Here is a 130131-nt window from a genome sequence, read left to right on the forward strand (position 1 = left end):
AGCTTCAGCCAGAGCGGCTACTTTTCGTGCCAGGAAAAAGTTCATCCCTATAGGAGGAATGATGTGCTATGTGAAATGGCTGTAATATCAGTCACAGCCTTGAGGGCACTGGAAGAATATTATTATGCTCCACATTAAGTAGTTTGGTGAATTTCAAACATCAGTTTATCTGCAACCGTGCTGGCAACCTTTGACTTTTCAATCAAGTAAAAAATAAATTAAGAAATCCCTAAACTGATGTTTCTTGATTTACATCATTAAAAGGTACACAGTTCATTGCTAATGTAATTCTGGTTCAGAATTACATTTGAGACTCCTTGCTCAGATTTTGGTCAGCAGTAAGAATCTTTCAGAAATTCAAGTTCTTATTAATAATTTGTCAGCTAGGATACATTCAGGCATCAGCTGCAACTACAGAATAGGTGCACTGCCTCAGTGCTTTGGAAAGACATTGTCATCTAGAATACTACTAGCAGACAAAAAATTATCTGTTACTGGATAGCGTAAGTGCAGTACAGCAAGACAAACATATATTCATATGTTGGCTTGTTTAAGCCTCAAGCCCTCGATCCTTTGTTGAAATTCAATTTTATTCCCACAGTTTTAAAGACCAAGAACTCAAGCTCCAGGAGGGCTAAAGTCTAATTTGTACTCCAAATCAAGTAGCAGTGCAGGAGGCTACTATTGAGGCTGAATCCATACAGGCTTCAAGACCAAGTCCAGAAGACAGTCATTATATATCATCCTAGAAGGTTGGAAAAAATAACTATTTGTACACACAGAAGTCCTCAGAGCTTTTTACCAATGAGATAACAGGTTCTGTGATGAATTTTATTTAATGTATTGGAGATAACGATGACTTACTGATTGAGTATTTGAATACTTACCTGGGATTTCATTTCTGCTGAAAGAAATAGGAAGAACAGGACTCACTTTAAAAAAAACATACTTTAGAAAGGTAGGTAAAAATCTTATCACACACTATCACTTTCGGAAGCAGCATAGAAGGGGCAGTCGAAGGTAAAACACTGGTGAAATAGATCAAAACAAGGCAAGAAAAAAAAAGCTATATTATTATCAATGACAGTACCACGACTGCACCTTTCATCATTAATAATCACTCCTAAGAATTTTCATTTGGCACCAGATGGTGTGTTTAAGATAAAACACTCTGGGATGTTTTGAATCAGACTTGGTTTTGTTAGCTGAGTAGAAATTTTAAAGTAGGGGAGGGAGGAGAGAAGGAAATGGGAAATGGACCAGAAAAAAATTTTTGAGTATTCATCTAAGCCAACAATGCACTGATAGCTCCAAACATTAGGTCAGATGCTAAAACGACTGATATAGGCTCAAGTGGTTTATAAAACCTATAAAAAGACTACACCAGCAAAGTTCCCATTAATCTGAATAGTTCAGAAACTAAAACAAGGAGCAACATTTTAGTTTAAAATCTTATCTCGAGAGAATCATATATACTTCACGTGAATAAAAATACCTGAAATCAAATATCTTTAAAAGCTCCAATACCCAAAATATAAAGAAAAAAATTAATTCAGAAGACTCAATCAATCCATGGAATCACAAAATGGCTGGACAATCTATATCTCCCCTCCACACTCACTATCCCATGGAAGACCAAGGGAGATGAGACCTTCCAGGCCTATGCACCACCTGGTTGTTGCAATATACTATGGAGATTCCTCGTGGAACAGTAGTTTCCCATCTCTTGCGTATTTCCCCTATCATGCAGGAAGCAAGTCTGGCTGTGCTATTCTATTACTGTTACATATCACCCATCTGCAACATGGGTGTACAGACGAGTGAAAAGTATGTTTTCTAGTTCCCTTTCCCCCAGAGGGTTGAGGCTCAGGTGTAGGAGTAATTCTCCTGTGCATACATAGTCTTTATTTAAGCGGACTCAGAGACTTCAACAGGCTTAATCATGTGGTCAGGTTTGTTGCCAGCTGCATAATGCTCCCACATCTGTAGATAGAGCCGCTCTAGTTCCATTGTATATTGTTTAGTATTGAACAAAGGGCTAGATATTCTCTGTTTCCAGACTTTGCCACGAATTTTCTTCAGGCTGGGTAATTAAAAAAAAAAAAGTCAAATTTACAGATCAGAGCAGAAACTCGAATGAGTCCCCATAAAGCACCTAGTAACTTTTGTGGTAAAATATAGGATCAAACCTCAGGCTATGTTTTCTAATTTGTACCAATTACCTCAATGCTGAAAAAGGGAAAGGTCACAGCTAACATAATGCTAACACTCATAATCAAGTTCACCTTCACACCCTCTGAAAAAAGTTTAAATCCTTCCTAGTCAAGTATATCCAAGGGATAACATGGTTTCTCCATTACATCTAATTTCTACCTTTAAAGAATTGGAAATGACAGACCATTATTCCTATGCACTACTGGTCAGAATGTAAATCTTAAAAACAAATAGAGATGTAAACACACAAAAGAAATAGAGGTATTCACTAAAGCCTCATTTATAATAGTGAAGGCATAGATACAAGATGAAGTATTCCATTTATGAAGATTTTAATGAAAGGGGAAAAGAAATGCAAAATATCTACTGCCATAGACACTTGAACTTGTACTTGAATGGAATCATTTCTTTAGATACAATAAAAAGAAGCCTTTATAGAGTGCATACTGTACGATTCCATAAAGACAAAACTAATTTTTGGAGGGAAAAAAAATTCAGAACATGGGTTGTCTTTAGCGGGTAAGGATGGAGACTGAGAAGGGGCATAAGGGAACTTTCTGGAGTGATGATGGTAATGCTGTATATCTAGGTAAGAGTTTGGGTTACAAAGTCATTCCTCAAAATTCACTAAATGGACACTTAAGATTTGTGCATTTCACTGTATATAAATTCTGTCTTAAAAGGAAAAAGAAATACAAACTCTAACAATATCTATTGTGAAGTATTTAAGAAAAAGTACTTGTCTGTAATTTACTTTGAAAGACATCAAATAAGATGAGCTGAGAGAGATAAATGGATGGACATGTGATAAGGCCAAGTAGCAAATAACAACAGAATCCAATCCAGGTGGTGGGTATGTAGGTATCTATAAAATTGGAAATTTTTAGAGCAAAATATTGGGAAAAAAAACTTTGTCTGAACCCCACTGAGTTCAAAAAAAGTATAGAAAAATAGGTATAACCAGGCCATGGTGGCTCAGTAGGCAAGAATGCTTGCCTGCCATGCCAGAGGACCTGGGTTTGATTCCCGGTGCCTGCCCATATTAAAAAAAAAAAAAAAAAAAAAAAAAGGTATACCCACTAAATTTTTGTAACTGGTTATAAATATTATGGGGTAAGCACTTTTCTGTGTCATTAGAAATAAAGAAACTTAATTGTTTAATGCCTGCTTAAAATCTCCACTTGTTTTTAGATACATACAACATTCAACAAAGAAAATTCTGAAAATAATATATAAATAGCTAAGATCTGCTGAATGCTTATTATGCACTGAGAATGGTTCCAAGTGCTTTTTAGGGCATGCCTCTTTCAATCCTCACATCTCTGCAAGGTAGGTATACACTATCAAATCCCCATTGATATAAAAAAAATCTTTATATTTTATGAACAAATAATATGTATACCTCTGTGTTATTATAATATGCTTTTCTACTAAAAAAGAGGTTGAATATTTTTCTTGTTAACCATTTGTATTTCTCCTTCAGTGAGTTGTCTGGTCATTTCCTTGTTTATTTTACTATTTGGGATTTACATTTAAATGTTCACCAGTCTTTATATATTTAGACTATTAATACTTTGACATGAGACAGAGTTTTTCCTCATTTTCCTTTTAATTTTTATTCAGCCATTTATTCTTTACATAGTAAAACCTATTAATCACTTTCCCTTATGAGAGTTTAGAAAGTTTTTCTCACATCTGGGGATCATACAACTACTTCATCTATTTTATATTATCCTTGTTTTACGGTTTCATTTTATAACTGCTATATTCTCTCTAAATTTTCTTTATTCCTTTTATAATGTGTTCATGGAAAGTTTACTTACTATTCTAGATCAGTTCCCAGTTTCACAGCAATGTCTTCATATTCTTGTCTATTTTTAGCAATAAGCTCAAGACAACCTAAGCAAGTGAGCTGAGAAGCTGCAACTCGAGAAGCAAGAGTCTCTCCTGTATTAAGAAAGGTAATAATTAATTGATAATGTAAATAGTGCATACTTATTAATTTTATTGATGTCAAGCATCCATACAATGCAGATGAGGATAATACAGCTAAGTTCTCAAACTTGGACAAATCTCATTTTCTATCATCTTGATATAAAAGTTGCTTCGAGCATAGATGATTTCACCTGGAATTGTCTCCTGCAAAGGAGATTTTAACAAAGAACAAGGAAGATTCCAATGATTTATCACCAACTCACCTGGCATAGTTACCATGGGTGTCCCTGCCCAGAGGACATCCATTCCCGTCGTGTGTCCATTACAGAGTGGAGTGTCCAGGCAGACATCGGCCAGTTGGCCTCTCCTGACATGTTCCTCTTTAGGAGCAACGGGTGAAAAAATGATACGATTCTGGGGAAGGCCCATGTTTTGTGCATACTGTTGAATATTGGGTTCCCCTACTGCTGGAAACCTCAAAAGCCAGAGCACACTATTGGGAACACGTTTCAGAATCTAAAATACAGGAAATAAGAATTATTGCTAGCAGATGTGCCCTTCTTAACAAAAGCTTCCACAAGTTTCTAATAATTCTATCACCCTAATCTTTTCATCCAAATAGTAGCCTACTTTGAACTTAAGGCTTTCCCTCACATAGATGAAATAGATCACCTGAATAGGTCCCTCCTCTGCTTAGCTGTCCCCAAAGAGACTTCAAAGAAAGAGAAGAGACTGATGTTAGAAACACCAAACCAGTTATTAATTGCAAAATCTGAAGCAGCTATATCCTGTGGGAATTGATACTGGCAGCGGTTTCTGTCAAAGAGATAGAAATTTTTCATTTCAATTTTAAATACAAGACCATAACACAACAAACAAAGTTAGCTCACACTTGTTGAATTTATCTAGAGAAGAGGTTAACAGTCTTGCTCTGTAAAGGGCCAGATAGCAAATATTTTCGATTTTGTAGACACATGGACTCTGTCATAACTGCTCAATACTATCACTGTAATGGAAAAGTAGTCACAGGCCTTATGTAAATAAGCACTGTCTGTGTTCAAATAAAATTTTATTTACAAAAACAGACAGCAGGCTAAGTTTAGTCTATGGGCTATAGTTTCCTGACCACTATTTTAGATCTATATTTACTCAATCAACACAGGTTTACTCTCTTCTTTAAAAGCCATGAGAATGGCTGAATTTCAGAATTGAGAATATTTCATATTTTTTAAAAGTAGTATAAGGTATATATATTATATAAAACCCTCAACTGCAAATCTGTGTAGACAGAACATGTCAGTATCTTCTGCATCAAGATGTAGGAATATTCATACTAAAATGAAATAAATGGAAAGCAATAAATAGCTTATGTCAGTTCAGGACACATTTTGCTGTCAAATTAATTTGCCATGAGCTTCCAAAAAACTTTTGGTTTTGAGATATTAAGTAGGAATAAAGAAATCAACCAAGACAGAGGCCCTGATCAAGATGGCAGAGAAGCTTCAGAGCCCCTTCCCCCTCAACAGAGGCTTTGAGGAAGCAAGAACGGGTAGAAACATCTTTCTCAAAGCTCCAGAAAATGGTTAAAGGACTGCAATAACAGGTGAGCACCAAATTAAGAAAAAGGCAACTTAAAAGTGGTAGGAACTCAGGATGCATGAGTGGTTCAGTGGTAGAATGCTCACCTTCCATGTGGGAGACCTGGGTTTGATTCCCAGACCATGCATGCACTCAAAAAAAAAAGTGGTAGGAACTCATGGCACTCTAGCTAGTCCATCCCCTAATTGCCTCACCAGCTCAATGAAGAACTGGCCTGTGCTCCCACTGCAGGTCTCTCGCTGAAATTCTGGAGGGATCCACCACCTTGGAGCAGCTAGAGGTAAAAACCTAAAATTGTGGAATTGTAACCCATACCAAACTCTGAAATGTATTCTACAACTAATTGCTGTAACGTGCTTTGAAATTTATTGCTATTTAATATATGTTATTTCCCACAAAAAAGAAAAAAAATTTCTTCTAGCCCCCAGTATTTTGCAGTATTGGAGCAACTAGGAGGAAAAATCTGAAATAGTGGAATGGTAACACATAACAAACTCTAATCTGTTCTGTAACTACTTGTTGACATGTACCTTGAAATTCACTGCTTTTTCTTTCTTTTCTTTGTATATATGTTATATTTAACAAAAAAAGTAAAAAAAAATTTTTAAACCTTTCAAATATGGAAACAAAAATTCTGGAGGAGCAGAGCAAACCCTTCTGCACACACTAGAAACATGTAGCAATGTATGCTCGGCCCAATCTCTCAGGTGGCCCCTGAGGGGCTGAACCAACACCTTATCATTAAGCATGCTGTCCCATAATTTGCCCTCTGTGCAGAAGGCAGCTTACAGAGCTCTCCTACAGAAGGCTGTGGAAGACCATGTCATAGCTGCCTCGGGCAAGGGAATGCTGGTTCTAAGACATATAGTGATGAAACTGTTTCCTAGAGAAGAGGGAACATTGCTACTCTCATAAACATAATTTCTAGGACCACAAGCCCAGGACAAGATAGAGGTTTTAACCTCAAACTATTATCTAAATTCATTGTATGGATAAGCTCACTTTAAAAGACTAGAAAGGTATTTTCTTTCTTTCTTTCCTTTTTTTTTTTTTATTACTTTATGGCATCCAAGAAAAGTTGTTATAGCACAGGCTAAGGCTAAAACCTTAAGGAACAAAAAACTAAATTTTAGCAATAACACATTAAAATATCAAAATGTCCAGGTTTCAACAGAAGATTACAAAACAGAAACGAGGATGGCCAGGCAAAGGAGAACATTAAAGCACTAGAAACATCAACAAGGAGGGCCAGACCTAGAACATAAAATACAACTTACAAAAAAAGAAAAGATCCCAACAGTAAATCCTACTGTAAACAATGGATTATAATTAACAGTACAATTATTAAAATGTTTTTCATGAATTTTCACAAATGTACCACACTAATGCAATGTGCTAATAATACAGTGGTATATGGGAACTCTGTATTCTATACATGATTTTCTGTAAAACTGTTGCTCTTAAAAAAGGGGGGAAAGAAAAAATGGTCCTAAATATGCTAAAGAATTAAAGGAAAACATGGACAAAGAACAGAAGGAATGTAGGAAAATGATATATGAAAAAAGAGATCAATAGAGAGATGGAAAATATGAAAAGGAATAAAACAGCTAAAAACCACATTAACAGAAATTAAAAGTTCCCTAGAGGGGTTTGAGGATAAGACAATGGAAATCATTCAGTCTGAAGAGCAGAAAGAAGAATGAAGAAAAGAGAACAGAGACTAAGAACCCGTGGGGCACCGTCAAGGATACCAATATACATGTTGTGGGAGCACCAGAAGGAAAAGACAGAAAGGGACAGAGAGAATATCTGAAGAAATAATGACCGAAAATTTCCTAAACTGAAAGGCATGAATATACATATCCAACACACTTAAAGAACTCCAAACGGAATAAACCTGGACAGACCTACACTACAACATATTGTGACCAGTCAAGTGACAAAAATAGAGAATTCTGAAAACTTTAAGAGGAAAAGCAATGAGTCATATACAAGGGAGCCTCAATAAGATTAAATGCCAATCTCTTTCATCAAAAACCAAGCAGGCAACAAGGCATATTTAAAGTGCCGAAAGCAAGAAACTGCCAGCCAGGTATTCTATATGCAGCAAAACATGTCTTTCAAAAAGGAGGACAGGCTCTATGTCTAAGCCAACTCAGCAGATGAACTTACTGCCCTTCCTGCTACATGGGACATGACTCACAGGGGTGTACATCTCCCCAGCAACATGGGACAGGACTCTCAGGATGAGCTAGGACCCAGCATCATGGGATTGAGAAAGCCTTTTTGACCAAAAGGGGGAAGAGAGAAATGAGACAAAAGAAAGTGTCAGTGGCTGAGACATTTCAAATAGAGTTGAGAGGTTATCCTGGAGGTTATTCTTACATATTATATAGATAACCCTTTTTAGTTTAAGGTGTATTAGAGAGACTAGAGGGAAGTGCCTGTAACTGTAGAGCTGTGTTCCAGTAGCTATGTTTCTTGAAGACGATCATATAATAATATAGCTTTTGCAACGTGATGATGTGATGGTGAGAACCTTGTTCTGATGATCCTTTTATCTATAGTATGGACAGATGAGCAAAAAATATGGACTAAAAATAAATAGATAATGGGGGAACAAATGTTAAAATAAATTGAGTAGAGGGAAATACTAGTGGTCAATGAGAGGGAGGGGAAAGGGGTATGGGATGTATGAGTTTTTTCTTTTTATTTATTTTTCTTGAGTGATGTAAATGTCCTGAGAAATAATCACAGTGATGAATATACAACTATGTGATGATATTGTGAGCCACTGACTGCACACCAAGTATGGAATGTTCATACATTAAGAACGTTCGCGTTGTATGTTGATCGATTTTATTTAAAAAAAAAAAAAGGTACCATTGTGATAATGAAGATACAGACACCAAAGACTCATGTTTGTCTGAATAAAATTGTTTTATGGAATGTAAAAAAAAAAAAAGAGAGGGCAGGCTCTATCTCTGAGCCAACTCAGCAGGTGAATCACTGCCCTCCCCACTACATGGGACATGACTCCCAAGGGTGTACATCTCCCTGGCAACATGGGACAGGACCCCGAGGATGAGCTAGGACCCAGCATCATGGGATTGAGAAAGCCTTGATCAAAATGGGGAAGAGAGAAATGATACCAAATAAAGTTTCAGTGACTGAGAGCTTTCAAAGAATCGAGATTATCCTGGAGGTTATTCTTATGCATTATATAGATATCCCCTTTTTAGTTGATGGTGTATTGGAGTGGCTACAGGGAAGTACCTAAAATTGCTGAGCTATGTTCCAGTAGCCTTGATTCTTGAAGACGACTGTATATAGCTTTCACAATGTGACCGTGTGCTTTTGAAAACCTTATGTCTGATGCTCCTTTTAGTTGGGATATGGACAGATAAATCGAAAAAAGAGGATAAATAATTAAATAACGGGGAGGTTAAAGAGTAAAAAAATTGGGTAAATTGAAATACTAATAATAAAATGGAGGGGCAAGGGGTGTGGGATGTATGAGTTGTGTTTTTTAATTTCTTTTTCTGGAGTGATGCAAATGTTCTAAAAATGATCATGGTGATGAATGCACAACTATGTGATAATACTGTGAGCCAATGATTGTACACCATGTATGGACAGTATATGTCTTAAGATTTCTCAATAAAAATATTTTTTTTAAAAAACTGCAGGATTAAGATACTCGCAGATAAACAAAACCTGAGGGACTCCGTCATCACTACAAGAAATACCAAAGGATGTGAGAATGATAGAGGGAGGAGGGCTGGGGGCACATATGAAACCAGAAGGAAAGATAGACGATAAAGAATGAGCTTGGTATAATCTAGGAATGCCTAGAGCATACAAATGATAGCGAATAAATGTGAAAAATTTAAAATGTTTTTGCATGAGGAAGAACAAAGGAATGTCAATATTGCAGGGTGTTGAAAACAGATGGTCATTCATACTTAAAAAGTTCAACTTCTCTGTGAAACTAAAGCAAGAAATGTCTATTTGGTACAAAATTTATATTTTGACTAGTACATTTCCTAATTTAACTTATCTGGACAGTTTAATTCAACACCATAAGTACATGGAACCTTGAACAGGGCATGAGATTAGTAGGTTGGTCCAAGTTAGTGTGAAGCCCCAATAAATCCCAGAGTGATTTGAACAGTAAATAAAGAAGTATTTGCAAAGTCCCCTTGGGGGAATAGGGAGAAAGGGGGAAAACTCAACTTCCCCATTTGGAGAATTCCTGGTATTCTCGCAAGCAGTGGGGAAAACCAAATAAATCAATAGGCCGAGTCCTCAATGTTAGGGTTTGTCCCTAGAAACCTAATCATGCAAAGGATAAGGCTAAGTCTACTTAAAATTAGGCCTGAGAATCACCCCCAGAGAACCAATTTTTTTTTTATTCTTACAATATGATCATTCTATTCTTGGTATATAATCAATAACTCACAATATCACATAGTTGTATATTCATCAACATGCTCATTTCTTAGAACATTTGCATCAATTCAGAAAAAGAAATAAAAAGAAAAAAGAAAAAAGATCTCATACATACCATACCCCTTACCCCTCCCTCTCATTGACTGCTAGTATTTCCATCTACCCAACATATTTTAGCCTGTTTCCCCTATTTTTTTCTATACCCCTTACCACTCACTTTCATTGACCACTAGCATTTCAATCTAAATTTATTTTAACATTTGTTCCCCTATTATTTATTTATTTTTAATCCATATGTTTTACTCATCTGTCCATACCATAGATAAAAGGACCATCAGACACAAGGTTTTTACAATCACACAGTCACATTGTGAAAGCTGTATCATTATACAAACATCTTCAAGAAACATGCTACTGGAACACACCTCTACGTTTTGAGGCGCTTCCCTCCAGCCTCTTAAATTTAGGTCTTTGATCCATTTTGAATTACTTTTTGTATAGGGTATAAGGTAGGGATCCTCTTTCATTCTTTTGGATACTGAAATCCAGTTTTCCCATGTCCATTTATTGAAAAGACTATTCTGTCCCAGTTCAGTGGATTTGGGGACCGTATTGAAGATCAAAAGTCCATAAATTTGGTGGTCAATCTTTGCACTCTTGATTCTATTCCATTGGTCAGTCCTTCTGTCTTTGTGCCAGTACCATGCTGTTTTGACCACTGTGGCTTTTTATAGTAAGAGAACTTCATTTATTCATACAGCTGAATAATACTCCATTGTATGTATGCATACTGCATTTTGTTCATCCGTTCATCATTTCATAGACACTTGGGTTGTTTCCATCTTTTGACAATTGTGAACAATGCCACTATGAACAGAGGTGTGCTAATGTCTTTTCACATCTCTGCTTTCAATTCTTTTGAATATATGCCTAGTCTACCATTTTCAAGTGGCCTTTTTCTTGATTCAATGCTGGCCCTGTTACTGCAGTCTTTTAACTTTTTTTCTGGGCTTTGAGAAAAATGTTTCAACCTATTGCTCCTGGTTGTTCAGTGCTTCTCAAGTGTTTGGTTTTTATATCCTCCTTTGAGAGCTAATGTGCTATTTGATCAAAGCTGGAATTTGTGTGGCAAGCTAGATTGGATGCTGGGTATAATTTTGTTTTTTAAAATATTCCCCTACAGAAATCTATAAAATGTCGTATTTATCCCGCTGTGTTCACACTACTTCATTCCTACAAATTTTAGACTTGCTGGGAGGATTTCATAGCCTCAGGAATAGGTCAGAATATGAAACATATAAACTACTAAGTTTGCACTGACTGTCTTGAAGACGGTTATATAAAGATATAACTTTTTTATGATGTGACTGTGATTGTGAAAACCTTGTGTCTGAAGCTCCTTTTATCTACGATACTGACAGATGAGTAAAAAAGTATGGATGAAAATAAATAACAGGGGGAACAAATATTAAAATAAATTGAGTAGATGGAAATACTTGCTAACAATGGAAGGGAGTGGTAAGGGGTATAGGAAAAAAATAGGAGAACAAAGGTTAAAATATATTGGGTAGATGGAAATATTAGTGGTATTTAAAAAAAAAAAAAAAAAGGAATACCAAGGGGGTTCCCACAGGTTGAAGGGAAAGGACAGTAGACAAATGACTAAAGCCACATGAAGAAATTAATGCCTCCAGTAAAGATAATGACCTGGGTAAATATAAATACCAGTACTATTGTATTTTTGGTTTGTAACTCCACTTTTTACTTCCTACAGGATTTCAAAGGCAAATATGCATAAAATAAACCAATAAATCATAAATAAATCAATGACAGGCTTATGTATAAAGATATACTTTGTGACAAGAACTACACAAGGGGAGACAAAAGGGTATAGAAATATAGTTTATGTGTGATACCAAAGGTGGTATGAAAACAAACAAGATTATCATAGATTTAGAAAGTTAGATTTAAGCTCCATGATAACCACAGAGAATATGAAAACCCACGAAGACAAAAAGTACAGTACAAATTACCAGAGGTGGGGATGGGGCAATGGGGAGTTAATGTAAAATAAGCGTAGAGTTTATTTGGAATAAAGTAAAAGTTCTAGTAATAGATGGTGATGAGCATACTGCAAACATTGTGAATGTGATTAATCTCACTGAATGGCAGGCTTAGGAGGGACTGGGATGGGAAGATTTATTCTATATATATGCTTCCACAATTAAAAAAAAAGGAACTAAAAGAGATAATGACAATTAGATGCAATAAATGATACTCAAGGAGATCTTAGAAGGGGGGAGAAAAGGCTCAGAAGGACATTATTGGGACATAAGAAAAATTTGGACTACAGAATGTAAGCTTTATATCAACATTGAACTTCTTGAACTTGATAACTGTAGTTGAGGTGATTAATAACTACCCTTGTTCATAAGAAATGTACATGGAGTATTATGTATTCATGGAACATGAAGTGTGCAACCTGTTCTTAAATGTTCAGAAAATAGGTGAGATAGATGGATTATAGATAGCACGATATGGCAAAAGGTGGTAAAATGTTAAAACTGGTAGATATGGGAATTTGGGGGCAGTGGGGGTTTGTTGGAATTCTCTGCATGGGGGTTTGAATTATTTTTCCAACTATCCTGTAATTTTTAAATTATTTCAAAATAAAGTTTAAAAAGTATATTACTAGGACATATAAAAAAAGGAATATAGATTGCAATTTTTATTTATCAGTGTTAAATTTCTTGAATTACATTAAGTGACCACTTACAGGAGTTACACTGGTTCTTGGAAAATGTATATGGAAGTATTAAGTCTTGAAGGAGCATGATGGTGCATTGGAGTGGCTAGAAGGAAGTGCCTGAAACTGTTAAACTGTGTTTCAGTAGCCTTGATTCTTGAAGACGACTGCATAACTATAGCTTTTACAATGTGACCATATGATTTTGTAAACCTTGCATTTGATGCTCCTTTTTATCCAGGGTATGGAGAGGTGAGTAAAAAAATAAGGAAACATAAATAAATAAATAATGGGGGGTGGGGATAAGGGGTAAAGAAAAATTGGGTAGACTGAAACTAGCGGTCAATGAGATGGAGGAATAAGGGGTATGGGATATATAAGGTTTTTTAAAATTTATTTTTCTGGGGTGATGCAAATGTCCTAAAAATGATCATGATGGTTAATATACAACTACATGATGATACTGTGAGCCATTGATTATGGATGGAATGTATGTGTGAAGCTTTCTCAATAAAAATGTTTAAAAAAAAAAAAAGGCAACCAAGACCTTACTCCCAGACTACCTGAAGATAGATAATACATGCAATTTTAGCTCTACAGAGTAAGAACCAATTACAGATAGCAAAGATTAGAACAATCAGAGGTCTTACCCAAGCAAAGCAGTCTGATGAACTGACCGAAGGGAAAATATACAGAAGTCAATTCTTTGCTGGTTACAACTCTACAACATTGCAAGAATGTTTTAGGTAGATGTATATGAAAGCTTTCAATATCAGTTTAGGGAATGGTTGGCAAACTCCAACCCATGGGCCCAATTCTAGCCTACTACCTGTTTTTGTAAATAGAATTTTATTGGAACACAGCCATGCTCATTCACTTACATATTGTCTATGGTGATTTTGCACTAAAACTGCAGAAAACTGAGATGTGACAGAGTGAAAAATATTTACAACCTGGCCCTTAAGAAAAGGTTTCCTGACCCCTTGTTTAGACCAATGGACACTTTGAGTATGCAAAACTTGTAATAAGGTTCATGACGTGCTATTTAGAAGCTGGAAGGAGAAATAAAAAGGGTATAGGATGGCCAGATTCAGCAAGATGATCTATATAATCTAGTCTATAAATACTAATAAATTATGGATACTTACATTTGCCCACATCTGCAAAGTAGAAGGGTCAATTTTATACAACTGATTAAAGTTACAGTACACGATGGCATCTTCTGGTAAGCCGTACTGAGAACGGGTGGTTACAATAATAGTACGGGGAACCTCCTCTCCAGTTGCAGCCTTATTGTTGATCTAGAACAAGGAAAAGATCATGATGATTACATTTAAAGTCAAGATAGCCTGACAATTTCTAATCAATAAAGAATCCAAAGAATGTAAACAATATAACCATTAAAAAGTCATGTCACTGAACTCTAATATGAGAAAATATTCATAATATAGTTAACTATATGAGAAAATACTCACAATATAAAAATAAGTTACCAGCATTATCTTAAACTTTTTTTGGGGAGGAGGGGGTAGGGATAGGATTATATTATGACACTTTTCACTCTAGCCAAAAAGGTCTCCTCAAAACCCTATTAATGATCAACAATGCCTTCAAGACCAGAAGGGGGAAAAGAAATGAACAAAATAAGGTTATCAGTGGCTAAGAGAGTTCAAATAGAGTCGAGAGGCTATTCTGGAGAATACTCTTATGCAGGTGTCAGCTAGATATTGCTAATTGCCATGGTTTGTCATACCCCAATCAACATCATTCCTATTAATCCTAAAGAACATGTAGGGGTCTATCTGAGATTCTACAAAAGTTTCTGTACTGTTTACTTTTTCAGAAACTTATAACCTCCATATGGTTCCTAGGCCAGACAAGTCCTAAAACCTACATCCTATATTGCTCACACCCCTTTTTGATATGAAAAAGTTAGAACGGGGATAGCCCAAATACCCCTAAAGAGTGGGAGCAAGATCAAAGGTGATGGTGGAGTTACACAGACAAGGTAGGGTTTAACAAATGAGTATGATTGCTGAATCATTATATTGGTATTTCTTTTAGTCTCCAGTATCTTAAAGCAGCTAGAAGTAAAAACCTAAAATTATGGAATTATAACCCATACCAAACACTGAAATCTATTCTAAAACAGTAATTGTTGCGATGTGCTTTGAAATTTATTGCTTTTTTGTATATATGTTTTATCTTTCACAAAAAAGAAAAAAAAAGTAGACTATGATGATAAATGTGCAGCTATATGATATTGTGACACTAATTGTACACTTTGTGTGATTATATGGTATGTGAATATATATATGGGTGTGTGTGTGTGTGTGTGTATGTATATATATATATATACCAATAAAAAATAAATAATTGAAAAATACTATTAATGAGCTTTTGCTCATTCCTTTATGACTGAAGTGTCCTTTTCTATATCTCATACACGCTTTAACGTCAAACTTAAGTTACTCTGCTAGGTGGTCTCTTCTCCCCAGACTGCGTCTCCTCACACTGATCATCACCATTGCTGAACTTCTATGGTACACGACTATAGTCTTATACAATTCTCACATGTTTGAATATGGTCTTACATTTTTATGTAGCTATTCCACGACGTGTGGACATTCCAACAAAACTTCCAACTCCTAGAGGTCAGAGATCCTTGCCTTAAACCTCTTCACAGAATTACATATTCTACATATTCACTTATTCATGCAGGCAACATACTGTATTATTGTGATGAAGACAGAGACCCCTAAAGTAATTCAATTCAGTGGAGGATACAAACACAGGGAATTATGAAGTTTTGTGCATAATGTAAAGATATATTCCAAATATTTCAGAAGCACAGAAGACATGTACCAATGGAGTAGAAGTAGAGTGGGGGTAGGGAAAAGGATAAGAATGAATTTCTGAAGAAGCTACCTAAAATGAAAGCCTTAAGATGAGCAGAATTGAGCCAGGGAAAAGATGAGCTACAAAAACAAAATAGTAGATGGTGCCTACAGATAGTTCACTACTGATAAGAGTAAAGCCACAGGCAGAGAGTAAAGCCACAGGCAGGGAGTAACAATATACTAACACAACAGACTCTCATAACTAACCTGCTGACTGTATCCACAACCTTTAAAATTAGACAAACCTAGGTAAGATACCAATTTCTACTGAACTCATTTGCTCATCTAAAGTTAATTGAACTATATGAGGTCTAAAAAAGATGAATACATGCTTGGTGGTACAGACTATGGTCTTGACAAAGTTTTTCCTCTCACCTGGGTAGTTGCCAATCCATTGCTAATACTGAATCCATTAATTGTTATCTGAATCTGTCCTCTGTTAATCATTTCTATGACTGCTTCAGCAATAGTATTCATAGGAATAACAGGCATATTAAGAGCTGTATTACTGCTGTCTGCACTGTCTCCTCCATCAGGACATTTCATCTAAAAAAATGACACAAAATGCATCACTAGGAATAAGATCCCAAATGCAGTAATTTTTAATGACAATTCTGACTAAGCTCTGACCTTGATGATTTTCACATCTGGTAGACTATCAAGAAATGCTTTGAGGTCGATGCCATTCAGAACAATCCGATTGTCATAAATGTGTCCATTGGACTTAAAATCAATGACTGCTTTTTTCTGATGGAAAAAAATTTCAGACATGTCTTTTAGGATGTATATGAACAACAGAAAGGAAATAAACAACTACGGTTCTTTGAAATTCAACCCACAGCACTGTTTTCTACCTACCTTCAGATGAGGGAACATATTAGCATGATCACCAATAAAGAAAGTATGGGGCATATAAGCCAGTTTCTCAGAATACTGCTCAGCAACTTCAGCTGGAGAAGTTTCCTGATCAGTGATGATATAATCCATGAAAAGGGCACCACTAGTCCCAGGGTATCCCAGCCACATTGCCTTAAAAAAGAGAGAGAGAGAGAGAGACCAAAAATTAAGTACCTTCACCAAAGGGTTCCTACCTTAAATGAGTAAATGAATAAATGAATGAAAGAGGGTTGACTTATTTAGCCCAAAACAATCAAGCAGTATTTTAGACCAACCAAGCCAACCTGCTAAAATGTTTTCCAATTTGTTTATACCCAACTATGAATTGCATGTATCTATCTACCTCTAGGCACTGTGTTCAACACTCAAAATTCTTTGTCCCTAGTATTTCAAGGGTTACACTTTATAAAGTCAAGCATGTCTACCCAGTTTTCTTGAATGCCAGTTAACCAGACACTACCCATCACTGCCTTTTTAGTAGGATATACATTGTGAGCAATTATTATTAATTATTTTACCTGAATAGGAGCTGGCCTGAGAGCAAAGAGTTCATTTCGAGCACCCTTCGTATATCCATTCATGTTTACAAGGATGTGTATTCCATCCTGATGAATACGATCAGCTGCTTTTCCATTGCATGGAATCTATAGAATGAAAAAAAATGAATTCACTATATATAATTTCAGATGAATTTATTTTAATAGCATTAAGGGAATCCACAGATTCCCAGATGTAAAGGTGATAGAAACACAAATTAAGTACATTAATACACTAAGGCAAAAATATGGTTAAGTGCCATAGAAATGGGTTGTAAACATTACAGAAACAGAACACAGAGGAAGAAGAGCTTGATTTTGGATTGAAGGCATGAGTAGCAAGGCTTCAAAGAGGAGCCAGTACTTGAAATGGACCTTGAAAGGTGGTGTGCTGGTTTGAAAGTATTATGTACCCCAGAAAAGCCGTATTTTTAAATCCTGATCCAATCTTGTGGAGACAGCTTTCTCTTTTAATCCTAACTCAACACTTTAGGCTGGAAAATTTTGATTAGATTATATTCACAAAGATGTGATGCGCCCAATTGTGGGTGAGACCTTTGATTAGTTTACTGGAATCCTTTAAAAGAAGAAACATTTTGGAGAGCCAGAAATGACAGAAAGCTCAGAACTGTCAGAGAGAGAGCCTACAGAAACGAAAGAAATGACATAAGCCTCAGAGCTGACAGAATCTTCACAGCAGAGCTGATATAGAACAGAAACAAGGATATTTGGAGATGCTTGGAGCCAGCAGACGTCTCCATGAGATGTTAAGCAAGCTAGAACCTGGAGAGAGTCAAGGGAAGCAAAGAAATAAAAGCCAGACCTGGAGAAGCAAAGTGAGGATCCTCCACAGGAACAGAGGCTAAAAGCATGGTGCCTAGGAGCAAGGGATGAGCAGATGCCAGCCATGTGACTACCCAGCTGACAGAGGTGTTCCTGACCCATGGACCTTCCTTGAATTAAGGTTATCTTTCCCTGGATGCCTTCGTTTGCCCCCTTTTAAGAGCCAATCCAGTTCTGGAATACTGCATTCCAGCAGCTTCCAAACAAAAAGAGAAGGTTAGGAGTTTGAGGGAGTCTGACAGAATATAATCTTGGTAGAGAACAGTATGAATCAAGAACCAGAAAGTACATGGTAGATTTATAAAATGGTGAGTAGTTCATTTATATCTGGCACTGGGTATACAGGAGGATAAATGATTTATGGTAAGAGTATTGACAAACAAGGTTGTGATCAAACTGGGAAGGGTTTGAAGGTCATACTGAAAAGGTTAGACTTCAGTCAGTAAGCACTGAGTCCCTGAAGATGGTAAGAGTACTGACAAACAAGGTTGTGATCAAGTTGGGAAGGGTTTGAAGGCTATACTGAAGAGTTTAGACTTCAGTCAGTAAGCACTGAGTCCCTGAAGATCTTCGAGGTAGAGAGTGGTATATTTTTTAGTCACAAAGAGCCCTAAAATACACAAAACATGGTCAGGCATACTTCTGAAGCAACAGCTATATTGCAAAAGATGTCAGTGCCATTACTGTGAGTGTAATTAATATTGCTGAACTGTGCATGGGACTGTCATTGAAAGGGAAAGTTGAGGGTTGTGTATGTCACTAAAAGGAAAGCTAGAGGATAAGACATGGGACTGTAAAACATAGTGAAACATGTTATGGATGAAGAAGGTAGTTAATAGTACAAATAAAAGAATGTTCTTGCATGAACTAGAACAAACTTATGTCACTATTAAAAGGTGTTAAAAATAGGATGGTTATATGGGAAAAAAAAGCACACCTAATGTAAACGATGTACTATAGTTAATAGTAATATTATAGTATTCTCCCATCAATTGTAACAAAGGTACTAGACCACTGCTAAGGATCAAAAATTGGGGGCTGTGAAGGGTATGGGGTTTTTCTTTTTAGAGCAATGAAAATATTCTAAAATTGATTATGGTGATGAAAGCATAACTTTTAATTTATTTTTCATTATCAAACCAAAACAACATAAAAGCATGAGCATTCTTAACATACAAACATTCCGTGTATGGTATACAATCAATGGCTCACAATATCATCACATAGTAGTATATTCATCACCACGATCATTTTTTAAAAACGTCTGCATCACTCCAGAAAAAGAAATAAAAAGAAAAAAGAAAAAACTCACACATACCCCTTGCTCTCATTGACCACTAATATTTCCATCTACTCAATATATTTTAAACTTTGTTCTCCCCATTTTTTTCTATACCCCTTACCACTTCCTTTCATCATTCACGAGTATTTCAATCTACTCAATTTATTTTAACATTTGTTCCCCCTTTTATTTATTTATTTTTAATCCATACTTTTTACTCATCTGTCAATATCGTAGATAAAAGGAGCATCAGACACAAGATTTTCACAATCACATAGTCACACTGCAAAAGCTATATCATCTTCAAGAAACGTGGCTACTGGAACACAGCTCTACAGTTTCAGGCACCTCCCTCTGGACTCTCTAATATACCTTTAGAAGAAAAAGGGGATATCTATATAATGCATAAGAAGAATCTCCAGGATAACCTCTTGATTCTGTTTGAAATCTCTCAGCCACTGATACCTTATTTTGTATCATCTCTCCCTTTCCCCTTTTGGTTGAGAAGGTTTTCTCAATCCCTTGATGCTGAGTCCCAGATCATTTCAGGATTTCTGTCCCATGTTGCCAGGGAAGTTTACACCCCTGGGAGTCACCCCCACATACAGGGGGAGGGCGGTGAGTTTGCTCGCCATGTTGACTGAGAGACAGGCCACAGCTGAGCAACAAAAGAGGTTCTCTGGGGGGTGACTATTAGGTCTAGTTTTAAGGCTTAGCCTATCCTTCGCATGATTAAGTTTCATAGGGACAAACCCCAAGACTGAGGGCTCGGCCTATTGATTTGGTTGTCCCCACTGCTTGCGAGAATATCAGGAATTCTCCAAATGGGGAAGTTGAATTTTTACCCTTTCTCGCCATTCTCAAGGGGACTTTGCAAATACTTTTTTATTCACTGTTCAAATCACTCTGGGATTTATAGGGGCACCACTTTGACAAACCTACAAAATCTCAGAAAGCATACCTCTTATACTGAGAGCCACTGATTGTACACGTTGAATGTATTGTATGGTGTTGGAACAAAACTACTTGAGGAAAAAAAGGACATTGGTGCCCATTATTTATTAAATGAAAAGAGCCTCATGATCCTTCTGCATATTATTTCTTAGTCACCAAAGGAGCCAATGCAGTCAAAAGAAAAAACTCTAGTCTACAGCCCAGTAAATTGCCCCATAGGTTTCATTTTAATTCATCATAAAACAGGTGCTCCTAGAGGAACCAGCAGTAGATAAAATTTAGAAATAAAAGTAACCAAAGGTTGTTGAAAATGGGATGGCATATGGAAAAAACAAAATCAATGCAAACTAGAGTCAACAGTTAATATTAACACTGTAATATGCTTCCAGTAAATGTAACAAAGGCAATATATCAAAGTTATATGTCAATAAGAAGGGGTTATAAGGGAGGGGTATGGGATTCTTGGTGCTTCCCCTTATTTTATTTTTAATTTTTCTTTATTTACATTTTTATTCTTCATTTTTGTTTTTCTGCCTCTTTCTCTCTTTCTTTGAGGAAGAAATACAAACATCCTCATATAGGTTGTGATGGTGAATGTATAACTAAGTGATTCTATCAGGAACCTGTTTACTTACAATGGATTATATGGTATGTGAATAAAACTATTTGAAAATAAACAGAAACAGTATTCTATCTACTGTTTTTCATACTGCATATTTGACAAAATTTTAATTTTAATATTTAACTGAAAATAGCACTGCATTATCACACATTAAACAATGGATTAGAAAACAATAAAAAATAGATAAACAGAAAGATACAAGTGCTGGAGAAAATGTGGAGAGAGAGATATACCTACTGCCCGTTGTTAGGGAAGTAGAACGGTACAGCCCCTCTGGGGTGCAGTGCAGTGGCTCCATAGGAGGCTAAGTACTGCACTGCCATATGATCCTGCAACTCTGTTATTAGGCATATACTTGGAAGAACTGAAAGCAGGGACATGAATGGCATTTGCACATGGGTGTTTATGCCAGCATTATTCACACTTTGCAATGGATGGAGGTGGCCAAAGGGTACATCTACTAATGAACAGAAGAGTAAACCACGATGTACAATGGAATATTAAGCAGCTCCAAGAAGGAATGAAATTTTGAGGCATTCAACTAGGTGAATGGACCTTGAGAACAATATGTTGAGTGAAATAAGCCAGAAAAGACAAACATTATAAAGCCGCACCAATATGGATTGACTATAATGTGCAAACTCTGAGAATTGAATCCGAGAGCATACGTTATCAGGGGAAGGCATATTGTAAAGGTTCCTAGATTGTAAGCTCTTACGTAGGTACAGCTATTTCTGAGTTGTAACAGTTATTTCTAAATTCTGAGATGCTGAGGTCTTTGTATATAACCTGGTGGATACTTGGATACCTGAGACTCAGAGCTCGAGTTCTGTAGCTCTGAAAGTCAGCATCATCCCACAGAGTAACTATTTAAAAAGCTGAAAAAGAGATCAGAATTCAATAAGAGATATGAATGAAGCAGATCTGGTTAGGACTAAGGTAAATCAGACTGAAGGGTAAAGGATAATGTTGACTGTGCTTTAAGATTTCAACTTCTGCAAAAGAGCAAAGGAAGAAATGTCTATCTGATGCAAAATCTGTATTTTCTGTAGCACACTAATTTAATGTATATGGTCAGACTATTCGAACACCATAAATACAAGGAACCCTGAATAGGGAGATCCTGTTGATTTGTACAGGTTAGTGTGACACCCCGACAGATCCCAGAGTAATTTGGGCAGAGAATAAAAAAGTATTTGCAAAGCCTCCTTTGGGGACTGGGGGAAAATGTGGAAATTAATTAAACTTCCCCACCTGGGGAAATTCAGATATTCTCGCAAGCACTGGGGACTACCAATATAATAGGCCAATCTTGGGGCTTGCCCTTAAGAAATTTAGTGTTGCAAAGGAGAAGCTTAGACTACTTAAAATTATGCCTAAGAGTCACCCCAGAGAACCTCTTTTGTTGCTCTCAAAGCCAGCTTAACAGGTAAACTCACTGTCTCCCGCTACGTGGGATATGATTCCTGGGGCTGTAAATCTCTCTGGCAACATGAAACATGACTCCCAGGGATGAGCCTAGACCTGGCATCATGGGATTGAGAAAACCTTCTTGACCAAAAGGAGGAAGAGAAAGAAAACAAAATAAAGGTTCAGTGGTTATGAGATTTCAAATAGAGTCAAGAGGTCATTCTGGAAGTTATTCTTATGCATTATATAGGTATCCTTTTTGAGTTTTTAGTGGATATGAATAGCTAGAAGGAAATACCTGATACTGCTGAACTGATTCTAGTAGCCTTGATTCTTGAAGACAACTGTATAACAATATAGCTTTTACAGTGTGATTGTGAAAACCTTGTGGCTCACACTCCCTTTATCCAGTGTATGGACAGATGAGTAAAAAGTAAGGACAAAAAATAAATAAATAATGGGGGGGATAAGGGGCATGGGACATTTTGGGTGTCTCTGTTTCACTTTTATTTTTATTCTTATATATATATTTGGAATAATGAAAATGTTCAAAAGTTATGGTGATGAATGCACAACTATATGATGATACTGTGAACCACTGTACACTTTAGATGATTATATGGTATATGAACAGCTCAATAAAATTGCATTAAAAAATAGTAACCAAAGGTAAAGGTCCATGAATATAGATGAACCATGGTAGCTATTATCTGTAAGTAACCCCTTCTTCCAAGTCACTATTTTGTTCAATTTGTTCAGTTAATATTTATAAAACACCTACTATTACAAATGTTGGCTTACCACCCAGAAACGTTAGATGTCCAACCACAAATATAACACATTTCCACTCCCTTGTAAACTCCACCAAAGCCAATGCCAATTATAAATGTAAATGAGCAAGGAAATAAAATAAAACCAATTGCCCATATGTAGTAGCTGTAGTTGATATTTAACACCTACTGTCAAAAATTCAAATCCTGACCTTTCTAGAGCTATGAAAATGGCAAGAGGGGTCAAGATGGCAGCTTAACAATGTGTGCATTTTAGTTTGTCCTCCAGAACAACTACTAAATAACCAGAAACAGTACAGAACAGTTCCCGGAGCCACAATAGTGACCAGACACACAGTGTACCCCAGTCTGGACCAGCTGGACCAGCTGCGAGCATCCCCCAGAACCGTGAGTTCCCAAACCTGTGGTGGCCAGTGCCCCTCTCCCACAGGCCGCTTCCCAGAGGGGAAAGGAAAGGACTTTACCAGCAGCAGGGACTGGATACAATCAAACACCAATTGTGGAACTAATTAACAAATTTTGACTACTAAAAATAGGCCCCCAGCTTAGGTGAACCTGATCAAAGCGGAGGTTGCTCATTTTTGCCCCAGCGCCAAGGAGGCAGGACTGACAGAAAAAGGGGAAATAAAAAAGAAGGAAACAGAAGTTTTTGTGGCTGTGTATCTACACAGGCTTGACTGCTTCTGGATACAGTGGCAGGACTTTTCAGGCTGCAACTGCCCCAGGCATAGGCAGAAGTGAGCTCTTTTGGGGGCTTATCTGGAGCTTGTGCCTTCCCCAGGGGAGGGGTGAAGCCCCACCCAGGTAGAATTCCTCCATCAAGGAATTCAGACACCAGGGCTTGGTAATTTGAAGCCATTAAAACCAGCCTTTAACCTTTCCTCTTTCTCCACCACGCCCCCAGCAGGGAGAGTCTGCCAAAGTTAAAGGTACCGCATCATCTTATGCTGGTGGGACCTGCAGTCAGACAAGCGCCACATACTGGGCAGGATAAGAAAAACAGAGTCCAGAGACTTCACAGGAAAGTCTTTCAACCTGCTGGGTCTCACCCTCAGGGAAAACCGACACAGGTGACTCTTTCCTCCTGATAGGAGGCCAGTTTGGTCTGGGAAAATCTGGCTGGGGTCTATAATATCTAAGCAGACCCTCCTAAGTGTGTGTGGGGGAAAGGCACCACACAAGCAGGGCAAGAAACAAGAAAACAAGAACTGAAAAATTCTCCTCTGTTAAACAAAACTTAAGCTAATGGTCCAGATAAAGCTGAACGGAATGTCAAAGAACAGACAGACAACAAATTCATCCAGCAAGAAAACCCTAGATAAAAGAAGTGAAAGCAATCTCCAGAATAAACTAAAGTAATTATGTGCCCAGACGCCAGCAAAAAATAACAAATCACACTAGGAAAATTGAAGATATGGCCCAGTCAAAGGAACAAACCAACAATTCAACTGACATACAGGAGCTGAAACAATTAATTCAGAATGTACGAACAGACATGGAAAACCTCATCAAAAGCCAAATCAATGAATTGAGGGAGGATATAAAGAAGGCAAGGAAAGAACAAAAAGAAGAAACTGAAAGTCTGAAAAAACAAATCACAGAACTTATGGGAATGAAAGACACAGTAGAAGAGATGAAAAAAACAATGGAAACCTACAATGGTAGATTTCGAGAGACAGAACATAGGATTTCTGAACTGGAGGACGGAACATCTGAAATCCGACAAGAAACAGAAACTATAGGAAAAAAAACGGAAAAATATGAGCAGGGACTCAGGGAACTGAAAGACAAAATGAAGCGCATGAATATACATGTTATGGGTGTCCCAGAAAGAGAAGAGAAGGGAAAAGGAGGAGAAAAACTAATGGAGGAAATTATCACTGAAAATTTCCCAACTCTTATGAAAGACTTAAAATTGCAGATCCAAGAAGTGCAGCGTACCCCAAAGAGAATAGATCCAAATAGACATACTCCAAGACATTTAATAATCAGAACGTCAGAGGTCAAAGAGAAAGAGAGGATCTTGAAAGCATCAAGAGAAAAGCAATCCATCACATACAAGGGAAGCCCAATAAGACTGCACAGATCTCTCAGCAGAAACCATGGAGGCGAGAAGACAGTGGGATAATATATTTAAATTATTAAAAGAGAAAAACTGCCAACCAAGAATTCTATATCCAGCAAAATTGTCCTTCAAAAATGAGGGAGAAATTAAAACATTTTCAGACAAAAAATCACTGAGAGAAGTTGTGACCAAGAGACCAGCTCTGCAAGAAATACTAAAGGGAACACTAGAGACAGATACAAAGACAGAAGAGAGAGGTGTGGAGAAGAGTGTAGAAAGGAAGACTATGAGTAAAGGTAAAAAGAAGGAAAATTAGATATGACATATAAAATCCAGAAGGCAAAATAGTAGAAGAAAGTACTACCCATGCAGTAATAACACTGAATGTTAATGGATTAAACTCTCCAATCAAAAGATATAGTCTGGCAGAATAGATTAAAAAACAGGACCATCTATATGCTTTCTCTACTCAAAGGACACGAGGCCAAGGACACAAATGGACATTTACACACCAATGTTTATAGCAGCATTATTAACAATTACCAAGAGATGGAAACAGCCAAAATGTCCATCAACAGACAGTTGGCTAAACAAACTGTGACATTTACATAAGATGGAATATTATGCAGCTGTAAGACAGAATAAAGTTATGAAGTATGTAACAACATGAATGGACCTTAAGGACATTATGCTGAGTGTAATTAGCCAGAAACAAAAGGACAAATACTGTATGGTCTCACTGATATGAACTGACATTAGTGAATTAACTTGGAATATTTCCTTGGTAACAGAGACCATCAGGAGATAAAAATAGGGTAAGATATTGGGTAATTGGAGCTGAAGGGATACAGATTGTGCAACAGGACTGAATATAAAAACTCAGAAATGGACACCTAACTGCAATACAATTATGTTAAAACACTGAATGAAGCTGCATATGAGAATGACAGAGGGAGGAGGGCTGGGGCCTAAATGAAATCACAAAGAAAGATAGACAATAAAGATTGAGATGGTGTAATCTAGGAATGCCTAGAGTGTATAATGATAGTGACTAAATGTACAAATTCAAAAAATGTTTTTGTATGAGGAAGAACAAAAGAATGTCATTACTGCAGTGTGCTGAAAATAGATGGTAATTAATATTTAAAAAAAAAATTCAAATCCTACACCAATAGTTTTTTCAACATTTGCTCAAAAAAACAAGTTAGAAACGTAAGAGTTTGGCCTACCTGAGAAAGATCAATGAAATGATTGGCTTCTGCCATCACCTTCACTCGGAAATTTGTCCCATCGTCTGGGCTCAGGGCATAACAAAATACCTGGAAAGGCAGCATATAGTATATATATATATAAACAATAGCCTTAATCTTTCCAAAAGATACAGGGTTTAACACTCAATGTTGACAATAAATCTACCATTGTGGGTTTTTGTTTCTGTTTATTTTTTTTCACCATTATGTTCTGTTTCGTTTTAAAACAAATAGTGATTCTAGAGAACAGTATTCTTACCTCAAATTTATCAGGATTGTGCATGCCTGGAATAGACTGCATAAGGTGAGAAGTAGGATGATTCCCAAAGTCTGAACTCACATATCCTACACGCAGTCGGCCATCACTGAGCTTCAAATCTTTGGGATGTTCATATGGCGGTTTATGAAGGACATTAATCTACCAATGGAAGCCAATGCTTTGTTAGTAAAGCTGAACCTAATATATACATTTTCATCTAGGCAAACTGACTAAAAACACAACATAAAACGTATACCTCATACCCATTGGGAAAGGTGTGCTTAGAACACAAAATATAATTCATGAAATCAGTTCAATGCAAACTTAGAGTTTATATGTTTCATATTCTGACCTATTCCTGAGGCTATGAAATCCTCCCAGCAAGTCTAAAATTTGTAGGAATGAAGTAGTGTGAATACAGCAGGATAAATCCGACATTTTATAAATTTCTATAGGGGAATATTTTAAAAAACAAAATTATACCCAGCATCCAATCTAGCTTGCCACACAAATTCCAACTTTAATCAAATAGCACATTAGCTCTCAAAGGAGGATATAAAAACCAAACACTTGAGAAGCACTGAACAACCAGGGGCAACAGGTTGAAACATTTTTCTCAAAGCCCAGAAAAAAAGTTAAAAGACTGCAGTAACAGGGCCAGCATTGAATCAAGAAAAAGGCCACTTGAAAATGGTAGACTAGGCATATATTCAAAAGAATTGAAAGCAGAGATGTGAAAAGACATTAGCACACCTCTGTTCATAGTGGCATTGTTCACAATTGTCAAAAGATGGAAACAACCCAAGTGTCTATGAAATGATGAACGGATGAACAAAATGCAGTATGCATACATACAATGGAGTATTATTCAACTGTAGGAACAAATGAAGTTCTCTTACTATAAAGTCACTGTCAATGGCCAAGTGGTGGTACCTGTTTGTCTGGTTGGCCTGTCTGCTGCAATGAGGACATTTCATAGAATTAAATCATGATCATGTCAGCTGATTCCATTTGTAATCAGCCAAAGGGCAGTGTCTTCTGCAATGAGTAATGCTTAATCTGATCACTGGAAGCATTTTAAGAAGGATTCAGAGGAGAAAGGCTCTCTTCCTGTCTCGGCTGGTGAGCGTCTCCTGTGGAGTTCGGCCAGACCCTCCATTGGAATCATCGGCTTCACAGCCTGCTCTGCGGATTTTGGACGCTGCATTCCCATGGGCAAGTGAGACACTTTTATAAATTTTATATTTGCGACTGTTTCCTGTTGATTCTGTTTCTCTGGAGATCCCTAACTAATAGATCTTGGTAGAAGGAGTGGTTCTTTTTTTTTTTTTTTACATTTTTTTAATTAATTAAAAAAATTAACTAACACAACATTTAGAAATCATTCCATTCTGCATATACAATCAGTAATTCTTAATATCATCACATAGATGTATGATCATTTCTTAGTACATATGCATCGATTTAGAAAACGAAATAGCAAGACAACAGAAAAAGAAATAAAATGATAATACAGAGAAAAAATAAAAATAAAAAATACAAAAATATATAAGAAAAAAATAATAAAAAAAACTATAGCTCAAATGCAGCTTCATTCACTGTTTTAACATAATTACATTACAATTAGGTAGTATTGTGCTGTCCTTTTTTTTTTTTAGAAATCATACCGTTCTACATATGCAATCAGTAATTCTTAACATCATCACATATATGCATGATCATCGTTTCTTAGTACATTTGCATCAGTTTAGAAGAACTAGCAATACAACCGAAAAAGATATAGAATGTTAATATAGAGAAAAAAAATAAAAGTAATAATAGTAAGAACAAAACAAAACAAAACAAAACAAAAACCTATAGCTCGGATGCAGCTTCATTCAGTGCTTTAACATGATTACTTTACAATTAGGTATTATTGTGCTGTCCATTTTTTTTTTTTTTTTTTTTTTTTTTTTTTAAAGGAAAGACAGAGAGAAGGAAGGAAGGATAGAAGGAAGGAAGGAAGGAAGAAAGGGAAACATTTTTAAACATTTTCTTGTTTTATTGTATTCTGTTTCTCCGTTTTTGTTACATGGGCTGGGGCCGGGAATCGAACCGAGGTCCTCCGGCATAGCAGGCAAGCACTTTGCCCGCTGAGCCACCGCGGCCCGCCCTGTGCTGTCCATTTTTGAGTTTTTGTATCTAGTCCTGTTGCACAGTCTGTATCCCATCAGCTCCAATTACCCATTATCTTACCCTGTTTCTAACTCCTGCTGAACTGTGTTACCAATGACATATTCCAAGTTTATTCTCGAGTGTCGATTCACATCATTGGGACCATACAGTATATGTCTTTTAGTTTTTGGCTAGACTCACTCAGCATAATGTTCTCTAGGTCCATCCATGTTATTACATACTTCATAAGTTTATCCTGCCTTAAAGCTGCATAATATTCCATCGTATGTATATACCACAGTTTGTTTAGCCACTCGTCTGTTGATGGACATTTTGGTTGTCTCCATCTCTTTGCAATTGTAAATAACGCTGCTATAAACATTGGTGTGCAAATGTCCGTTTGAGTTTTTGCCCTTAATTCCTTTAAGTAGATTCCCAGCAATGGTATTGCTGTGTCGTACGGCAATTCTATATTCAGCTTTTTGAGGAACCGCCAAACTGCCTTCCACAGAGGTTCCACCATTTGACATTCCCACCAACAGTGGATAAGTGTGCCTCTTTCACCGCATTTTCTCCAGCACTTGTCATTTTCTGTTTTGTTGATAATGGCCATTCTGCTGGGTGTGAGATGATATCTCATTGTGGTTTTGATTTGCATTTCTCTAATGGCCAGGGACATTGAGCATCTCTTCATGTGCCTTTTGGCCATTTGTATTTCCTCCTCTGAGAGGTGTCTACTCAAGTCTTTTTTCCATTTTGTAATTGGGTTGGTGGTCTTTTTGTTGTTGAGTTGAACAATCTCTTTATAAATTCTGGATACTAGACCTTTATCTGATATGTCATTTCCAAATATTGATTCCCAGTGTGTAGGCTGTCTTTCTACTTTCTTGATGAAGTTCTTTGATGCACAAAGGTGTTTAATTTTGAGGAGTTCCCATTTATTTATTTCCTTCTTCAGTGCTCTTGCTTTAGGTTTAAGGTCCATAAAACTGCCTCCAACTGTAAAATTCATAAGATATCTCCCTACATTTTCCTCTAACTGTTTTATGGTCTTAGACCTAATGTTTAGATCTTTCATCCATTTTGAGTTAACTTTCGTGTAGGGTGTGAGATATGGGTCTTCTTTCATTCTTTTGCATATGGATATCCAGTTCTCTAGGCACCATTTATTGAAGAGACTGTTCTGTCCCAGGTGAGCTGGCTTGACTGCCTTATCAAAGATCAAATGTCCATAGATGAGAGGGTCTATATCTGAGCACTCTATTCGATTCCATTGGTCGATATATCTATCTTTATGCCAATACCATGCTGTTTTGACCACTGTGGCTTCATAATATGCCTTAAAGTCAGGCAGTGCAAGACCTCCAGCTTCGTTTTTTTTCCTCAAGATGTTTTTAGCAATTCGGGGCACTCTGCCCTTCCAGATAAATTTGCTTATTGGTTTTTCTATTTCTGAAAAATAAGTTGTTGGGATTTTGATTGGTATTGCATTGAATCTGTAAATCAATTTAGGTAGGATTGACATCTTAACTATATTTAGTCTTCCAATCCATGAACACGGTATGCCCTTCCATCTATTTAGGTCTTCTGTGATTTCTTTTAGCAGTTTTTTGTAGTTTTCTTTTTGTAGGTTTTTTGTCTCTTTAGTTAAATTTATTCCTAGGTATTTTATTCTTTTAGTTGCAATTGTAAATGGGATTCGTTTCTTGATTTCCCCCTCCGCTTGTTCATTGCTGGTGTATAGAAATGCTACAGATTTTTGAATGTTGATCTTGTAACCTGCTACTTTGCTGTACTCATTTATTAGCTCTAGTAGTTTTGTGGATTTTTCTGGGTTTTCGACGTATAGTATCATATCGTCTGCAAACAGTGATAGTTTTACTTCTTCCTTTCCAATTTTGATGCCTTGTATTTCTTTTTCTTGTCGAATTGCTCTGGCTAGAACCTCCAACACAATGTTGAATAATAGTGGTGATAGTGGACATCCTTGTCTTGTTCCTGATCTTAGGGGGAAAGTTTTCAATTATTCCCCATTGAGGATGATATTAGCTGTGGGTTTTTCATATATTCCCTCTATCATTTTGAGGAAGTTCCCTTGTATTCCTATCCTTTGAAGTGTTTTCAACAGGAAAGGATGTTGAATCTTGTCAAATGCCTTCTCTGCATCAATTGAGATGATCATGTGATTTTTCTGCTTTGATTTGTTGATATGGTGTATTACATTAATTGATTTTCTTATGTTGAACCATCCTTGCATACCTGGGATGAATCCTACTTCGTCATGATGTATAATTCTTTTAATGTGTTGTTGGATTCGATTTGTTAGAATTTTATTGAGGATTTTTGCATCTATATTCATTAGAGAGATTGGCCTGTAGTTTTCTTTTTCTGTAATATCTTTGCCTGGTTTTGGTATGAGGGTGATGTTGGCTTCATAGAATGAATTAGGTAGTTTTCCCTCCGCTTCGATTTTTTTGAAGAGTTTGAGGAGAGTTGGTACTAATTGTTCCTGGAATGTTTGATGGAATTCAGATGTGAAACCGTCTGGTCCTGGACTTTTCTTTTTAGGAAGCTTTTGAATGATTGATTCAATTTCTTTATTTGTGATTGGTTTGTTGAGGTCATCTATGTCTTCTTGAGTCAAAGTTGGTTGTTCATGTCTTTCCAGGAACCCATCCATTTCCTCTAAATTGTTGTATTTATTATCGTAAAGTTGTTCATAGTATCCTGTTATTACCTCCTTTATTTCTGTGAGGTCAGTAGTTACGTCTCCTCTTCCATTTCTGATCTTATTTATTTGCATCCTCTCTCTTCTTCTTTTTGTCAATCTTGCTAAGGGCCCATCAATCTTACTGATTTTCTCATAGAACCAACTTCTGGCCTTATTGATTTTCTCTATTGTTTTCAATTTCATTTATTTCTGCTCTAATCTTTATTATTTCTTTCCTTTTGCTTGCTTTGGGATTAGTTTGCTGTTCTTTCTCCAGTTCTTCCAAGTGGACAGTTAATTCCTGCATTTTTCCCTTTTCTTCTTTTCTGATATAGGCATTTAGGGCAATAAATTTCCCTCTTAGCACTGCCTTTGCTGCGTCCCATAAGTTTTGATATGTTGTGTTTTCATTTTCATTCGCCTCGAGGTATTTGCTAATTTCTCTAGCAATTTCTTCTTTGACCCACTCGTTGTTTAGGAGTGTGTTGTTGAGCCTCCACGTATTTGTGAATTTTCTGGCACTCTGCCTATTATTGATTTCCAACTTCATTCCCTTTATGATCCGAGAAAGTGTTGTGTATGATTTCAATCTTTTTAAATTTGTTAAGACTTGCTTTGTGACCCAGCATATGGTCTATCTTTGAGAATGATCTATGAGCACTTGAGAAAAAGGTGTATCCTGCTGTTGTGGGATGTAATGTCCTATAAATGTCTGTTAAGTCTAGCTTATTTATAGTAATATCCAGATTCTCTATTTCTTTATTGATCCTCTGTCTAGATGTTCTGTCCATTGATGAGAGTGGTGAATTGAAGTCTCCAACTATTATGGTATACGAGTTTATTTCCCTTTTCAGTGTTTGCAGTGTATTCCTCACGTATTTTGGGGCATTCTGGTTCGGTGCGTAAATATTTATGATTGTTATGTCTTCTTGTTTAATTGTTCCTTTTATTAGTATATAGTGTCCTTCTTTGTCTCTTTTAACTGTTTTACATTTGAAGTCTAATTTGTTGGATATTACTATAGCCACTCCTGCTCTTTTCTGGTTGTTATTTGCATGAAATATCTTTTTCCAGCCTTTCACTTTCAACCTATGTTTATCTTTGGGTCTAAGACATGTTTCCTGTAGACAGCATATGGAAGGATCCTGTTTTTTAATCCATTCTGCCAATCTATATCTTTTGATTGGGGAATTCAGTCCATTGACATTTAGTGTTATTACTGTTTGGATAATATTTTCCTCTACCATTTTGCCTTTTGTATTATATATATCATATCTGACTTTCCTTCTTTCTACACTCTTCTCCATACCTCTCTCTTCTCTCTTTTTGTATCTGACTCAAGTGCTCCCTTTAGTTATTTCTTGCAGAGCTGGTCTCTTGATCACAAATTCTCTCAGTGACTTTTTGTCTGAGAATGCTTTAATTTCTCCCTCATTTTTGAAGGATAATTTTGCTGGATATAGGAGTCTTGGTTGGCAGTTTTTCTCTTTTAGTAATTTAAATATATCATCCCACTGTCTTCTAGCTTCCATGGTTTCTGCTGAGAAATCTACACATAGTCTTATTGGGTTTCCCTTGTATGTGATGCATTGTTTTTCTCTTGCTGCTTTCAAGATCCTCTCTTTCTCTTTGACCTCTGACATTCTAACTAGTAAGTGTCTTGGAGAATGCCTATTTGGGTCTAATGTCTTTGGGGTGCGCTGCACTTCTTGGATCTGTAATTTTACGTCTTTCATAAGAGTTGGGAAATTTTCAGTGATAATTTCTTCCATTAGTTTTTCTCCTCCTTTTCCCTTCTCTTCTCCTTCTGGGACACCCACAACACGTATATTTGTGCGGTTCATATTGTCTTTGAGTTCCCTGATACCCTGTTCAAATTTTTCCATTCTTTTCCCGATAGATTCTGTTTCTTTTTGGAATTCAGATGGTCCATCCTCCAAATCACTAATTCTATCTTCTGTCTCTTTAAATCTATCATTGTAGGTATCCACTGTTTTTTCCATCTTTTCTACTTTATCCTTCACTTCCATAAGTTCTGTGATTTGTTTTTCCAGTTTTTCTATTTCTTCTTTATGTTTAGCCCATGTCCTCTTCATGTCCTCCCTCAATTTATCGATTTCATTTTTGAAGAGGTTTTCCATTTCTGTTCATATATTCAGCGTTAGTTGTCTCAGCTCTTGTATCTCATTTGAACTATTGGCTTATTCCTTTGACTGGGCCATATTCTCAATCTTCTGAGCGTGGACCGTTATCTTCTGCTGCTGGCGTCTGGGCATTTACTCAGATTTCCCTGGGTGTCGGACCCAACAAGGTTGTAAGATTTTTCTGTGAAATCTCTGGGTCCTGTTTTTCTTCCCTGCCCAGTAGGTGGCGCTCGTGGCACATGTTTGTCTCAAGTGTTTGGAGTGGATCCCCCCACCCATCACCAATCTCTGCGGCCTGGGGATTTCCGATCCAATTCTCTCCGTTGGTTCAGGGGCCGCGCGTGGTGGGGGCGACAGCCGCTGTGGCTTGAGGGGACCCTGTGGCTGGTCGCCGGCAGCAGCGGGCCCGGGGAATTCGCCACCAGACCAGGATGTCGCCTGTGGGGGAGGGGCCTCGGTCACAGGTCGCCGCGTTCTGGGGAATTCCCCACCGAACCAGGAATCCGCCCGCAGGGGGGGCCACTGCGGCTTGGAGAGCCCTCTGATCCGAGACTCGTAGCCGCGGATTCGAAGCCGAGACGCGAAGCTGCCCGCAAAAGAGGTGCGCCGGATGCCTCGGCTTGAGAAACTTGCCTCTCCGAGACTCTCAGCCGGCCCGGGAAGGAGGGAGGGAGTAGCTCCGAACACCGCAGCTACCGCTGCTTGGGAAATCGCGCCCTGCTCGGGGATCTCACCGCAGCCGAGTCTCACAGTCAGACTAGCCAGTCCAGACTGGGGTACGCTGTGTGTCCATTCCCTGCCGTAGCCCCGGGAGCTGTTCTGCACTGTTTCAGTTCACCTAATAGTTGCTTTGGAGGAGGAGGAACTAAGACGCACGGACCTTACTAAGCCGCCATCTTGGAATCTCCTCTTTCTACTTTCTTGATGAAGTTCTTTGATGCACAAAAGTGTTTAATTTTGAGGAGTTCCCATTTATTTATTTCCTTCTTCAGTGCTCTTGCTTTAGGTTTAAGGTCCATAAAACTGCCTCCAACTGTAAAATTCATAAGATATCTCCCTACATTTTCCTCTAACTGTTTTATGGTCTTAGACCTAATGTTTAGATCTTTCATCCATTTTGAGTTAACTTTCGTGTAGGGTGTGAGATATGGGTCTTCTTTCATTCTTTTGCATATGGATATCCAGTTCTCTAGGCACCATTTATTGAAGAGACTGTTCTGTCCCAGGTGAGTTGGCTTGACTGCCTTATCAAAGATCAAATGTCCATAGATGAGAAGGTCTATATCTGAGCACTCTATTCGATTCCATTGGTCGATATATCTATCTTTATGCCAATACCATGCTGTTTTGACCACTGTGGCTTCATAATATGCCTTAAGGTCAGGCAGTGCAAGACCTCCAGCTTCGTTTTTTTCCTCAAGATGTTTTTAGCAATTCGGGGCACTCTGCCCTTCCAGATAAATTTGCTTATTGGTTTTTCTATTTCTGAAAAATAAGTTGTTGGGATTTTGATTGGTATTGCATTGAATCTGTAAATCAATTTAGGTAGGATTGACATCTTAACTATATTTAGTCTTCCAATCCATGAACACGGTATGCCCTTCCATCTATTTAGGTCTTCTGTGATTTCTTTTAGCAGTTTTTTGTAGTTTTCTTTTTGTAGGTTTTTTGTCTCTTTAGTTAAATTTATTCCTAGGTATTTTATTCTTTTAGTTGCAATTGTAAATGGGATTCGTTTCTTGATTTCCCCCTCCGCTTGTTCATTGCTGGTGTATAGAAATGCTACAGATTTTTGAATGTTGATCTTGTAACCTGCTACTTTGCTGTACTCATTTATTAGCTCTAGTAGTTTTGTGGATTTTTCTGGGTTTTCGACGTATAGTATCATATCGTCTGTAAACAGTGATAGTTTTACTTCTTCCTTTCCAATTTTGATGCCTTGTATTTCTTTTTCTTGTCGAATTGCTCTGGCTAGAACCTCCAACACAATGTTGAATAATAGTGGTGATAGTGGGCATCCTTGTCTTGTTCCTGATCTTAGGGGGAAAGTTTTCAATTTTTCCCCATTGAGGATGATATTAGCTGTGGGTTTTTCATATATTCCCTCTATCATTTTAAGGAAGTTCCCTTGTATTCCAATCCTTTGAAGTGTTTTCAACAGGAAAGGATGTTGAATCTTGTCAAATGCCTTCTCTGCATCAATTGAGATGATCATGTGATTTTTCTGCTTTGATTTGTTGATATGGTGTATTACATTAATTGATTTTCTTATGTTGAACCATCCTTGCATACCTGGGATGAATCCTACTTCGTCATGATGTATAATTCTTTTAATGTGTTGTTGGATACGATTTGTTAGAATTTTATTGAGGATTTTTGCATCTATATTCATTAGAGAGATTGGCCTGTAGTTTTCTTTTTCTGTAATATCTTTGCCTGGTTTTGGTATGAGGGTGATGTTGGCTTCAAAGAATGAATTAGGTAGTTTTCCCTCCGCTTCGATTTTTTTGAAGAGTTTGAGGAGAGTTGGTACTAATTCTTTCTGGAATGTTTGATAGAATTCACATGTGAAACCACCTGGTCCTGGACTTTTCTTTTTAGGAAGCTTTTGAATGACTGATTCAATTTCTTTACTTGTGATTGGTTTGTTGAGGTCATCTATGTCTTCTTGAGTCAAAGTTGGTTGTTCATGTCTTTCCAGGAACCCATCCATTTCCTCTAAATTGTTGTATTTATTATCGTAAAGTTGTTCATAGTATCCTGTTATTACCTCCTTTATTTCTGTGAGATCAGTAGTTACGTCTCCTCTTCCATTTCTGATCTTATTTATTTGCATCCTCTCTCTTCTTCTTTTTGTCAATCTTGCTAAGGGCCCATCAATCTTATTGATTTCTCATAGAACCAACTTCTGGTCTTATTGATTTTCTCTATTGTTTTCATGTTTTCAATTTCATTTATTTCTGCTCTAATCTTTGCAATTTCTTTCCTTTTGCTTGCTTTGGGATTAGTTTGCTGTTCTTTCTCCAGTTCTTCCAAGTGGACAGTTAATTCCTGCATTTTTCCCTTTTCTTCTTTTCTGATATAGGCATTTAGGGCAATAAATTTCCCTCTTAGCACTGCCTTTGCTGCGTCCCATAAGTTTTGATATGTTGTTTTCATTTTCATTCGCCTCGAGGTATTTGCTAATTTCTCTAGCAATTTCTTCTTTGACCCACTCGTTGTTTAGGAGTGTGTTGTTGAGCCTCCACGTATTTGTGAATTTTCTGGCACTCTGCCTATTATTGATTTCCAACTTCATTCCCTTTATGATCCGAGAAAGTGTTGTGTATGATTTCAATCTTTTTAAATTTGTTAAGACTTGCTTTGTGACCCAGCATATGGTCTATCTTTGAGAATGATCCATGAGCACTTGAGAAAAGGTGTATCCTGCTGTTGTGGGATGTAATGTCCTATAAATGTCTGTTAAGTCTAGCTTATTTATAGTAATATCCAGATTCTCTATTTCTTTATTGATCCTCTGTCTAGATGTTCTGTCCACTGATGAGAGTGGTGAATTGAAGTCTCCAACTATTATGGTATATGAGTCTATTTCCCTTTTCAGTGTTTGCAGTGTATTCCTCACGTATTTTGGGGCATTCTGGTTCGGTGCGTAAATATTTATGATTGTTATGTCTTCTTGTTTAACTGTTCCTTTTATTAGTATATGGTGTCCTTCTTTGTCTCTTTTAACTGTTTTACATTTGAAGTCTAATTTGTTGGATATTAGTATAGCCACTCCTGCTCTTTTCTGGTTGTTATTTGCATGAAATATCTTTTCCCAACCTTTCACTTTCAACCTATGTTTATCTTTGGGTCTAAGATGTGTTTCCTGTAGACAGCATATAGAAGGATCCTGTTTTTTAATCCATTCTGCCAATCTATGTTTTTTGATTGGGGAATTCAGTCCATTGACATTTAGTGTTATTACTCTTTGAATAATATTTTCCTCTAACATTTTGCCTTTTGTATTATATATATCATATCTGACTTTCCTTCTTTCTACACTCTTCTCCATACCTCTCTCTTCTGTCTTTTTGTATCTGACTCTAGTGCTTCCTTTAGTATTTCTTGCAGAGCTGGTCTCTTGATCACAAATTCTCTCAGTGACTTTTTGTCTGAGAATGTTTTAATTTCTCCCTCATTTTTGAAGGATAATTTTGCTGGATATAGGAGTCTTGGTTGGCAGTTTTTCTCTTTTAGTAATTTAAATATATCATCCCACTGTCTTCTAGCTTCCATGGTTTCTGCTGAGAAATCTACACATAGTCTTATTGGGTTTCCCTTGTATGTGATGCATTGTTTTTCTCTTGCTGCTTTCAAGATCCTCTCTTTCTCTTTGACCTCTGACATTCTAACTAGTAAGTGTTTTAGAGATCGCCTATTTGGGTCTAATCTCTTTGGGGTGCGCTGCACTTCTTGGATCTGTAATTTTAGGTCTTTCATAAGAGTTGGGAAATTTTCAGTGATAATTTCTTCCATTAGTTTTTCTCCTCCTTTTCCCTTCTCTTCTCCTTCTGGGACACCCACAACACGTATATTTGTGCGGTTCATATTGTCTTTGAGTTCCCTGATACCCTGTTCAAATTTTTCCATTCTTTTCCCGATAGATTCTGTTTCTTTTTGGAATTCAGATGGTCCATCCTCCAAATCACTAATTCTATCTTCTGTCTCTTTAAATCTATCATTGTAGGTATCCACTGTTTTCTCCATCTTTTCTACTTTATCCTTCACTTCCATAAGTTCTGTGACTTGTTTTTCCAGTTTTTCTATTTCTTCTTTATGTTCAGCCCATGTCCTCTTCATGTCCTCCCTCAATTTATCGATTTCATTTTTGAAGAGGTTTTCCATTTCTGTTCGTATATTCAGCATTAGTTGTTTCAGCTCTTGTATCTCATTTTAACTATTGGTTTGTTCCTTTGACTGGGCCATATTCTCAGTCTTCTGAGCGTGGACCGTTATCTTCTGCTGCTGGCGTCTGGGCATTTAGTCAGATTTCCCTGGGTGTCGGACCCAACAAGGTTGTAAGATTTTTCTGTGAAACCTCTGGGTTCTCTTTTTCTTATCCTGCCCAGTAGGTGGCACTCGTGGCACATGTTTGTCTCAAGTGTTTGGAGTGGATCCCCCCACCCATCACCAATCTCTGCGGCCTGGGGATTTCCGATCCAATTCTCTCCGTTGGTTCAGGGGGCCGTGCGTGGTGGGGGCGTCAGCCGCCGCGGCTTGAGGGGACCCTGTGGCTGGTTGCCAGCAGCAGCGGGCCCGGGGAATTCGCCACCGGACTAGGAAGTCGCACGCGGGGGAGGGGCGTCGGTCACCGGCCGCCGCGGCCTGGGGAATTCCCCACCGGACCAGGAATCCACCCGCGGGGGGGGGGGTCCATTGTGGCTTGGAGAGCCCTCTGATCCGAGACTCGTAGCCACGGACTCGAAGCCGAGACTTGAAGCCGCCCGCAAAAGAGGGGCGCCGGCTGCCTCGGCTTGGGAAACTTGCCTCTCTGAGACTCTCAGCCGGCCCAGGAAGGAGGGAGGGAGTCACTCCGGCCGCCGCAGCTGCCGCTGCTCGGGAAATCGCGCGCCGCTCGGGGATCTCACCGCAGCCGAGTCTCATAATCAGACTAGCCAGTCCAGACTGGGGTACGCTGTGTGTCCATTCCCTGCCGTAGCCCCAGGAGCTGTTCTGCACTGTTTAAGTTCACCTAGTAGTTGCTTTGGAGGAGGAACTAAGATGCACGTACCTTACTAAGCCGCCATCTTGTCCCCCTCCCCCGAAGGAGTGGTTCTTAAGAAACAGAATCTTAAAAATAGGTTTTTATGAATGGCTTTCTACTCTGACTGGACTCAAAGACACTAAGGACTCTGATTCCATTAATCAGAATGACACTCCCAATCCATGGAGTGAACTGGCAAAAAGAGATAGTCAAAATATCACCATTCGATTCTCCTAATGCTTCGCTTGTACGATGCCAGGCTCTGGGGGATGATGTTTTTGACACCTTTACAGAGTTTTGTAGAAATAAGAGGTATAGAGATGTTCGTTGGTTGTTGTTAGATACACTGGCTACATTAAGGAGTGAAAGGGATGGGCTTAAGGCTTCAAACAAGAAGTTTAAGCACCGTCTGACAGATGTAGACGCTTTTATGGGTATCCTGAAAGAAAATCTTATTTCCTGTAACCACAGACTTGAGATCTCTGAAAATCAGACTCAGAATCTTATTGTGAGAGTAGCAACTTTACAACGGAAACTGAAATCTCAATCTTGCATGGTGCCTGCTGTTAAAGTGAGGGCATTGAGTGGCAAGGAGTGGGACCCTGAAAAATGGGATGGTAACATATGGATTGATAATGATGTCAGGGGTGAAGCTTAAACCCTAGGTCATGCTGAGTCTTCTCTAGATAACCCTGTAATAGTTTGCCCTGAGGACATAACCACCCCCACCACCAGCCTGCCTTCAGGAGTTGGGCACCCAACCTCCTCCTGAAGGGATTAGCCCTAAAGTGATTAATTCTGTTTCATCAGATGAAACTGCAAATGAAAGCCCTGAAGCAAATGGCTTGGAAGATATTTCTAATTCTTTTCATGACCCACCCCCACCATCTCTCATTTCTTCCAGACCTATAACTAGACTAAAGTCCCAACAGGCCCCTAAAGGTGAGGTATAAAGTATCACACATGAGGAGGTACATTATACTCCATAAGAACTGTGTGAGTTTTCCAATTTACATAGACAGAAATCAGGGGAATATATGTGGCAATGGATTTTAAGGGTGTGGGATAATGGTATGAGGAATATATAAGGCTGGATCAGGCTGAATTTATTGATATGGGCCCACTAAGCAGAGATTCTGCATTCTAGCTCGAAGGGTTAGAAAAGGTATTAACAGTTTGTTTGAATTGTTGGTTGAAACATGGACCAAAAGATGGCCAACATTACCTGAGGTTGAAATGCCAGAACTGCCCTGGTATAATGCAGATAAGGAGATCCAGAGGCTTAGAGAGATCGGAATGTTAGAGTGGACTGATCATGCAAAGCCTGCTCTTACACCACAGGAATGTACAGAGGATGCACCTTTTACCAGAACAGTGAGAAATAAATCTGTGAGACTAGCATCATCATTCCTGAAGAGCTCTGTGGTTGCACTCCTCTGTAGATATTACTGTAGGAACTGCTGTCACTGAGCTGGAATCCTTAAACACAATGGGGATGATGGGATCCCGAGTTGGCAGAAGCCAGGTGGCAGCACTTAATCATCAAAGACAGGGTAGACGTGGCTATTATAACAGACAGCAAACTCAAAGCAGGCGTCAAAATCATATGATTCGCAGAGATTTGTGGCATTGGCTAGTAAATCATGGGGTACCTAGAAATACAATAGAAGAGGAGTCTACTAAATTCTTGTTTGAGCTGTACAAACAAAAGAGTTCTAGGTCAAGTGAACAGAAGTCTAACCTGAATTACAAAAACAGAGTCATGGCCCCTTAATCAATTTCCAGACTTGAAACAGTTTACAGACTCAGAACCTCTTGAATGAAGGGGAGGCCAGGTCCCTTTGGGGGAGAACCCTGTTACACTGCCACAAAACTATACTGTTAATCTTCCTCCAAGCCTTCCCCAAGGAGACCAATGGCCTTTTACCAGGGTAACTGTGCACTGGGGAAAAGGAAATGATCAGATATTTTGGGGATTATTAGACACTGGTTCAGAAGTGACATTAATTCCAGGGGACCTACAACGTCACTCTGGTCCACCAGTCAGAGTGGGGACTTATGGAGGCCAGGTGATCAATGGAGTTTTAGCTCAGGTCCACCTCACAGTGGATCCAGAGGGCTGCCAGACCCATTCTGTAGTTATCTCCCCAGTTCCAAAATGTATAATTGAAATAAACATACTGAGTAGCTGGCAGAATCCCCACACTGGCTCTCTAACTTGTGTAGTGAGGGCTATTATGGTGGGAAAGGCCAAGTGGAAGCCACTAGAACTGCCCTTACCGAGCAAAATAGTAAATCAGAAGCAATACCAAATTCCTGGAGGGACTGCAGTGATTACTGCCACTCTTAAGGACTTGAAGGATGCAGGGGTGGTGATTCCCACCACATCCCGATTCAACTTTCTTATTGGCCTGTGCAAAAAATAGATGGGTCTTGGAGGATGACAGTGGATTATCATAAGCTCAACCAGGTGGTAACTGCAATTGCAGCTGCTGTTCCAGATGTGGTATCATTGCTTGAGAAAATCAATACATCCCCTGGTACCTGATATGCAGTTATTGATCTGGCAAATGCTTCTTTCTCAGTAGCTATTAGTAAGGACCACCAGAAATACTTTGTTTTCAGCTGTCAAGGTCAGCAATATACTTTCACTTTCCTACCTCAGGGGTATATCAACTCACCAACCCTAACTCATAACCTTGTCCACAAGAAACTTGATCGTTTCTCCCTCCCACAAGACATCACACTGTTCCATTACATTGATGATATCATGTTGATTGGACCTAGTGAGCAAGAAGTAGCAACTACTCTAGACTTACTGCTAAGGCATTTGCATGTCAGAGGACGGGAGATAAATCCAACAAAAATACAGGGGCCTTCCACCTCAGTGAAATTTCTAGGTGTCCAGTGGTGTGGGGCATGTCGAGATATCCCTTCTAAGGTGAAGGATAAGTTGCTGCATCTGGCCCTCCTACGACCAAAAAAGAGGCACAACGCCTAGTTAGTCTTTCTGGATTTTGGCGACAACATATTTCTCATTTGGGTGTGCTACTCCGGCCCATTTATCGAGTGACCAGAAAAGCTACTAATTTTGAGTAGGGACCTGAACAAGAGGAGCCTCTGCGACAGGTCCAGGCTGCTGTACAAGCTGCTCTGCCACTTGGGCCGTATGATCCAGCAGATCCAATGGTGCTGGAAGTGTCAGTGGCAAACAGAGATGCTGTATGGAGCCTTTGGCAGGCCCCTATATGAGAATCACAACACAGACCCTTAGGATTTTGGAGCAAAGCCTTACCATCTGCTGCAGATAACTACTCTTCTTTTGAGAAACAGCTTTAGGCCTGCTACTGGGCCTTAGTAGAGACTGAATGCTTAACCATGGGCCACCAAGTTACCATGAGACCTGAGTTACCTATCATGAGCTGGGTGTTGTCTGACCCACCACGCCATGAAGCCGGGCGTGCACAGCACTCTATTGTAAAATGGAAATGATATATATGAGATAGGGCCAGAGCAGGTCCTGAAGGCACAAGTATGTTACATAAAGATGTGGCCCAAATGCCCATGGTCTCCACTCCTGCCACATTACCTTCTCTTTCCCAGACCAGACCTATGTCCTCTTGGGGAGTTCCTTACAGTGAATTGACTGAGAAACAGAAAACTCGGCTTGGTTTACAGATGGTTCAGCATGATATGGAGGGACCACTCGAAAATGGACAGCTACAGCACTACAACCCCTTTCTGGGGTGTCCTTGAAGAACAGTGGTGAAGGGAAATCCTCCCAGTGGGCAGAACTTCGAGCAGCGCAGCTGGTTGTTCATTTCGCTTGGAAGGAAAACTGGCCAGAGGTGCATTTGTATACTGACTCATGGGCTGTTGCTCATGGTTTGGCTGGATGGTCAGGGACTTGGAAAGACCATAATAGGAAAATTGGTGACAAAGAGGTCTGGGGAAGAAGTATGTGGATAGACCTTTCTGAGTGGGCTAAAAACATGAACACTTTTGTGTCCCGTGTGAACGCGCACCAGAGGGTGACTTCAGCAGAGGAAGGCTTTAATAATCAAGCAGATAAGATGACCCATTCTGTGGATACCACACTCTTTTCCCAGCAATTCCTGTCATTTCCCAATGGGCTCATGAACAAAGTGGTCATGGTGGTAGGGATGGAGATTATACATGGGCTCAGCAACATAGAATTACACTCACCAAGGCTGACTTGGCTACAGCCACTGCTGAGTGCCCAATCTGCCAGCTGCAGAGACCTACACTCAGCACCCAAAACGGCACCATTCCCCTAGGTGACCAGGAAGCTACATGGTGGCAGGTTGATTACACTGGACCACTCCCTTCATGGAAGGGGCAGCGATTTATTCTAACTGGAATAGACACATACTCTGGATATGGGTTTGCTTTCCCTGCATGCAATGCTTCTGCCAAAACCACCATCCATGGGCTTACAGAAGGCTTTATCCATCATCATGGTATTCCACATAGCACTGCTTCTGATCAAGGAACACACTTCACAGCAAATGAAGTGTGGGAATGGGCACATGCTCATGAAATTCTCTGGTCTTACCATGTTCCCCATCATCCAGAAGCAGCTGGATTGATAGAACAGTGGAATGGCCTTTTGAAAACTCAATTATGGTGCCAACTAGGTGGCAATACCTTGAAAGGCTGGGATAATGTTCTCAAGGTAGCTGTATATGCTCTGAATCATGTCCATTGTATGGTGCTGTTTCTCCCATAGCCAGGATCCATGGGTCCAGGAACCAAGGGGTGGAAATAGGAGTGGTACCACTCACTATTACCCCTAGTGATCCACTAGGAAAATTTTTGCTTCCTGTCCCTGCGATCCTGAGCTCTACTGGTCTACACGTTTTAGTTCCAAAACGGGTAGTGCTTCCTCCAGGAGAAACAACAACGATTCCACTGAACTGGAAGTTAAGACTGCCACCTGGTCACTGTGGGCTACTTATACCACTGGATCAACAAGCCAAGAAGGGGATTACATTACTGACTGGGGTGACTGACCCTGACTATCAGGGGGAAGTAGGACTGCAACTACATAATGGGGGTAAAGAAGAGTTTTCATGGAATACAGGAGATCCCCCAGGGCGTCTTTTAGTACTACCATGCCCTGTAATTAAAACCAAAGGAAAACTGCAACAACCCAATTCAGGGTGGTTGGCTCTGAAACTTCAGGAATGAAGGTTTGGGTCACCCCACCAGGCAAAGAACCACAGTCAGCTGAAGTGCTTGCTGAGGGTAAAGAGAACATGGAATGGGTAGTGGAAGAAGGTAGTGATAAATATGAACTACAACCACGTGATCAGTTATAGAAACAAGGACTGTGATGCTGTTTTGTTCCTGTAATACTATTTAAGTTGTAAGATATCAAGTTTAAGAACGAATATCACCCAAGGATTTGCAACCTATTCTGGAGAGATTTAACGTGTGCCATTATATGCAGGACATTTGAGTATTGTTATGTGAAAGAAAAAATGCATGTTTGGTTTTTTTATTTAGAAATTTGGTACGGTTTAAGATGGTATGTATAGCTGCCAAGTTGACAAGGGGTGGACTGTCATGGTTAGATTCATGTGTCAACTTGGCCAAATGGTGATACCTGTTTATCTGGTTGGGCAAGTGCTGTTCTGTCTGTTGCGATGAGGACGTTTCATTGAATTAAATCATGATCATGTCAGCTATATCCACAGGTGATTCCATTTGTAATCAGCCCAAGGGGAGTGTCTTCTGTAAAGAGTAATGCTTAATCTGATCACTGGAAGCCTTTTAAGGAGCATTAGAAGAGTCAGGCTCTTCCTGTCTTGGCTAGTGAGCTTCTCCTGTGGAGTCTGTCCAGACCCTCCATCAGAATTGTCGGCATCACAGCCTGTCCTGCGGATTTTGGACTCTGCGTTCCTGCAGTCATGTGAGATACTTTTATAAATTTTGTATTTCTGAGTGTTTCCTGTTGATTCTGTTTCTCTAGAGGACCCTAACTATTACAGCCGCAGTGGTCAAAACAGCATGGTACCGGCACAAAGACAGAAGGACTGACCAATGGAATAGAATCAAGAGTGCAGAGATTGACCACCAAATTTATGGACATTTGATCTTCAATACGGCCCCCAAATCCACTGAACTGGAACACAATAGTCTTTTCAATAAATGGGCACGGGAAAACTGGATTTCAATATCCAAAAGAATGAAGGAGGATCCCTACCTTATAGCCTATACAAAAAGTAATTCAAAGTGGATCAAAGACCTAAATCTAAGAGCCAGTACCATAAGAGGCTGGAGGGAAGCACCTCAAAATGTAGAGGTGTGTTCCAGTAGCATGTTTCTTGAAGGTGATTGTATAATGATATAGCTTTCACAATGTGACTGTGTGATTGTGAAAACCTTGTGTCTGATGCTCCTTTTATCTATGATATGGACAGATCAGTAAAACATACAGATTAGCAATAAATAAATACTAGGGGAACAAATATTAAAATAAATTTAGTAGATTGAAATGCTAGTGGTCAAAGAAAGGGAGTGATAAGCGGTATAGAAATAGGGGAAACAAAGGCTAAAATATATTGGGTAGATGGAAATATTAGCAGTCAATGAGAGGGAGGGGTAAGGGTTATGGTATGTGTGAGATCTTTTTTCTTTTTATTTCTTTTTCTGAATTGATGCAAATGTTCTAAGAAATGAGCATGGTGATGAATATACAACTGTGATGATACTCTGAGTTTTTGATTATACACCAAGAATGGAACAATCATATGGCAAGAATGTTCATGTTTGTATGCTATGCTGAAAAAAAAAAAACTAGCCAGTATGAAAAACTACTTGAAAAAAATGTAGAGAACTTCTTAAGATAAAGAGCTTCTGTGCCTCAAAGGACTTTATTAAAAAGGTGAAGAGGCAGCCAACTCAGTAGGAGAAAATATTTGGAAATCACATATTGGATAAAGGTTTGCTATCCCGTGTACATAAAGAAATTATACAGCTCACCAACAAAAGAATAACTCAATCACAAAATGGGCAGAGGAAATGAACAGGCAGTTTTGTGAAGAGCAATTACAGACGGCTACAAAGCATATGAAGAGCTGCTCATCTTCACTGGCTATAAGAGAAATGAAAATTAAAACAATGAGATACTGGTGCCAAGATGGCGGCTTAGCAAGGTTTGGGATTTAGTTCATCTTCCAGAACACGTATTAAACAACCAGGAACAGTACAGAACAGCTCCTGGGGCCACATCAGTGACAGGACACACAGAGTACCCCAGTCTCGACCAGCTGGACTGGCTGTGAGTCCACCCAGAACCGTGAGTTTCCCAAGCCATGGTGGCAAGCGCCCCTCCCCCACAGGCTGCTACCCAGAGGGGAAAGGAATGAGACTTAACCAGCAGCAGGGGCTGAGCCCAACTAAGCTTCACATGTGGAATTAATTCACAAATTCTAACAATTAAAATAGGCCCCTAGCTCAGGTGAACCCGGTCAAAGCTGAGGTCGCTCATTTTTGCCCTGGCACAAAGAGGGCAGGGCTGACAGAAAAAGAAGAAAAAAGAGAAAGAGGATTTTTGGGCTGTGTTTCTACAAAGGCTTCACTGCCTTTGGATACAGTGGCAGGGCTTCTCAGGCTGCAAATGCCCTAGGCAAATGCAGAAACAAGCTTGTTTGAGGGCTTGCCTGGAGCCTCTGCCTTCCCCAGGGGAGGGGTGAGACCCAATTAAGGTGGAATCCATCCCTCAAGGAATTCAGACATCAGGGCTTGGTAATTTGAAGCCACTAAAGCCAGCCTACAACTTCTCCTCTATCTCCACCATGCCCCCAGCAGGAGAGTCTGCCAAAGTTAAAGGTACTGCATCACCTTATGCTTATGGGACCTGCAGGTAGAGAAACACCACATACTGGGCAGGATAAGAAAAACAGAGTCCTGAGACTTCACAGGGAAGTCTTACAACCTCCTGGGTCTCACCCTCAAGGAAGACTGAGGCAGGTGACTCTTTCTTCCTGACAGGAGACCAGTTTGGTCTGGGAAAATCTGGATGGGGTCTATAATACCCAAGCAGACCCACCTAAGGGGGGGGGGGGTAAAGGCACCATACAGGCAGGGCAAGAAACAAGAAAACAAGAAGTGAAAACAAAACCTAAACTAGTGGTCCAGAAAAGGCTGAACTGAATGTCGAAGAAGAGACAGATAGCAAATTCAACCAGCAAGAATACCCTAGGTAAAAGAAGTGAAAACAGTCTCCAAAATAAACTAATTAGGTAATTAATTGCCTAGATGCCAGCAAAAACTAGTGAATCACCCTAGGAAAACTGAAGATATGGCCCACTCAAAGGAACAAACCAACAATTCAAATGAGATACAGGAGCTGAAACAATTAATTCAGAACATACAAATAGACAAGGAAAACCTCATCAAAAATCAAATCAATGAACTGAACAAGGATATAAAGTAAGGAATGAACAAAAAGAAGAAATCAAAAGTTTGAAAAAACAAATCACAGAACTTATTGAAATGAAAGGCATAGTAGAATAGATGAAAAACAATGGAAATCTACAATGTTAGGTTTTGAGAAGCAGAAGATGGGATTAGTGAACTGGAGGATGGAACATATGAAATTCAAGAAGCAAAAGAAAATACAGGGGAAAAAATGGAAAAATATGAGCAGGGACTCAGGGAATTGAATGACAATACAAAGTGCACGAATATTCATGTTGTAGGTGTCCCAAAAGGAGAAGAGAAGGGAAAAGGAGGAGAAAAACTAATGGAGGAAATAATCATTGAAAATTGCCCAACTCTTATGAAAAACTTAAAATTACAGATCCAAGAATGCAGCGTACCCCAAAAAGAATAGATCCAAATAGACATACTCCAAGACACTTCATCATCAGAATGTCAGAGGTCAAAGAGAAAGAGAGAATCTGGAAAGCAGCAAGAGACAAGCAATCCACGCATACAAGGGAAGCCCAATAAGACTACGCATAGATTTCTTAGCAGAAATCATGGAGGCAAGACAATGGGACGATATATTAAATTACTAAAAGAGAAAAACTGCCATCCAAGAATTCTATATCCAGAAAAATTGTCCTTCAAAAATGAGGGAGAAATTAAAACATTTTCAGACAAAAAAATCACTGAGAGAATTTGTGACCAAGAGACTGGCTCTGCAAGAAATACTAAAGGGAACACTAGAGGCAGATAGAAAAAGATAGGAGAGAGAGATGTGGAGAAGAGTGTAGAAAGCAACACTACCAGTAAAGGTAAAAAGAAGAAAATTTAGATATGACATATAAAATTCAAAAGGCGAAATGGTAGAAGAAAGTACTACCCGTACAGTAATAACACTAAATGTTAATGGATTAAACTCCCCAATCAAAAGACACAGACTGGCAGAATGGATTAATAAACAGGACCCATCTATACGTTGTCTACAGGAAACACATCTTAGACCCAAGGATAAACATAGGTTGAAAATAAAAGGTTGGGAAAAGACATTTCATGCAAAAAACAATCAGAAAAGAGTAGGAGTAGCTATACTAATATCCAACAAACTAGACTTCAAATGTAAAACAGTTAAAAGAGACAAAGAAGGACACTATGTATTAATAAAAGGAACAATTCAAGAAGAACACATAACAATCATAAATATTTATGCACCGAGCCAGAATGCTTCAAAATACATGAGGCAAACACTGAAAAGAAAAATACACACATCTACCATAATAGTTGGAGACTTCAATTCTACACTCATCAAAGGACAGAACATATAGACAGAGGATTAATAAAGAAACAGAGGATTTGAATAGTACAATAAATGGGCTAGACTTAGCAGACACTGATAGAACATTACATCCCACAACAGCAGCATACACCTTTTTCTCAAGTGCTCGCGGGACATTCTCAAAGACAGACCATATGCTGGGTCACAAAGCAAGCCTCAACAAATTTAAAAAGATTGGAATCATAGAAAACACTTTCTCAGATCATAAAGGAATGAAGTTGGAACTCAATAATAGGCAGAGTGCCAGAAAATTCACAAATATATGGAGGCTCAGTAACACACTCTTAAACAACCAGGGGGTCAAGGAAGACAGCCTACACAGTGGGAGACAATATTTGGAAAAGATATATCAGATAAAGGTCTAGTATCCAGAATTTATACGATTGTTCAACTCAACAACAAAAAGACAGACAACCCAGTTACAAAATGGGCAAAAAACTTGAATAGATACTTCTCAGAAGAGGAAATACAAATGGCCAAAAGGCACATGAAAAGATGCACAACTTCCCTGGCTATTCGAGAAATGCAAATCAAAACCACAATGAGATATCATCTCACACCCACCTGAATGGCCATTATCAATAAAACAGAACATGACAAGTGCTGGAGAGGATGTGGAGAAAGAGGCACACTTATCCACTGTCGGTGGGAATTTCAAATAGTACAACTGCTGTGGAAGGCAGCTTGGCCATTCCTCAGAAAGCTAAATATAGAATTGCCATATGACCCGGCACAACCATTCCTAGGTATCTACTCAGAGGACATGAGGGCAAGGACACAAATGGACATTTGCACACCAATGTGTATAGCAGCATTATTTACAATTGCAAAGAGATGGAAACAGCCAAAATGTCCATCAACAGACGAGTGGCTAAACAAACTGTGGTATAAACACACAATGGAATATTATGCAGCTGTAAGACTGAATAAATTTATGAAGTGTATAACAACATGGATGGACCCTAAGGACATTATGCTGAGTGAGATTAGCCAGAAACAAAAGGACAAATACTGCATGGTCTCACTGATATGAACCGACATTAGTGATTAAACTTGGAGAATTTCATTGCTAACAGAGACCATCAGGAAATAGAAACAGGGTAAGATATTGGGTAATTAGAGCTGAAAGGATACAGATTGTGCAAGAGGACTGAATGTAAAAACTCAAAAATGGATAGCACAACACTACCTAACTATAATCCAATTATGTTAAAACACTGAATGAAGCTGAATGTGAGACTGATAGGAGGAGGAGGGCTGGGGGTACAAATTAAATCAGAAAGAAAGATAGACAATAAAGACTGAGATGGTATAATCTAGGAATGCCTAGAGTGTATAATGATAGTGAGTAAATGTACAAATTTAAAAAATGTTTTTGTATGAGGAAGAACAAAGGAATGTCATTAGTGCAGGATGCTGAAAATAGATGGTAATTAATATTTTAAAATTTTAACTTATGTGTGAGACTAAAGCAAAAAATGTTTATTTGGTACCAAATTTATACTTTGACTAGTGCACTTCCTAATATAACTTATGTAGACAGCTTAATTGAACACCAAAAGTACATGGAACCTTGAGTAGGAGATGAAATTTTGTTGGTTTGTCCAGAGTGATGCCCTAATAAATCCCAGTGATTTGAACAGTGAATAAAAAAGTATTTGCAAAGTCCCCTTCGGGGAATGGTGAGAAAGGAGGAAAATTCAACTTTCCCAAGTTGAATTCTTGATATTCTCACAAGCAGTGTGAACAACCAAAGTTATAGACTGAGCCCCCAATCTTGGGGTTTGTTCATATGAAACTTAACCCCACAAAGGGTAAGTCAAGCCTACTTAAAATTGGGCCTAAGAGTCACCCCCAAGAGTACTTCTTCTATTGCTCAGATGTGGCCTCTCTCAGCCAACATGACAAGGAAACTGACTGCCCTCCCCTTCTCCACGTGGGACATGACTCCCAGGGGTGTGAACCTTCCTGGCAATGTGGGACAGAAATCCTGGAATAAGTTGAGACTCAGCATCAAGGGATTGAGGAAAACCCTAGAATGAGCTGACACTCAGTATCAGGGGATTGAGAAAACCTTCTCGACCTAAAAGGGGGAAGAGTGAAATGAGATAAAATAAAGTGCCAATGGCTGAGAGATTCCAAACAGAGTAGAGAGGTTATCCTGGAGGTTATTCTTACACATTAAATAGGCATCACCTTGTTAGTCAAGATGTAGTGGAGTGGCTGGAGGAAACTGCCTGAAAATGTGGAGCTGTACTCCAGTAGCCATGTTTCTTGATGATGATTGTATGATACAGTTTTCACAATGTGACTGTGTGATTGTGAAAATCTTGTGACTGATGCTCCTTTTATCTACCTTATCAACAGATGAGTAGAACATATGGAATAAAAATAAATAATAGGGGGAACAAATGTTAAAATAAATTTAGTTTGCAATGCTAGTGATCAATGAAAAGGAGGGATAAGGGGTATGGTATGTATAATGTTTTCATTTTTTTTCTGTTTTCGTTTTATTTCTTTTTCTGAATTGATGCAAATGTTCTAAGAAATGATCATGATGATGAATATGGAACTATGTGATGATATTGTGAATTACTGATTATATATGTAGAAGAGAATGATCAAAAGTTAAGAATGTTTGCATTTGTTTCGGGTTTTTGGTATTTTGAAAAAAATTTAAAAATCAACTGAAAAAAAAGAGAATGAAATATCACCTCACACCATTAGAATGGCTGCTATTAAACAAACAGGAAACTGTAAATGTTGGAGAAGATGTAGAGAAATTGAAACACTTATTCACTGTTGGTGGGAATGTAAAATGGTTCTGACACTGTGGAAATCAATTTGGCAATTCCTCAGAAAAGAAAATATTGTGTTGCCCTATGATCCAGCAATACCAATACTAGACCTGGCAATACCAGAAGAGTTGAGAACAGTGACACAAACAGACATTTGCACACCGATGTTCACAGTGGCACTATTCACAATTGCCAAGAGATGAACACAATCCCTAAACAGACAAGTGGATAAACAAAACATGGTATATACATACTATGGAATATTATGCAGCATTTAGACAAAATGATGTCCCAAAACATATGACAACATGGATGAACCTTGAGGACATAATGCTGAGTGAAAAAAGTCAGACACAAAAGGACAGATAATGTATGATGCCATTATTATGACTCTGATAAAGCCACCAGTGTTTTGGAGCAGCTAGAAGGAAAAATCTGAGATGAGGGGATGGTAGCCCATGACAAACTCTGGGAATTAAGTCTGTAGCTGTTTGTTGAAGTGCGCTTTGAAAATTATTGCTTTTCTTCTTTCTTTTCTTTGTATATATATATTATATTTTACAACTAAAAAAACAGTTGAAAAAAACTATAGGCAATTATAGTTATATTAGATAAAATATACTCTGATATCTGTATTTATACATTTCCCTTTCTTGCTTTAATTTTAAATTGGTTTATGAAACATTGTACAAACAGGTTTTACGATTTATTACTTAGATTTTTCTTTTTTTAATAAGCCTCTGGATAAGCTAAAATTATCCATTTTAGGTGGCTAGGATTTCCATATATTAACTGCAAAAATATTTGTAGCTTCTTATTTTCCTGAAATAAGGAAAATGTTTAGTAACACAGGCCATTACTATAGGAATGCAGATATTTGTAAGGACTTTCTACTTGATATTTTGAGAACACTCATAGTTTTGACAGCTGATCAAATCGTATAAGTTAGTTTTTAATACTTAGAATTTAAGAATTTTGCTATCTGAATATGTAGATTTTTTTCTCCGTTGCCTTAATTTTAAATTGGTTTATGAAACTTACTATGCAAACACAGGCTTTACAGTGATTATATGGATACCCTCAGTGATTATATGGATACTTTATTTAACTATGCCTATGGTTAAGCTAAGATATCCATTTTTGGTGGTTCTAGGTGTGTTGCTTGTTTTCTTAAATAAAAAATATGTAAGAAAAAAATCATCATAATAAATGATGTTCTGATCCGTGTGACAACATACATGAACCTTGAGGACATTATGTTAGTGAAATAAGCCAGACACAAAAGGGCACATACTGACTTAATATGAAGTAAATTTAACTAGTAAACACATGGGGTTAATATCTAGAACATAGGCCACGAGAAGATAGAATGAGAGTGAAGAATGGGGAACTGATGCTTAATTTGTGCGGAATATGTAATAAGGGTGATGGAAATGTTTACAAATGGATGGAGGTGATGGAAACACATTACAGTCAGCCTATCGAACAGCAATGATATGTAGGTGTGATTGTGGTTGAAATTTTGGGGTCATGTATGTCAAGAAAAGTAAAGCCAAAGGATAAAACATGGGACTGTATAACATAGGGAACCCTCTCTTCAGGATGAAAATGCTCTAGAATTGACTGTGCTGATTAATGCATAACTCTGTAAATATATTAAAAGACAGTAAGGTGCACCAGTGGTTCAGTGGTAGAATGCTCACCTTCCATGCAGGAGAACAGGTTCAACTCCCGGACCATGTGCACCCCAAAAGAATAAATAAGCAAATAAATAAAATTTTTGAAAATAATAAAAAAGACAGTGACTACATTTAGATGGATTATATAGTATGTGAATTTATCTCAACACAGCTCTTCTTTAAATAAAAAAGGATCCCATGGTGCCTTGGCTGCCCCTCCCCCATCCACTCATCAGCTGACCCATGCTCCCAGTGCAGCTTCCTAGTCTCATTCTAGAGGGAGCTAAATAACCCTAATATACATGGGAGCATGTATATCTGGCCCAATCTCTGACAGCCTGAGGAACCGAACCAAGACATCTGACCTAGGATCGTCATCCAGAACTTGCCCTGCATGCAGAAGGTAGTGAAAGAATCCTCCTACACAATGTTATAGGAGAGTAGTAAAGTCATGGTTGCCTGGGGCAAGAGACAGCAGGGCTATAGAACACATAGTACAGAGACCAAAGGAGAAAGGTTTATTTTATCCAGAAACTAAATTTTCTGTAGCACATAATCTAACTCAACCTGTCTGTATAGATTTAAACATTTAAACAACCCAAACATAGGGAGCCCAGAATAAAAATGAGGGCCTTTAACCTTGTATAGCTTAATGTAATGCCTGGATACATCTCAGTATATTAAGAAGACAATCAAAACTACTGGTTCAGTGGCAGAACACTTGCCTTTCATGCAGGAGACCTGGGTTCAACTCCCAGACAACGCACCCCCCCCCCCCAAAAAAAAAGTATTGGTTAGGGTGCATGGGTGCTTCAGTTATAAGAATACTCACCTTCCATGAGGGAGACCCAGGTATGATTCCTGGACTATGTACCAAAAAATATAAATAAATAAAAGATGTAGATTGTTATGAGAAAGATCAAAGGTGAGGGTGGAGTTATACAGAGAACATAGGGTTTAACAGATGAGTATGAGTGCTGCAGCTAGAAGATAAATGAAAAATCATGGAACTGTAACTCATACCAAACTTTAAAATCTGTTCTATAACTAAAAATATATATATACTGGCAAAGTCCTTTGAGGGATGGGAGAAAATATGGAACTATTAAACCTTACCACCAGGGAAACCCTGGATACTGTGTCAAAACATTAGTGACACCCAAATCAAATAGGCCAAACCCTTGATCTTGAAAAGCTCTTGCGAAGCTTATATATGTAGCAAAGAAGCTCAGCCTACCTATAGCTATGCCTAAGAGTCACTTTCAAAGGATCTCTTTTGTGGCTCAGATGTGGCCTTTCTCTCTCTAAGCCCAACTTTGCAAGTGAAATTGTTGCCCTCCCCCCTACATGGGACCTGACATCCAGGGGTAAAAGTCTCCCTGGCAGCGTGGGAAATGACTCCAAAAGTCTGGCCTTAGCACAGTGGGATCAACAGTGCCATCCTGACCAAAAAGGGAAAAAAAGTTGTGCTGGTTTAAAAGGATGCATGGACCCTAAAAAAGCCATGTTTTAATCAAAATCCCATTTCGTAAAGGCAGAATAATCCCTATTCAATACTGTATGTTTGAATCTGTTATTAGATCATCTCCCTGAAGATATAACCCAATCAAGAATGGTTGTTAAGGTGGATTAGGGGAGATGTGTCTCCACCCATTTGGGTAGGTCTTGATTGGTTACTGGAGTCCTATAAAAGAGGAAACATTTTGGAGAAGAGGGGATTCAGAGACAGCAGAGCAGAACGACATAGCCACGAGAAGCAGAGTCCACCAGCCAGTGACCTTTGGAGATGAAGGAGGAACACACCTTCCAGGGAGCTTCATAAAACAGGAAGCCAGAATAAACTAGCAGATGACGCCAGGCTCTCTTCCAGATGAGAGAGGAACCCTGATCGTGTTCCATGTGCCTTTCCAGATGAGAGAGAAACTGAGTGTGTTCGTCATGTGCCCTTCCACCTGAGAAAAGAAACCCTGAACTTCTTCGGCCTTCTTGAACCAAGGTATCTTTCCCTGGATGCCTTAGATTGGACATTTCTATAGACTTGCTCTAATTAGGACATTTTCTCGGTTTTAGAACTGTAAACTACAAACTGATTAAATTCCCCTTTTTAAAACCCATTCTGTTTCTGGTATATTGCATCCCAGTGGCTAGCAACTAGAACAGAAGTATAACAGAAGGTATCAGTGGCTCAGAGAATTCAAATAGGGTCAAGAGGTCACTCTTACAAAAACTTCAATTAGACACTGCCTACCATAACTTGCCAAAACCCAACCAAAACCATTCCTGCCAATCCTAAAGAGTACCTATGGCATTATATAAGATTCTACAAAGGTTCCATCTAGGGTAACTTTCCAGAAACCTACAACCTCCAGATAGGTTCCTGGACCAGAGAAGTCCTGAAATGCAGAGAGGTCAGCCTCTCCAGAATATCAACTAGTTTCATCTACATATCCCATATTATCAACAGCCCCTTTCAACATGAAAAAGTTAGAATGGCCATAGCCCAAATACTCCTAAAGAATAGGACAGAAAGATCAAAGGTGATGGTGCAGTTATATAGAGAGGTAGGGTTTAATAAATAAATACGACTGCTGAATCATTAAACTGATATTTCTTTTAATCTCCAGTATCTTAGAGCAGCTAGAAGTAAAAACCTAAAATTGTGGAATTGTAACCCATACCAAACTCTGAAATCTGTTCTACAACTAATTGTTGTGCTGTGCTTTGAAGTTTTTTGCTTTTTTGTTGTATGTTATTTTTCACAAAAAAGAAAAAGTCGACTGTGATGATAAAAAAATTATTCCTTCTAGCTTCCAATGTTCTGGAGCAGCTAGAAGAAAAAATCTGAGATGATGTTATAGTAGTTCATGAAAAACAAAAACAAAAAGCTAAGGGATCTCATCACAATTTGACAGGCCCTACAAGAAATGCTGAAGAGACTTCTGCAGTTTGAAAGGGAAAGTCAACATAATAGAGCAAACTCATATGAAGAAATAAAGATCTCCAATAAAGGTAACATGGGTAAATATAAATGCCAGTAGTACTGTATTTTTGTTATTTAAGCCCCATAGTAACTATAAAGGAAATTATCAGAGAATATGCAAGCTCATAGAGACAGAATTAGAATATAGATTGCCAGGGGCAGGAAGCAGGGGCAATGGGGAGTTAATAACTACTGGGTGCAGGGTTTCTGTTTGGGGTGATGGGAAAATTCTTATAAAGGATGACTGTGAGATTAGTGCCAACACTGTAGATGTGATTAATACCACTGAATGTTACGCTTGGTTGGGAGTGGTTGAGATGGTAAAGTTTATATTGTATACATATTCCCACATTTAAAAAAAAGCAACAATGTTACTGATATGAACTAATTATAATATAGTAAACTCATAGAATAAAGAATATAGGTTACCAGGATACAGAATGAAGCTAACAAATGGGGAGCAGTTGCTTAATACGTGTAGAACGTTTAACTAGCTTGAACTTACAAATTTGGAAATGGACAGAGGTGACAGTAGCACATTATTGTGAGAATAACTAACAGTGCTGAATGATGTGTGAATGTAGTGGAAAGGGGAAGTTTAGTCATGTGTCACAGAAGGAAAGTTGGAGTTTAAAACATAGGAATGTATAACACAGTCAATCTTGTTGCAGACAAAGTCGGTGATTAACTACACAAATATTAAAATATTCTTTCATGAACTAGAACAAATGTATGACACTATTATAAGAAGTTAGGAATAAAGGAGTATATGGAAAAAAGAAGTACCTATTGCAAACTATGGACTATAGTTATCAATAACATTTTAATACTCTTTCATCAACAGTAACAAACAGACTACACCAGGGTCAATAATAAGAGGGGATAAGGGGTATGGGAGGATTTGAGTTTCCTTTTTTATTTTTATTCCTTTTTCGGAGTAATGAAAATGTCCTAAAATCAATCATGGGTTTGTATGCACAACTATGTGACAATACTTTGAGCCACTGATTCTACACTTTGGATGGTTTGTATGGTGTGAATACATTCAACAAAATTGCATTTTTTAAAAAACAGAGCAACGAGGGAGATAGTGAAAATTAAATGCAATGCATGATCCTGGATGTAATCTAATAATGGAGGAGAAAAAGGCCCCAAAATACTTTATTGGGACATATGAAAAAACTGGAATTGGAGTATGGACTATAAGCTTTGAATTTCTTGAACTTGATAACTGCACTTAAGGTAGTTACCTAAGTGAATATCCTGTTTTTAGGAACTGTACATGGCAGACTATATTAAGTATTCAAGGAGCATCATATATACAACCTACACTCCAAGTGTTCAGAAAATGAATGGACAGATATACAGATAGATGTATGCCTGGGTGGACAGAATGATATGGCAAATGTGGGAGAATGTTAAAATTGGTGGATCTGGGTATCTGTATCTGGGGAGGACAGGTGTTTGTTGAAGTTCTGTGCACAGGGTGTGTACTCTTCTTTTTTTTAACAGTTATATAAGTTTCAAAGCATTTCAAAATAAAGTAAAAAAAAACCACTTTATTAATATAAACATTATGCTTTTCAACTTAAAGGAAAACATTATTAGTCTACTGTTAGTGTTTAAGTTAAGAATGTCACCTTATGGAATAAAAGGGGTTCTGATCAAAGCAGAGTACATGGAAAGGGCCTCTGGGATGGCTGACAAAATTCCATTCCTCATCTTGGGTGCTATTCATCTTATGGTCATTTAAGACATATATTTGAGTAGTTTTCTCCATCCATGTTTAATTTTATAAATAAAATATACTAAAACAAAAGAATCCTACCTTATCCAAGCAGAGGTTACCATGTCTCTCAGCTATAGCCTTCCTGAAGCCATGAGAAAGAGGATATAGCATACTATGATGAGGATGCACAGAAGGCAATCTATTCTTCTCTAACTGGTCGGCCACAATACTGACCAACTTCTTCATTCTCTCATCATAGTCTGTCCAATCACAGACAATCTCGAAAAATCAAAAAGAAATTATTAGCCAGAAAACCCTATCCCAGGATTTAACATTTCATGTGTCTTTGGTCTAAAATAATGCCAGATAACCTACTGAAAAATATGGTCTCCAAAGTCAGGCCTGGATGATCATGATGTACAATAATGAAAAAGTGATTACAATGCTAAAAAATCATTACTGGCCTATTATTCCTTACCTGCAGGCAATGAGCCAAATTACAATAAGCATCAGGAAAATCAGGTTTAAGTTTCAGAGCAGTGCGGTAAGAAGCTATTGCTTCTGGTATATTTCCTGAATCCTGGAAATAAGTAAAGTGGGATGGTAAAAAGTTTCCTAAAATCAAAGATTAAATACTAACATGTACACATTATATTAAAGAGTAGTACCTTATGAATGGAAGCCAGATTACTGTGGGCATCTGCAAATGCAGGATTTATCTGGATGGCACGTGTGTAACACTGCAAGGCTCCCTGTACATCCTGCATCTCCTTTAGAGTATTTCCCATGTTAGAGTAAGCATCAGCAAAGGTAGGACTGATTCTAAATGAAGGGACAAAGGTTTCATGTCTCTAGGACACAAATCTTTAACTTCCTATAATGTTCATTTATTCTGTTATAATTAAAACCATTTTAGCACTTGTCAAATGTGCAAAATGCCAAACACTTGAAAATTAAATGCTATTAAAAAAAAATAAGGCTATGGGCCTCTTACCGAATAGCCTCCTTATAATGCATCAGAGCTTCCTGAAGTTTTCCCTGCTGCTGCAGTACACTTGCTAAATTTGAATGGGCAGCAGCAAACTCTGGGAAGACCTATAAGGAGTCAAGATCATAACTGAAGTTAAAAAATAAATAAAAAGCTAAAACAGCAGTAATTCTTATGACATACCTTAAGAACTTTACTCAGATTTTACCTTTACATCCTCTAAGTTTCTTTCCTTTTCCAAGTCTATTCATTTCAAGGCCTCGTAGTTCAAATTCTACCTCTTCTTTTATTTTATACCTCTCCTTATTTCAAAATATGAGGTAGACCTCTACTTCTCTAAGTTTATGCTGATCACTGCAGCACCACTGAAATCTCTCCTAAATTCCTATTCCACTTAATAACCCGTAGTGGTTATTAGACACTGAAATTACATACTTAATTGCAACTTCTCTCAACCTGTGGATTACTGTTTAATTATCTTATCCATACATAAAATAACAAATTCTGAATGTAGGACTTTCTTGAATGTCACATAACACCTCACATAGTGCCTCAGGTCCTCAATTATTGTCTCAATCAATACCCCTCTCAAATTATTCAACTACTATCTATGTCTACAAGAGGTGGATGATGTGGCAAACTTAACTGCTTTCCCTCTACTACCATGTAGACAAAAGACCCAGCCACACCACCCTCAATATACCTCTAATGCTTTACGATACAAGCGAACTGCCTCTTCAATGTTTCCCTGTTCTCGCTTGATATTGGCTAGGTTATTCAGAGAGTCTGCATGGGTGGGACACAGACGGAGAGCTGTATTATAACAATCTTCTGCTTCCGCAACCTAGAAAACAGAACAAACAATTCAAAAACTATACAGAAGAATCACAGAGCCACCACTGATATTCTTTCCCTCAACCAAAACACCAAAGTAAAACGATTCACCGTCTCATTACTGAATAATAATGTGTACAAAAAAAGGCGATTTTAAGTCTATCAGTTAGCAAAGAAATAAACTGAGTAAAAATCCTTACACTGCCCTTCTCTTTGAGAGCATTGGCTAGGTTGCAGTAAGCATCAGGGAAATGTGGTTGTAGCTCAATAGCTCGCCTGTAGGTGTCTATTGCCAGATCTATCAGGCCTTGCTCATAGTATACACAAGCCAGGTTGCCGTGCACCACTGCATGATTTGGACTCAAGCTTAGGGCACGAAGGTAAGCTGCCACAGCTCTGTAAAAAAACAAACAAACAAAAACACACACACAGAATGTAACTAACTTTTAATGGATGCTTTGTTACAATTCATTCATGTTGCACTATGCCAAAGTCTATCAATTAACTATAATTAATTACAACCAATTCATGTTATATTTAATCTCAAACCAAAATTCCATGTTTATAAAATGTATTTCTACACTGAAAATTTTTCTATTTCCTCAAAGGAAAACTGCCTTTTCTTTAACAACAAATAGTTAAAAGGCAGGCTGATTTACTTAGCTTTCTGAGTCAGATCAAAGAAATAATCTAGCCTAAGAAATAACCATTTCAACAGTTTTAAAATGAAGGCAATAACTAAACTCCCAGCAATAAGGATAATGGGCTTGAGAAAAGCCAACAATGAAAAGTAAAGCTAAAATATGTACAAATAAAAGGTAACACAGCAGACATCACGAGCAAGAAAAAACAACATAACTAGAAAAGGAAATTCTATTTTCAATGGACCACGGCCATAATTTCAGTCCAAACTTTTCTCAGGTGTCAAAAGAACAAAGACTCAGGTAAATTTATCAAATAGAACATTCTCTTACCTGTCAAAAATGCGTGCCTCTTTCAAGACATTTCCTAAATTGATATAAGCATCCAGAAAATTTGGGTCAAGGGTAACAGCCTAAAAATTACAAGACAGTTACTTAGAGAAAGTTAGGACTTTGCCAGATTAACTTCCCAATTATAACTTTTTATTTTGAAATAATTTTAGACTTCCAATTACATTTTTCTAGTTCAAGTATAATTAAATCATCTCTCATTTTTAGAACCCGATATTTAGTAACGCTTCATCATTCACAAACCTCAATGAAAATAACTTCTCAGAGAAGGGCAAAAAGGGTCCTGAAAAGACAAATTTAAAAATGGAGTCTGCTCCAGTTTTGAGTTAAATATTTCTAATGACTGGCCATACTTTATTCATGATTAACCAGCTTAAGCCTTCTAAAAAATAATTCTAGGAAGAGGCAGCAAGTGTCTACTGCAAAAAAAATACCTATCTCAAAATAACTAAAACTGTATACTCAGCAAAATAGTAACAAGAGCTTTATACTCAGTATATGTTACTTCAAGGAGCTATTAACCATTAAATAATTTCATTCAAATAGTTCTGACACTGTCTTAATATACAGCTGGATATATGGCTATATCTAGAGCAATGATTCTCAACCCTGGCAATATATTAAAGATTTACCTTCTGAAAGGTGCCTAGCCTCTATCACAGGCCAACTAAATCAAGGTGCTCTGAAGATGGGACCAGGACATCCACATGACAAGGCATTCCAGAGACTAATTTTAATTTTGTACATGTCTTGTCCCAGACTTGGAATTACCTTTTAACCAAGAAGCCCTACTTCTTTATATTACAGTTGCCAATTTTAAAAAGTATTCCTAATTACTAAAGTATAATCTCAATACAAAACTACCCAGTGAACAATGCAATATTGTCAGAGAAAGAGATATTAAGTATTATGTTATGTAAAGGTCTATTTTTTAGTTCTAGTAAAAACACCTTGCACACATAAGTACTTAATAAATACCAATTGTTAATTTAACAACTAACCTTTTCAAAGTGATGAATTGCAAGCCAAATCTCTCCTTGTGCATTGAAAACACAGCCTAGATTACTCCAAGCTACTGCAAAGTTCGGTTGAGTCTCAATTGCTTTCAAATAACATGCCTTGGGAGGGGTTAATGAAAGAAGATGGGAGGGGAAGGAGGTAAAGGGAAAAAGGGAAAATTTGTAAAGGGGAAAAAAAAAAAAGATCGGGGGAGGGGGAAAGAAGGTGATATCATTATTCCTTCTCTGACCAGCCAAAAGTGACCCTGCAGCATAGGCTCGCTTGCGCCAAAACTAATGCGCTGCCACAGCTGGCTGCTCCTGCGCCTGCGCCACCAGAACCCAAGTGCAAACCACCATGTTCAGTTCTGTCAACCAATGATCAACCCTTACACTGGGACTTATGTAAGAAGTCAGTTGCCTTAAGACTATGCTGGGCACTTCTCTTATTCTGAACACTTAAGGGCTCTTGTTATGTTTTTAAGCGTTATCTAGAGGTTATCACTTAAGGCCAGGTTTTCCCACCCCACCACCCACCCAAAGTGTGCTCTATGAGGTATTAATCGGTATCACTGGATAAAGGATTTAGTCATCAAACAAATTAGGGCAAGAGAAAACAGGCTTCTTTAGTACAGGATTTTCTTAAGCTTCAAATAGTATATGCAGTGTGCCCTGAACTTAGCTGACCATGGAACCCTTCTTTCATTGAGCATTTTATTAGTATAACATGAAACACTTTGGGAGGTGCTGCTCTAAACCCTAATGTTTCCTGCTATGCTACTGAGGAGAAAAATATTCTTCTGCTAGGACAGCTATCATAAAGCCAGACTACAGGTTACATTCTCACAATGCCCCGGTCTCCCAAAGGGGACTGAAGCTGAAACCTCATATGACAGGACTGCACCTAGGTTGAGGTCCCTGTAATGCGAGCGCAAACATCGCTGGCGCAACCTAACAGCATCGCACTGCGCAATCGCTGCGAACTGCTGCGCTAGATAGAACGCCCCTAGACGCAGCAAACGGCCAACCAGATCCATTAATCTACTAGACAGGCCCACAGAGAATATTTGTTTCATGAGATTCATTGGACTTGAAGCATGTTAAAACCCAATTTTATCCAAAAAGGCTACAGAATAGGACTGAGGGAGCCAGTCAATCAGATTACTCATCTAGTCAACCGTTCACAGGGGCTCATTCGCACGCATTGCGCATTAACGCTGCGCAGCCTTTGCGCTACTGCAGGGTCACAGCGCATCATCAGAAGAGCAGAATGCTGCAATCCAAACAAAGAAGAAAAAAGGAAAAAAAATGAACAACAAGAAGAGTTAGAAGCTTTTACTAGTAAATTATCTCTAACAATTTTTAATATCTTAATTAACTTTTACTTATCTTTGACAGAATTGTGGCTATAGTATAAAACATTCTCTTACATAACTTGCTTGTAAATAAAATTATTTTAAGCTGTTTCTGAAGCCACAAGACAGAAGATTCAGGCATGGAGGCAAATTGTTTTGCTGTGGCAGTTACAAACCCGTTACCATATTTCTCATCATGTGACTTTTCGGTGCGTTCCTTGCTGGAAGAGGAGGAGGTGTGTGTCTGCCCTAGATCCAGGCCTCGAGCTCCCTTCAGCGAGGCACCTTACGCATGGAATAGGAGGTTTCACCCACCTGAAACCTTCTAAATACAATATCAATGGTGAAAAACCAAAAACAAGAGAGAAAATAAAAACAAGATCATTAGTAAAAGTTCAACAAAGCAATTGAAATTCTTTGGATGTCTATTACATATGGGAATGAGGACAGTCTCAAGTCTGTAACATGGGAAACATGCAGAAGGGAGAGGGTTAATCAGGGCTATTGCATACAGCAGGGATTTTTGCTGGAAGAAAGGCTCTTCATTTTCCACAAAGACAGCGTAATTTTGTTTCCATCTACTAGGAATATGCTGGCTTGAATTTTCAAATGCACTGATTACAAAAGAAACACATTGCAGTTCACTCAAGAGTATTTTCTTGTTTACTAAGTTCTCACAAAAACAGAATAACATTTTTCAAACTAGGTGTCTCCAGAGCTCTGAAATAAAGAAGTCAGCAACCTAAGGCAGGCGCAATGTCTCAGCCTAAACCGATCTCTAAAGCTGCAGTGAAGTGCAATTCATGTTAGCTGTCCGCTTGGTGGGGTGAAAAGTAATGAGCTGATCAAATATTTGTTCTATAAATTACCAATTAGATTTATCAGCTAAGATCGAGATCAATTACAATTCATTAGCTGGAAACTTACATCGGTTTAATCCAAAGTGTCAGCAGAATGAATTTACGAGCTACGCACTTAAAACTTGTGCCTTTCAACATTAAATGGTGCTGAAATGCCTTCTCCCTCCCTGGATGAAGCAGTCAAACAGACAGCTACGCTGCGCATACACTCCACGCATTAGCATGCGCGTGGGGCTCAGAGCAACAGATGGGAGTTTCAGAAGCATTCTGGTTTCTCCCCACTCCTCACCCCTGCAGCGCGGTTGCGTAAGGTGGCTTGTAACAATACAATTTCACTTGTAAATTTAATTTTAAATTATACCAAAAGCTTTATAACCCAACCTGGTATTCAAATTCATTATTTGGAAACACAATGCTAAAAGCCACCTTTCCACTTGGGCAAGTTTTCTTTCGATCAGTCCATTTCCCAAACAAACCAGCTTTGTCCTTCTGACTTTTTTTTTTAAGGAGGTGGGGTGGGGAGGAATAAAAGAAGGAAGTAAAGAAGGAAAGAAGATAGACAATCAGGACTGAAAAAGAGGGAAAAGGAACTTGGGAGAGGGAGTGGGGGATAAGAAGGGCCAGGATGCTCCAATTATTAATTTGCAATCATTTTAACAGCCTTTCTTCCACTTTAAAAAGGATGAGGAAGATGAAGGGAGGAAGGTTAAATAAGAATTTTAAATGCCAGTATTACAGGGTAACATTTGGATGAAATTCTTCTCCACTTACAAGCCACAAAGGACTTAGAAGAGCAGCATTTTCAATGGCACCTGCATCATATAGGAGTCTTGAGCCAAATCACAGGCGCTCTGCTTGTCACCAGCAGGCAAGCCTCAGATTTGAAGGAATGTTACTTATTCCCACATAAGATCATGACGGAGCCCATTGTTATAAAGATGATCTAGCTTGGCAGAAAGGCTCCAAAATGTTCAGGTTCTTGCTTTACCCCCAGATTTAGAACAGATATGCCAAAGCCTGGCCCTGCTCTAGTCTGAGGTGATTCATGCTGTCACTTTTCCTCAGTTTCATAGGACTGTTTTGTGAAGATAGTTCTATGAAGAGTTGAAGACTTGGCAAAAAGTATGAGTTTTCAAAACACTGCTGTTTAAATGTGTTCTATCAAACACCTACCTTGGCTTCTTCCAAGCGACCCAGGGCTTTGAGCAGGTTCCCCAGGTCACTGCGAACACAGTACAAATCCTAGAAACCCAGAGATACTTTGTCATTAATTATACTCTGTTAATCAGAAATATCTTGAAATCATCACTTTTATGTATCTAGCTCCCTGACATTTTATTCTGTCAACTAAAGACCCTGCCTGAAAAACAGTACAGGACTACAATCCCTCAATCTCAACTTGAAATTCCAGAAACTTCCAAAAACCCATTTGTTGGTTAAGCCTGACCTAACAGACGTGAAGTTATTTAGAGAATTTATTTCACTTCATGTGAATACTCACACATTTTACCACAGAAATACAAATGTTTTAATTTTAAGGTGCTGTCCACCTGCGAGTTTCATATATACTGCTATCACCTTTCTAAAAATTGTGAATTCTGAAATGCATTTGGCCCCACTGGTTTCAAATGACTATGGAACATACAATAGTGTCTCCCCTTCCCAATGTCAGCCATTTAAAAAAAATTCAAATAAACGATTTTATTCAAGGCTATAATGAATCATACCTATTATCAAGGACCAAAAATTTCCCATAATGGAAGAAAGTATTTAGCCAGTGATTAACTATCAGCAAACCAGCCCTTAGGCTATAAGGCATATTTAGAAACCTTGATTGCATTTCACTGTCAGGGAAAAGGATTACCACCCAAGCAAAGTCTCAATTCTGGCACCTGCTACTCAATTACTCATTAAGAGCCATCAGAGTTGAGTGGATGAATAATGAAAAGCAGTTAACTTGCATTTTTTAAAAAAATATTTTTATTGACAAATCATCTCATACATACAGTCCATAGACTCTGCATTTTATTAGCAGCTCAATTTATGTTGCTACTCATCTGAATTACCAGTCCATTCATCAGTATGAGAAACATGTCAGAACAGTAAGCTTTAATTTTTGTCCTATTACGTCTTTGTCAGCTGAATATATCAGCCAACAAGCAGAGAACAATGGCACTAGGGAGTATGTTTATCATTCTAAACTGTTTCATAGGTGAGCCTTAAATGAAGTCCTAGAAAGTGAAATTTTGTCAACTATGCCAAAGTATCACCTACATTATTATACGTGCAGGTGTATTATGGTTTCCAAAGTCAGGATATTAATTTTATTGATAAACGGCTTTTGAGATTGTGTATTATCCATCAGGTGAACCAAAAGTCTGCCAGAAAAGAGTAGGCTGCCACAGAACACTCTCTTGTGGTGTATCATATTGAAGCAGCTCCATGATCTACTGAACTCAGCACTGTCTATCAAGCAATGACTAATGTTTTGGGAGAGTATGGCTGTCTCCCAAGACTTCAAGCATGACTAATTAGTAGATTAACACTACTTATCCTCAAACATGGTATGAACGATCAATAAGGAAACAGAGATTTTGAATAACACAACAAAAGAACTAGACATTTACTGGACATTATACCCCACAACAGCAGATACACATTCTTCTCAAACGCTCATGGATCATTCTCAAGAACAGACCATCTGCTGGGTCACAAAACAAGTCTCAATAAATTTAAAAAGATTGAAATCATACAAAACATTTCTTGACTCATAATATATTGAAGTTAGAAATCAGTAACAGATAGAGGGTCAGAAAATTCACAAGTATGTGGAGGCAAAACAACACACTCTTAAACCAACATATCTCAAGGCAAATGAAAATGAAAACACAATATATTAAAAGTTATGGGATGCAGCAAAGGCAGTGCTGAGAGGGGAAACGTATTGTCTTAAATGCCTATGTTAAAAAAGAAGAAGCAAAAATTGAGGAATTAACTGTTCAGTTGGAAGAACTAGAAAAAGAACAGCAAACTAACCACAAAGCCAACAAAAGGAAAGAAATAACAAAAATTAGAGCAGAAATAAATGAAATTGAGAATATGAAAATAATATAGAAAAATCAACAAAATCCAAAGTTGGTTATTTGAGAAAAGCAATAAAATCGATGCACCCTTAGCTAGGTTGCCAAAAAAAAAAAAAAAGGATGAAAATAAATGAAATAAGAAATGAAGAGGAGATATAACCACTGATCCTGCAGAAATAAAGGAGACAATGAGAGGATACTATGAGCAACCAACACTGACACTGACTTGGGAAGAGATATATGACTTCAACAAACCAATCACGAGTAAAGAGATGGAATCAGTCATCAAGAACCTCCCAAAAAAGAAAAGTCCAGGACCAGATGGCTTCATGAATTCTTGAATTCTAACAAGCATTCAAGAAAGAATTAGTACCAATCCTGCTCAAGCACTTCAAAAAAAACTGAAAAGGAGGGAAAGCTTCCTAATTCATTTTCTGAAGACAACATCACCCTAATATCAAAACCAGACAAAGACACTACAAAAAGGAAAATTACAGACCAATCTAATGAATAAAGATGTAAAAATCCTCAACAAAATACTTGCAAATCGAATCCAGCAGCACATTAAAAGAATTATATACCACGACCAAGTGGGATTCATTCCAGGTATGTGAGGCTGGTTCAACATAAGAAAATCAATTCATGTAATACACTATTATCAATAAATCAAAGAGGAAAAACCACATGACCATCTCAATCAATGTAGAAAAGGCATTTGACAAAATTCAACATTCTTTTTTGATGAAAACACTTCAAAGGATAGGAAATGAAGGGAACTTCCTCAACATGATAAACAGAATAAATGAAAAATCCACAGCTAACAATGCGGAAAGACTGAAAACTTTCCCTCTAAGATCAGGAACAAGACAAGATGCCCAGTGTCACCACCATTTTTCAACATCGTGCTGGAAGGTCTAGCCCAAGCCATTAGACAAGAAAAATAAATAAAAGGCATCCAAATTGGAAAGGAAGAAGTAAAACTCTCACTGTTTGCAGATGACATGATACTATATATCAAAAGTCCTGAAAAATCTACAGCAAAGCTACTAGAGCTAATAAATGAGTACAGCAAAGTGGGAGGTTTCTATATGATAGTGATGAGCAACCTGAAAAGGAAATCAAGAAAAAAAATTCCATTTACAATAGCAACCAAAAGAATAAAGTATTTACAAATAAATATTTAAGTAAGGATACAAAAGACCTATATGTAGAAAACTACAAAAAATTGCTAATAGAAATCTTGGAAGACTTAAATAATTGGAAGGGCAAATGTTATTCATGGATTGGAAGACTAAACACAGTCAAGATATCAATTCTTCCCTAATTGATTTATAGATTCAATGTAATACCAATTAAAATCCCAACAACTTACTTTGCAGAAATAGAAAAACCAATAACCAAATTTATTTGGAAGGGCTGGGTGCCCTGAATATCTAAAAATATCTTGAGAAAGAAAAACGAAGTGGGAGGTCTCAAGCTACCTGACTTTAAAGTATATCACAAAACTACAGTGGTCAAAACAGCATGGGAATGGCATAAAGATAGATACACTGACCTATGGAATTGAGTGTTCAGAAACAGACCCTCTCGTCTATGGACAATTGATCTTTAATAAGGCAGTCAAAGCCAACCCACCCGGGACAGAGCAGCCTCTTCAATAAATGGTGCTTAGAAAACGGATAGCCATATGCAAAAGAATGAAAGAAGATCCACATCTCACACGCTTTATGAAAATTAACTCAAAATGGATCTAAGACCTAAACATTAGAGCTAAGAACATAAAACTTTTAGAAGAAAATGTAGGGAAGCATTTTATAAACCTTGTAATAGGAGGAGGTTTCCTAGACCTTACACCCAAAGCACCAGCACTGAAAAAAGGAATAGATAAATGGGATCTTCTCAAAATTAAAAACTTTTGTGCATCAAGAACTTTTGTCAGGAAAGAAGGCAGTCTACGCAATGGGAGACAATATTTGGAAACCACATATAAGGGTTTAGTATCCAGAATACATAAAGAGATTCTTCAACTCAACAACAACAAGACAAATAACCCAACTTAAAAATGGGCAAAAGACATGAACAGACACTTCTCAGAAGAGGAAACAGAAATGGCTAAAAGGCACAAGTAAAAGATACTCAACTTCACTGACTATTAGGGAAATGCAAATCAAAGCACAATGAGATATCATCTCACACTAGAATGGCCATTATCAAAAAAAAAAAAAAACCAAAAAACAAAATGACAAGTGCTAAAGAGGATGTGGAGAGAGGCACACTTATTCACTGTTGGTAGGAATGTAAAATGGTACATCCACTCTGGAAGGCAGTCTGGTGGTTCCTCAGGAAGTTAAGTATAAAATTGCCACATGATGCAGCAATTCCATTATTAGGTATATATTCAGAGGAACTGAAGGCAAGGACACAGACAGACATTTGCACACTGATGTTTAGAGCAGCATTATTTATGATTGCCAAGAGACAGAAACAGTCCAAATGTCCACCAACAGACAAGCGGCTAAACAAGCTGTGGTATATACATATGATGGACTATTACACTGTTGTTAGACAAAACAAAGTCATGAAGCATGTAACAATGTGGATGAGCCTTGAGGACATTATCCTGAGTGATATTAGCCAAAAACAAAAAGGACAAATACTTTATGGTCTCACTAATATGAACTAACATTAATGGGTGAACTTTGAGAGTTAAAGTTAAGAATACAGGTTATCAGCAGACAGAAAGAGGGTAAAAATTGGGCATCTGCTGCTGAAGGGCAGATTGTGCAACAGGACTGATTGTAAAAATTCAGAAATTGATAGCATGATACTACCTGATTATAGCACAATAATATAAGTACAGTGAATGAAGTTGAATGTAAGTATGATTGAGGGAGAAGAGCTACACACACACATGAACCCAGAAAGATAGAGGATAAAGTCTGATATGGCATAACTTAGGAATGCCTAGAGTGGACAATGATGGCTGATTAAACGTACAAACATAAAAATGTTTTTGCATGAGGAAGAACAGATGAATGTCAACATTGCAAGAGTTGAAAATGGATGGATTACAGAAAAAAGTACAATCAATGCAAGCTAGGGTCTATAGTCAACAGTAACACTGTAACATGCTTCCACTGAATGTAACGAAGATATTACACAAAAGTAAATGTCAATGGGGTGGGGTATGGATTCTTTGCAGAAAAGGAAATATCTTCATAAAGATTACGGCAGGTTCATTCACCTAGTTGCATGCCTCACGACTTCATTCCTTCCTGTGGCTACTCACTAGTTTGTATGTATGCACCAGTTACCCCTTTCTTCCTTCATTGTCCATATGTAATTAGATGTCATGTCTACTTACTTAGGCTGGATTGTATGATGTGCAAATAAAACTGTTTAAAAATGAGCAGAGAAACAAGTGCTAGAGAAAATGTGGAGAAAGATATACCTAGTCACTGCTGGTAAGGAACCTGAGAGGTATAGCCCCTCCAGAGGGGAGAGTGATGGTACTACAGGATGCTAGGGGTGGGGTTACCATATGATCCTGCAACCCCGTAGCTAGGTAGCTAGGTATATACGTAGCTAGTTATATATGGAGGAACAGACAGTGGGAAGTGGACATTTGCACAGAACGAACATTTACACACTGGTGTTTATGGCAGCAGTGTTCCTGAGCACAATGGATGGAGGTGGCCTAAGGGTGCAAAGACTAAGGGAAGAAAGAGTAACTGTAGTACATACATACAGACTAGTGAGTGGCTGCAGGAAGGAATGAAGTTGTGAGGCATGCCACTAAGTGAATAAATCTTAAGGGCTGTATGTTTAATGAAACAGCAAAAACAAAAAGACAAATATTATCATGCCTCACTCATATGGACAAACTATAACGTACAACTCAGGGAACTGAAATCAAGAGCATGGGTTATCAGATTGGGGCCTATCGTAAAGGTCCTAGATTATAAATTCTTAGAGCAGTCACATTAAGTGCCATAACTGTTATTTCCAAATTGAGATACTGAGCTCTTCGTACATAACCTGGTAGTTCCCAGAAACTTCAAGTATTTATGTGACATCTAAGACTCAGAGTCAGAGCTCTGAAGGTATGAAAGTCAGCATTACCCCATACAGTAACTTTAAAAAGCTGAAGAAGTGATCAGATTTCGACTGGAGATATGAATGAAGGTAATCTTGATAGGACTGAGATAAATCAGAATACAGGGCAAAGGATGACATGGTCCATCTTTTCAAACTTCAACTTCTGTGTGAGACCAACGGGAGAGATGTTTATTTGGTGCAAAAATTATATTTCGGGTAGCACATTATCTCATTTGACTTGTATGGTCAGTTTAGTTGAACACCATAATTACACGGAATCTTAAACAGGGTGTGAGATCTTGTTGTACAGGTCAGTGTGGTGCCCCGACATATCCCAGAATAATTTGGACAGCGAATAAAAAAGTATTTGCAAAATCCCCTAGGAGGACTGGGGAGAAAGGAGGAAATATTCAACTTCCCCATCTGGGGAATTCCTGATATTCTCGATATTTGGGGACAACCAAATCAATAGGATGGGCCCTCAATTTGGGTGTTTTGCCCATATAAAATTTATTCCTGCAAAGGTGCCTTAAGAGTCATCCCCCGAGAACCTCTTTTGTTGCTCAGATGTAGGGTCTCTCTGTAAGCCAACTCAACAGGTCAATTCACTGTTCTCCCCTCCCTACGTGGCACATGACTCCCAGGGGTATAAATCTCCCTGGCTACATGGGACCTGACTCATGGCGATGAGCCAGGACCTGGCATCACGGGAATAAGAAAGCGTTCTTGACCAAAAGGGGGAAGAACAAAATGAGACAAAATAAAGTCTCAGTGGCTGAGAGATTTCAAACAGAGTTGGGAAATTACCCTGGAGGTTACTCTTATGCATTATATAGATATCCCTTTTTAGTTTATGGTGTATTGTAGTGGCTAGAGGGAAATACCTGAAACTGTTGAACTATGCTCCAGTAGCCTTGATTCTTAAAGAAAACTATATTAACTATGTAAACTTTTAAATGTAACTGTGTGATTGTGAAAACCTTGTGTCTGGTGTCCTTTCATCCAGGGTATGGACAGATAAGTACAAAAACTAAGATAAAAAAAATAATAAGGGGAAATAAAGGGCCAAATTTGGGTAGATTGAAATACTGTAGGTCAATGAGACAGAGGGGAAAGGGGTAAGGGATGTATGAGTTCTTTTTTCTTTTGATTTCTTTTTCTGGAGTGATGCAAATATTCTAAAAATGATCATGGTGAAGAATATACAACTATGTGATGATACTGTGGGCCACTGCAGTTGGACTATACGTTTGTGGTATTTTTCGAGAAAAATTAAAAAAAATAAAGTCTGCTGGGAGAAACACATTTCTCAAACCTGGCCCATTCTTTACACTCCCAGATTAATACCTTTCATGGGAACCTTTACTTAATGATACGTTTAGAACTGTAAGGGAAAGAAAGAAACTAATAGGTTTCTTATCTTCAAGGGGCTTACAATCTATGTGGAAAGATAAGGCCCACATATGTTAAATGCCCACAGGAGGGTAAAGAATTTTAGAGAAATAACCGAGCTCAAAGGAGAAATTTAAGCTGGGCCTTGAAGGATGAGTAGGGCTTTATTAACAGATAAAGGAGGAAGGCACTGTAGACAAGGGAAAATAGCCTGAATAAAAGAGATGGAAATGAGTAAGATTTTCCTGTATAACTACCCCTCCTAAGATATTATCTGTTTCCTGCCTTTCCTCCTAGAGACAGCCTCAGCCCCCTGCCTCCCAAGGCACCACCCCCACCCCCTGGCCCCCCGCCAAAACTTCTATACACACACATGAAAATCAGGTCTATAAAAACCTACAGTAATTCTCAATTGCCTCTCAAATTAAATTCAAACTCCTCAGCCTCTCTATTCTTTCTAAATCTACCAATTGACTCCTCTACTACACTCACTTCTTGTTACTACTTGACTCACCACTTCAGCCAAGTAAGTCTACTTGCTATTTACCTTCCTACAGAATGCTTAGGTTATAAGCACCCACTCGAGAAAATCTTCTGATTAATACTCTCCAACAATAATCATCCAAAGAGCTTGCACCTTTTTTTCCTTTACTGGTCCTGTCTTATATTATAAACCACAACTCCCAGCATCCTCCAACGTATCTCCCCAACTTCTAGCAAAACAATGACACAATAAGCACTCAAATATTTAGACGTGACATTTGCATAGCAAATTTAACAAAGAATAGAAATAAATGGTTTTCTACAGCTCAGCTGTATAAGCAGGGCTTGTGACACTAATAAATAACATGACATTAACACATGATGATAAGGATGCCAGGAGCTCTCAGTGCTGAACATCCACAATCAAAGCAGAAGTAATGGTTCAAAAACCTATAGATTCAGAAAGAGAGCTGCTTAGACCAACTCACAGTTATAGCCATTACAGAAAAAGCAATTTTATACATAACTCATAAAAGGAATTGCCAGGTGTGGGCTACTCGAACAATCATGTGAAAGAACACCATCTGCAACAGCACCTTCAAATACAATGCATTAAAATTACATCCTTGTTTTTATCTTTTATTTTTTTCTTCTTTAGGTGTTTGCTTTCAACATATTCAGACTTAAGATTTAATATCCATTTCACCATTAGGAATCGTGTGATTCCAAGAAAGTTACATAACCTCTAAGTCTGCTTTTTTTAAAAATTGGTAAAATTGGAACTACCACCACCTACTTTTGGAGGATCATTATGAGAATTAAATGTGACCAACATCTGAAGCACTTAGCACCGTGTCTAAGCATATAGTCGGCTTTCAATAAATGACAGCTATTATCATAGCCACTTCCAGGGCTGTAGCACAACTAAATGTTGATGATATACCTTGGGAATATATTCTTAAACTTTTTCTGGATTCCTCAAACCCTTCTTTTACACCCTAGTTTTCATGTTACTGATCTGTATGAGGGTATCTTGTCTTACCTATTTTATATTATAGAAATTGTCTTTTTTCCATCATTCCTTGAAAATCAATTAAACTGTTTGAAACACCTATCCGAATTTATATATATAAATCAAAGCAGCTCAAAGAAACAATGTCATGCATGCTTTAATTTTATGGGCACAAAAAATAGATGTAATTTCTTGCAATAAGGATAATAATCTTTATGATTTTCAATATAACATACTAGATGAGATGAATTTTTTAATATAATGCAGACCAGGTCAAAACAATTTCACCATTTAAAGTAGACAAACATTTCTAAACTCATTTTATTCCATGTAAAAAACTTATTTTTGTAACTGGCCTAACAAACAATGTTTCTTTCTGGGATTCCCTAAAGGGAGAATGATAACCATTAAAATTTTACTCACAGGATTGTACTGAAGAGCAGAGACATAAGCTTGTACTGCCCCTTCCATGTCGCCTGCCGCTACCAATGCAGCTGCCAGGTTAATATAACCATCGATGAAATCTGGTTTGAGACGCAATGCATGTCGATAATGCTCAATTGCTTCCTGCAACTGCCCTCTTTCCTTGTACACGTTCCCCAAATTTGAATAGGCTTCTGCCAGAAGGGGATTCTGTTTAATTGCCAATGTGCTAAAGTGGGCAGATCTGGAAAAGGCGAAAAGTGTTGATGCATGGGTATTCATGTTACAGGAAGAAGGTACGGCCCACATGCAACTCAAACAGTTTCTGAAGATCCCTTGCAATTGCTAGTCATGGAACAATCTTTTCACTAGTGCACAGTAAGAAAATTTTTGGAAACAAAAGTTGTTCAAAAGTAGAGGGATTTCAGATTTCAACTCAGAAAGCTCTTTTTTTCTTATGAGATAAAATTCTTGCTATGTCTTTAAATGTCTAAGTGAACCAGAGAGACAATTTATTAGAAAAGACAAGGTCACAAAATGCTTCCTTTTGATTAATTCAACTGATGAGCTAAAAGTAACATCTTGTAAAGCAGTAATGGCACTGTTTGCAACTTGAGGCACAATGTATCTCCTACCACAGTATATACACCATCACTTCTGAGCATTTTAATCCCTTGGCTAACATATTTTACACTAAGAATAATTTATTACCTGAATACAGTTAAGAAAGCTGTAGACTCAGGTGGTAAAGTTTAGAAAAGGTACCTATTCATACAGATAATATAACCACCACCACAAAAAGAGGCAGAAAAACTGGCAGCTGGACTGCCACACGTCACAAGTAGGCAAAAGAGCAGATGTGTGTTGGTGGCTCACTTGAAACCCAATACTGGAAAAACTTCAAGTTCAAATATTTAAGTATCATTTCTCAAGCTCAGCACCCAGAGGCAGCAATCACCAGCAGGTATCCCAACATCTCCTACCTGTCCAGCCTTCGACACTGGAAGTGTATAGATGAAAGTAATAAAAGCACACCAGTATTGTCAGGCTCTTGTCTCCAGAGCTGCATGCAGTGTCTTTCAGCTGCCTCAAAATCTCCTGCCTGATATTCTCGATGTGCCAACTCAGCTAACCCTTGGAAGGAAAGCATACGTTTCGTTGGTTCTGGAGAATCATCAAAACATTTGAGGGAGGGAGGGGGGAAACAAAAAGTTAGAAATGCAAACAAAAAAATGTAAAAATATGGTATATTAAACTTAAAGATGAAAAATGCTTGAAACTATGTAAAGCACTAGAGTGTTCTGCATGTTATTTGTACCCCCAAGTTAACAGGTGCAGAATTGGCATTTTCAGAATTCATCCATTAATACTTTCTTTCCCAAACTAGATAGGAATATTTACTTTCAAACTATATTACATTTTTTGAACAAGAGTACAAAAATATTTTTTGTACTCTTAAATTATAAACTCATTTATAACATTATAAATGTTAAATGTAGGTAACATTTAAAGAGTAACTAAACATTATTCCTTATACCTTAGTTAACATATAGAAACAAAGTATAAAACGTGATTTTGAAAGGTGATAAAGATTTAGTAATGTCAGAACAACCATCTGAGAAACAATACTTTCCATCATGTTTTAGGTTGGATTTGGTAGGCGTAAAGGAGTGGATAACTGGTAACCATCTAACCTAGGTGGGGACTCAGATATTTATTTTGTTTTTACTCTTTATATTGATGTGTTTGTTTAGTTCATAATATATATATTTTTAAGCAAGGGCAACACTAGAAAGAAGCAAAAGGAAAAAACTCAAAGTCAGGTGCTATTTTTAAAATAGCTGATAAACAAGATAAATCCATCTGTCAAGAGCTAAAATATTTTAAAGGGGTCATAAACATTTTAAATAAAGACCCAGAGTTACATTACTCCTCTACCAACCCAAACTCACAAAGATACTAAGTTAGCGAAATCCCACCCACACTGGTTTAACACTAGCATTTTCCAAAGTGCTGTGGCACTGACTAAAGAATCAAGGTATTGTAAACAATTCTATATAAACCAGGCAGTTACCTACAACTATAATAATTTTAAAAAAATGGGAAAATACTAAAATATATAACATTTGTTAAAGCTCAACAGAATAAACAATAAATAAAAGCCTTTGCTGTATGCAGGTGACTTAATTTAGGTACAAAGATAAGAATATAGTTAAGGCCTAGAGAGAGAAAAACAAACAAGGCCTAAGTCTTCATTGTAAATACTTATTTAAACAGTGATGATATATTATCGGAAATTTGACCATAGCACTCCCACAAACATGCATAGATTGTTGGATTGGGAAACTAAGGAAATTACCTAAACTCCACCAAGGACACAGAGACAAACTCAAATTGGAGTCTCACTTCTCGATCATTAAAGTGTGTTCTGGATACTAAGGAAAGCAAAGTAAATTTCCTGACAGAATGTACCGCTGACCATGTATACGTAAAAGCAGAGAGACCTGTATCGAAATGGGGAGACTTTCTCTTCAAGAGCACAGAAAATTACATTTTAGAGAAGTCTCTAGACCTTCCTAGCTCCTTAATTTAATGCATTACTTTATCACTTTTCCAAGTGGCTCCTCTGCTAACTTTAACACTTGAAATGACGACTACCTCAAATAAAACACACAAAAAAAGGCAAGCAAGTGCAGAATCTTTTATCTTTAAAAATCACTGTGGGGAGGAGGGGTAGAACAGTGACTATTTATTAATCTCACTACCTATAATTATGGATAACAGGGAATTGAAGATCCATTTATCATTTACCGTCCAATGTCCAAAAATAATAAAAACCCTCTACACATATCAACCGAGAAATATCAAAAAATAACCTCGTGGGAAATATCAGGACCGCGGCCCAATCCTCTCCTCCTTCCTCCTCCCCAAATAGCCCCTATGGGGAAAGGCAGCCGAAGCGAAACTCCTACAATTTGGATGTTTTGTAAATTTTGAACACAAAATGCTCTCGACTCGATTATCTAAACGGGCAACCGCCTGGCACTTGTGCAGCTACACTCCAGTGGCTTTACAAACTCTTCAAGCAGGGATGAAAACTTAAAATATATATTAAAAAAAAGAGAGAGAGAGATCCACCCTGTGAATAAGGAGATGCGAGGCTAAAGAATGGGGATGGAAGACCCAGAAGGCGGCGGCGGAGGAATACAAGGAGAAAGTCACAACAAAGCGAGATTCCCGAACGCAGTGCGGTCAACACCAAAGCAATAGCACCGGGGTGGTTTCTGCCCCAAGGATAGAAACTGGACCGCAGGGCTGGCAACGTCGCGAAGGGAAGGGTGTGGTTCCCTGCGGGAGGGGAGCGGAGGGGGCACTGGATGGCAAGGCAGGCTGTGGGGGTGGGGGGGCAGCGTGCGGATTTGGGCGATTGCAGAGAACGCCTGGAAATTTCCAATCCAGACCGGGCCCCCACTCGACCGAAAGCAGACTAGAAAGGCGCAGCTGCCTCAGCGGGGTGCTGCTTACTCAAGGTCCCGTTTTCTCGAGGTTCCTTGTAAGCACATCGGCGAGCTTTCGCTCGTCCTTGGGTGCTGCAAAATGGGGATGCGTTTACATCGGAATGGCACCCCTGCCGTAGACTGACAACCCAAATCGGGTTAAGGGCTTGAAAGGGTTGGAAAGGGCCGTGGAGAGGGAAGAGCAGCGAGCGGTGAGCTGGAATGAGGGCAGAAAATGGTTGGGAAGGACAGTGAAAGGGCAGGGATTCCAACGCAGTCCGTTCCGAGACATCCTTACAGCGCACTGGTGGGAGAAGTGTCCCGAGAGTGTAGAAGGCTAGAACATTTATGGGATTGAAAAGGGGAACAAGGAAGCAGAAAACAAGCGAGAAAGGAAGGAGGAAGAAATGCTTAAGGAGGAGAAGACGGAGGAAAAACCCATCAGATGCCGGTAGACCACGACAAGCTAACGCAATACCACTGATGCAACGAGGGTGGCTAGAAGGGAGGGAAGGAGGAGAGGGGGGAAACAGCACGAGACCCCGAAGGGGCGTCTGCCAAGGTAGAACGGGACACTGGTACCTGTGCTGTCGGCCACGTTGCCCACGGAAGACGCCATCTGGAGCTTCTTGGGGGAGGGCGAGGAGGGGTAAGTGGGTCCCGCTGCCGCCGCTACTAGCAAGAATGTTTCTGGAGGTAGTGGTAAGAGGGCAACAACAGTACCAGTACTTTGGAAGGCTTAAACAGCGGCAGCAGTTACAGACTTCGAACCTTAGGAACTATAGTTAGCTATCTACCTCTCACAGTCTTGAAATGGCGGCTACTGCTCCTCGGCCGAAACAACACGGGCCGGAACTACTTTCTGTTACAATCAAGTACCAGTGCGGAGGTAGCGCGGTAACCAGCGCTACAGACAAAATGACTATAATCAAAGTCGCTTGCTATTGTGTAACCTTCCGCGCAGGGCCCATTGCGACAAACACGATTGCGTCGACAGCGCATGCGAGCAACCCTGTCAACCTGACTCGGGCTGGCTAGGGCACCGTCTAGGGCAGGAGCGTCCAAGTTTTGTTTTGTTCGTTTCGTTTGGTTTGGTTTCGTTTTGTTTTTAAATAGTGAAGCAGAAGGTTTAAAAAGCGCATCCATTTTTGCCAAAGTGAAAAGTGCCAAGTGTAACCTGTTACCTAGCCAATAATGTAGATTTTAATAGAAATGTCAAAGGAGGCTTAAAAAGTTTACATCAGCTTTATTCATACGAAAATGAATACTTACAAGGCTGAGAATTACTAGTCGTGCATCGATTCCAAACAAATAAAATTGTGATTGAATTTTTGAAGATTGAACTGTTCGTCAAAACGTTGGGGGAAGCTTTTCCAATTTGAACACGTCATAATTCTGACTCCAGCAATTGATTCAAACGTTTTGATGAAAAAAGACTGATACATTCGCATGGCCAAATGAACCCAAACATCTCAGATTTTGGCTATATAGCCCGAAATTTCCAAATAGTTTTGATATTCAGAATAGTTCTGCCTACAGCAATAGGGTAGATAATTAACTCAGGGACAACCTTACAGTTCGCACCCCAAAGGCAGCCATAAAATGTTAAATATGATTCCTACTTAAATATGATTCCTACCGTTCAAAATCTGACTCTCTTCTGAGTTGTGACTTCATTTCCACAAAATAGGTCTGCAAATCCTCACAATCTGTGATTGCATTGCGCTTGATGCAATTCAGAAATGATAAATGAATTCACTTGCCATTTATCTGCACCACACATGTAATTTGAGTCTGAATTACCTCCACTTCCATAAGCAAATGAGCTCTTACAAATCCTCCTGAGTCTCAAGTCCACTGATTAGATATTTTGTAACATTAGTATTCATTTATACCTCATAGTTTGTTCTAGAAAGGATTTAAGGTAGCTTTTCCTATCAGCAAGAAACTATTATAAGCCACTGGAGGTAACAAGTTGAGTCTCTGTGCCATTTTGTTTAGTCCTTGATCTAAGAAAACAGGTCAGTGAATTTCTTCAAAAAGTTTCTACTACGTTAAAAAAGAAAGAAAGTCCTTGAGCAACGCTTCAATTTCTTCCAGACAGTCCACAAACTGTTAATTATGGATATGAGCACAGAGAATAATTCTCAGCCCTGTAAGTATCATAATGTTGGTAATTTCTTCCATCCCGTAATCAAGAGTAACATCACGCAGTAAAAAAGACAAAGTTCACTGCACAAACTCTCCTAGAAATTGGGCTTTTGTTGATGGTGCTTCCCCTCCCACTACCAGTGCCCCATATGTGGTGAATAAACTCAGCTTTTCAACTTTTAAACCAGACTTCTCAAATTCCACTGGCAGATGTTTAGGCCTTACTGATTAGTGGGTGCTAGCCAATTAAGCCAAACTCTTATTGTTGTTAAATGCCAGGTCATGCTCCCAATCATTTGGCCCATCCATACTTGTGGTTTAAAGTTCCCTATCCTGAGAGAAGAGTCCGAAGATGTTATGATACGTTTTGCTACCATGCAAAACTGGAAGGTGGGGCTCACAGTGGCTCACTAGAGAAAATCCCCTGATGAAAACATCTTTCTTAGGGCTCCAGAAATCAGTTAAAGGATTGTAGTAACATGCAGTAACAGGGTAAGCATGGAATCAAGAAAAGGGCCACTTAAAAAGCGGTTGGATATCCTCTTTCCCTGGCTGGAACCTCCCCCTACCCCTCACTGGCTAAGCAGCGGAGTTGGTGGGCCATTCGCTCAGTGTGAATCCGAGTCCCAGTTCTTGAGAGAGAGGGCGGCCCGCCCCGGTGCACATGCTGGGAGCATGTCTGTTTTGTTTCAGTCTATCTGGTGGTGGTCTGAGCGTCTCAGTGCTCCAGAACTTGCGCTGTGTGTAGAAGGCAGCTCACAGAGCTCTCCCACAGATTGCTGTGGGAAAACAGTCAAATCCTGCTGCCTGAGGCAAGGGATCACGGGCTGTAGGACAGACAATGTAGTCCCGGACCCTGAGGAAACTGTTTCATAGGGGAGAGGGGACATTCCTAACCCAGTAAACAAGGGAATTCCTAGGGCCATACGTGCATGCCCCAGACAAGACACAGGTGCAGAAAGAGTCTGTAAGGCCCCTATGCTTTAGCCTTCAGCTATTCCCATACATCCCATTGTATAGATAAACCCCAAAGGAAGGCACTTGCACAGGTCAATCTGCAAAGTCTGGGAAAGGTGTTTTCTTTTTTTCCTTCTTCCCCCTCCCCCTGCTTTTTTTTTTTTGTTAGGTCCTGCCATTCAAGGAAAACTCAGTCATAACACTAGTTGGATAAAATTTGAAGGAGCAGATGCCTAGAGTTTAAATTTCAGAGATAACACATTAAAATATCAAATGTCCAAGTTTCAGAAAAGATTACAAAACATAAAAGAAACAGCAAGCAATGGCCCAGGTAAAGAAGATTAAAGCATTAGATACCATCAGTGAGGAGGACCAGACCTGGGACACACCAGACAAAAACTTTTTAAAAATGGTCCCAAATATTCTCAAAGACCTAAAGGCAAACATGAACAAGGAACTAAAGGAAATCAGGAAAGCAATAGGGGAACACAAAAAATATCAATATAGAGATGGAAATTATGAAAACGCATCAATCCAGAGCAGAAGACCATAATAACAGAAGTTTAAAAATTTCTAGAAGGGTTCAACAGATTGGAGCTGGCAGAAGAAATAATCAGGGAATTTAATGATAAGACAATGGAAATCATCCAGTCTGAGGAGCAGAAGGAAGAAAGAATGAAGAAAAACAAACAGAGCCTGAGGAACCTGTGGGGCACCATCAGGCATACTAACTATGCATTGTGGAAATCCCAGAGGGAGAAAAGAGAAAGGGACAATGAGAATATTTCAGGAAGTAATAGCTGCAAACTTCAAATTTAACAAAAGACATAAATATACACATCCAAAAAGCTCAACAAATTCTAAACATGATAAACCCCTGCTGAGACATACTATAATCAAACTGTTGAATGCCAACGATAAAAAGAGTATTTTGAAAGCCACAAAAGAGAAGCAACAAGTCATGGTACAAGGGAGCCTCAATAAGATTAAGTGCAAATTTCTCATTGGAAACCATGGAGGCAAGAAGGCAGTGGGGTGACATGTTTAAAGTGCTGAAAGCAAAAAATATTGCCAACCAAGAATTTTGTATCTGGCAAAGCTGTCTTTCAGAAATAAGAGAGATGTGCTGGTTTGAAAGGATGTATGTACCCTAGAAAAGCCATGTTTTAATCAAAATCCCATTTCGTAGATGCAGAAAAATCCCTGTTCAATACTGTTTGTAATTATATCATCTCCCTGGAGATGTAAACTAATCAAGAGTGGTTGTTAAACTGGATTAGGGGAGATGTGTCTCCACCCATTTGAGTGGGTCTTGATTGGTTTACTGGAGTCCTATAAAAGAGGAAGCATTTTGGAGAATAAGAGAGTCAGAGAGAGCAGAGCAGAATGACATAGCCACGAGAAGCAGAGAGCCCACAAGCCAGCGGCCTTTGGAGATGAAGAAGGAAAATGCCTCCCAGGGAGCTTCATGACACAGGAAGCCCAGAGAGAAAGCTAGCAGATAATGCCTTGCTCACCATGTGCCCTTCCAGCCGAGAGAGAAACTGTGACTGTGTTCTCCATGAGCTTCATCGGCCTTCTTGAACCAAGGTGTCTTTCTCTGGATGTCTTTGATTGGACATTTCTGTAGACTTGCTTTAATTGGGACATTACCTCGGCCTTAGAACAGTAAACTAACAACTTATAAAATTCCTCTTTTTAGAAGCCATTCTGTTTCTGGTATATTGCATTCTGGCAGCTAGCAAACTAGAACAGGAGGGATTAACTCATTCCCAGACAAACAGAAGCTGAGGGAATTCATCACCACCAGACAGGCCCTACAAAAGATGCTAAAAGAGTTCTATAGGTTGAAAGGAAAAGATAATGGACCATAGATTGAAGCCACAGGAAGAAATAAAGATCTCCAGTGAGGGTAATAACATGAGTAAATATAAATTCTAGTACTATTTTATTTTTGGTTTGTAACTTCGCTTTTTACTTCCTACAGGATCTGAAAGGCAGATGCATAAAAGGTAATGATTAATCAGTGGTTTTGGACTCATAACATATAAAAATGTAGCTTGTGACAAGAACTACATAAAAGTGGAGGTACAGAAGAGTATAGGAACATAGTTTGCATGTACTATTGAAGTTGTCAGTATCAAAGCAAACAAGATTGATATAGATTTAGGATGTTAAATTTAAGCCCCATGGTAACTACAAAGAAAATATTGGAGAATATGTAAACTCATAGAAACAGAAATTAGCATACAGATTGCCAAGGTGAGGTGAAGGGTAGGGAGAATGGAGAGTTGATGTATAATGGGTGTAGGATTTCTGTTTGGGGAGATGGGAAATTCTAGTAACGAAAGGTGGTAAGGGTACTGCAATATTGTGATTATGATTAATCTCAATGAATGTATGTGTGGTAGTTGCTGAGATGGGAAAGTTTATGTTGTATAGATGATCCCACAAAAAAAAAGGAAAAAAGAAAGAGCAACTAAAGTGACAATGACAATTAAATGCAATACATTATCCTGAATGGGATCTAACAAGGGAGGAGAAAAAATGTCAATGGGACATTATTGGGACACATGAAAAAATTGGAATAAAGAGTATAAGCTTTTTATCAGTGTTAAATTGCTTAAACTTGATACATGTATGTAAGGTGGTGACATAAATGAGTATCCTTGTTCTTAAGGAATATACATGGAAGTAAAGTGTTCAATGAACATGATGTATACAACTTACATTCAAGTGTTCATAAAAAAATCTATCTATCATAAATAAATAGATAGATAGCATAATATGGCAAATGTGGCAAAAAAGTTAAAATTGGTGGATCTGGGTATGGGGGGGGAGCAGTACGGATATATTACCTGAATGGGGTATGTAGTATTTTTGCAACTGTCCTATAAGTTTAAATGTATTTCAAAATTGAAAGTAAGAAGCAAAAACAAAAAGAAAACCCCTTGTCAGAGTCTCAGGAACCCAATTCTAGGTACTTTCCAGGAATAACTTCTGGGGGGGTTAGTTTGAAAAACATACTAATCAAGCCCACCCTCACTCAAATAACACTAGAGCCTCTATGTACAAAGCACTTGTGGGGGATTCAAAAAAGAACGAGACCAAGTTCTCACCCTCAAGGAATTTGAAGCTTAGTTAAGTAGATAGAAAAAGCCACTAGAGAACAATACAGTAGAGTATTAAGTGATAAAATATGTTACCATCTATAAAATACCTGAGGAGGAAACAATCACTTCAGGTTGGTGGGGCTGATGGAAAAGGCCTGGGTCAGGCATTGAAGGAGGTGTTTTGTTTTGTTTTGTGTGTTTTGTTTTCTTTTTCACACTGATTTCTGATTTTTTTCTCCCTTTTACATGCAGCAATTCTAAATTTAGAGTCATCCATAAATAAATCAGATGCCTCTTCAACGCCAATCTCAAATATTGCCACCCTGAAAACACCTTTAATGGTCTATCACTGTTTTCTTTTGCTGCATAACAAATTAACAGAGACTTAGTACCTTAAAATAACATGCATTTATTATCTCAGTTTCCACAGATCCTGAGTCCAGGCACAGGTTAACTGGGTCCTTTGCTCAGGGTTTCAATGGCTGGGATCAAGATGTCAGCAAAGCTCTGATTTCATCTGAGGCTCAGTCTCCTCTTCCAAGCTGATGTAGTTGTGGCAGGATTTAATTCCTTGTGGTTGTAGGGCCAAGGTCCCCATTCCTTGCTGGCTGTCAGCTGGGGTCTGTTCTCAGCACCTAGAGGTTACCCATGTTCCTTGCCACAGGACCTCCTCCCTCTTCATGGAGAATCTGCTTCATGTCTAATTCTTCTCATGCCTTGAATCTCTCTCACCAGAAAGAGCCCAGGGCCTTTTAAGAGCTCACCTGATTGGGTCAGGCCCACTGAGGGTAATCAATCATTCTTAAAGCCAACTGCTTTGTGACTTTAGTTACATCTGCACAGTCCGTTCACAGAGCACCTAGATTGGTGTTTGACTAAATAACTAAGTGAAGGTGCTTGTTCACCAGAGAGCAGGAATCTTGGTGGCCATCTTAGAATTCTGCTTACCACAAAAACAATAAAAAAACCCAAAAGTTGGTTTGTCTGGTTTAGTGTGATGCCCCCAATAAATCCCACAGTGATTTGAACAGTGAATAAAGAAGCATTTGCAAAGTCCCCTCGGGGAAATAGGGAGAAAGGGGGGAAAATTCAACTTCCCCATTTGGAGAATTCCTGATATTCTTGCAAGCAGTGGGGACAACCAAATCAATAGGCTGAGCCCTTAATCTTGGGGTTTGTTCCTATGAAGCCTATCCCTGCAAAGGATGGTCCAAGCCTACTTAAAATTAGGCCTAAGAGTCACCCCAGAGAACCTCTTTCGTTGCTGAGATGTGGCCTCTCTCTCTCAGCCAACATGGCAAACAAACTCCCTGCCCTCCACCCCTCTATGTGGGACATGACTCCCAGGGGTGTAAACCTCCCTTGGCAACGTGGGACAGAAATCCTAGAATGAGCTGGGACTCAGCATCAAGGGATTGAGAAAACCTTCTCAACTGAAAGGGGGAAGAGAGAAATGAGACAAAATAAAGTGTCAGTGGCTGAGAGATTTCAAACAGAGTTGAGAGGTTATCCTGGAGGTTATTCTTATGCATTATATAGATATCCCCTTTTTAATTTATGGTGTATTCAAATGACTAGAGGGAAGTTCCTGAAAATGTAGAGTTGTGTTCCAGTAGCCATGTGTCTTGAAGATGATTGTATGATGATACAGCTTTTGCAATGTGACTGTGTGACTGTGGAAACCTTGAGTCTGATGCTCCTTTTATCTAGGTATGGACAGATGAATAAAAAATATGGATAAAAAAATAAACAAATAATAGGGGAAACAAAGGTTAAAATGAATAAGTAGATTGAAATATGAGTAGTCAATGAAAGTGGGTAGTAAGGGGTATAGCATGTATATGTTTTTTCTTTTTTCTCTTTTCTTCCTTTTGCTGTAGAGATGCAAATGTTCAAAAAAAATGATCATGGTGATGAATACATAACTATGTGATGATAATGTGAGCCATTGATTGTAACCATGTCAAGAATGTTTGTATGTATGTCAAGAATGTTTGTATGTCTGTTCATTGTTTATAATAGTGATATTTAAAAATAAATAAATAAATACAAAAAACAAAAACAAAAAAAGTTAAAAAGAATATTCTAGACCTGTGTTGTCCAACATAGTAACCACTAGCTACTGGGGTTATTGAGCACTGGAGTATGACTAGTCTGAATTGAAATGTGCTGTAGGTATAAAATGTACTCAAGATTCCAAAGAATCTTAGTTTGAGGAAAAAGAAGGTAAATTAGCTCATTAATAAATTTTTGTATTCATTACATATTGAAATGATAGTGCCTTGGATATGCTGAGTTAAACACATTATCAAAATTAAAAAAACAAAAAATAAAAACTTTTAAAAAAGAATTCTGCTTACCACAAATGGCAATGAATAACCTTTAAAAAGGAAGGACAGTGCTAACTAGGGCCTGTTGGATAGTTTCACATGCTGAGTTCACCTTTCGTGTACATGTCAGCTTTTTCAATTTGCCACATGTGGGCCTCCAAACAAGAGGACACTGAAAATAAGAGTGAAACAACCTGATTCCATAATGTTCAGATGAGAATAAATATCAAATTCTCACCCCTGATTAACTGAAGGACTTGGTAGAGGGAAACAAAACGAGTAAAGAAAAGCAAGTTGTCTGAGACCAAAAAGCCTTTAACAATTACATACGTTGCCCTATAAGGCAGGCAGAGTAGAGATATCAATGATAGGAACCCCATCCTCAAGGGGCTTAACAGCTGCTTCTGGAGTGAAAAACTGCATCATAACACAGCACAGACTGAAAGGAAAAACCCACAAGGCCTTGTATTGCATGCTGAAAATAGGTGAAAGGGTATAGAGCTGCAAGAACACATGCGTGATATTAAAATAGCTCTGGAATTCATCCTCCACCTCCTTTGCCAGTTACTCTCCTGGTACTGGCTTGGGCCATTGGAAAAGTCTTCTAACTGGTCTCTGGGCCTCCAGACCTAGTTGACTAGACTTTTCCACACTTCCCCTTAGAAAATCTAAGATACAAATCAGAATCAGGCCAACATTCCACTTATAACTCCTCAGTGGCTCTGCATCATCTGGGCTAGTACATTAGAGCCTCTATTATGTCTCCTCTGTCTACTAATCCAGCCTCATCTGCTGCTGCTTCCCGTAGAAGATCAAGTTGTTTCACACTTCCAACCCCTTTTCCCAGTCTTTCCCCTCTGTCTAGACAGCTCATTCCCCTCCACCCTAGTCTGTCTAGCAAATTCTTATATATCTTTTGCTATTGGCCCCTGGTCCATGATCTCCCTCTCCATCCTACTTCCTGCCCTTTTATCAGGGGTTCTCATTGTCCATGGAGATGACACAACCAACAACCTCTCAGTCCCTCGACTCTCTCAATACCTTTTCCACTTTGCTTCAGTCACCCACTCCCAAAGAAGCACATCTTGAACTTTGGTGTGGCCCACAACTGCCCACCTCTAACATCTATGACGACAGTATTTCATTCAAACCACAACCTTCTCTCCTTTCTGCTCCCTCAGGCCCTCACTTAATTGCACTTGTTCTTTCACTTCAAATGTACCCCTCTAACCCTCTGAGCCTTCTTTGGGTCTGTCAGTCCCACCTGGTGCCTTATCCTTCCCTTTCTGACTTTCCTTAACCCCATGCTTGACCACCTGAACTTTTCTCCCACTAAGACCCTCAATTCCCTTTGCATCCCCGTCATTTTGCCACACCAGGGCCAGAAACCTCTAATCGTGGGTCAGTGCTACAAACGACTCTTCTCTCCTCCTGCCCTTGGGTGTTTGTGCCCTGCTGGGCAAAATCCACAAAAGTATTCAAATAGTGTTACTCTTAGAACATGACTTACAGCCTCAGCTGAAATCGTTCTATAAACAACTCTACATCCACATCCATCCTTTCCTCTATTCCATCTTCATGTTCAAGGTTCACCCATCCACTCACCTGTGCCTTAAATGCCATCATCTTCAATATCTTTTAGAACCTGGCCTCATCCATTATTCCTTCTCCTCTGATTTCAACCTGTGGTGCCTTTTCCTTAGCCTTAAACATGCTTGGGTCTCTCCCATTAAAAACAAATAAACAACAACAACAAAAACTCTCCTTAACTCTGAATCTTCATCAGGTGCCTACTACTTCTCTCCTTACCGCCTCAGCTTAAGCGTCTCGAAATAGTAGAAATCTGCTTTCTTTAAAAAAATTTTTTATTTTATTTTTTTAAATACCAAATAACACCAAGCAAACGCAAACATTCCTATTTTGATCATTCCGTTCTACATATATAATCAGTAATTCACAATATCATCACATAGTTGCATATTCATCATCATGATCATTTCTTGGAACATTTGCATCTATTCAGAAAAAGAAATAAAACAAAAACGGAAAAAAAGTTCATACATAATCATACCCCTTACCCCTCCCTTTCATTGATCACTATCATTGCAAACTAAATTTATTTTAACATTTGTTCCCCCTATTATTTATTTTTATTCCATATGTTCTACTCGTCTGTTGATAAGGTAGATAAAACGAGCATCAGACACGAGGTTTTCACAATCACACAGTCACATTGTGAAAGCTATATCATTATACAATCATCTTCAAGAAACGTGGCTACTGGAACACAGCTCTACATTTTCAGACAGTTCCCTCCAGCCTCTCCACTACATCTTGAATAACAAGGTGATATCTACTTAATGAGTAAGAATAACCTCCAGGTATTGCAGGGTGCTGAAAATAGATGGTAATGAATATTTTAAAATGTCAACTTCTGTGTGAGACTAAAGCAAAAAATGTTTATTTGGTACAAAATTTATATTTTGACTAGTGCATTTCCTAATATAACTCATGTAGACAGCTTAATTGAACACCATAAGTACATGGAACCTTGAGTAGGACATGAGATTTTGTTGGTTTGTCCAGAGTGATGCCCTAATAAATCCCAGTGATTTGAACAGTGAATAAAAAAGTATTTTCAAAGTCTTTTGCAATGCTGAGAAAGGGGGAAAATTCAACTTGCCCAAGTTGAATTCTTGATATTCTCGCAAGCAGTGCGGACAACCAAAGCTATAGGCTGAGCCCTCAATCTTGGGGTTTGTTCAGATGAAACTTAACCCCACAAAGGATAGGTCAAGCCTACTTAAAATTAGGCCTAAGAGTCACCCCCAAGAGAACCATTTTTCTTGCTCAGATGTGGCCTCTCTCTTCAGTCAACACAACAAGCAAACTCAGCGCCCTCCCCCTCTCTACATGGGACATGACTCCCAGGGGTGTGGACCTTCATGGCAACATGAGACAGAAATCCTAGAATGAGCTGAGACTCAGCATCAAGGGATTGAGAAAACCTTGTCAACCAAAAGGGGGAAGAGTGATGAGACAAAATAAAATGTCAATGGCTGAGAGATCCCAAAAAGAGTTGAGAGGTTATCCTAGAGGTTATTCTTATGCATTAAATAGATGACATCTTTTCAGTTAAGGTGTAACAGAGAGGCTGGAGGGAACTGCCTGAAAATGTAGAGCTGTACTCCAGTAGCCATGTTTCTTGAAGATGATTGTATAATGATATAGCTTTCACAATGTGACTGTGTGATTATAAAAGCCTTGTGTCTGATGCTCCTTTTATCTACCTTTTCAACAGACAAGTAAAACATATGGAATAAAAATAAATAATAGGGGAACAAATGTTAAAATAAATTGATTCAAAGGCTAGTGATCAATGAAAGGGAGGGGTAAGGGGTATGATATGTATGAATTTCTTTCTGTTATCTTTTTATTTCTTTTTCTGAATTGATGCAAATGTTCTAGGAAATGATCATGATGATGAATACGCAACTATGTGATGATATTGTGAATTACTGATTATATATGTAGAACAGAATGATCAAAAGTTAAGAATGTTTGCGTTTGGTGTTTTTGGTATTTAAAAAAAAATTTAAAAATTAATTAAAAAAAAGAATAACCTCCAGGATAACCTCTCGACTGTTTGCAATCTCTCAGCCATTGACACTTTGTCTCATTTCACTCTTCCCCCTTTTGGTTGAGAAGGTTTTTTCGATCCCTTGATGCTGAGTCTCAGCTCATTCTAGGGTTTAGTAGAAATCTGCTTTTGATGTCTTCTTCCTCATATCCATTCATACCTTAACCTACCGAAAAATTGCTCCATGAAAATTGCTTTTACCAAAAGTTACCAGTAACCTCCAAACTGCCAAAGGCAACAGCTACCTCTCTATGCCTTTGACACTATTGAGTTTTCCCTCCTCCTTGACACATTCCGATTCTTTGGTTTCCATTACGTTGAATTCATTTTCCTAGTTAGTCTACTTCTCTAACCATTCCTCTATGGTCTCTCTTTTTCGATGTTCTCTTCTTCCTTCCACCACTTAAATGTTACTGTTCCCCAGTGTTTTGTCAAGAATTAGGGTGGAGACAACCAAATCAACAGGCCAAGCCCTTGATCCTGGGGTTCCCACCCCTATGAAACTTATTCCTGCAAAGGATAGGATAAGCCTACTTAAAATTAGGCCTTGGAGTCACCCCCAGGGTACCTCTTTTGTTGCTTAGATGTGGCCTCTCTCTCTCAGCCAACACAGCAAGCAAACTCACTGCCCTCCCCCCTCTACATGGGACATAACTCACAGTAAACCTCCCTGACAACATGGGACAGAAATCCTAGAATGAGCTGGGACTTGGCATCAAGGGATTGAGAAAAACTTCTTGACCAAAAGGGGAAAGAGAGAAATGAGACAAAATAAAATGTCAGTGGCTTAGAGATTTCAAACAGAGTCAAGAGATTATCCTGGAGGTTATTCTTACACATTATACAGATATCCATTTTTAGTTTATGGTGTATTCTAGTGGCTAGAGGGAAGTGCCTAAAACTGTAGAGCTGTGTTCCAGTAGCCATGTTTCTTGAAGATGATCATATAATGATATAGCTTTCATAATGTGGCTGTGTGATTGTGAAAACCTTGTGTCCGATACTCCTTTTATCTATGGCATGGACAGATGAGTAAAAAATATGGAGAAAAAATAAACAAATAATAGAGGGCACAAAAGTTAAAATAAATTGAGTAGATTGAAATACTAGTGGTCAATGAGAGGGAGGAGTAAAGGGTATGGCATGTATGAGTTCTTTCTTTTTTCTTTCTTTTGCTGGAGAGATGCAGATGTTCAAAAAATGATCATGCTGATGAATACACAACTATGGGATAATATTGTGAGCCATTGATTGTACACCATATATAGAATGTTTGTATGTCAAGAATGTATGTTTGTTATGTACAATAAAAATATTTAAGAAAAAGGAACAATGGGGGGTTCTGAGATTTTACTCCACTTGTACAGTTATGTACTTTATATGGACGAATACTAAAGAAACATGTGACACCTGGATCAGGAAAAAGAGTTCTTCATTAATACAACCAGATCAACAGCCAGACTAACACAGCAATATCGTTCCCCCACACCTAGACCCGCAGACAACACAATGAGAGTTCATGGAAACTTTCTTTGTGAGTGTTGGTTTTCAGTCCATAGATGAGGGGTGGAGAACAATGGATTTTTTACATTCATATACAGGAGAGAGACAGCCATTCCCTCTCCCTTCTGAAATGAGAGAGAAACCCCCGTTTGCTACTTCGAGGCAGGACTGGAAAGAATCCTTGTTCTTACCTTAACCTTTTGGAATGTAAACATATCTTTTCAAGGGACAGATAAGCCTCTGTCTCAGGCTTTTACAATCTAGAGATCACTCCATCTTTTGAAACGAAAATACCTAAGGAGATAGTTGCTCCATTCTTCCTGGCATCTTCGGAGGTTATCCTTCGGACCTAGCCCTGGCTGTAATCATTTGACTCTCTCGGGGAGTGAAGATAAGTTTTATTATCATTTTAGATCAGAGCAATTAGCTAGACAAGTGGCTACAGATCTACTTCTCATGGAATGTGAAAAGTAAAATATATCTAGGGGAAGTGAAAATAACATTCTCTGTATTGTACACATTTCTGGTATTTCAAGTGGCTAAGGCTTTTTACAGGAGCACTAAGAAATCCAGGGAAGTGTTATTTCCCATAACCAGGATTCTCCTGTCTTCTCATCTACCTCTACCTGCTCTCCCTCAACCATTCCATTCATGCTTCTTATTTTAACTGCTACCCATATGCAAAGAACTTCAAATATCCCACCACTAGCTAAACATCTATACCTGAATGTTCTACAGATATCTCCAACTGCATGTCTGAAATGGAACTCCTCATCCCATCCCCAAACTGTTGTGTTCTCTACATTAGTTGATAGCAGCAGTATCTGCGGTGGACATGCCTGACTTGCATCAGATTTGTGGCTGCCTCATTATTTGAAAAGTCTTTCTAGGTATGGAAACCTTTTCATTTTATGAGCCCCGCCTCCTCAGCCAGAATTATTTGCCAGTTTCCCTTGTAGTCAGGGCACGATACGTGACTAGGGTCCTCCAATCAGAAAGCCCTGAGTGAAACATTGATTGGGAATCGAGCAACATGAAGATACTGGCTCTATGTGGAGCTCCCATTTCTTTGTTATCAGAGAATTTACAGTGTTTTCAAGGTTTAGTTCTTCTATAGGTAGTAGCAGTGGCATCAGGCCACTGCTGTAATGGTTTGAGCCATGGTTCCTGGAAGCATAACCTCCAGCCTAGTTCTCCAGCCCTCCCAACAATTATGGGACCTCCCAAATATCTTTTTTGAAAAATGCCTTTTAGGTTTAGTCCGCTAGAATCAACCTCTACTGCTATCAACTTATGTCCCTGATGAATACACATCTCATGATACAAAACAGAAACCTGAAGTCATCCTTGACTCTTCCCTCACTACTGACATCCAATCATCTCTTGAGTCCTGCTAATTTTATCTTCTAAACATTTCTTGACTCCAACCCTTCCTCTTTATCCCAATTACCGCTTCCCTGGTTCAGGCCCTGGTAATTTTTCATCTGAACTACTGTAACAGATTATTATTAGTTCCCCTGCCTCCCTTCTTGTTACTGTCCAATCCTAGTCTCCACACTGTCAACTGCGGGATCTTTCTAAAACATTAACCTATGTCATTCTCTTGCTTTAAACCCTTCAATGGTTCCCCATTACTTGTCACTTCCTATTTTGAAATTTTTGCTATTGCAGCATGGAACAGCTTGTAATTCTTCCCTGTGCACAAATATACACACACAAATACAAACACATGCACACATATTTTCTATCCTTGTCTCAATGCCATTGCTTGGACTGTTCTCTCTTAAGTTAGAATTTTTCACCTGAAAGATTACTCTCTAAAAAACTAAATATTGTCTCTTATCCCAGGACACTCTACCTCAACATGCACAGCTATGCTACAGGATAAAACACACAATTTGTCTTCTATGTGACATCAACTGGCTAACACCTAGGTATGCAACAGAATTGACCTTAACATTGATATGAAAGTATTTCAGTTCATGATAGGAAACAAAGCTTGGAAATAACATGCTTAGTCTAAACAGGTTTAAACTTTAGTCACCTACTGAATTCTGAATTGGCTCCCCTTACGGAGTAGATTGAATACTTTGCATTGCATTTTGGTGTAAAAACTAACAAAGTTAAGCTATATTAGGCTTGTAGCTTGACAGTACAATGTTTATTGGCATGTGAAGTGCCAGTTTTAGATACAAACTAATAAGTAAACTTTAAAATCTGCTTTGAAGCAGTGAGGATGACATCTTCCAACTGCCTTGTGGGAGTAACTGAACGTTCAATTCTGCTGGATCCAACTAGTTTGAGGGTTTCCCCTTTCAAAAGCCAAGATTCCTGCAGGTAGTTATATTTAGTAAAGTCACCGACAGCCAACCTACTTGCAAAAAACAAACACAGATAAGATCTATCATAAAAATCCTACTCACCTTGTGTCTTAGATATCTTCTTTCTAGGCAACTCCGCTAGTATTATTAACAAGACTAGTTTTGAGACAGCTACACAGTTTCAAAGATGCCATCAAATATTCCTATTGTGGTGTTTTGTGGTGTAGCTGGTTAATATGTTTCAAGTAGCTGATTTTTTTTTTGAGAAGGAAAATATCAACAAAGTTAGAATACATCCTCAGTTCATTTAAAAGTCAGCGTCCAAGGTAAAAGAATTTTCTGTTGAACCTGACATCACTTCCATCCTCTGATATTCACCTACTCTCTTCTCAAAGAAGTTGGTCTTCCCTTTGAGCAAAATATTATCCATAAAATCAAATGGGCTCTCTACTCTGAAAACCTTGCTGAAGCCCAGTTCCAGCATAGGTCTGTCTGCTATGAATTCAATGTACAACTTCATTAAAGTGCAATTCAATCCAATCAGCCTCATAGGCAAGGCCTCCGTTAGAAAATCCTGTTCTATCTTAACAGTGTTGATAATTATTTCCTTTACTCTCTGTTCTGAAGTTTGTGAAGCAGATGTTTGAACATGAGGCAGGCAAAGTCGCAGTGTAACCTTCATCTCTGATAATAAGTTCATTGGAAAATGTGAGGCCAGGCATCAGTTCTCGATGCAAAAGAGTCAGAAAAGAAAATTCCTTCTACTGCGGCAAAAGCTATAATAACATACTCCTAGGTAGCTTGTTTGTCCCCAGTTCAATGCAAGGCCCAATCTGCCTTCTTCTTTATGCCAAGGCATCGTTTCAATTGCATTGGAGAGATATTCCTTTTCTCTAGAATCTGTAATGTAAGTCTCAATAAGGAGACTATACATATTCCATGGCAATTGGTAAGCCATAGAAACAGTGGGCTTCTGTAATCTGAATTTCTTGTCTAAATCGCTCCACCAAGTCTTCATTTACTATGCCATCACTTGCTGCAAAGAAAGGCAGAACATGTGATATAAAATATGTCTACTCTGGCTTCAGGGCTTCCCAGTGATTAATGTCCTTGAAAAGTTCCACCTTCTCGGTTGTCCAAAAGGAAGCCTCAGCTTTCTTATACATCTGCCAAATATGATGGTATTCTATAGGAAAGATGACAAAGCGGCGGGGATTTTCTCTAACTAGTGGGTCATCCTCCACACTGCCGTCAGGTACCTTAGTTTTCTCCTGCTGGGTGAGCTCCTGGAAGATTTTGAGGGTGGTCTTGCTAGCCAGGATGCGGGTGCTGCTGAGAGCCGGGGGCGTGTTCTTGTGCACCAGGTTGAGCCCCTTCAGGGCCCAGAGCTGGAGCTGCTGCTGGTTCACCAGCGTGGTGAGCAGGACGCGCACCGAGAGCACGAAGGCAGCGGCAGCAGGGAGCGGGAGACACTGGCCTCATTGTTGTTTTAATTTGCAGTTTCCTAATGATACATGATGCTGAGCATCTTTTCATACGCTTAGTTGTGATCTGACATCTTTGCTGAGGTGCCTGTTCAGATCTTTTGTCCATTTCTTTTTTTTTTTTTAACATTTTTTTGTGGTTATACAAATTTTTAATATTTTTTTAATTGTGAAATACAACATATATACAAAAAAAAGCAATACATTTCCAAGTACATTTTAACAAATAGTTATAGAGCAGATTTCAGAGTTTGGTATAGATTACAGTTCCACGATTTTTCATTTTTTCTTCTAGCTGCTCCAAGACATTAGAGACCAACAGAAATATCAATATAATGATTCAGCAGTCATACTCACTTGCTAAATCCTATCTTCTCTGTTATACTCCTCCTTTTCTCTTTTTTTTCTTTTTTGTGTAAAATAGCATACATACAAAAAAAAGCAATAAATTTCGAAGTACCTCACAACAATTAGTTGTAGAACAGATTTCAGAGTTTGGTATGAGTTACTATTCCACACTTTAAGGTTTTTACTTCTAGCTGCACAAAGGTACTGGAGACTAAAAGGAATATTAATGTAATGATTTAGCAATCATACGCATTTGCTAAATCTTACCTTCTTTGTATAACTCCACCATCACCTTTGATCTTTTTCCCCACTCTTTAGGGGTGTTTGGGCTATGGCCATTCTAACTTCTTCATGTTGGAAGGGGCTGTCAATAATATGAGATGGGGGGGTGGAACTAGTTGATGTTCTGGAGAGGATGGCCTCACTGCAATTCAGGGTTTATCTGGTCCAGAGACCCATCTGGAGGTTGTAGGTTTCTGGAAAGTTACCCTAGTACATGGAACCTTTGTAGAATCGTATATAATGCCTTAGGTGTTCTTTAGGATTGCCAAGAATGGTTTTGGCTGGCATTTGGCAAGTTATAAATAGATAACAACGTCTACCTGAAGCTTGAGGAAGAGTGCCCTTCACTGTAGCCTCTCGACTCTATTTGAACTTGCTCAGCAACTGATATCTTATTTGTTACACTTTTCCCCCCTCTTGGTCAGGATGGCATTGTTGATCCCAAAATGCCAGGGCCAGGCTCAGCCCTGGGAGTCATCTCCCATGCCACCAAGGAGATTCTCATCTCTGGATGTCATGTCCTCCTACATAGAGGGGAAGGCAATGGTTTCACTTGCAGACTTGGGCTTAGAGAGAGGCCACATCTGAGCAACAAAAGAGGTCCTCTGGATGTGACTCTTAGACACACCCATAGGTAGGCTAAGCTTCTCCGCTACATACATAAGCTTCACAAGAGCAAGCCTCAAGATCACGGGCTTGGTCTACTGATTTGGGGGTCCCTAATGTTTGATATATATACATCTCTCTCTCTCTCTCTCTCTCTCTCTCTCTCTCTCTCTCTCTCTCTCTCTCTCTCTCTCTCTTTGACATTTGCAGGCCCTGGGAATTGAACCTGGGTCAAACCTGGGTCTCCCGTGTTGCGGGCCTGAGCTCCAACACTGAGCTACCCTTGCACCATGCCAATACTTTTTGATTATCTGCTTAATATACTCTGGGATGTATCCAGGCATTATATTAAGCTATACAGGATTAAAGGCTCTCATTCTTATTCTGGGCTTCATGTATTTGGATTGTTCAAATGATCTATCCAGACAGATTGAGTTAGATTATGTGCTAAGGAAAGTTTAGGTTCTGAACAAAATAAACCTTTCTTCCTTTGGTCGCAAAAAGTAGGTGAAGTTCTAAAATACAGACAGTGTCTTCCTTACCCTTGTATTCCGAATTACCTGAATCCCAACCTGCTCGGCTTCATTCTTATCTCTAAATATCAGGTAATACACCTTATATCTGATGCTCCTTTTATCTATGGTATGGACAGATGAGTAAAAAATATAGATAAAAAATAAACAAATAATATGGGGGACAAATGTTAAGATAAATTCAGTAGATTGGAATACGAGCAATCAACGAAAGAAAGTGGTAAGGGGTATGGCATGTATGAGCTTTTTCTTTTTTTTTTCTTTTGCTGGAGAGATGCACATGTTAAAAAAAAATGATCATGGTGATGAATACACAACTATGTGATGATATTGTGAGCCATTGATTGTAACCATGTCAAGAATGTCCATATGTCAAGAATGATTGTATGTCAAGAATGTTGGTATGTTGGTTCGTTGTTTATAATAAAAATATTTTAAAAAAGAAGACAACATTAATTTTTAAGTATGAATCAGGGACATGCTGGCAAATAGTTAACCATTGAATCTCCAAAATAAAAGCCCTGATTTTTAACAAAAAATAAAAAACAAATAAATAAATAGCAGGTTATACATATATAAAACAGCCCCTCAAAATCCAGAAGTAACAATTACCACTCTGGGCTAAATGTGACTGCTATAAATGCTTACAATTTAGGCCCCAGTTTTCTTATAAGTATTTTCTAAATGAGATCATACACTATTTGTTCTTTTGTTTCTGGCTTATTTTGCTTCACCAAATGCCCCACAGTTTCATTCACAATGTTGCATGCCTCACAACTTTGTTTCTTTTTGTAGCAGCACAATGTTCGATCATATGTTTACAGCATCATTCGCCAATCTACTCAGTTGGTGCATCTTTCAGCCACCTCCATCTAATGGGCCTCATGCATAATATCCAAAGTCAACAGTCCATCAACACTCTCGATTTTAGATAATTTCACTGTTTCAAGAGAAAAATAACCTATAAATACACCCTCACCAAACAGAAAATCTAACGCTACCTTAAACTCTTGTCCCACACCCTGGCATTTACCCCTGGCATTACTGTGGTATTGTTGCTGTTTTCCTATTAAATGTAGCCCATAGCATGCAATAGCAGTTTTCCCCCATACCCCGAAATTATACACTCTTTGTACAGAATTCATACCTTTGCAGTAGTTCATGAAAGAACTTATTTATATTTGTAGTGTTAATCAGTGGGACACATGAGTTTATTCAATTCTAACATTTTTAATGTGAAATATATATACAAAAAAGCAATAAATTTCAAAGTACACTGTAACAAGTAGTTACAGAATAGATTTCAAAGTTTGGCATGGGTTACAGTTCCACAGTTTCAGGTTTTTCCTTCTAGCTGCTGCAAGACACCAGACATGTAAAAGAAATATCAATATGATTCAGCAGTCATACTCCTTTGTTAAGCCCTAACATCTCTGTTATAACACCTCCTTCTCCCAATCTTTAGGAGTATTTGGGCTATGCCGATTCTAACTATTTTCATGTTGAAAATGGGTGTCAACAATATGGGATGGGGGATGAAACTGGTTGATGTTCTTGGAGATGCTAGCACCTCTGTGTTTCAGAGGTGCTTATCTGGCCTAGGAACCATCTGAAGGTTTTAGGTTTCTGAAAAGTAAACTTAGTGCATGCAACTTTTGTAGGATCTCAGATGGAGCTCTGGGTGTTCTTTAGAATTAACAGGAATGATGTTGGTTGGGTTTGGCAAATCATGGAAATTTGCAATATCTAGCTGAATCTTGCATGAGAACAAGATTCTATTTGAAATCTTGCATAAGAACAAGATTCTATTTGAAATCTTTTAGCTACTAATACCTTATTTTGTTACATTTCTTTTCCCCCTTTTGATCAGGAAGGTGTTGTTGAGCCCACGGTGCCAGGGCCAGGCTCACCCCTGGGAGTCATGTCCCATGTTGCCAGGGAAACTCACACCCCTGGATGTGATGTCCCACATAGAGGGGAGGATAATGATTTTACTTGCAGAGTTGTTTTGCTCATTTCTTAATTAGGTGTTTTGTTTACTTATTGTAGAATTTTAAGAGTTATTTATATATTCTTGATTCTGGACACTTACCAAATACTTAATTTGCAAATATTTTCTCCCATTCTATGGATTTTCTTTAACATTTCCTTCAGCAAAGTGTGAGGTTCCCATTTCTCCACAAGTAGGACAACATTTGTAATTTTCATTTTTAAAATTTAAAATCTGCCATTTTAACCATTTCAAGTGTACAAAAGAGTGGCATTAATTACTTTTACAATGTCGTGCTACCATTACCACTATTCATTACCCAAACTTTTCATCACCCAAAATAGAAACTCTTTAGCCATTAAGCAATAACTCCTTAGCCTCTCCACTCAACCCCTGGTAACCTATAGTCTACTTTCATTATCTTCAAGTTTGCTTATTCTGTCTATTTATATAAGTGGAATCATACAATATTTGTCTTTTTGTGTCTGGCTTATTTCACTCAGCATGATGTTTTCAAGGTTTATCCATACTGTGGCATGCAACGGAACTCCATTCATTTTTATGGTTGAATAATATTCTGTTATGTGGATTTGTGACATTTTGTTTATCCATTCACCTGTAAATGGACATTTGGGTTGTTTCCACCTTTTGGCTACTGTGAATAATATTGTGACTAATACTTCTCTGAACATTGTACAGATACAAGTATTTGTTTGAGTATCTGCTTTCAACACTTTGAGTTCTATACCTAAGAGTGGAATTTCAGGGTCATGTGGTAATTCTAAGTTTAAATTTTTGAGGAGCCACTAAACTGTTTTTTTACTTTGGCTGCATATATTTCACATTGCCACTAACAATGCATGAGAATTCCAATGTCTCCACATTTGTTTTAGTTTGCTAAAGCTAACGGAATTCAATATACCAGAAATGGGTTGGCTTTTATAAAGGGGATTTATTACATTACACGTTTACATAAAAATGTCCAAACTAAGGTATCCAGATAAAGGTACCTAGACTCTGAAGAAAAGCCCAATGGTGTTCATGGTTTCTCTATCACATGGGAAGGCACATGGCAATCTCTACTGTGTTTCTCTCCTGGCTTCTGGTTTCAAACATCTCCCCCAGGAGTATTTTCTTTCTGCATCTCCAAACATCTCTGTGTCAGCTCTGAGCTTTTTCTAAAATAGTTTCCCCTTAAAATACTCCAACAAGTGGATTAAGACCCACCTTGAATGGGCTGAGATGCATCTCCATGGAAACCATCTAATCAAAAGTTCCCACCCACAATTGAGTGGGTCACATCTCCATGGAAAACAACTTAATAAAAAAGGTCCCGCCTAAATAATAAGTCTGCCCCCAGAAGATTAAACTAGGAAAAAGAACATGGCTTTTCTGGGGCACACAACAGCTTCAAACCAGCACACTCCTCAACTTGTTATTTTCCATTTATTTGATAATAGCCACCCTAGTAAGTGCAAAGTGAAATCTCATTGTGGTTTTGATCTGCATTTCCCTAGTGGCTAATGATGTTGAGCATCTTCTCATAAGCCAATTGGCCATTTGTGTATCTTCTTTGAAAAACATGGCTATTCAAGTCCTTTGCCCATTTTTAATTGGACTTTTATCTTTTTATTGTTGAGATGGAGAATTCTTTATATATTCTGAGTAGTAAACCCTTATCTGATATATTATTTGCAAATATTTTCTTCTATTCTGTAGGTTGTCTTTTCACTTTCTTGATGCAATGCTTTGATGCACAAAAGTTTTTAATTTTGATGAAGTCCCCTTTATCCACTTTTTCGTTTGTTGCTCCTGCTTTTGTTGTAAAGTCCAAGAATCCATTGCCTAGTACAGGGTCCTGAAGATTTTCCACAAATTTTTAGTTCTTATATTAGGTCTTTCATCCATTTTGAGTTAATTTTTGAAGATGGTATAAATTAGGATCAATTTTCATTGTTTTTCATGTGGATAACCAGTTTTCCATTTGCTAAAGAGATTATTTTTCCCCACTGAGTGAACTTGGCATTCTTGACAAAAACTAATTTCCACTTTTAAAACTGGAAGCTGAAGCTCAGAAAGTAACTTGCTTAAGTTCACACACTTGTAAGTAAAAAATCTGTATAACTGTGCTTCTTGAACATTTAATACTTCTATGTACATTTCCTAAAACAAGGATATTCTTTATTTAACCACCTTAAGTACAGTTATCAAGTGCAAAAGAAATTTAACATCTAACTTTGGCAGCGCCATTTTACATTCCCACCAACAATATATGAGGGTCCCTGTTCCTTCACATCCTTGCTAACACTTGTTATTTTCTGTTTCTTAAATAAAAGCCATTCCAGTGCAAAGTTTTATATCATGATTTTTAAAAATCTGCATTTATTGTTTTATTTTCTTTAAACTTCTGATTTTGAAATAATTTCAAATTTTCAGGACAGTTGCAAAAATTATACAAACTCCTTACACAGAACTCCAACATAGCTTCAATTCCCAGATACTGAGATCCACCAATATTAACATTATTCCACATTTCTGATATCATTCCATCTATCCATCCATCTTTCTATTTTCTGACCATTTGAGAGCAGGTTGCACACATAATACTCCTTGAACACATAATACTTCAGTGTACTTTTCCTAAGAACAAGTATATTCCCTTATGCAACTACCATAAATGCAATGATCGAGTTCAAGAAATTAACCTCAATATAAAGCTTATATTCTATTTTCCATTTTTTCTTCTATCTTAATAATGTCCTTTTGAGCCTTTTCTCCTCCATTATTATGTCCCCTCTAGAATCATGTATTGCATTTAAAGGTCATTATCTCTTTAGTTTTTCTGTTTTTAATTAATTGTGGAAATGCATATTCAACATAAACCTTCCCATCCCAATCCCTCCCAAGTATACTATTCAGTGAGATTAGCCACATTCATCATGTTGTGCTTCCCTCACCACCAGTCCTTACCATAATCTTCCATCACCCCAAACATAAACCCTACACCCACTATGCACTAAATCCCCATTGTCCCTGTCCTCCACTCCCAGTAAACTTTACTCTACTTTCTAACTCTATGAGTTTGTATATTCTCTGATATTTCTTTGTGGTTACCATGGGACTTAAATTTAACATCCCAAATCTATAACAAACTAATTTGATTTGATATCAACTTAACTCGAAAAGCATTCACAAGCTGTGTTCCTATACCCCCTAGTAGTCCCCCCATCTTTATATAGTTCTTGTTACGAATTACGTATTTATACATTATGAGTCCAAAACCACTGATTTATCATTACTTTTTATGCATTTGCCTTTTAGATCTTGTAGGAAGTAAACAGCAGCATTATAAACCAAAAATAAAATAGTAGTAGCATTTATCCATGACATTACCTTTACTGGACATCTTTATTTCTTCATTGTTCTAGTTTGCTAGCTGCCGGATTACAATATACCAGAAACAATGGCTTTTAAAAAGGGGAATGTAATAAGTGGCTAGTTTACAGTTCAAAGGCCAAGAAAATATCCCAATTAAAACAAGTCTATAGAAATGTCCAATCTAAGGCAACCACGGAAATATACCTTGGTTAAAGAAGGCCAATGAAGTTCAGGTTCTCTCTCTCTAGTGAGAAGGCACATGGCAAACACTGTCAGGGTTTCTCTCTCAGCTGGAAGGGCACGTGGCGAACACAGCATCATCTGCCAGCTTTCTCTCCGGCTTCTTGTTTCATGAAGCTCCCCAGGAGGCATTTTCCGTCTTCATTTCCAAAGGTCGCTGGCTGATAGACACTGCTTCTCACGGCTATGTTGTTCTGCTCTCTCCGAATCCCCTTCTTTCTCCAAAATATTTCCTCTTTTATGGGACTTCAGAAACTAATCAAGACCTACCCAAATGGGTGGAGACACATCTCCCCTAATCCAGTTTAACAACCACTGTTGGTTGGGTTACATCTCCAGGGAGATCATATAATTACAGATTCAAACATACAGTAATAAACAGGGATTATTCTGCCTTTATGAAATGGGATTTTGATTAAAACATGGCTTTTCTAGGGAACATACATCCTTTCAAACCAGCATATTCATGCAGCTCTGATCTACTGTCCCTTCCTTTCAACCCGCAGAACTCTCTTCAGCACCTCTCGTGGGGGGCTGATCTAGTGAACTCTCTCAACTTTCGTTTATCTGGGAATGTTTTAATCTATCCCTCATTCTTTGAAGGACAGTATTGCCAAATATAGAATACAATAATATTGGTATTTATATTTATCTATGTCATTATCTTTACTGGAGATCTTTATGTCTTCATGTGACTTCAATAGATTAAAGAGTCGTTTTCATTCAACTCGAAGAATTCCTTTTAGATTTCTTGTAGGGCTGCGTCTAGCGGTGATAAACTACCTAAGGTTTTATTTATCTGGGAATGTCTTAATCTCTCCCTCATTTTTTATTTTTGCCTTTTCAAGTTTTATTTTTATACATTTTTTTGTATTAAAAAGAAAAGCATAATTACCACAAATTACAAATGACTAAAGCAGGACTAGAATAATGAATGAATCACTTCAGCCTGCAAAGCAGATACTCTCAATAGTATTAATGTTATAATACAAGCTCATTCAAGTATTTTACATTTTTTGTCCTTTTAAATGTGATATCCTAGCACATGGTAAAGGTAATATACTATGAGTATAAGGTGGAACCTTCTCCACAAAGCCAGATGACAAGTTTTCCTCTCCAGTGAGAAATGGGCTCTAAATTCTTATCTTCTCTGCCTTTGCCATCAACATGGTTGAAGGAGAGGATGAGACTGGGTGAAATCCAGGGACCTTTCACACAGAAGATACTTTGGGGTCCCATCCAGGAAAGTGCCAATCACTACTCTACTCAGGCTTTTGGTAAAAACACCCCTCTGCTTTCCCTAACTAAGTGGTCTTCCTTGCTCTTCCTCACCACTTTCAGGGACTTCTGAGCAGCTTAATTTATTTCTGTTATAAAATCAACCATTAGGAAAGGGCAAAAAAAGAGCTATGATGGAACAAAACAACTCTGACAGAGAGCCCCTGGGGTTCAGGCTGGGACACGACTGTTTGCCTTTTTGTACTGGTAGTGCATTTGCTCCCAGGTTCAGGGGAAGGCTAAAGAAATCACTTCCTCAACAGGACTGAAACAGACCTCCTGATACCTGGTGCCCCAAGGTCATGTTGGGATGGACCAACCTCAGAAGATGAACAGAAATTTGGGGCAGGGTATTGCTTTGTGTCCCAGGTCTTGAATTCCCATTCTCTCCCTCATTAAAAAAAAACTTTTTATTTTTAAACAATTTCAAACTTCAGAACAGTGTCAAAAGTAATACAAACTCCATACAGAGAATGCCAATATACCCCTACTCCCCAGATACTCAAATATACCAATTTTAAATTTGCCACCTTTGCCATATCATACTATCTCTATCTATCTATCTATCTATCTATCTATCTATCTATCTATCTATCTATCTATCTATCTATCTACCTACCTATCTTCTAAACATTTGAGAACAGTTTACACACATTCTACTCCTTGAGTGCATAATATTTCCATGTTCCTTTCCTATGAAAAATAATATTCACTTATGTAGTCACCTTAAGTGCGTTATCAAGTTCAAGAAGCTTAACATTGATATAAAGATTACATTACATATTACAATATTTTCATATATCTCAATAATGTCCTTTTTTTTTCCTAGGTGCATGGTCTGGGAATTGAACCCAGGTCTTCCACATGGAAGCTGAGCATTCTACCACTGAATAACCCGTGCGCCTCAATGATGTCCTTTTCAGTCTTTCTTTTTCTTCCCACTCTTAGATCCCATCCAGTATCATGTATTCCATTTCATTGTCATTATCTCTTTAGTTTTTCCTTCTTTCTTTCTTTCTGTTCTAATAATGAAAACATCTCTTATTTTTGAAAGACAAGTTTGCTGGATATAGAATTCTTGGTTGGCATATTTTTGCTTTTAGCACTTTAAATATGTTATCCCACTGCCTGTTTTATTTTTTTTTTATTTTTGTATTTAGAAAAATCTTCACACACATACTTTCTATACATGGTGCACAATCAGTGGCTCACAATATCATTACATAGTTGTGAATTCATCACCATGATCATTTGTTAGAACATTTGCATTACTCCAGAAAGAGAAATAAAAAGAAAAAAGAAAAAACTCATACATACCATACACCTTACTCCTCCCTCTCGTTGACCAGTACTGTTTCCATCTACCCAATTTATTTTACCCTTCCCCCTATTATTTATTTACTTATTTATTTTTATCCTTTTTTTCCCAGATAGATAAGTTTATTTATTTTACATTTTATATAAATGAAGTCAAACAATATTTCATTTTCTTAGGAACTGCCAGACTGTCTTCCACAAGAATTGTGCCATTCTACATTCCCACAAGCAGTGAATAAGTGTTTTTATTTCTTCATATCCTCTCCAACATCTGTTGTTTTCTGTTTTTCAGTAATCTCCATTCCAGGACATGCATTATAGTTTTGATTTGCACTTCCCTAATAGCTAGTAATGTTGAATATATTTTCATATGCTTCTTAATTATTTGTATATCCTTCTCTTTTTTTTTTTTTTTTTTTTGGCATGGGCAGGTTCTAGGAATCAAACTGGGGTCTCCAGCATGGCAGGTGAGAATTATTCCATTGAGCTGTCATTGCACCACCCTGTATATCCTTTTTGGAAAAATTTCTACGTAAGTCTTCTGTCCATTTTGAAACTGGGTTGTTTGTAATTTTATCACTGAATTGTAGGACCTCTTTATTTATTCTGGATATTAAACTCTTATCAGATATGTGGTTTCCAAATATTTTCTCTCATTGAGTAGGCTGCCTTTTCACCCTCTTGATAAAGTCCTTTGAAACACAAAATAACTCAGTTTTGAGGAGGTACCATTTCTCTATTTTTCTTTTGTTGCTTGTGCTTTGGGCGTAAAGTCTAAGAAACTTTAACCACAAGATCTTGAAGATGTTTCCCTTCTTTTAGGAGTTTTATGATTCTGGCTTTTATATCTAGGTTTTTGATCCATTTTGAGTTAATTTTTGTTTGAGGTGTGAGAAAGCAGTCCTCTTTCATTCTTTTGGATGTGGATATCAAGCTCTCCTAGCATCATTTGTTGAAGAGATTGCTCTGACCCAGTTGGGTGGACTTGGTAGCCTTATCAAAAATCAATTGACCATAGATGTGAGAGTCTATTTCTTAAATCTCAATTTGATTCCATTGGTCAATGTGTCTATCTTTATGCTAGTGTCATGCTCTATTAATCTTGAAATATAGGATCATATCATCTTCAAACAGTGAGAGTTTTACTTCTTCCTTTCTGATTTGGAAGTGTTCTAGTTTCCTAGCTGCCAGAATGTAATACACCAGAGACAGATAGGCTTTTAATAAAAGGGGATTTATTTCATTAATTCTTCAGAGGAAAGACAGCTAACTTTCAGCTGAGGTTCTTACGTGGCAAGGCACAGGATGGTCTCTGCTGGCCTTCTCTCCAGGCCTCTGGGTTCCAACAACTTTCCCCAGGGTGACTTCTTTCTGCATCACCAAAGGCTTTATCCTTTTTTTAAAAAAAGTTTTTACTTTTATTAATCCTTTGGTGAAATAGCTGCACAGTTACAGATCAAGTCACTGAAGAATCTTTTTTTTATTTATTAACTTAAAAAATTAACAACAAACAAAAACATTAACATATCATTCCATTCTACATATATAATCAGTAATTCTTAATATCATCACATAGTTGCATATTCATCATTTCTTAGAACACTTGCATCAATTCAGAAAAAGAAATAAAAAGACAACAGAAAAAGAAATAAAACAATAACAGAAAAAAAAGATTATACATACCATACCCCTTACCCCTCGCTTTCATTGATCACTAGCATTTCAAACTAAATTTATTTTAACATTTGTTCCCCCTATTATTTATTTTTATCCCATATGTTCTACTCATCTGTTGATATGGTAGATAAAAGTAGCATCAGACACAAGGTTTTCACAATCACAGAGTCACACTGTGAAAGCTATATTATTGTTCAATCATCATCGAGAAACATGGCTACTGGAATACAGCTCTACATTTTCAGGCAGTTCCCTCCAGCCTCTCCACTACCTCTTGATCAACAAGGTGATATCTACTTAATGCATAAGAATAACCTCCAGGATAACCTCTCGACTCTGTTTGGAATCTCTCAGCCATTGACACTTTGTCTCATTTCACTCTTCCCCCTTTTGGTCGAGAAGGTTCTCTCAATCCTTTGATATTAATCCTCAGCTCATTCTAGGGTTTTTCTCAATCCCTTGATGCTGAGTCTCAGCTCATTCCAGGATCTCTGTTCCATGTTGCCAGGAAGGTCCACACCCCTGGGAGTCATGTCCCACGCAGAGAGGGGGAAGGTGGTGAGACTGCTCGTCATGTTGGCTGGAGGGAGAGGCCACATCTGAGCAACAAAACAGGCTCTCTTGGGGGTGACTCTTAGGCCTAAATTTTAAGTAGACTTGACCTATCCTTTGCGGGGTTAAGTTTCATATGAACAAACCCCAAGACTGGGGGCTCAGCCTATAGCTTTGGTTGTCCACACTGCTTGTGAGAACATCAAGAATTCAACTTGGGGAAGTTGAATTTCTCCCCATTCTCACCATTCCCCGAAGGGGGCTTTGCAACTACTTTTCCACTCACTGATCGAATCACTCTGGGATTCATCGGGGCATCACTCTGGACAAACCGACAAAATCTCATGTCCTACCTGAGATTCCAAGTACTTATGGCATTCGATCAAACTATCTACATAAGTTATATTAGGAAATGCACTAGTCAAAATATAAATTTTGTAACAAATAAACATTTTTTGCTTTAGTCTCACACATAAGGTGACATTTTAAAATATTAATTACCATCTATTTTCAGAACCCTGCAATAATGACATTCCTTTGTTCTTCCTCATGCTAAAACATTTTTAAAATTTGTACATTGTACATTTCACTATTATTATACACTCTAGGCATTCCTAGATTATACCATCTCAATCTTTAACATCTATCTTTCTTTCTGATTTCACTTATGTCCCCAGACCTCCTCCCTCTATCATTCTCACATGCAGCTTCATTCACTGTTTTAACATAATTGTATTACAGTTAGGTAGAATTGTGCTGTCCATTTCTGAGATTTTGTATCCAGTCCTGTTGCACAGTCTGTATTCCTTCAGCTCCTGTTACCCAATATCTTACCCTATTTCTATCTCCTGATGGTCTCTGTTACCAATGAAATTCTCCAAGTTTATTCACTAATGTCAGTTCATATCAGTGAGACCATGCAGTATTTGTCCTTTAGTTTTTGGCTAGTCACGCTCAGCATAATGTACTCCAGGTACATCCATGTTGTTACATATTTCTAGGTTTATTTGTCTTAAAGCTGCATAATATTCCATTGTATGTATATACCACAGTTTGTTTAGCCACTCGTCTGTTGATGGACATTTTGGCTGTTTCCATCTCTTTGCAATTGTAAATAATGCTGCTATAAACATTGGTGTGCAAATGTCCGTTTGTGTCTTTTCCCTTATGTCCTCTGAGTAGATACCTAGCAGTGGTATTGCTGGGTCATATAGCAATTCTATATTCAGCTTTTTGAGGAACCGCCAAACTGCCTTCCACAGTGGTTGCACCATTTGACATTCCCACCAACAGTGGATAAGTGTGCCTCTTTCTCCACATCCTCTCCAGCACTTGTCATTTTCTGTTTTGTTGATAATGGCCATTCTGGCGGGTGTGAGATGATATCTCATTGTGGTTTTGATTTGCATTTCTCTAATGGCCAGGGACGTTGAACATCTCTTCATGTGCCTTTTGGCCATTTGTATTTCCTCTTCTGAGAAGTGTCTGTTCAAGTCTTTTGCCCATTTTGTAATTGGGTTGGCTGTCTTTTTGTTGTTGAGTTGAACAATCTCTTTATAAATTCTGGATGCTAGACCTTTATCTGATATGTCATTTCCAAATATTGTCTCCCATTGTGTAGGCTGTCTTTCTACTTTCTTGATGAAGTTCTTTGATGCACAAAAGTGTTTAATTTTGAGGAGTTCTCATTTAGTTCTTTCTTTCTTCAGTGCTCTTGCTTTAGGTGTAAGGTCTATAAAACTGCCTCCAATTATAAGATTTATAAGATATTTCCCTGCATTTTCCTCTAACTGTTTTCTGGTCTTAGACCTAATGTTTAGATCTTTGATCCATTTTGAGTTAACTTTTGTATAGGGTGTGAGATACGGGTCCTCTTTCATTCTTTTGCATATGGATATCCAGTTCTCCAGGCACCATTTATTGAAGAGACTGTTCTGTCCCAGGTGAGTTGGCTTGACTGCCTTATCAAAGATCAAATAACTATAGATGAGAGGGTCTATATCTGAGCACTCTATTCGATTCCATTGGTCGATATATCTATCTTTATGCTAATACCATGCTGTTTTGACCACTGTGGCTTCATAAAATGCCTGAAAGTCAGGCAGCGTGAGACCTCCAGCTTCGTTTTTTTTCCTCAAGATACTTTTAGCAATTCGGGGCACCCTGCCCTTCCAGATAAATTTGCTTATTGGTTTTTCTATTTCTGAAAATTAAGTTGTTGGGATTTTGATTGGTCTTGTGTTGAATCTGTAAATCAATTTAGGTAGAATTGACATCTTAACTATATTTAGTCTTCCAATCCATGAACACGGTGTGCCCGTCCATCTATTTAGGTCTTCTGTGATTTCTTTTAACAATTTCTTGTAGTTTTCTTTGTATCGGTCTTTTGTCTCTTTAGTTAAATTTAATCCTAAGTATTTTATTCTTTTAGTTGCTATTGTAAATGGAATTCGTTTCTTTTTTTTTTGTTTTTTTGAATGATCAGGTTTTTTTTTTAGTGAGTATGAACAGATAATGTAAATATGGTTTGAAAAAGCATAAAGCCCTATATATATATATTTTTTCAGAGTTTTTGGGGAGAAAAACAAGGTATACATATTTAGCTAACTTAATTTAATAAACTAATAAGTTATTTAGATAAAAAGAACAAATAAATCAATTTACACATCTAAACCTCAAGTATTTTTGATTGTTGAGGTAGTAAATATTCTATCATCTAAAACCTCAGAGGCAAAAATAATACATAAATTCAACATTTTTGTTACTTGTTAAATATATATATGTACATAGATATGTGAACCTTCTTCAGTAAACTGTAAGTAAACAAAGTTAGAGAACAGATCTTTTTTACGTCCAACTTATTTGACTTCAAAATTATACTTGTTTTATAGGGGTATGAGGGTGGTTTAGTGGTAGAATTCTCGCCTGCCATGCAGAGACCTGGGTTCAATTCCTGGACCATGGACTTCACCCCCAAACAAACAAACCCAAACAAGCAAAAATTCAACAAAACGGTGATGCAATAACGGGATACTCACATGGAAAAAAAGAATGAAATGTGACCCTGCCATACAGCATAGGAAAAAATACTTACTTTCCAATTTTCAGCATATATACACATTTCTTAGAAAAATTTCTTACCTACTTGTATAAGACATATTTGCACATTTCAACCTGTATTTTTCCAGTGCTAATCACTGGCTATATTAATTTGTTACAAAGGTTCACAGGTATAATGGGACTCGAATTCACATTTTTGGGTAGGAAATGAAAAATAAACAATGATTTCAACACTGTAAACAGAATTGTTCCTTAGAATTCCATAACATCAATGTATGGCAGATAACTAACCAAAAAGCTCATTCAGGGATTTAAGGGATATAAGTGTAGTTTAAATCTTTGAAAAAAGACACTTCTACTTCTAGTATGCATCTTACATACTTGTTATTTGGATATTCTGTTCAATTATTGGAATGCCCTTTTTATTAAAAAAACACAAAACAACATAATATAGAGTACTAAGTGAAATCTAACTTCAAGCAATTACCTATCTAATAGCATCAGAAAAATGGCATGCTTTTTAGTCATTGCATGAAGTATACGTAGTATCTAAGGCTATTATTTTCAATTATTCTTTGAAGGTTTTGAAGTTGGAAAATACACATGAAATAAAGATATTGCCAGGATTACCCATCAAGTGCTTTCGACACTACATAAATAAAAGATAAACACTGCAGTTATACCATTTGGATTCAAGAACCATTAAATGATAGGACAGAAAAAGATACTATGATTGAATTGTCTAGAATTTGTAAAATTCCTTCTGTTTCCCAATGAAATGATTCATTTTAAACTATGCACATTCTCTAACACAGTCTTCCAGCTTGTCCTGGCAAGGTGCTTGCTAGAAATTATAGCAGCAGTTTTTCCCCCGTTACTACATGGCAAAAAAGTTAAACTAAACTGCTAACCCTTTTGCCAGCTAGGCTGCCCACTTCTGGTCAATGTAAGAAATACAGCCAGGTCAGAGTTTTACAAGATAATAGTAGATATAAATGTAAAAAATAGGCATACCCTACACCCCAGACAAACTAAACGCACCTGAATGAGAAAAAATAGAATGCTTTAGTAAATGAACTTTTATAGTGAAAAAAAAATCAGTAGAGTGCTAATTCTAAAAGTAAACAATTTCAGTCATTTTTGAGACCTGGGTAATAAAGAAGCTTTATATAGTTAGTCTCTTTTTCAATATCTTGGAGGCAAGACTGGATTATGACTAGCAGGCATAAAGGGTATACTCTATCTTCTATAATGATTTGTGTATTAAAGCAAGTTACATTTTTTGTGAGTTAACACTTTTTCAGTGGATGTTTTCTTATACATAAGCATAAGTCATAGTAGATACATGCTGAGTAGATCATATCCTTAAGTCTCTTGCCACAAGCATCAAAGCGTTTTGGAGCTGTTTCCTTTGTGAAGATTAGTTTTAAGCAGCAAGTTGTTTTTCTCTGTTTCATCCCCATGCCTGAGATTTGCAGTAATGTAGGACCAGTTTGTCATCACTGCCAAAACACTCATAAAGCGTTCCAACTTCTTGGTCTGGTGAAGGGGCAAAGGACTGATTTACATAAATAAACAACTGTTCTGAGGACACAAGTTTAAGGAACGTTTTGATGAAGTCAACAAGTCCTTGAATGGTTCGGGTTCTCTCTACAGCCCATTTCTTTGTTTTCATGATGGGTGTGTCTCCCACAGCCTTAAGCAAAATGTCAATTTTTTTCTTGGTGTCTCTGACAGGTTCTTGTGTCCCTGGGGAGACTGCAGCGGAAGAAGGAGGCTCCAGAGTAGCTGTTGAGGCAGGGAACTGCAGCACAGCCTAGCGCTCTTTGGCCATCTTGCTCAGTGCGAGTCGAGGGCGGAAGTGCTGGAATTCTTTTCTTGATTTCCCCCTCAGATTGTTCATTACTAGTGTATAGAAACAGTACAGATTTCTGAGTGTTGATCTTGTAACCTGCTACTTTGCTGTACTCATTTATTAGCTCTAGTAGTTTTGCTGTGGATTTTTCAGGGTTTTCGACATATAGTACCATAGCATCTGCAAACAGTGAGAGTTTTACTTCTTCCTTTCCAGTTTTGATGCCTTGTATTTCTTTTTCCTGTCTAACTGCTCTGGCTAGAACTTCCAACACAATGTTGAATAACAGTGGTGATGTGGACATCTTTGTCTTGTTCCTGATCTTAGGGGGAAAGTTTTCAGTTTTTCCCCATTGAAGATGATATTAGCTGTGGGTTTTTCATATATTCCCTTTATCATTTTAAGGAAGTTCCCTTGTATTCCTATCCTTTGAAGTGTTTTCAACAGGAAAGGATGTTGAATTTTGTCAAATGCCTTCTCTGCATCAATCGAGATGATCATGTGATTTTTCTGCTTTGATTTATTGATATGGTGTATTACATTAATTGATTTTCTTATGTTGAACCATCCTTGCATACCTGGGATGAATCCTACTTGGTCATGATGTATAATTCTTTTAATGTGTTGCTGGATTCGATTTGCTAGAATTTTGTTGAGGATTTTTGCATCTATATTCATTAGAGAAATTGGTCTGTAGTTTTCTTTTTTTGTAATATCTTTGTCTGGTTTTGGTATGAGGGTGATGTTGGCTTCATAGAATGAATTAGGTAGCTTTCCCTCCACTTCGATTTTTTTGAAGAGTTTGAGCAGGGTTGGTACTAATTCTTTCTGGAATGTTTGGTAGAATTCACATGAGAAGCTGTCTGGCCCTGGACTTTTCATTTTGGGAAGCTTTTTAATGACTGATTCAATTTCTTTACTTGTGATTGGTTTGTTGAGGTCATTTATTTCTTCTTGAGTCAAAGTTGGTTGTTCATGCCTTTCTAGGAAGTTGTCCATTTCATCTACATTGTTCTATTTATTGGCATAAAGTTGTTCATAGTATCCTGTTATTACCTCCTTTATTTCTGTGAGGTCAGTGGTTATGTCTCCTCTTCCATTTCTGATCTTATTTATTTGCATCCTCTCTCTTCTTCTTTTTGTCAATTTTGCTAAGGGCCCATCAATCTTATTGATGTTCTCATAGAACCAGCTTCTGGTTTTATTGATTTTCTCAATTGTTTTCGTGTTCTCAATTTCATTTATTTCTGCTCTAATCTTTGTTATTTCTTTCCTTTTGCTTGCTTTGGGGTTAGTTTGCTGTTCTTTCTCCAGTTCTTCCAAGTGGAGACTTAATTCCTGAATTTTTACCCTTTCTTCTTTTTTGATATAGGCATTTAGGGCAATAAATTTCCCTCTTAGCACTGCCTTTGCTGCATCCCATTAGTTTTGATATGTTGTGTTTTCATTTTCATTTGCCTCGAGGTATTTACTGATTTCTCTTGAAATTTCTTCCTTGACCCACTGGTTGTTTAAGAGTGTGTTGTTGAGCCTCCACATATTTGTGAATTTTCTGGTGCTCTGCATATTATTGATTTCCAACTTCATTCCCTTATGATCTGAGAAAGTGTTTTGTATGATTTCAATCTTTTTAAATTTGTTGAGACTTGCTTTGTGACCCAGCATATGGTCTATCTTTGAGAATGATCCATGAGCACTTGAGAAAAAGGTGCATCCTGCTGTTGTGGGGTGTAATGTCCTATAAATGTCTGTTAAGTCTAGCTCATTTATTGTATTATTCAAATTCTCTATTTCTTTATTGATCCTCTGTCTAGATGTTCTGTCCATTGATGAGAGTGGGGAATTGAAGTCTCCAACTATTTTGGTAGATGTGTCTACTTCTCTTTTCAGTTTTTTCAGTGGCTGGCACATGTATTTTGGAGCATTCTGGTTCGGTACATAAATATTTATGATTGTTATGTCTTCATGCTGAATTGTTCCTTTTATTAGTACATAGTATCCTTCTTTGTCTCTTTTAAGTGTTTTACATTTGAAGTCTAATTTGTTGGATAGTAGTATAGCTACTCCTGCTCTTTTCTGGTTGTTATTTGCATGAAATATCTTTTCCCAACCTTTCACTGTCAACCTATGTTTATCTTTGGGTCTAAGATGTGTTTCGTGTACACAGCATATAGATGGGTCCTGTTTTTTAATCCATTCTGCCAGTCTATGTCTTTAGATTGGGAAGTTCAATCCATTAACATTTAGTTTTATTATTATATGGGTAGTACTTTCTTCTACCATTTTGCCTTTTGGATTTTATATGTCATATCTAATTTTCCTTCTTTCTACACTCTTCTCCACACCTTTTTCTTTTGTGTTTTCGTATCTGTCCCTAGTGCTCCCTTTAGTATTTCTTGCAGAACTGGTCTCTTGGTCACAAATTCTCTCAGTGATTTTTTGTCTGAAAATGTTTTAATTTCTCCCTCATTTTTGAAGAACAATTTTTCTGGGTATAGAATTCTTGGTTGGCAGTTTTTCTCTTTTAGCAATTTAAATATATCATCCCACTGTCTTCTCACCTCCATGGTTTCTGCTGAGAAATCTACACATATTCTTATTGGGTTTCCCTTGTATGTGATGGATTGCTTTTCTCTTGCTGCTTTCAAGATCCTCTCTTTCTCTTTGACCTCTGACATTCTGACTAGTAAGTGTCTTGGAGAACGTCTATTTGGATCTATTCTCTTTGGGGTATGCTGCACTTCCTGGATCTGTAATTTTAGGTCTTTCATAAGAGTTGGGAAATTTTCAGTGATAGTTTCTTCCATTAGTTTTTCTCCTCCTTTTCCCTTCTCTTCTCCTTCCAGGACACCCACAACATGTATATTCATGTGCTTCATATTATCATTCAATTCCCTGAGTCCCTGCTCATATTTTCCCCTATAGTTTCTGTTTCTTGTCGTATTTCATATGTTCCGTCCTCCAGTTCACTAATCCTAACCTCTGTCTCTTGAAATCTACCATTGTAGGTTTCCATTGTTTTTTTCATCTCTTCTACTGTACATTTCATTCCCATAAGCTCTGTGATTTGTTTTTTTTAGAATTTCCATTTCTTCTTTTTGTTCATTCCTTGCCTTCTTCATATCCTCCCTCAATTCTTTGATTTGGTTTTTGCTGAGGTTTTCCATGTCTGTTCATATATTCTGAATTAATTGTTTCAGCTCCTGTATCTCATTTGAACTATTGGTTTGTTCCTTTGACTGGGCCATATCTTCAATTTTCCTGGTGTGATTTGTTATTTTTTGCTGGCGTCTAGACATTTAATTACCTTAATTAGTTTATCTGGAGATTGTTTTCACTTCTCTTACCTAGGGTTTTCTTGTTAGATGAATTTGTTGTCTATCTGTTCTTCGACCTTCAGTTCAGCTTTTTCTGGGTCTCTAGCTTAGGTTTTGTTTAGCAGAGGAGAATTTTTCAGTTCTTGTTTTCTTGTTTCTTGCCCTGCTTGTATGTTGTTTTTTTCCCCCCATCCTTAGGAGGGTCTACGTAGGTATTATAGACCCCAGCCAGATTTTCCTAGACTAAACTGGCCTCCTATCAGGAAGAAAGAGTCACCTGCATCAGTTTTCCCTGAAGGTGAGACCCAACAGATTAAAAGACTTTCCTGTGAAATCTCTGGGCTCTGTTTTTCTTATCCTGCCCAGGCACTTGTCTGTCTGCAGGTCCCACCAGCATAAGATGATGTGGCACCTTTAAGTTTGGTGGACTCTCCCTGCTGGGGGCATGGTGGAGACAGAGGAGAGGTTTTAGGCTGGTTTTAATGGCTTCAAATTGCCAAGCCCTGGGGTCTGAATTCCTTGAGGAAGGGATTCCACCTGAGTTGGGCTTCACTACTCCCCTGGGGAAGGCACAGGTGGGAGACAGCCCTGAAAGCAGTCCGTTTCTGCCTATGTCTGGGGCGGCTGCAGCCTGAAGAGTCCTGCTGCTGAATCCAGAAGCAGTCAAGCCTCCGTAGAAGCACAGCCACAAAATCCTCCATTTCCTCCCCTTTCCTCTTTTTCCATTAGCCCAATGATCGACCTCCATCTTGACCAGGTACACCTGAGCTGAGGGCCTATTTTTAGTAGTCAAAATTTGTTAATTAATTCCACAATAGGTGCCTAATTGTGCTCAGTCCCTGCTGCCGGTAAATTTCCTTTCCTTTCGCCTCTGGGAAGCAGCCTGTGGGGGAGGGGCACTGGCCACCTCAGCTTGGGGAACTCACGGTTCTGGGGGGGCTCACAGCCAGTCCAGCTGGTCCAGATTGCGGTACGCTGTGTGTCCAGTCACTGACATGGCTCCAGGAGCTGTTCTGTACTGTTTCTGGTTATTTAGTAGTTGTTCTGGAGGACGAACTAAGACACGGATGTTTCTAAGCCGCCATCTCGGCCACACACCCCCACTGAAGAATCTGTACTCCTTCTGTTATCCAATTTCCAGCTCACTTTTTGCCAGCACCAATATTGGCCTTTGCAGTGCCCCTGACTTTCTTCATTCTGTTCTTGCATTCCTTTCACTGTTTTCTTGAGGTCTTTTTCTTCTCATGCAGGCCATGGCTTGCAAGTATGTGTTTGGGTTCATTTTTCTTTGCATAATCCAAGGAATCATAAATCATGCCAAAGCCAGTCATCTTGCCACCACCAAAATGGGTTCTGAATCCAAATACAAAGATGACATCTGGTGTAGTCTTGTACATTTTGGCTAGTTTTATCTGAATTTCTGTCTTAGGTACTGTGTTAGTTAGATTCAGTTGTCAACTTGGCCAGGTGAGCATACCTAATCTTGTTGCTGCAGACATAAGCCAATGGTACGTGAACCTCATCTGTTGCCAATTACATCTGCAGTCAGCTAGGAGGCGTGTCTGCTGCAATGAGTGATGTTTGACTTAATTGGCTGGTGCTTAAATGAGAGAACACAATGTAGCACAGCCTAAGCAGCTTAGCATTCCTCATCTCAGCACTAGCAGCTCAGCCCAGGCCTTTGGAAATGCAGAAAGAAGTCACCCTGGGGAAAGTTGTTGGAACCCAGGGGCCTGGAGAGAAGACCAGTAGAGACCATCCTGTGCCTTCCACGTAAGAAAGAACCTCAGTGGAAAGTTAGCTGCCTTTCCTCTGAAGAACCAACAAAATAAATCTCCTTTTATTAAAAGCCAATCTGTCTCTGGTGTTGCATTCTGGTAGCTAGCAAACTAGAACAGGTACCATTTCCTTTCCACGGTGAAGGACATCAATGACTATTTCTTTCCACTGAAGTAGTTGGTTGGTCATGAACTTCCTGGTCCGGATAGTTACTGTGTCAATTCATGATGGCGGGTGATCCTCAGGCAGGCAGGGAGAAAGAGAGGACTAATCTGTGCTGGCCAATCATATCTTTTATCCATGTTTTTTACTCATCTGTCCATACCCAGGATATAAGGAGCATCAGGCACAAGGTTTTCACATTCACACAGTCACATTGTAAACATTATATCTTTATACAGTCATCTTCAAGAATCTAGGCTACTGGAACACAGCTCAACAGTTTCAGGTACTTCCCTCTAGCCACTCCAATACACCATAAACTAAAAAAAGGATATGTATATAATGCAGAAGAATAACCTCTAGGATAACCCCTCGACTCTGAACTCTCTCAGCCATGGAAACTTTATATTTTCTCATTTCTCTCTTCACCCTTTTGGTCAAGAAGGCTTTCTCAATCTCCTGATGCTGGGCCACAGCTTATGCCACCACTGCCTGCTTTCTTGCCTGCATAGTTTCCAATGAGATATTGGCACTTAATCTTATCAAGGCACCGTTATTTATGACATTTTGCATCCCTCCTGTTGTTTTCCAGAATTCTCTCGTTATCTTTGGTATTTGATAGTTTGATTATAATGTAGGGTGTGGAGGTGTGGGGCTATTTGAATTTATCCTCCTTAGAGTTTTCTGAGCTTTTTGGATGGGTATATTCATGTCTTTCATTAAATCTGGGATGTTTCCAGCCACTATTTTCTAAAAATATTTTTTCTGTCTCTTTTTTTCTTTCTTCTCCTTTTGGGACTTTCACCATGAATATATTATTATGCTTGATGGTGTCCCACAGGTTTCTGAGACTCTATTCACTTGTCTTCACTCTTTCTTCCTGATGCTCCTCAGAGTGGATGATTTCAATGGTCTTATCTTCAAGTTCCCTGATTCTTTCTTCTGCCAGCTCCAATTTGCCTTTGAACCCCTCTAGGGAATTTTAAATTTCTGTTATTGTGGTCTTCAGATTTGTTTGCTGCCTTTTCATAATTTCCACCTCTCTATTTTCTTTAGTTCTTTGTCCATGTTTGCCTTTAGCTCTTTGAGGATATTTAGGACCATCCTTTTTAAGTCTTTTTCTGAAATTTCCCAGGTCTGGTCTCACTAACTGATGGCTTCTAATTCTTTAATCTTCTTTGCCAGGGCCATTACTTCCTGTTTCTTTGTATGTTTTGTAACCTTTTGTTGAAATCTGGACACCTTGATATGTTATTGAGTTGTTCCTGGAACTTAGACTTTGAGGTGTCTACTTCCTAAGCTTGCTTCTCATTATGATTTTGATTTCCCTAATGGCTACTGATGTTGGCCATCTTTTCATGTACTTATTTGTACATCTTCTTTGGAGAAATGCCTATTCAAGACCTGTGCCCATTTAAAAATTGTGTTGTTTTTCTTTTCGTTGTTGAGTTGGAGTACTTTGTATATTCTGAATATTAAACCCTTATCATATTTCCAAATATTTCCTTCCATTCCATAAGTTCACTTTTTTGATAGTGTCTTTTGATGCACAAAAGTCTTGAATTTTGATGAAGATTAATTTATCTAATTTTTTCTTCTGTTGCTCATGTTTTTATGCCATATCTAAGAATGCATTGCTAAACCCAAGGTTATGAATTTTTATCCTATATTTTCTTCAAGAGTTTTATAGTTTTAACTCTTATATTAGGTCTTTGATCCATTTTGAGTTAATTTTTATATGGTGTAAGATAGGGGTCCAACTTCATTCTCTTGCATGTGGACATCTAGTTGTCTCAATACCGTTTGTTGAATAAAGTATTCTTTTTCCATGGAATAGTCTCACTACCCTTGTCAAAAGTCAAGTTGCCATAGATGTCTGGGTTTATTTTGGGGCTCTCCATTCTAATCCATTGATCTATATGTCTATACTAATTGCAGTACACACTCTTTTGATTACTGTTGTTTTGTAGTAAGTTTTGAAATAAAAAAATGTGAGTCCACCAACTGTGGTCTTTTTCCAGAAGGTTTTGGTTATTCTAGATCCCTTGCAATTGCATTTGAATTTTAGCATCAGCTTTACTATTGGGATTTTCATAGGGAGTGCATTGAATGTGTAAATCCCAAAAGGGTAGTATTGCCATTCTAATGACATCAAGTCTTCTAATCCATGAAAACTGAGTGGTTTTCATTTACTTAGGTCTTCTTTAAATTTTTTCAGCAATGTTTTATAGTTTTCAGTGTACAAGTAATTCACCTCTTTGGTTAAATTGTGTAACACTTTTTTATAATAATTTTCAAACTGTGTTTGATTATTTCTTTCATTGCCTCAATAAAATATGAACTCTTCAAAACAGGAAATATTATTTTATTTATCTTTACATTCCTAGTGTATGCAGTGGCAGGCCCAGGGTATCCACTTAGTACTTATCTGTTGAATGAATGGATAGATAAATTCCTAGGTGCCATATTTCCCACATTACTGTAGATAATTTTTGTGTAATTCTGCTGAAGGCCAATCGTTCTCCTTTACCAGTCACTTATAAGATGCCCACATATAAACCTTATTATCATTAAAGTTCATGAATACATAATTGCAAACTACTTATCCTATGGCTTAGCTGGGATTAGTTATTTTATAATTTTTTTCCTTTTTATTTATTTATTTTTAAAATATTTCTATTGACAAGTCTTCACACAGATACAGTCTATACATGATGTACAATCAATGGCTCACAATATCATCACATAGTTGTGTATTCATCACCATGATCATTTTTTAGAACATTTGTATCACTCCAGGAAAAGAAATAAAAAGAAAAAAGAAAAAACTCATATATCCCATAGGCCTTACCCCTCCCTCTCATTGACTGCTAGTATTTCAACCCACCCATTTTTTTATAATCATTCTTTACTTTGCTTTTCTGTATCATCTTAACATGTTTGGCTGAGTTAATGCTATTAGCTTTAGTCTGAAAGCTCTCACAGAGTAAGAAATATCAGTTTTATTTGCTTGAACACTAAGTGACACCATTATGATTTTATAAATGCTCCTTCATGATTATTATTTTGTTCTGTCCTTAGAGAAAGTATCACAAGAAAACAGATTAGTCAATTCATAGGGCAAAACATTCTTCCTGAAGCTTAGAGTCCTTTAGGTTTGTTGAGTCTAACCATCTGAGGTTAGGTTTGTTGAGTCTAACAGTCAAAGCTCAGTTATGGACCCAGGCCTTCAGATAGTATCTTACCAAAACAGAGCGAAAAGAATCAATATTGATACATCATTATTAACTAAATTTCATGCTTTTTCTAGATTTCCTTTTTGTGTTCTAGGATCCCACTGAGGATACCACATTACATTAATTGTCCTTAGGCTCCTCTAGGCTGTGGCTGTTTCTCAGAATTCCATTGTTTTTCATGACCTTGACAGTTTCTGAGGAATATTGGTCATGTATTTTGTAAAAATGTCCCTCACTTGGGTTTCTTCTAATATTTTTCTCATGATTAGACTGGGATTATGGGTTAAGGGGAGGAAGCCAATAGAGGTAAAGTGCCATTGTCATCACATAATATCAAGGGTATATACTGTCACATTAGTTATCACTATTGATGTTGCCCTTGATTATTTGGCTAAGGTCATGTTCATCAGGTTTCTCCACAGTAAGTTACTCTTTTTTTTTTTTTTTCTGTTCCGTACTGTACTCTTTGGAAGGAAGTCACTATGTATACACAAACTTAAGGAAGAGGGAAATTACCCACCCCCTTCTTGAGAGTAAAGTATCTACATAAATTATTTGGAATTCTTCTACATGAGAGATTTGTCTTTTCTTTCCTATTTATTTATTCAGTCATTTATTTCAGTATGGACTGATGGATATTTATTTAAAACTTTGCCTATCCTCATTTCTATACTCAAACTTTTTTTTACTTTATTTTTTAAATTTATTTTTGCATGGGCAGGCACTGGGAATTGAACCTGGGTCTCTGGCATGACAGAAGAGAATTCTGCCACTGAGCCACCATTGCACCGCCCTACTTAAATTTAATTAGTAGTAGTCTGGCATCAACCAACCAATAGAATGACAATTTTAACATATTATTCATGACATTGGGGAACCCTTCCTGTGACCTGAAGAATGTCTTCCTTCTTGTTGAAGGCAATAACAGTCCTCTAATTATTCACTGAAATTGATCTTCCCCCTTGAGGAGCAGATAAAAGTGTTAGAGGAGTGCCTCTCTTCACCTATCTTATTAACAAAATGAGGAGTTCCTAGACTGTATGGAGAAAATGCTTTGAAGGATGTATCAGTCAGGGTTCAACCAGAGAAACAGAACCAGTAGTAGATATTAAGAGATTTATTGCAAAAAATTGGCTTAACAAGACTGTGGGAGCTAGAGAGGGAAGTCCTACCATCTATAAGCAGGCTGTCAAGAAGGGTAGGCTGGAACTCTTAGACACAGGCTGAAGCTGTTTTCCACAGACAGAATATCTTTTTCTTCAGGGACACCTCAGCTCTGCTCTTAAGACCATTCAATGACTGAATCAAGCCCAACCAGATTATCTAGCATAATGCCCCTCACTTAAATTTAACTTATTATGGATCTTAATCACATCTTACAACATACTTTCACAGCAACATCTAAATTACTCTTTTGTTGAATAACTGGGGACTGTAGCCTAGCCATGTTGACATATCAAGGGACCAATTCAAAGGAGAAGGAGAAAAAGGAGAAGGAAGATACCAGGAGGTCAGTAGAAGGATTCCAATAAAAAGGAATTACCATGAAATTACCATTGAAATTTTTAATTACCATGAAAAAATAGTATAAGGTGAAAAGAAAAAAAGTGGAACCAGCCACATTACCTCATAGATACATAGCATTCTAAACTGCTAGGCAAGAGATTATATCACATATTCACAGAAGAGGGAGAATCCTGCAAGTGAAAACAAAAGGGAATGGAAACAGTTACCCTTGGCAGCACTAGTGGAGACTCTGTGGAAGTGGATGGCTTGCTGACATGGTGTTCAAAATGTCACTGTATAGAGCTGCCTTGTGGCCAATCAAAAGGGGTAGTGGCAAATTCTTTGATCTAGAAATTCCACTTCAAGGAACTTATTCTACAAATATATGTTTGAAATAATCACATGTACAAAAATTGTCACTGAAATACTGTTTGCAAGAGCAAAAAACTTAAACATAAATGTCCCCCAGTAGGAAATTGATTTAATAAATTATGGTACAGGCAGTCCCAAAAATAATGAGCAGCTCTGATGCATTGACTTGGTAAGATCTCCAGAATGCATTAAGTGAAAAAAGCAAGGTGCAAAACAGTGGGCATGTAACACTGCAACTTGTTTTTTGTTTGTTTTTAAAGGAATAAGTAGATATATGTTGATAAATGTATAGAATATCTTTGGAAGGAGATAAAAGAAACTGGTAACTATGGTTGCCTCTAGGGAAGGGAAGAGAATGGGGTGGGGGGAAGAAAGGAAACTTACTCTTTACCACATTCCTCTGTGTAGATTTAATTTTTTGTACCATACATTATATATAAACTAATGTTGAAAGAGGATGAGGTTCTGTCCTCCCAAATTGAATCTGGAGTGTGTTATAGGATCTATCAAACTTTCTGACCTCTCTCTGCTCCTGGTGCCTTACACAGGGTTGAATAGCACACTTCCAGAAGTAACTTGCAAAGAACTTCTTCAGAATGATGCCTGGGCAGAAGCTGAACACCTTGGGAGCCCAAGGGGGTGTTTTTGTCTCTTCCTCCAACTGAAAGTAGGGATTCTGGAAGAACAAGGAGGATATGGGCTGTGGTGAATGTTATTTGGTAGTGTCAGAGAATGCAATTTGGCCTTTTGGAACATGACTTAAGACACTGGAATGACAAGTTTTTGACTACAGGGAACACATTTCACAAGGGCTAAAGAGTGTTTATTTATTTGGAGACATGCCAATGTGATCACGTGGGGCTATAACAGAAAACAAAGGAAGAATTAGAAATATGTTCAAGTGAAACTAAAAATGAACACATTGGAAATAGTAGTGAACAAAGAATGACTATAGACAAGGTGCTACCACTTTCACAAGATTGGAAATGAGATCAGAACTAATATTAGAACCCAGATGATCTGTTTTCTACACACACTCCCCAACCCATTGTTCCCAGTTTTCCCTCTTCTCAAAGTTCCTTCCACTATGCTCTCTGGAACCCACATTCAATGAGAAACACATTTCCCTACACCCTGGCTTTCTTCACAAAACATTCCTTTCCAGTCCCTGCTTTAGCCAAACTGGGACTCTCTCCTGAGGTTCCTGCTTCCTGGCAGCCCTCTCCAGAAGGACAATGCTGCTTCTGTCACACTCCGGCTACCACAAAGGGAGGAGGGAATGAGGGAAGCTTCCTCCTAGCTCCCCATTGCTAAATTCAACACTCAGGGGCAGAAAAAATAAAAAAGTCTGCTGTTTCGAAGCTTATATCACTTGGCTTTATAACCTTTTATAGAACCTTTAAAACTACCATCCCAGCCTCTTTATTCAGAAAGGATTTTTTTTCAGTAAGGATTTTTGAATCTAGCTTTCAGTTTTTCTCTCTGCCCCAAGTGTCTGGCATCAACTAGAAGACTTTAGAATTAATTTGAATAACCATCTAGCACCTGGCATCCCAATTTCTTGACTTTCTCAACTGCTTCCAGGAAAATATCTAAATCCTTTACTATATGGCACACAGGATCCTTCAAATATAGTCACCTACCTCATTTCCTGATATGGCTTCCTATGTATTTTATATTTCAGTTGTGAAAAAATACTTGAGAATTCCCTGAAGCAACTGCTAATTTATTATTCCAGGCTCTTTGCTCAACCTCTACCCTCTGTCTGGAATGCCAGTTCCACTCCACCTCGTTCTCTGCTGAGCATCCATACAAATGACTCATTTAAAAATCTAGTCTTGCATTTCCTAGTCTGCCTTCATGCCATTAACTTTGCTCTCCATTCGATCTCATCCCCCGGTCTCAGGGCCATACCCTGGACTTCTTCATTGCCCAGGAAAAAACACTCTGAAATATTAAATGCCTGACCCACAAGGAGCCAGAGGGGATCCACATCTGGCCAAGATGGAGTTATTTATCCTACTGCCTGAAACAACAATAAAAACTGTGAAACCATATGAAATAATGGTTTTTAGATTTTGGACATCAGGCAACACAACAGTAATCACTAAGAGAGGAGAAACAAAGAAGATGAGTTTTAGGATTGCCCTGGCTTACCTCTTGGAAAGAGTTTCTAGGCTGCAGTGCAGAGAGAAGGAACCCAGGCAGAGCCAAACAGTTTCTCTGAGTTGAGAATACAGAGTTGGGAGTCCAGGGAGGCCAAGGTGCTAAAGATCACTGGAGAGAAGAAAGCTGCCCAGAAAGAAAGTTCTGGGAATCTGCAGAGGATGTCTCTTCAGTCTGCAGCTGAGTACTGGTCAGTGCATGCATGTAAAAAAGCTACCCAAGGATGGGGAAAATGCCGCTAGAAAGAATTAGAGGCAATAATACTCAAAGCTCACACAGAGACCAGAATAAATTGTGTTCCCACCAGCCTGAGTAGGAAACTTAATAATTCACAGGACACTGGATAGAATACTGAGAAGATGCTGATTTTGCCTCGGTAATTGAGCAAAATTAGCCCTAAACTAAAGGCTACTTTGATCCTGCCTAAAAAAAAAGCTTAAATGCAAGCTCACAAAAGATCAGCCTATATTCAAGTAACTTAACTTCCCAGAATAATGATTAAGCATATTTATACCAACACAAAAATATACAGCATCCAACAAAGTAAAATTCATAATGTATGACACCCAATTAAAAACTACCAGGCATGTACATATAATTATGCTTGAGTTATCTCCAGAGAATCTCTTTTGTTGCTCAGATGTGGCCTCTCTCTCTAAGACCAACTCTGCAAGGAAAATGATTACTCTCTCTCCTACGAGAGATATGACATCTAGGAATGTAAGTCTCCCTCGCAACATGGACATGACTGCCAGGGATGACCCCAGCCCTGGCACTGTGGGATCAACAATGCCTTCCTGACCAAAAGGAGGAAAAGAAATGTAACAAAATAAGGTATCAGTGGCTAAGAGACTTCAAATAGAGTTGAGAGGCTATTCTGGAGGTTACTCTTATGCAAGCTTCAATGAGATATTGCTAATTGCCATGGTATGCCAAGCCCCAACTAACAGTGTTCCTGAAAACCCTAAAGAATACCCAGGGCTCTATCTGAGATTCTATAAAAGTTTCACTAAGTTATTTTTCAGTAACCTAAAACCTCTAGATGGTCCCCAGGCCAGGTAAGCCCTGAAACCCAGAGCTACCAATCTCTCCAGGAGCATCAACCAGTTGCATCCCTCTACCCCATAAAGTTGACACCCCCTTTTCTTTTTTTAATGGTTCTCTCCAAATATTCTTTAATACAAACTTGTCTCCATATCAGGTGAGGAAAGATGGAGCTTATCTAAAAGGCTGCCACTTCAAAAGTCATGCCATATAAGGAAAAACTTTCTAACAATCTCAGCTGTCATTACCCAGGAGGGCTTAAAAAGTTAATGAACTGCTTCTGGGTCTGCAGAATATGGAAGGGAGGTGCTGGGGGAGGAAGAGACGGGTGCCTTTCTTTGTTTCCTTCACTCCCAGATTTAGCTGAGGTAGGGTGGGTGTAAAGGAGGTGCTGACACCCCTGTTCAAAATGAAAAAGTTTGAATGGTGATTGCCCAAATATCACTAAAGACTGGGAAAAGAAGGAGTTGTAACAAAGAAGAAAGAATCTAACAAATAAGTATGAATGCTGAAAGATTATACTGATATTTCTTTTTAATCTCCAGTGTCTTAGAGCAGCTAGAAGGAAAAATCTGAAATTGTGGAACTGTAACCATACTTTGAAATTTGTTCTAAAATTACTTGCTAAATATATTTTGAAATTTATTTGTTTTTTTTTTTGGTATATGTATTTCACAATAAAAACTGTTAAAAAAAAACTATCAGACATGGAAAGAAATGGGAAAATATGACACATAATGAGAAAACTCAATGGATAAAAACAGATCCAGAAATGACACAGATGATAAAATTAGCAGTCGGGGCAATATAACAGCTATTATACATATTATCCATATATCAAGATATTAGTCCTTTGAGGGATGGGAGAAAAATACGGAACTATTAAACTTTACCCTCAGAGAATCTCCTGATACTGTGTCAAACATTAGGGACACCCAAATCAACAGGCCAACCCTTGATCTTTTTTTTAATTAATTAATTTATTAAACATAACCACATACAAACATGAACATTCTTACCATATGATCATTCCATTGTTGATATATAACCAATAACTCACAATATCATCACATAGTTGTACATTCATCGTCATGATCATTTCTTAGAACATTTGCATCAATTCAGAAAAAGAAATAAAAAGAAAATAGAAAAAAATTCATACATACTGTACCCCTTACCCCTCCCTTTCATTGATCACTAGCATTTCAATCTACTAAATTTATTTTAACATTTGTTCCCCTTATTATTTATTCATTTTTAATCCATATGATTTACTCATCTGTTCATAAGGTAGACAAAAGAAGCATTAGACACAAGGTTTTCACAATCACACAGTCACATTGCGAAAGTTATATCATTATACAATCATCCTCACGAAACATGGCTACTGGAACACAGCTCTACATTTTCACGCAGTTCCCTCAAGGCTTTCCAGTACACCTTAACTAAACAGGTGATATCTATTTAATGCATAAGAATAACCTCCAGGATAGCCTCTCAACTCTGTTTGGAATCTTTCAGCCATTGAAACTTTATTTTGTCTCATTTTGCTCTTCCCTCTTTTGGTTGAGAAGTTTTTCTCAATTCCCTGATGCCGAGTCTCAGCTCATTCTAAAGGTTTTCTCAATCCCTTGATGCTGAGTCTCAGCTCATTCCAGGATTTCTGTCCCACGTTGCCAGGAAGATCCACACCCCTGGGAGTCATGTCCCATGTAGACGGGGGGAGGGTGGTGAGACTGCTTGTAGTGTTGGCTGGAGAGAGAGGCCACATCTGAGCCACAAAAGAGGTTCTCTTCGGGGTGACTCTTAGGCCTGATTTTAAGTAGGCTTAGCCTATCCTTTGTGGGGTTAAATTTCATGTGAACAAACCCCAAGATTGGAGGCTCAGCCTATTGCTTTGATTGTCCTCACTGCTTGTGAGAATATCAAGAATTCAACTTGGGGAAGTTGAATTTCTCCCTGTTCTCACCATTCCCTGAAGGGGACTTTGCAAATACAATTCTTTGTGGGATTAAGTTTCATATGAACAAACCCCAAGATTGGAGGCTCAGCCTATTGTTTTGTTTGTCCCCACTGCTTGTGAGAATATCAAGAATTCTCCACTTAGGGAAGTGGAATTTTCCCCCTTTCTCACCATTCTCCCAAGGGGACTTTGCAAAGACTTTTTTATTCGCTGTTCAAATCACTCTGGGATTTATTGGTGCATCACTCTGGACAAACGTACAAAATCTCATGCCCTACCAAGCACTTGATCTTGAGGCTTACTCTTGTGAATCTTCTGTAGATAGCAGAGAAGCTTAGCCTACCTATAGGTATGCCTAAGATTTACTTCTGGAGGACTTTTTTTGTTGCTCAGATGTGGCCTCAGTCTCTCTAAGTACAATTATGCAACTGAAATCATTGCCCTCCCCTGTTGGGTGTGGATGAGACAGAGGTCACATGCTGCTGCAGAGATATAGCAAAGCTGTCTCTGTGGGAATAGGCACCTGATATTCTGAAAAGACTAAAGTGTTGCAAAGCTGCTTGAGCCTGGGATGGAAGGAGGCCTTGGGAAACGTGTTACTTTTGACTCATCTGGGCACGGGGAAGTAGATGATTTGGCCCATGCTTCCTCCTTCCCCCTTCTTTAGTTATACTTTTGTTACTTTCTTTACCTTGCAGCCCTATAAAATAAACAGTGCTGAACCTCTTGGGGTCTTTGAGTCTCCATCAGAGCTCAGAGTCCTACCTGGTTCCAGCTTTAACTATGTCTTTGTCTCTTGTCTTTCTTTCTTAATTCCCCGTCACCTCCCTTCAGTCCCGACACTGAACCGTGCTGGTCATGGCAGGTGGCGCCCGAACAGGGACCTGAATATGGAGGAACTCTAAGCCGAGATGAGGGAACACTCCTATGGTGTGCACACAATTTGGAACTAACGTAAGGTGGTGTGCATAAAAGTATAGCCAGGTGTAATAATCATGGGACATTTTGGTTCAAAGGAACAGGAATTATATGTGACTATGTTAAAGACCATGCTTAAGGCTAGGGTAGGAAATGCTAAGAGAAGCCAGCTTAATACCTTTTTAGATTTTGTTCAAGAAATTTGTCCTTGGTTTCCCGAGGAAGGAAAGGTCAATCCGGAGACCTGTGTTAAGGTAGGAAAACGGCTAAGAGACTGTTACACAGCAGAAGGACCAGATAAAATATCCATTTATACCGTTTCCATGTGGTCCTTAATTTAAGAATGTATTGATCCTGGCCCACTTAATGGGCAGCTCCCGAAAACTCAGAACAGCAGAGTCAAGTTTTGAGGAAACTCTCAAGGAAATTGTACAGGGGTATGACAGTCTTAAATTATCCTTAAAGAGCGCTGCTACCGTATAACCTACTGCCCCCCCCCCCCCCAGTTCTGAGAAATTGGCCCTGCATAAATAATCAGATGGGGGTGACAAAA

The 130131-nt window shown here is 38.3% G+C and overlaps 2 protein-coding genes and 1 pseudogene across 4 annotated transcripts; all 3 read right to left on the minus strand.

Annotated features, from left to right (window-relative positions):
* Nucleotides 1–1882: 1882 nt before the first annotated feature.
* OGT (O-linked N-acetylglucosamine (GlcNAc) transferase) lies at nucleotides 1883–79379 on the minus strand. 3 transcript variants are annotated; one of them, XM_077146432.1, is made up of 22 exons: nucleotides 79298–79379; nucleotides 75987–76167; nucleotides 75004–75247; nucleotides 65686–65754; nucleotides 62301–62417; nucleotides 61282–61361; nucleotides 60508–60703; nucleotides 60177–60317; nucleotides 59480–59580; nucleotides 59154–59307; nucleotides 58964–59065; nucleotides 58585–58764; nucleotides 26756–26914; nucleotides 26476–26565; nucleotides 17262–17387; nucleotides 16705–16875; nucleotides 16477–16593; nucleotides 16222–16392; nucleotides 14095–14247; nucleotides 4413–4665; nucleotides 4038–4161; nucleotides 1883–2083 (listed from the first exon to the last, which is right to left on the minus strand). In XM_077146432.1, exons 2-22 carry the CDS (start codon nucleotides 76151–76153, stop codon nucleotides 1909–1911), a joined length of 3090 nt encoding a protein of 1029 aa, XP_077002547.1. In that variant the 5' UTR covers nucleotides 76154–76167; nucleotides 79298–79379; the 3' UTR covers nucleotides 1883–1908. The 3 variants fall into 3 exon arrangements, with proteins under 3 accessions (XP_077002547.1, XP_077002544.1, XP_077002543.1); XM_077146429.1 differs by having other exon boundaries at nucleotides 75987–76137; nucleotides 79083–79344; XM_077146428.1 differs by having other exon boundaries at nucleotides 79083–79344.
* A 15443-nt stretch (nucleotides 79380–94822) lies between these two features.
* Nucleotides 94823–96636, minus strand: LOC143671965 (ribonucleoside-diphosphate reductase subunit M2 pseudogene; annotated as a pseudogene).
* Nucleotides 96637–117646: 21010 nt separating this feature from the next.
* LOC143670425 (small ribosomal subunit protein eS24-like) lies at nucleotides 117647–118400 on the minus strand. The gene is made up of 2 exons (XM_077145212.1): nucleotides 118338–118400; nucleotides 117647–117868 (listed from the first exon to the last, which is right to left on the minus strand). The coding sequence occupies exons 1-2, from the start codon at nucleotides 118398–118400 to the stop codon at nucleotides 117647–117649; spliced, it is 285 nt and encodes a 94-aa protein (XP_077001327.1).
* Between the last annotated feature and the right edge of the window lie 11731 nt (nucleotides 118401–130131).

Source organism: Tamandua tetradactyla, chromosome X (assembly GCF_023851605.1).
Source record: "Tamandua tetradactyla isolate mTamTet1 chromosome X, mTamTet1.pri, whole genome shotgun sequence".
In the NCBI taxonomy this organism is placed as follows: Eukaryota; Metazoa; Chordata; class Mammalia; order Pilosa; family Myrmecophagidae; genus Tamandua; species Tamandua tetradactyla.

Excerpts from the sequence above, each read along its gene's own strand:
- OGT (XM_077146428.1), bottom strand. The coding sequence starts at position 79,119 with ATGGCGTCTTCCGTGGGCAACGTGGCCGACAGCACAG. Across the intron at positions 62,418-65,685 it reads GTCGCTTGGAAGAAGCCAAG|GCATGTTATTTGAAAGCAAT; the intron begins GTAGGTGTTTGA and ends ACCCCTCCCAAG. Across the intron at positions 58,765-58,963 it reads ATTTGGCTCATTGCCTGCAG|ATTGTCTGTGATTGGACAGA; the intron begins GTAAGGAATAAT and ends TGATTTTTCGAG.
- LOC143670425 (XM_077145212.1), bottom strand. The coding sequence starts at position 118,400 with ATGACCAACCAACTACTTCAGTGGAAAGAAATAGTCATTGATGTCCTT. Across the intron at positions 117,869-118,337 it reads TCCTTCACCGTGGAAAGGAA|ACAGTACCTAAGACAGAAAT; the intron begins ATGGTACCTGTT and ends AATCTAACTAAC.